General features: G+C 48.0%; 1 protein-coding gene across 2 annotated transcripts; it reads left to right on the top strand.

Annotated features, from left to right (window-relative positions):
• Positions 1-8,138: 8,138 nt before the first annotated feature.
• On the top strand, positions 8,139-106,600 carry PI16 (peptidase inhibitor 16). 2 transcript variants are annotated; one of them, XM_069633418.1, is made up of 5 exons: positions 8,139-8,359; positions 18,159-18,386; positions 53,013-53,122; positions 70,454-70,539; positions 104,972-106,600. In XM_069633418.1, the coding sequence occupies exons 1-5, from the start codon at positions 8,198-8,200 to the stop codon at positions 105,094-105,096; spliced, it is 711 nt and encodes a 236-aa protein (XP_069489519.1). In that variant the 5' UTR covers positions 8,139-8,197; the 3' UTR covers positions 105,097-106,600. The 2 variants fall into 2 exon arrangements, with proteins under 2 accessions (XP_069489519.1, XP_069489518.1); XM_069633417.1 differs by lacking the exon at positions 104,972-106,600 and adding an exon at positions 93,432-95,089.
• The last annotated feature ends 37,579 nt before the right edge of the window (positions 106,601-144,179 follow it).

Here is a 144,179-nt window from a genome sequence, read left to right on the forward strand (position 1 = left end):
CCAATTGCGTCGATGATTTTGTCTTCGAACAAGTCTTTTCTCTACTTGAGTGAACCTCTGAGGGTTCCTGAGGAGTTTTGTCCTGGACACCCAGGCACGAGGGCGCACATGTTTTTTCCCTTGCCTTCTTTTTGCCGTGTTTGTCGATTTTGGCATGTCTCTTTTCTTTCTTCGAGGGGGTCGAGGCCGCATTCTCAAATACTTCGAGCATCTTTAGTCTGAACTTCTCCCACTCAGCCGGTGAGGCCGATTTGGTCGGGCACGAGACCCGTTCTGGGGAGGAACTCGATGATGAAGATGGCGATCTGTTGTACCTTTTCTTGGACTTCTGCCGAGTGGTGTGAGCCACTGCGTGATTGGGACCTTTTAGCTTTCTTCTGACGAGGAGAGTCATTTCTCGACTGTCGGAGGATCGGTTTTTCGACTGGGTTGTCGAAGGGGATTTATGAGACCTACCTGCAGCTCACTTCCCTCTATGCTCTTTCAGGGCTTTCGCCTTTATCGATAGGCATGACGCACACTCCGATGTTAAATGAGATGATCCAAGGCACCACAGACACATCTGATGGGGGCCCGTAAGGGAAATTTTTGCCTAGCAGTCGGGACATTTTTTGAAACCCGATCTCGGAGTTGATGATGCTATTTCACTAAACGAAAGGTTTCTTAGTCAAGGAACCGAAGCATGCCGATATTCCCGAAGCGATAGCTCCCGTGGAATAACGGAACCAAAGCCAACGATTGGTGCGCGTTATATATACCATCGATGACGTTGATACCGAGACAGAGGCCCTCGAGGGACATTGAGTCGACAGGCATTCACATGCAGTGCCCCCTCCCAGAAAACATTTCCAAAGCAGCTAAATCTAGATATGGCAATATCATAAGAGGAGGACTACGTGGGAGGACACAATCCATTCGAAAGTCTCTTTCCTGAGGCTTTAATAGGATAGCTTCTTCTCTGTAACAAACAATCGTAGGACTTTGCGCTTTAGTACATGTTTAGGCATACAGATTCTGGTCTATGCCTTATCAAAGTAAGAGGTCAGGGATAGTTTGTACAATAGTGACCTAACATGGGCTAGCCACTCTATTTTGTGATAGTTACTCTTTGAAATCAGATTCCTAATCAAAGCTTTTGTTAACACACCTTGGTAACCAACCCACAATGCATGTCATGCTAAAATAGATCTCAAAGATAAAATGTCCATTAAGTAATTAGAGGCGGTTTTTAAATTAACGCTATATACCAGGATGGAGGCAGGAACCACCAATAAACATATTTAAAAGGAATTCCCCAACTTTTGTAGATGGGCTACCTTCCCATAACCCCAGATCTCACAGCCATATGAGCCAGCGGAAACCGCTCTACCCCTATATACTGTTAACATGTGGTCCACCATAGAGTAGTGGTACAGAATCCTTGCAAACCTAAAGATTCTGCCTATCACCCATCCCATTCGTTTCTTTAATAACATGATCTTCCCAGGTCAACCTATTGTTAAATCTGATCCCCAGATAGTCAAATCAAGAACACCATTCAAGCTGTTGCCCATCCAGGACAATCGCAGAAATGCTGTTTTGATCCTAGAAACACACACAACGAGACCAAGATTTCACCAAAGCAATCTGCCTGTTGCCCCTCTTAAGATGGGAAAAGAGAAAGTAGGACTGTTCCTTGCATTACTGCAATGAAGAGCCCATACAAGCGATAAAGGATTGTGATCACTTTCATTTCCCCTATGAATATCAAAACCCGGTATTCACTCACATCACTTCATAGCAATTACACTTCGAGATCCTTCATTATCAAAAGTATAATTTTGAGCTGCACCAGAGTTCAATCAGTCATCTCTGGAGCCTGTTTTGACAAGTGTCTCCAATAGGAATAAAGCCTTATCGGAGATGACAGGGTCAGCTAGGAGGGGTTTGGAAATAGAGAAAGCCCTCCTCATCAATATATGAGAACACATCTTCCCCATTTCCGAGTCGGAGATTAAACCCCTCTTGCCCCCACAATTGCAGGGAATTCACAATGGTCACCACCGCTAACATCTATCATGATATATTTCAACATTGATAAAAGAGCTAACTAGGGACCCCTTGAAAGTTTTATTGTTATAAAAATTCACAACCTGAAAATTCCTGATCCCTGGTGTATTGGCATATGACTGGCCGATTGCCTGACCTCCCATCCTAAATTAAAATATAAACTGCTAATCCACCAGAAAGACATTTGGAGCTGGTTCTTACAGCTAGGACAGAGAATAACACAAAACCGTGACGATGAGTGATCCAGTGAGTCCTCAGAGCCCAATGGTCACAGTTCTCAAGCAAAACATTGGACCTTCTTCAGGTTCTGAGCAAGGTAGCACAGAATATCCAGTGGTGGACCTGCAAGGAGAACGTGATGATTGAGGAACCTTTAAGGCAACCCTGGCCTGATGCCTCCCTTATAGGGTGTGGAACACACATGAGCGATCTGACAATGAATGGGCATTGGACCCCAGCAGAATCAAGACTACACATAAATCTGTTAGAGATAAGGGCGACCAGACTAGCACTGATGGCCTTTTTTTGCCTTCCATCAAGGGGAATAACGTCCTGATAATGATGGACAACACATTGGCCATGCGTTACCTCAATAAAAGCGGAGGTGTAGGGTCACTACAACTGTGCAAGACTCTACATAATGGGCTCTCTTCGTCAGCTGTTCATTAAGCTGGGAAAGAGAATACGACGGCGACGCTTTGAGCACAATCTCCCACGAGTGGGAGTTGGCCCAGGAAGTCCTTCTAGAGATGTTCGCCCTCATGGGAACCCCTCAGGTGGATCCACGTCCAGTACCAACAGGAAGTGCAAGCTTTTCTGCTCCAGCGAATGTCCTCAAAGAAGAGTTCTGGTGGAGGCGTTTGTAGTGGACTGGGAATTTCCACTCCTATACGCGTTGCTGCCAGTCTCTGTAAGCCCTCAAGTAATCAGAAGGTTGAGGAGGTTTGGGAAATCCATGATCCTGATTGCCCTGCATTGGGCTGGTATAACGTGGTATCCAAACCTTCTCGACATATCCATCTACCCTCCATTCCTTCTTACTCACAGAGTGGGTCTACTCTCGCAGGAGGGAGGCCATCTTCTTCACCCAGGAATCAGAACGCTGAACCTACATGCCTGGTTTCTGAGAAGCTAAGATACAAAGATTGGGACTTCCCGGAAGACGTTAGGAGGTGTTGTTTTCGGCTAAAAGACCAGCAACTATATCGCTGCTGTTGGAATAGGTTTTGTAGCTGGTGAAGAGTTAAATATAAGGACCCTTTTGTCTTGCAATACACCTGCCGTGCTTTTCTTATTACTGCACTTAGCCCATGAAGTACTGCAGGTGGCTACCATTAAAAAAATACTTATCCCTGTTATCAATATTCAAACACACGGTGGAACAAGGCACTTATTTTAAGATACCTATTGTAATACAGTTGCTCAAACAACTAATGAATACTTTCCCCTCTGTCCCTTTTCTGGTTCCGTCCTGGGATTTGAATCTGGTTCACACATTCTTAATGGCAGTGCCATTTGAACTGCTGCATTCTTGTCTTCTCAGGCTACTAACATAGAAAACCACCCTTTTAGTGGCTATTACTTCTGCTTGCAGGGCTAGTGAGCTACAAGCCCTGTCCTGCTAGCCACAATTCATGGTATTCTCCAAGGAGAAGGTTGTTTTGAGGGTTCGTCCCTCCTTCCTTCCTATGGTGCTGTCTGAATTTCATTTATCTCAAAAGATCATGCTTCTGGCTTTCGACACCCCTCCTCACTCTTAAAAGGATGAAGACGGGTTGCACAGGCTTCACCTGAAAAGAACCCTTAGCTTTTATTTCTCAAGAATGTCAAATGTTAGGCAAGATGATCACCTACTCATTGCTACACTGGTCACAAACTTGACAAAGCTATGACTAAGCAGACACTTTCCAGGTGGATTATACTTTGCGCTTTCAAAGTGCTACTCGATTGCTGGGAAGGAAGTCCTTGATCATCCACGAGCCCATTCCACCAGGGGAGTGGCAACTACTTCGGCTCTACAAAGAGGTGTATCAGTGCAGGAGATTTGCAATGCTGCAACGTGGTCCTCCCTCCATACAGTTTCAAAGCACTATTGCTTAGATACCCTGTCGGGTCAGGAGGCTTGATTTGGAAGAGCGGTTCTGCACACATTATGTGCTAAGTAGACCATCATAACAATCTGCTTCTCCCACCTCCATCTTTAAAACTGCTTATATCTAAGATGAGGAATCCGGGGAGGACACAGTCCATTAGAAGAACAAATGACTTACCCCAGTTAATGTTCTTTCTAATAGATGTTCCCCCCATGGATTCCTTATCGCCCTCCCAGCCTATGAGCACATTTTTATTCTTCTCTCTGTCAACACCCATACGGGGTTACATTACTCTCCTCAAGATGACTGAGCAATGGGAGAGGAACAACGATGAACTGGGGTAACAGGGCACAGTGTGTGCTGTTAATACCATCATCAACGTCACGTCCGGACGGACGCAGGAATGGAAACTGTTGAGGGATGCTGGGGCCGCACAGCGCTCCCCTGCTTTCGATTTTTTTCAGAGACTGCAAATTAGGGTACGAATATATCTAAGATGAGGAGTCTGTGGGAGGAACATCCATCACAAATAACATTACCAACGGTAAGTAATTTGATCATCTAAGTGTTACCCTGCATGTTTATATTCCAGAGGCAACAGAGGAAATTCAGTTGACATTTGTGCACAAAATGCACGATCTACAGAAGGTGTCCCAATTAATGAGATGTAAGTAGCACTGTTATTTTAACAATTGTGAGTGCACTATTTGGATTAATAAAGTCCTTGGGTGATCACTTTGGTCCGTCACTCAGATACATTAAGAAGAATACATTTAATGTTAATAAATGATGAATTAAAACATTATTATTTGAAAATTGAAGGTCTGTGATTATGAGACATTTGATTTGTGCTAAAATTGTAAGTGTAATGGCTGATATAGCGCCTGTGCTTCAGTGTTTTGTACGGGTCAATGTACATACCTGATTGTGGGATGCAAATTTGGAATTGGGTCTTTCTTGAATTAGATGAGGGAATTGCATCCTGATGAAGATCCCCACTGTTATACATGAAGAAATGGTTGAAACATGCATGCCGATGCAGAATGCATATGTAGTTTTGTTCATATGAATGACTTAATATCTCTTCCCTTCCGTTGTCGTTTTGCACTTAGGAAGATTGTATTAAGCACATCAATTCCTTCTCCAGCACTTGCGTTTTCATCGAGACTAAATGTACCTTTTCTATATGTATTGTGAAATGATTTCATGTGCCTTATTCTTAAGACATGATTGAGTCATTTTGTAATCACACCAGGCACTTTCACCTACCTGCCTGAATGTTGTACGGTATATGTATATGGCTCCAGAGTGCATGTAATTAAACTCGTAATGAGCCCCAACATGTGCTTGCCCCACTCCCCCCAAGTCCCCTCAGCCCCACTGCCTTTTTATCAAGTTTAAATACTGGCCTTTTGCGCTTTCCCCAAAAGGGGAAAGTGAAACTGCAGACATGCCAACATTCTGAAGCCCCTGAGAGCGATTTCAGCACCGAAACCGGGGAAAATGCATTTTCCCCAATAGAAATGCATTGGGGGTATTGTTATTTTAGGCGGGAGACAGTAAAAAAAAGACTGTTTTTAATGAAAAAATCATGAGTCTCTCGCCTAAATCGGGAGGGTTGGCATGTACGAAACTGAGAGCCAACACGATCTTACTTTCCACACACGTTTGGCAGGCAGTTCCACTCGAACCACATGTACACGTTCTTGAGATGCTCATAGCACAAGTCATCGGAAGGGTGGCAATTTACTACAATGACTGGGGACAGGCGACACCGAGGGCGGCAGAGGCGCGCGCTGATCAAGCTGGCACAAACGAACGACTGCACCCACCACAGTCACGGCATACTTTCGAGATTAAGATGTTCCCGGGCCTTAATGTATGCATCTGGGAAAACAGTTCGGCACTTCCGCGTAGCCCTGTGTCACGTGCAGCTGATTGCGTGCCCAGCGTATTCCCCCAGCAGCAGGGGTTAGAAAGAGGAACTAAATGACCATGAGAGCAGATGATGTAGCATAATGGTGCGGTGGTGCCCCCGCACGTTGGTGCTTGATATGATATGTCAAGGTGGGGGAAACAGAGGGCGCACAAACACGATCTTATTCAGATCACGCAAGTGCGGGGAGCAGGGGAGAAGTTCCACGGGGGACGTGGGGGGAGATCTGCAACCTTTGGCTCCACAGATGTTTTGGACTACAACTGTCTGCCCTAGCCAGCTCTGACAACGGTGATGGGTCATGGGAGAACTAGCCCAAAACATCTGGACAGCAGCGTGCTGCAGACGCCTAAGAGATACAAAGGGACCTATTTCACTTCTGCGCTCTTCACAAATGTGTGGTGCGTTGCTGGATCTTGTTTGGGGCAGGGCTCTTGTGTTTGCATGGCCTTGTGGCGCTTTGTGTTTTCCGAAAGTGGGAGTGCTGTGGTTTTAAGTGCGGGTTGAGGTTAGGTTTCTATTGATTAAACAGTGCGAAAAGTCTTGCTCTGCGTGTGTGGATGCTCACACCAACAAGCCTGGGATGAGGCCATGCCGTGTGTGTTGCAGTGTACGCAGAACAGTTGACAGTGCGGTTCATCCTTTAAAAAGAAGCGACGGAGTAAATTCTATTAAAATCTTCCACCTGTTAACACATGAACACGTTGAAATATTTGTCCACAATTAGAACCAAGCACACTTCCCTTTTATTTAAATGTTTCACCTTTGTCCACAATTAAAGTAAGCAATTTAGCTGCACGCACCATACATGGCAACTTTTCACAGTAGGCTCGAGGGTCACTTGCACATTGCTCACACTCCCATGACCCGCATTAAAAAAATGGATAAATGTGTATAGCTCCGCCCACCTCACTAAAAGGACCACGTGTTGTGACCCATCACATTGAGAACAATTCCATTAGAACTTTCTGGACTAACTAATAACTCATTTGTAAATTCTTGCATCAGTGCATGATTTAATTTCTGAAATTAACAATTTTTACTACACAGTGCCACCAATAACTTGTGTGCCTAACTCCAAAGCACGTACATTGTGTTTTTTTGTTTTGTTTTCGCTATTAGGTGTCGCTAAGCCAAAATGATTGCATTGGAGTACAGCTAGGGAGAAATACCATATAAGGGGGAGGGGAACAAAGCTTGTAGGTGTTTTGGGGCTTTTTAGCCAACCTTTGACTGCCCATTGCCATGTGAATACCTGTAGCCATTCCCACCTACTTCCTGAGCCTCCCTGCCTAAAACACATCCTTCTGGGATGTGTTTGAGGTAGCTTTATCAAGCCTTACCATTAAACGTTGTGCTGCGAGTGCCTGCCAGTGTTTTTCATAGCAGCCCCTTCTGAGAGTTAAATCACTTAATTGGAGTTGTAAACGCACTACTGGTGCAATAAAAATGTCTTAACCAGGTCTGCCTTCAGCCACTCGATGTATAAGCACTGTACGTGTAAGGAGTCGTGGTCCGTTGAGCGCTCTGGCACGAACTTATCACCCAGTAACATACATGAGAACATTACCCAGGAGGGAGAAGCTAATCCAGACATGGGTGTCACTTTGCATTCTGGGTCCTGGATAGACCCCATTCCAGGCCCAGGACTATACATCCCAGAAAGCCAATTTAGAACAAGGTCTGGACCAGTGCCTCTGGCATGGAACGGATAGGAGTGTGCCCAACGGCCTTCCTCAGTATGTGAGTCAGGTGACGTGGGAGTCCAGTTGCAGTCATCACTGTGCAAAGAGGAAGCACAGGAATAGCATGCACTTTGCGCAAGTTTGCACGGGCAGTGGCACTTTCAGCCAGGGGCTGTTGTGCGGATAATGCGGGTGATACACTGGGAGAGTTGACGGCGTTCCTGGTTTCGTACTAGGCCCCTTAGTACGCCAGCGAGACGGGTCATTTCAGAACAATGCCCGAGATTGGGTGTGCCTCGGGAAAAGCAGAAACACGGGGGGGGCTCCGCCTCCCCATAGTGGACGGCCAGTTCCCGCGGTATATATAGGACACCTCTGGCAAGCAAAGGCACAGGCTTCGACTTGCCAGAGCCAGAAGGACACGGACAGCTACGATGCTCGGCCACAACACGCTCTCGCTGCTGGCGCTGCTGCTGCTCGGGGCCGCGCAGCGGGGCGAGGCCGCGCTCACCCAGGCGCAGATTACGCAGATCACGGACGAGCACAACAAGTGCCGCAGCGGCGTGAGCCCCACGGCCGCCAACATGCGTAAAATGGTGAGTGCGGCGCGAGGCCGCGCAGAGGTCGCCAGGCACCGTATGCGCAGGCGCAACAGATGGGGCACAGCTGCTGCCGACGCCATTTTTTAATGGCTTTATCATTTGATAACCCAAATTCACACGAAGATTGCGGTGTTTCTAAAACATGGAGCACACTTGTTTTTCATGATGGTTTCTGCTTGTGTCATACAGGGAATGGAGCGTTAGCACATTTCTTCTCATGGATCATTTTACACAAAGCTCTGATCCACGGGTAAAAATAGAAACGGGGAAAAGAGTGATTTGGTCTGGGAAGAGGGAAAATAAAAAGGGTGTTCTACTTTTAAAAATGTGAAAGAAAAGGGTCCGAGTTTGTGGCCAATCCTGTTCGCCCATTCCTTCTCAATGGAAGCAGCAACAATAATGCTTCTCGATTAGTTCCACTTTTATTTTTGCAGCAGCCCAACCGCTATGTAATATGCCCGAAAGGGTTAAGTTCAGAAAGGTTCATAGTTGCCCTGCTCGAACAGGTTGATGGCACCAGCTGTTTCGTGGTCCCTCGAATTTCAAACCTTTTAATCGATTTCACCCCTGAGAAGGATGGCAGCCTCATATCCGCTTCAGCGACTGTGAACACGTGCTTATGATGGAAAGGGAAACTAACATTGGCAAAGCCAAGAGTTTTGGATTGCGGGTTGGTATTGGAGCCACACTTTCCAGGCACTCCATGATGGCAAAAGACGGGGAATGGTGTTAGTACATAGGCATGTTACTGAATTGCATGTCAAGTGCATATTTAATGACTCTGCATGAGCCACACCGGTTGACTTTACCAGTGCATGTTTTTAACAGGAAATCAGTGCAGGGAACAGATGCAAGGATATGCATACTGCTCATAAATGAATTGTTTGAAGGCACTCTGGGCAAAGACAGGTGTTTATTACATAAGGAAAGGGTTAGGTAGGAAGACTGATCGTAAAGCTCACCGCTTGACTGAAAGTGAACCCAGAGGATGTGTTTTGGGTGGGGAGGGGCGGGTAGCGGGTGACAAAGGGACTAGCATGATCTGTCCACAGCTGGGCACACATCCTAACAAAATTCACAGGCTCTGTGTCTCTCCTCACATTTCATCTCCTTCCTTTCTTCACTTCCCATGACAATAGTTTTGGCTTATAGGGAGCAATAGCCACAACTAAAAAGTCATTTAATTTGCATTGGGTCCTTGAAATAGGAAATGCAATATTCTCAGTGCTAAAGCAGATTAAAAAAAACACGGAATTTGCAGCTAGAAGTTCAATTCTTCGAATGGGAATCTGACTAAGTGGGGTGTGTTAGGATTGTGAAACTGGGGTGCTCAGGGCGTAGTGTTGAGGCATAGTAGTTTTGAGGCGACTTGACGCTCCTTCACAATGAGGGACCGGTGAATATTTGTGGAATGCCGAATTTTAAAAGGGATAACCAGTGCATATGTACGGGTCATTTTGGTGCAGTCAAAGAGTCCCAAATTCAGAGGCACCAGAGTCTGTAAAGAGCCATCTGTATACGTTGTGCTCTGTATACATGTTACAGCTGTATGACTGTGTGTTTATTTTACATTTTCTGCCACGCTACTAGTCCATAGCATGTAGTGTGTTTGTTGTCATGTGTGCAAAAGGACGGGTTAAATAGTGATGCTTGCTCAACTTCTTCAGGCCTCAGCGCTACACAATTGGCTTGTTTCACTAAGTCTGCAGTATGGACACTTCCCCGTTCCTATCTCCCAGCATGAGAAATATCTCCATTTTGTAGTAGGAATCCCTCATTCCTAGTTTGTTGTGTTCCCATTTTGCTTCATTTTGGCCCGCAGAGTATTCACATCATGGCGGCCCTTCCTCAGAGATATACGTATCCGCTACCTCGATGACTTGCTCCTTTATGCCAAGTGAGAGGAGAGTGCAACAACCTCGGAATGATGTGCGTCCTCTAGTACACATCCGGTCTTTCAGTCAACCTAAAAAAGCCCTTTCTATCTCACTCCAGAAAGCAGAGCTCATTGGGACAGTCTTGCAAATGGAGGGAGGCATTGCTTACCTCGCCCAGAGAGAGTGATAAGTCTTCAGACCACAGATGCTCTCTCCAACCCAAACTCGGGACTCTTGACTGGGAATTTCTTAAAGAGGTTAGGGCTCACAGCATTCAGTGTTTCACGGTCCCGGAAGCAAGACTGTGGATGCAGTTGCTGCAGCGGTCCCTGAGGAGCAAACATCAGGACATTATCCTGGCCATTCCACAGGTCTGTAAGCACATGCTTTGGTGGGCATCCACAACCAACCACTTTTGGTTCAGTGAGGGCAATTTCAACAGCCTAGGCTGTTAGTCACCTTGGTCACAGGGGCACCATTGATGGGATGAGGAGCTCAACAGTAGGATTTCTGAGTGAGGAGCTGTACTTAGAAGTCTAGGGGAAGACCTTCCAGATGGATTTGCTGGAATGCAGGACAGTTTTTCTAGCATTGCAGTCTTTCTTACCATCAATCAGAAGTTCGGCTGTTCAGGTTCTCATGGACAGCACCACTGCATGCACTACGTACATCAACAAGATGGGCGGTGGGGCATTGCTCATGCTGTGTCGGGATGCCACGCCCCAGTGTTTTTTGGCGAACAACAATGAGGTGACATTGACTCACCACACCATCAGTCTACACACTCGGGCAGATATGCTGAGTCCACTCTCAGGATTCTCCCATGAGTGAGAGCTTAACTGGGAGATTATGTAGGAGAGTGTCTCCAAGTTAGGCAGAGGCTTTGTTAGGGTGAACTGGGGGGGATATAGCCCCAGGTCTTTTGGTTGTAGCTCTAGATAGAAGCTCAGGGGCTACAACCAAAAGACAAGCTAGCCCCTAGTCCTGACAGTCCCGACATTAGCGTAGCCCCAGATCTTTTCCAGACCTAGCAACACCCCTGAAGTTAGGGTTTTTCCAGATCGAACAGTTCAGTTCCAACATGATCAAGAAGTGGGAGATCTTCTACACCAGGGAGATTGCTTTAGGGGTGCCTTGGATGATACACTGGAGATTCCTTACAAGTTTGTATATATTCTCTCAATTCTGGCTGAATCCTGTGCAGAGGACGTTGGAGCAGAGCAGAACAACCATGATCTTAATAACTCTGGACTGGGCAAAGCGGACCTGGTACCCAAGTATGCTGGCCGTGCTACTTTGTACTCCCTGGAGGATCCCTTTGCGAAAAGACCTTCTGTTGCCGGCACGCACTAGAGTCCTTAACCAGAATGGCAGGACACTCTACATGCCCGTCTATTGAGAGGTTGATGTGTCAAGGCTACAGTCTCTTCCTTTTACAAGGCCAATCCATAAAGCCCATCTATGCTGCTGTAAATTCACATGTTAGTGTCGTGATAAGTGGCTTAGCCCGTTGTTATGCCCCACTGGTACAGTTCTCGAGTTTCTCCTTTCCTTGGCTAAGCATGGATTACATGTGTAGACCTTAAGAATTTCACTCTTCATTTTTGAGTGAACGGTAAAGCAAGGATCCTGTTTTGCAGTCATTGGGGTCCTTCAGGTTCTTAAAGTTTTATCAAATCATTTTCTTCCAAAACCAATTGTGTTCCTTCCTTGGGACCTCAACCATGTACTAACATTTGTTACCGTAATTCCTTTGGAGCATTTCATAATGTTTTGAATTAATAAAAAAACACTGGCATTGCTCGGTGAAACCCCCCCAAACCTATTTTTGTCAGGATGCCATATCATTAGAGAAGTGGGGCAACCATATACAAGCATACAGCATACAAGCAAATCGGCCATTTCACTGAAGCCAACAGCCTCCTTCACCCTGCCTAATCTGGCTTCAGACCGCTCTGAGGAACAGAGTCCTCTGTAGTGTCAGTTTGGGATGACCTAAAAAGAACAGCGGACGTGGAAGGATGCGCCCTACTCATTCTCCTGGACATCTCTGACACCTTCAATACCATTGACTACACTATTCTAGGAATCAAAGAATGCCCTCACCTGGATCTCCCCTTTCATCTCTAATCGCAAATCATGCTCCTCCACTCTTTCACCTCTACATCCCGACCAGTATCGAAAGGGGTCCCAAAGGGAGCATCCCTATCTCCCCTCCTCTTCAACATCTTTCTGAACCCAGTCCTGCACTCATCCACTCCCAGATTCTCACCTGCTACAACTACGCCGACGATATCCAGATCATCCTTAAAATCCCAAAATTGACAGGCTCCTACCGTCCAGAAAAAATCTTGGATGCACACTGGACACGGATTTATCCCTCTCCCAACACATTAACTCTGTATCCAGAACCTATTTCTTCCAACTACGCATCCTTAGGCGTATCTTCCCATACCTCACGTAGCCTCACTGTTTCTCTGCCATCATCCTCTCCCGCTTAGACTATACAATCTGCCTTTATCTAGGCGCACCAGCGTTTCAGCTAAGGAAACTACAACCAAAATGCCTGCTCATTAGCCTCCCTCCCAGAGAACACATCAGCCCTACTCTAGGAGCTATTCGGTCACTAGTGGTTGACACACTACCTTTAAAGTCATGTGCATCACTCACTGTGCCATCCACAACACCGGCCTGGAATTCCTCCAAGACAAACTCACTCGCTGCCACCCCTCAAGGACACTCAGATCCAGCCCAGCATTCCTCCTAGTTGTCCCACATTACAACTGCACCAGACTGGGCGGCTCCTCCTTTTCCGTCCATACCGCAGATCATCTGGAATTCTCTGCCCCTGCGCATCCGCAACATTGATCGTCACTTAGCATTCAGAAAGGCCCTGAAAACCTGTCTCTTCCCTACCTGCTTAAAACCTTCTTGCACTCTATACTGTTGACATGCGCACAGAAACACTGTCCCAAACTTGACAACACCCCTACCCACGCAAACCTCCACGGATGCCGGAAGCGTTTGCAGCAGCACACCGTGATAAATTCCCCCACCCACCCCCGACTCGTCTCCAGACGATCGTACATCGTCCCTCTGGGCCCCTCTGCCACTACTCAAGCTCTCAATCTAGGGAGACTAGCCAATCGCGTCGAACTTAAAAAGAAAGAAACAACATCGAAGATGAACTCCATCCGAGTTTAAGGTATGTATACCTTGCATCACGTCTGTGGACACAGGCCACATTCACAGCCACCAATCCATGCACCCTAGAATGCAGCCATGGCTATGCAATTGTGGTCTAGCAGCTCACATAGCCATCCACACAGAAACGCCTGACATACCTCTGCCATTAGTATACAGCGACAACCTACGAACAATTTTGGTCTAGCTCGGCACTCATCAAGTCTCTGACACTAGCTCTCTATCCTAAACCACCGACAGCACCCGCCCACGTGCCTGACCTCTAGGATGCTTACTGGAGCCTAGCCAGCCCACCTATGTCCTAACCTGGAAAAATCCACACACACATCCTATAAATTAACTCTTAGAATCTCCCACACATGGACTTCGGTCCCAGAGGGCGGTCCAACCACAAAGCGCATTGAGGCCATACAAATGGGGAAGAGTGCTATATAAATGACAAATACAATACAATACGTAAATCAGGCTTAGTCCTTCACCAAAACTTGCAGTGAACTACGAACTGCTAGGTCAATGGATGTCTGCATGAGATCACAACAAGCAACTCCAAACATGTTTTCATCTCATTGGGCATCATGAGTGAAGTGTAGCTTGGATCTCTAGGCACAGCAGGTTCTGGATCTATGCCTGGGCATATCCGTGCCACCTCGGAGTGAACTGCCTTTCAAGCCTTAACATTCCTACCCCTTGTACTTTGTGTCTTTCAAAGTCCCTTTTCCGGTAGCGGTAACTTTGGCCAACAGTGTTTCAGAGTGTCAAACCATGGTGCTAACTCCTTCTTTCATGGAGTTCACCAAAGAAAAGTGATCAAGGAGAGATTCTGTAGATTAGACCTTAGATGGGTCCTGTAGGTCTATGTCTCCAGATCAAATGCATTTCGGCTTGCTGACCAGGTGTTTGCTAGATTCGCTAGACCCGGGAAAGAGGTGAAAATCTCTAAGCAGACCATTTCGAGATGGATTGCACTGTGCATAAAGACATGCTATGAGTTAAGACATGACCGTTCGAGAGGGCCTATATGCCCATTCTACAGAGGGTCTCTCATAGGGGGAGGTCTGCCAACCCACAACATGGACCCGTATACATACCTTTGGGAAATATTGCCATCTTCAGTCCTGGGCTGGTGATGATCCTAGGGTTGGGAGGTCAGTTCTGCAACATCCCATTAGAGGGGTGCTTACACACCCCATTCCCACCTCCTCTCTTTCATTTGACATGGCTTTGGGAGTCTTTCAAAGATGATGAGTCTAGGCAAGGAATCTATCCGTTATAAGAACAGAAAAACGTTATGTTATTTCTGATGGATACAATGGTTCTTTGGCCAGATTTCTCATTACTTCCTGTCTGCCTTTCTGAATCAAGTGTTTTTATGTAAATTGGTTTGTTTTTTGTAAGTCTTTTTGGTGACAGTTCTGCTGTTTTCCTTACGGTTGTCTGAAAAAAAAGGTGGTACTGAAGGAAATGGCATTGGCTTCTCTGGGCATTTATACAGATGACATCACTCCCAGCACAAAGGGCACCAATGAGACATGCTGGATTTGGCAGAGGACCTGCTTGAAACCACCTGGGGCCTGTTTTAAAACTTTACATCCTTGGCTACATCTGGGGTGGATTTCAAAAATAAGGAATCTGTGGGAGGAATCGCAATGTCCATTAGATAGAAAATTAAAGAATGTGAGTACCTTGTTCTTCATGGGCATTCCACAGTTCTGCATGTCTTAGCAGAAAGTATCAAAACTTCTGGTTGCCTTGGAGGAAAAGTCAATGCATGCTTTCTTGGAGGCATGATTAACTCGTCTCATGGGCTTGCAAATAGAAGCAGTTCTTTTGGAGATGTAAGAATCCTTCTTCCTTTCTTGCAACAACTATGAACTGTTCATGTCCCATGAGCATATGATTGGTCCTTACATAACTCTCTTGGGCAGTGAGACGCAACCGTCTAACTCAGCAGGTGATCGAATAACCCTGTCTTGCTCTTTTGGAAACTCGTCAATCATTCTCAGTCACTTGAAGATTGAATCGAGCCTCGTCCCTCTCTCCAACAATGGGAAAATACTTGTTTTCCTCATTTCGGTATTGTTGCCTAATCATGATGAAGCACATTGCTCATCCTCTGACAAACTGGCCTGCCGCCTGCTCCAAAGGCAATACCGACTCTCTGTCCGCACAAAGAAGTGAGTCCACATTCAAGCCTGTGTCTCTGCGGCATCTAACAACTTGGCCAAACTCTTTAAAATCTGCAAGGAGCTTGCTAGCCCTGCTGCAGTCTCCACCCCTCCTCTCGCCTCCCAGGCTTTTTGCAATGCCCTTGCCTCACACTTTATCTTGAAAGCCCAAGATATGTTGTCCACCCTCTCCTCCACTCTCCCTCCTCTCCCCTCTCCTTCACTGCTTGCTGACTTACCTTCAGATACGCCCCTGCCTCTTACTCCTCCTTTCATCTTTTCTCCACTGATGAGGTCGCTAGACAAGTCCGATCTACGAAAGCCTCATCAAAACAGGTCCATCCCTGTTCCTCTAAAACCATTAAGGACCACATTGACACCCTCGCTCTGGCCATTGCCGACTTCTGCAACCTCTCCTTTGCCTCTGGATCCTTCCCCTCCCTTCTGAAGCACTCCCTTGTGTATTCTCTCCTCAAGAAACCCACAGCTAATCCTTCTTGTCCGGCTAACCATCACCCAATTTCGGTTACTCCCTTTTTGGGTTAGCTCCTGGAAAGCTTGCCATCTCTCTGCTTAACCTTCATTCTGATTCTGTTGTCTCTCTCCATGACCACAATCTGGCTTCAGAACTGCCAGTAGCACGGAAACTGCTCTCATGAACATCCGTGAAGACCTGCTCTCCAACCTTGACTCTAACATTCCCTTTGTCCTCATCCTACTTGATCTCTCCTCTGCTTTCGACACGGTCAACCATACCACCCTGCTCAATCGTCTCTGTGACAACCTGGGTATCACCGATCAGGCTCTGGTCTGGCTGACCTCTTTCCTCTCTGATCGACCCTCCCAAGTACAATTTGGGGCCTTCCTATCTTTTATCTCCCTCTCTACCTGTGGTGTTCCCCAGGGGTCTAATCTCTCGCCCTGGCTTTTCAACCAATACCTGGCAACTCTCGCCTACTGCATCTCCATTTTCTGCTCAAATTTCTAGTGCTATGCTGATGACACCCAACTCGTTTTCAGGCTTCCTTCAGCCACATTCTCCCCTTCCCTCATCTCTGATTGCCTAATCGGCATTCAAAATTGGTGTGCCGCCAACAATTTTTTTTAAATGCCAACAAGACTGAGATCCTCCTCATTGGTAAACCTTCACCAACCTTTCCCGTCCTCCTGCCCCTACCTGCGAGGCTAAGAACCGCAGAGTCATCTTTGACTCTACACTTTCCTTCTCTGCACACATCTCTGACGTCTCCAAAAAGTCAAACTTCTTACTTCACCTTCTTAGAGGTACCCTGCCTTTCCTCTCCTTCCCTCAGAAGCTCACTGTCTCCCTAGCCCTGGTTCTCTCTAGGGTGGACTACTGTAACAGCCTCTTTCTAAATCTACCTGCCTCCACTCTACACCTTTACAACTAATCCAGAACAGGTTTACAAGACTTGTCCTTGGCCTCAAGCCCTGGGATCGTATCTCTCCAGCTCTGAAATCCCTTCATAGGCTCCCAGTGGATGCAAAGATTACATGTAAAACCCTCTGCATTGTCCACAAGGCTTTCTGGGGCCTGGGTCCAAAATACCTTCAACTATCCCCCGTAAATACCTCCTCTCTCGAACTATTCGCTCTTCTACATCTAACTTCCTCAGGGTCAGACGTTTTTCAAAGAAACGAGCTCTAGGTAGATCTCTGTCTTCGGCTGGGGGCTCCCTTTGGAACAGCCTCCCTGCCACTCTGAAACTTGAGGAGAACCATCTCTGGTTCCGGAAGCACCTCAAGACCTTCCTCTTCGCTTCTGCCTTTGCCCCTCTTCTCCCCTGCTGATTTGCTTTCTCTTGCAGCACCGTGCACCTGGCCACCCTCTGTCCTTCGGGCCCAGGTACCTGCTCACCCTGCCACCCTCCTGCACTGCCTCTGGGCCACCCCTTGGCACTGGGATCTGTATCTGTACCCATACAGCCCCCTACCCGCTCTTCTTCTGTACTTATCTGATACACCCTATCAGACTAACCTAGCACTTTGCCACTTGCCGGCTGCACTACCACTGTTTATCGCCTTTATTTATTTTACTTATTATTATATTTTCCGTTCTCTCCTCTGTCCTGCCCTTTCTACTTCTCCCCCTTCCATGCACGTTCCCCCTTTTCCCTTTTCCGGGCACTTACGCGTTCTCAATGTCACTGGGCCTAGTAAGATCGTTGTTTTGTTCTCCCCTGTTCCCCTCCCTTTGCCTGGTCGCGCTCTGAAACTCTTGTGTACGACGAGCGCGATAGAAATAAAATATCATATCATTTCATTTATGTTCTCGTGGAGGTAGGAACGCCCGTGTCAGTCTTCTAATGATAGGATTGAGCCATTTCACTGCCTAGAAAAGGGGGGTCCTCCTTGTTTCTCCTCTATGTATAGCGCGATAGATGCGCGCGCGTGAGCCCTTGACGCATGCCAAAGGCCATTAAGAACGTAGAATGCGCTGCTTCATGATTCGGTGACGCGCTGCTTCAGAAGGCTGCCATGGCCACGTGGCCCGGGACTGAAACACGACTATGTTGTATATTGCAGGTCTACAACGCACCATTGGCGGATCTGGCACAGAGCTATGCAGAGAAATGCATCTATGCTCACAACCCAGCTAATGGCGGCAACGGCGAAAACATATGCGCCACAACCAACGCAAATCTGGATGTGGCTGCGTGTGTCCAGCAGTGGTGCAATGAGAAACAAGACTACAACCTCGAAACTCGGGCATGTACTCCACCGGGGGACGGGACGTGTGGCCACTACACCCAGGTAGGCGCTTTCTTTCTCGAGACCTCATTTTTGGGGGGACATTTGGAAATGAAACTATTTTGCATGGATTGTATGTACGATATGTATTGGCATGCTGACTACCGATTATCTATTTCTATTTGGACGTTTTTCTTTTTGTTTTGTGAAAAGGTTTGTACAATTAACCGTAACGCAATAGAAAATAGATTATATCAAGTTGTTGCTTTTGAATTTGAAGGCTTTTTTTGGAATGCATTTCTTTCATACCTATTGAAACATTTAATGGTAGTTCTATATCCAATGAAAGACGTTCAGCATGGCGCAGTTGTCTAATATTTGGGGCAAAAGACGGCTTAATAAACTGCAACAATAACTTGACCACTTACAAAAGCAATAGAGTTGCATCCGACTATGTTTAAACTCATTTTGAATATGTTTTTACTAAGGATTCCATACATTTCTGCTAGAGCACTCAGGAGTCTAACAGGTAGAATAGTTATCACATAGCAACCCACGCGTATTATTCCCCCTCCTCTGAAGCAGGCTATCTCTAGTATACAAGAAATACACCAAGCTACTGGCACAACCATGAACCAGTAGTCACCCGGAAGCAGTGCTTAATTAGTAAAATAAATAAGAGCCAGGGCCCAAATATATTCTAGCGCTCCTGTGACACTGCACGTGGGAATTTCCCCACCACTGCTGTCTCGGGAGGATAGCTCGAGGGCAACGTGCTCGCCTTGGAAGCAAGACGACACAGAGCAACACAGGTTTGATCTCCGGATCCGCGCTTAGAAACCTCTGGGTATTAAACACGTTATAAATAACTAATCATATCATATCGCAGCACCCATAGCTGCTCCTCACAGTGTCGACTATTTGGGGTTACACTACAGATGCACTGACTATCACCACTTCATAATTAAACTGGTGAGTCTGAGACACTATGTGCCAGGGCTGAAAAATAAGCACCAGGGCTGATCCCTGGCAATCACCCCCACAAATTAAGCACTGCCCTGAAGAAGGGAGTGAGGGAAAGTGTCTGAGCTAGCATTCAAGCCGACGTAGGGCCCGCTGCCTGCTTGGGCAGCAAAACATATTTGCTTTTAGCTTTGATGAAAGCCAAAAAGGGTCCCAAGTCCTAAAAACGGAGGCAGCCTGTTATAAAAGGAATACGTCAGGTTTCCAATGAAGCCATTCAAGATGTGAACTATGACATGACATATGATATAAAGCACCAATAGTGCACGGGTGCATGTAAAACTTCACAGCTTTTCAAAATGTACTTAATTTGTAAAAGATTGCATTTTTTGGGGCCCTATATACACATAAAACCGTCTCTTTTACCAGACGACCTTGATATAGAATGCAATGCAAATAGATGGGCATTAAAAACAATCGTTTTTTCAATAACATAGAGGGATAGCCCAGGTACACTTCCGAAGAGGCTCTTTGAGAGGGTAAGTAGGAGGTGCTGAGAGTAGTTGGTCCCACTACTCCAAGGGGTCGACGCGCCCTTGCAGGCCTTCTTGGTATGATACAAAAGCAGGGGTCCGACGAGACAACAGCAGGGTCCGGGTGCAACACCTTCCAGTGCATCTCCGGTGGTTCCACAAGTCTGCTCTTTCGTTCAGGATACTTGGCTCCTTCTGTAGTTTATGTGAACTTCAGGTGATTGACCTGGAATGGATCTTATCCAAGATTCGTTTTGCGCTCAAATTTAGGATTACCAATGGAAAGTCTGCTCTATTGCATGCAATCTTGCATGCAATCGGGGCCCACAGTGGTTGCATTCATTCAGGCCTACCAGACATACTGGCACCAGGAGTGTGGATAGGGGACCAGACAGTCCCAAACCTCTTCCTGGGCACTAGCACACGTGACATGCAGGAGCCCGCGAAAGATGTGGTTTTCGCGGGAGGCTGCATGCCCAAATAGGGAATACCCGGGTCTCTCAACGTGAGGGAAGGCAAAGGGACAAAAAGGTCAAAGGACAGAACAAAAGACTTCATGGCACGGCCATTTCGGCACTGGCCACAGTCTTGGGCCAAACGTGGGAAACGCGGTATGGTCCATAAAAACAAAGTAAAAATACTTTTAAAAGTAAACTGCTGGCACCAGTTTGTCCTAGGCACACTTGTACAAACACCAACAAATCCTTTGAGGGTGGCTAGGGCCATAAAACAAAAGCTGCCCTATAGGTGGTACTGTAAGGTACTTGGTAAATAGATAAAAAGTTACCAAGAAATGGCAACATAGTCGAAGACTAACGGAAACATAGATTCCCATTACTGACAGCCTGAAGGATGTGCCAGTCTTCCCATAACAAATTAGCAAAAGCCCAGAAGAGTGCAGCTGAAGGCTGTGCTCCACTGGTAAAAGTCAGGTTAGGTAAGCCAAACAAAAGCAAAAAGTATGGGGGCTCCATAAATGAAGGGAAAACTTTCCTAACAATCAGTCCATTCACCTTCCACTCGTTTAATTTGGAGCTTAGCCAATATAAAAATAAGAAAAAGATGGCTCATTTATTTCTTCATTGTACAATTCAGTCAGACATCTCGGCATTGCATTCATTTTGGCTGTACTAGTTACTCTTCCATATGCCGCAACTGATTATGTTAGTTAATATCACACGAGAATCTCCCCATTCTGACTACATTGCATAACAATCCTACTCATACGTGCCGTCCCCTTTCCTCCATCCTTGTGGGCGTCCCCCAGAATGGGGACAGTACCAGAACCTTTTGGCAGTGAAAAATATGAGCTTCCCCACATGGGGACAGTAGGAGGCTTTACGAGATTTGCATCCTGCGATCGTTTCTTCCCGGCCTCAGACCCCCATGCACTCTGCCTTGAGTGCTTGGGGCCCGATCATCGTTGGGATGCACGCGCAGCGTGCAGGTCCCTTGCACATTGTTAAATGAACAATCGGCTTTCTCGCTGGAGGGAAATCTTCCACATTTCACTGCATGGTCATCTGAAGGGCACCCCAGCCCGGAGACTTCTACCCAGGATCTCCGGCTGGGAGGGGTAATCCAGACTCTAGCACCGATGGAAGCCCTGAGTCCACTAAGGCTACCGGCTCCCTTGTCAAGAAGCCCAGGGGCCTCTTCCGGGCCAGCCACTGAGGGGTGCTCCAGCTCTTCTTCTGCACCAGGGTGCTAGGGGCTTTCGAGCTCCAGTTCCAGGCGCAAGCCTGAGGTGGTGTCCCATACGACTACAAGCTCTACGGCCACTCCGAGGTCATTTCAAAGGGGACAAATCGACTTCCAGGCTGCTGGATGAGGGCCCTCAGCCTACCAGAGCCCTCTCTGAGGTTGGCGCTTCTGCTTCAGAGTCGGGTCGTAAACAACCCCCAACCATGTCGGACCCAGCACGGGTCCGGGGGTCTTCGCGCCTTACCTCACAGGGCATGGTGCCAGCTCCCAAAGTGGCAGACAAGCACGCGACAGAGCCTGCACATCGGTGGCCATCTTAGATTCCAACAAAAGGCCTCCAACGGCCCCCTCGCCCTCAGAAAGGGCAGCTTAGGGCGGTTCCAGTCCTCTTCCCTCAGGCCCTCAGGCCTCTGGCAGGTTGGTCCCCTCAGGGATATCTTTACTCCTGCCAGCCGTTTGGATATCCTTCCCAGGTGCCTAGGTGTGCCGAACCAGACAGGTGGCTCAGCGCGTCTGAGGGCTGGGCTCCTTCCTTGTGTGCCAATGCTGCAGCCTGCAAGGATCGATTTTCTCTTTTATTTTTTGCGTTTCCTTCTGCTTATGCTCTCTCACAAAATGGCATGATTTCTTAAGGTGCTCATCAAAGAGGTGGCCACCCAAGTGTTGCCCCCAAGACAGCCCCATTTGGAACCCCCACCAGCTCTGCCAGGGGTTCTGGTCCTGCAGCCAGTGGCCACCCCGGTCCTGGTTCCCCTCCTCCTCTGGCTCCAGTGCCCACTCCGCCGCCTCCACCCCCTCCACGGCCTACGCCCTTGCCGCAGGCTCCCATTGCTCAGACCCAGCCTCCACACTGTATGGATCAAGGGGCGCTTCCTCCGGCACCTCTGCAGCAGGATACGGACTCCCCTCCCACAGATCAGAACGGGGATGATGAAGACGTGCAAGAGAAACCCTCCGCTTCAGTCAAGGCCTTTCATGACCGTCTTGAGGGCCTAGCAGAGTTCCTAGTCATGCCCCATCCTGAACAGGCCCCTCAAGAACCATTGGGGCTGGCAGCAGTCTTGGCCCTGCGTGCCACAGGGTGTTCGGGCAACCCTCTGCAAGAAGACATTGGGCCTCATTAGGAGTCCGGCGGTAGCTGTGCCCTTATTAAGGGCACGTCTGCCGCTGGTAATTATTTTTTACCGGGCCCATGGAATGGGCAATTACCGGGTCATGCCGACCTTGGCGGACCCGGGAATTGCCCATTCCATGGGCCCGGTAAAAATTGATCCCCATTCGAGCCCCATAGGGCTCAATGGGAATGGGGAGGGAGCTAACAACGGGCCCGTTAATAACGGGCCCGTTGTGAGCTCCCTGGTCCCCTTGCGGGACCCGGAAAGGACGTCTGGTTTAGTAGACGGGTCCCGCGAGGCAACCTCGTAATAGGGCGGAGTGGGTTTAACGGCACCAGCACCATTACCAGTGCCGTTAAACCCATTCGGCCCCTCTTCGTAATGAGGCCCATCCTTTCTTTAGCCAGGAAGGTCTGGGAAAAGCCTCAGGCCAACGCTCAGATATTCAAAAAGTTGGATGGCTGCTTTTGACTCCCAGAGGGGAAGCCAGTCCTACTAGCGTCCCACTCTTAGCCCCACTCTCCAGTCGTGGTGGCTGCTTCTCTATACTCAAAGCCTTATTCTTCTTCATCTGTGGCCGGCGCCGCTTCCAAGGTGCTCGACTCTTTGGGCAAGAGAACGTACCTCAACGCCGTCCTTCACCTCCCCCAGGCTAACGCCGATGTCATCCTCGCAGCGGTGAACCAGAAATTGTGGAGGGAGGTAGAGGATCTTCTTCCATGTTTACCCCTGGAGAGTTAAGCCTCCTTCAAGGCAGGTCTAGCTGAGGCATGCTCGGTCGCGCAGAGACTTATGGTGGAGTCCACAGTCTCCCGCATCGACACAGCCAGCAGGGACCTCTGCTTGGGTGTCGCGATGAGGCGGACTGCCTGGATGCACGTGACAAAGTTTTCCTCAGAGGTACAGGACAGGATCCTCGACCTCCCTCTTGATTTTTTTCCACTCGTCAACAGACAAGTTAACCAAACAGAAGACGTCTACCCAGACTGCGAAGTCCTTGGTGATCCTAATGAAGCCGGGGTAGAAATCCTTTCAACAGAATCAAGCCAGGTCGGACTTAAAGCCGCGTTCATTCAGCGCTTTTAAGTGGTTTTGTGACCATAGAGCTTGCCAGCCAGACAGGTCACCCAGCGAGCACAGGAGGAAACGGCAAAGAATTTTGCAGGGCCTCGGGTGGGGGGGATTCGCTCCCACTCCTCCACTCCTCCCTCAGATGGTAGAAAACAATGAAGTTGTGGTTAGGGATCACTGTTCTCCTGTGGGGGGCAGCTGGCTCTGTTCTTGACCAGTTGCAGGCGTTTTGTCTTGAATCCCTATATTCTATCAGTGGTCTCCATGGGGTTCAGTCTTCCTCTTCCTTCTCCCATTCCTTCTTCCCCATCGTTGTTGGAGATAGGGCCACTTGCGCTACCCTGGGGGATCCTGCTCCTGTGGCATATGCACGCATTGGAAACAGTTCCTCCTCTAGACAGGGGGGGTCCGTCTACTATTCCAGGATTTTGCAATGCCTAAGAGCAATCAGGCAGGCCTGAGGGTAGTCATGGTTCTTTCTTTTCTCAACCTGTCTTTACCCCTTGAATGCTTCAAAATGATAACACCTGCTGACATAACGGAATCTCTGTGCGCAGGAGACTGGATGTCTTCCTTAGACCTAAAAGATGCGTACCTACACTTCCCCATCTTCCAAACGCATCGGAAGCTCCTGCGGTTCACGATCATTTGTATTTATTTATTCATTGTGCATTTATTAGGCGCTTATACAGTAAGTAAATTCTGTTTCAAAGCACCCACAGGGCATCAGGGAGGGAACATGCGATAGAAAGCAATGAACACAGTGGAAGATAAAGATGAACCTATTATGCTTTGTGAGTATTCAGAACGTGCAAGTGCAGCAAGAGAAGGGAAGTGGGGTGGGGTTAAGTGCTAGAATGTCCGTGCTCGTGGGTGAGCAGCAGATGAAGTGCATAGTGTGGTAAGTGCTATGCGCCCTAGATAATGTCACACCATTTCCAATACAGGGTGCTACCGTTTGGCCTCAATTCGACTCATGCGTGTTCAAAAATCTTATGAATGGTGGTGCTGGCCTTCTTCAATCGGAGGGCCACCACCTATAGCCTTATCTGCATGACTGGCTGGTGAGGGCCACCTCTCCCGAAGGGGCTCTACACTCCTGCGAACGATTGGAGGATGTGCTGCACCAACTGGGGTTTTCCCTCAACCAGCGTAAGTCACAGTGAAGCCCCTCAGTGGACCTCGTGTTTCTCGCCTCCCTCCAAATCAATCATCCCAACCTCACCCTCCTTGGAGACTTCAACATATGGCTCGACAACCCCACCAACCCTATGACCCACGCCCTGGTTGACGGTCTAGATGCAATTAACCTCCAACCCCACATAAACGGCCCGACTCACTTTAAAGGACACACTCTCGATGCCATCTTTAGCTCCAATACCCTGATTCACCTAAAGCCCCCCACCCCTATCATCTGGTCCGATCATTTTATTCTCTCGTTCACCATCCACTCTCCCAGCCCCCTTCCCATACGCACATCTGAGCCTCCGAACCTACGCAAGTGCTGGAAAAAACTAAAAATCACCCAAGACCTAGCCGAGGCACTCCTCCAGTCTCGACCACCTACCTACCGTCCCCACAACCATCTAACGCCTGAAGCCTTTGACTCATGGCTCAATGCATCGCTGACACGACTCACTCCCCTGTGCAAACCATCATCCCGCCTTGGCCCTTTTCCCAGATGGTTCACTCCTGAGTTAAAAACCACTAAACGGCATTACAAATACCTTGAACGCAATTGGCGGAAAGAGAAAACCCAAGAGAGCAAGACCACCTTGGCCCGACAATTGTATCAGTACAAGGCCGAAATCCGGAAAGCAAAAAAAGCCCACTACAACACCCGAATCCTAAACTCCAAAAACCCAAGCAAAGAACTCCACAAAATCATCTCAGAATTTACCAATCCAGCTTGTAACACAACCATCCCGACCCCGTCACAATCACTGTGTGATTCACTCTCCCTCCACTTTTACACCACGGCCATTGAAAGGACTAAAACTCTAAACACCAAATTGGCTCTCCTACAACCAACTGACACTCCGCCGCCCGCACCGGCCAGCCCCTCACCTGCGACCTCAACGCAACCAACGTTCGAATCCTTTAGTCCATTATCACCAGAGCAATTTCTCAAACTTCTATCTGCCCGCAAACCATCTGGATCACCACTAGACCCTTGCCCAGCCAAAACTCTTAAAGGAATTTTTGCCTCCACCTGCGCAGGGGAGCACGCAAGATCTATCATAAACGACTCCCTCTCCTCCGGTATATTTCCCGAGGCATTCAAAATGGTATACGTCAAACCTCTAATAAAAAAATCTTCGCTCGACCCTAACGACGTCAAAAACTACCGCCCAATCTCAAACACCAGATTCCTTGCCAAACTCATTGACCAAACCGTCTACTCCCAACTAAATGCCTTTGTCGACGCCAATAACCTCCTAGACCCTGCTCAATCAGGTTTCAGATCACGTCACGGAACCGAAACCACCCTAACGTCGATCTGGGACGACCTCAAAATGACAGCAGACGCCGCAGGATGCGCAGCACTAATCCTCCTTGACCTATCCGCTGCCTTTGACACGATCAATCACTCAATCCTCCTAGACCGCCTCCACTCCCTAGGAATCCGTGGAACCGCTCTTAAATGGATAGCCTCTTTCCTCAAAGACAGGCACCAAATAACTACACTCTCCAGCTTTACCTCCCAAGCTCGACCAGTCGACACGGGAGTCCCTCAAGGAGCATGTCTATCTGCCCTGCTGTTCAATCTCTACCTGATCACCCTCCCGCCAATAATTCGCTCACACAACATCATATGTTACAACTACGCCGACGACACCCAACTAATCTTAAAATTCCTGAACTCGAAACCCAACTCCCGACCCGACCTGGCAGCCTGCCTCCTTAACATTGACCGCTGGATGACCCAAAGCCACCTCCTGCTAAACCCCGCCAAAACAGAAATCATGGTGTGCGGCAACTCCGATCTTCTTCCGCACCCTCTTCCCTGGCCACCCGCCATGGGCAACTCACCAACCCCCTCCAACACAGTGAAAAATCTTGGATGCACCCTAGACTCCGGCCTAACACTCTCGCGCCAAGTCAATAATGTCTCAAAGTCCTGCCACTACCACCTTAAAACCCTCAGGCGCATCTTTCCATACCTCTCATTTCCGAACAGAGTCTCTGCCGTCCAATCAATCGTTATATCCAGACTGGACTACGGAAACCCCCTATACCTCGGAATCCATGCCTACCAGCTGAATAAACTCCAAAGAGCACAAAACGCGGCAGCCAAAATGCTGCTTGCGCTAGGTCCAAGAGACCACGTATCCCCAGCCCTCAAGACACTGCACTGGCTTCCAGTAGCCCGTAGGGTGGCTTTCAAAACCTTATGCCTCACCCATCGAGCACTGCATAAAACTGGACCTCAATATCTTCAAGAAAAACTAATACCATATCATCCCTCTCGCACCCTAAGATCAAGCTCAGCCGGCCTCCTAACTATTCCTAAGACAAACTCAATCAGGATAGGCGGAACATCATTCTCAGCCCAAGCTCCAACCCTGTGGAACTCGCTCCCACCCCACATCCGCCTAACTGAGGACTTAACGTGCTTCCGCAAACTACTGAAAACCTGGCTCTTCCCCTAAAACCAACCGGCTTCCAAACTAGCACCATCACACCGACCTATTGAGGGGAAGAGTGTCGAGGGCGGATGAGTGTCGAGGGCGGATGAGTGTCGAGGGCGGATGAGTGTCGAGGGCGGATGAGTGTCGAGGGCGGATGAGTGTCGAGGGCGGATGAGTGTTGAGAGCGGATGAGTGTTGAGAGCGGATGAGTGTTTAGAGCGGATGAGTATTGGGAGCGGACGAGTGCTGAGGGCGGACGAGTGCTGAGGGCGGACGAGTGTTGAGGGCGCATGAGTGTTGAGGGCGCATGAGTGTTGAGGGCGAATGCGTGTTGAGGGCGAATGCGTGTTGAGGGCGCATGAGTGTTGAGGGCCCATGAGTGTTGAGGGCCCATGAGTGTTGAGGGCCCATGAGTGTTGAGGGGAGGGCCCATGAGTGTGGAGGGCGGCCGGGTGTGGAGAGCGGCCGGGTGTGGAGGGTGGCCGGGTGTGCAGGGCGGCCTGGTGTGGAGGGCGGCCGGGTGTAGTGAGTGAAGACATGTGTGGAGAGAAGACGTGTGTGGAGAGAAGACGTGTGTGGAGAGAAGACGTGTGTGGAGAGAAGACGTGTGTGGAGAGAAGACGTGTGTGAGAGAAGACGTGTGTGGCGAGAGGACGTGTTGTGGCGAGAGGACGCGTTGTGACGAGAGGACGTGTGTAGCGAGAAGACGTGTGTAGCGAGAGGACGTGTGTGGCGAGAGGACGTGGGTGGCGAGAGGACGTTGGTGGCGAGAGGACGTGGGTGGCGAAGTGTACCCAATTTCATTTAGAAGTGTTCCCAACTGCATTTAGAGGACGTGGGTGGCAAAAGGACATGTGGTGGCAAAAGGACGTGTTGTGGCGAGAGGACGTGTTGTGGCGAGAGGACGTGTGTGGCGTGAGGACGTGTGTGGCGAAAGGACATGTGTAGCGAGAGGACGTGTGTGGCGAGAGGACGGGTGGAGGGCTGACGAATGTGCAGAACGCACGAATTGCTTAACTGCATGAGGTCCATATTATACCTAGAATGCATGGATCCTTTAAAAGATCATACCTCATATCACACCCCACGCTTACTCTCTCCTTACACCACCACCCAACTAGAACACAGAGATACTATGACACCATTCGGTATATCTGTTCTCATATCAACATCTGACGCCGCTCACTCCACATCACTCTATGTAATCACTGCTGGTCTCGAAGACGTGTGTGAGAGAAGACGTGTGTGGCGAGAGGACGTGTTGTGGCGAGAGGACGTGTTGTGGCGAGAGGACGTGTTGTGGCGAGAGGACGCGTGTGGCGAGAGGACGTGTGTGGCGAGAGGACGTGGGTGGCGAGAGGACGTGGGTGGCGAGAGGACGTGGGTGGCGAGAGGACGTGGGTGGCAAAAGGACATGTGGTGGCAAAAGGACGTCTTGTGGCGAGAGGACGTGTTGTGGCGAGAGGACGTGTGTGGCGTGAGGACGTGTGTAGCGAAAGGACATGTGTAGCGAGAGGACGTGTGTGGCGAGAGGACGGGTGGAGGGCCGACAAATGTGCAGAACGCACGAATTGCTTAACTGCATGAGGTCCATATTATACCTAGAATGCATGGATCCTTTAAAAGATCATACCTCATATCACACCCCACGCTTACTCGCTCCTTACACCACCACCCAACTAGAACACAGTTCTATGACACCATTCGGTATAACTGTTCTCATATCAACATCTGACGCCACTCCACATCACTCTATGTAATCACTGCTGGTCTCGCACCCCCAGCCAGGCGTTCTCCTCAGGCCTTACGCTGCCACTCTCGGTCTGGATAATTCCTGCCAGATTCGAACACATACTCCTGACCTCTCAGCCACCACACCTACCGCTATGAAGCAGCTTCCACAGGAATTTTAGCACCAGCTGCACACATACCAGATGCGCACTCGCACCTATTGGACCCTCTCTCCTCCCTCTACTGACAAGAACTTCGGTTCCCAAGGGCGTTCAACCTACCAGCGCCTTCAGACCATACCAATGGTATATAAGGCGCTATATAAGTGCAAAATAACATAACATAACATAACATAACAAGAGTCAGGTGGGACACAGTTGTTCAATGGTTTTCCCCACAGCCGACAGGCTAAATTCCCTCCAGAGGGCGGTGTGCCACTTTCTATCCAACTCGACTACCTCAGTGTGGTGGTTCCAACACCTACTGCGGCTCGTGTGTTCTGATCGTTTGACACGCAAGGCTCAAAATGAGACTTTTCCAGCTCCAGCATACGTCTACTTGGGACCAGGAGACAGGGTTGCAGTCGTACAGGCTGCCCATTCCCCCGGCTCTTGTCCCAGACCTTTGCTGGTGGCTCCTCAACAGCAATGTAGCAGTGGAGCCCACTTCTCTCAGTCGGAGCCAACTCTGGTGGTGATGACGGATTCTTCCCTCTAGGGTTGGGGACCGACGCTGGCCGCTTACTCCATTCACGGCTCTTGTTCCAGGGCGGCGGCCCGCCTTCATATCAATCTTTTGGAGCTCAATGGTGGGCCAAGCTCTTAGGGCTTTTTTACTTCTCATCAGGGGCAAGGTGGTCCTGGTCAGGACCGACCATTCAACAACGATGTTCTGCCTCAGGCAGGAGGGACCACGTCTCCTCTGCTCTGCATGGAGGCAGTTTCCATCTGGGAGTGGGCCTTGTCGGAGGGGATCTAGATCTCGGCGGTTGGTCGCCCAGCAATTCAGAGGCAGACAAGCTCAGCCGTCTGGGGTACAACACGTACGAGTGGGAATTACACATCGACTCCTTGTTACCTCTCATTCAGAGGTGGGGGTTACTGGATCTGGACCTGTTTGCCTCTCCTCAGAATTCCAAATGCCCCCTCTGTGCATCATGGGCGGGGCGAGAACAGGGCTCTTTGGGGGATGCATTCCAGCTTTGTTGGCACGGTCACAAGTGCTATGCGTTTCCTCCTTCTCCGTTGCTCCAACGGACGCTCTGCAACTTTCGGACCTCGGATGGGTGCACCCTGATCCTAATTGACCCCCCACTGCCCGTCGATGGCCTGGTCCTCAGACCTCCTCCAGCTGAGGTTGCAGGGGCCGGACCATCTTCTGGTCCTTAGCAGAGGCTTCCTTACTCAGCAGCACAGGGTGGTAGAACACCCAGACTCAAGCAGGCTGGTCTTCTCGGCTTGGCTCTGATCAGCTGAAGCTTCACCCCTCACTGTTCCCTGAAAGCAATTAGGAGATTATCCAGGAGGCCAGGAGACCCTCCACACATTCACAGTACAAGAGTAAGTTGACCAGATTCTGCCATTTGGCACGGGTAGAGAGCGTCAACCCCCCTCTCTTGCTCCCTAGATGATGTTATCTTTTTCTGTGCACCTGGCCCAGTCAGGGGTCCAGGTGGATGCTTGTTGCACTTACCTTGCCGTCATTGGAGCCTTCAAGAACTCGGTGGATCAGAACCTTCCAGTGACCAGCTCGGAAGACGGACCTCAATGATTTAACCAGACTATTCCCACCTATGCATAGGCCCCACCCCATCTGGGCCTAAATGGCTTACAATGCAAATCCTTTGAGCCAATGGCTTTGGTTGACATTAAGTAGGTTACACTCAATTCGGTTGTGCTGGTGGCTCTCAACTCAGCGTGTAGAATCAATGAGCTGCAAGAGCTGTCATCGTGTGAGCCTTTCACGATTTTCCACAGCAAGAAGGTACTCTTGTGCACACATCCAAAATTCTTGCCCAAGATGGTCTCATCATTTCTTTTGAACCAAGCAATATGCTTGCCTTTGTTCTTCCCTATTCCACAGTTAGAGGCGGAAAGAGCGCTACAGTCCCTGGCTCTGCTTAGAGTGCTCAAATTCTACCTTTCATGGACGATGCCTTTCCGGAAGTTCGAAGTGCTGTTCATCACATTTGGGGGCTTGGGCTCAGCCCCCAAGCCTCCAAGGCCTCCATCACCTGTTGGATGGTCCAGGCCATTTCAGAGGTTTATAGTCAAAAAGTCGAAAACATAATGTCGAATAGCAAAAATGTCGAAAAAAAAATGTTGAATGTAAAAAAGTCGAAAAAACATACATATAATAGGAAAAGTCATAATTTCGAAAAAAAAATGTCGAAAAAAAAATCGAAAACCCAAAACACTTTTTTTTTTTTTTTTTACCCAGATAGTAACATTTATTATGGGGGGGGGGGGGTCCGCTTTTTGTAAGCACTATTCTCTGGGTACTAGTTCCAGGCCGGACACAGAGTTTGATCAGGCGGTTCTGAAGAACCTTTTTGCTTCTTCCTAGTTACAGAGCATGTTGTTACGGCTCCACCCAGTTGTCTTGTTTTGGTGCAATCACCTACAAGGATGGAGGAAATGGGACGGGATGCATGAGTAATTAAAGTTACTCACGGTAGTGACTAGAGTACTGATAGTCCTAGTTCCCCTTTCTTCCATACTTACCACCCACCTTTCCCCCACTAGCATGCAAGGGGCTAAAATTGGCAGTACAGCCAGGTTTACAAGTGCCCAATGTGTGAAAAGGGGATTGGTGTGAGGCGTCGGAGGGCGGGGCCCTTGGGCCCTGCACGCTATACTAAATTTAAAGGGGAAGCTCATATTTTTCACTGCCAAAGGGTTCTGGTTCCGTCCCCATGCTGAGGGACGACCCATAAGAATGGAGGAAAGGGGACATAGGACTGAATACTCTAGCTACTTCGGCAAGAAACTTTCATTTTTAATGTGGATTTTGATACTCTACACAATTTATGTCTGAAACTAAGTGCTTCATTAGTAATGTATTTTGAACGAGTAAAGAAATAGAACATCTTAAACTTGCTAGTTCGTTCTTAATGATTTCCCTTGTAGGATCAGGTTCTGTGGAAAATTATAGCTTGCCATCATCTAGGTGTATCTGCACATGTTACATATTTTATTCCAGGTAAACCCAAAAAATATGTCATATTTTACTACAGATCTCAGTTGCAAAACTTTAGATGAGCTTTCCAAGTGAGGCCGGAAAGAGTTAGTTACTTACCTTCAACTCCAGTTCTCCAAACTTGGTACCTTTCATGTATTCAAAATGTTTTGACTAGTCCCTGTTGTCAGGCTGGGAACCCACAGTTACATTTTACCTTTATTCTAACGTTATTCTAACGGTAAAAGTCAACATGCAGTCACTGCTGCAGCCTATCTACATCCTTTTGGCTCATATTTTTCTCCCAGCTAATGAGGCATTGAGTGCTTTAACTCTGTCCCTGAAGCCATGTTCAGAATTTAACTGCTTGGAGTGCTTCTATCTGACCAGGTGGACCCTCTTAACCGTGAAGGGGGGAGTGTAGCATGATAATCTATGAAGACATTAATGCTGGAGAACTGGAGTTATGGGCAAGTAACTAACCCCCTCTCCAGCACTGGATCGTTGGTGTTGCAGCACTCCCCCGCCCACCTTTTCCTCCCTTCTAGACTGCATACCCAAGCATGAATGTTTGGTAAAGGTAGGTGGTACAGCCCATGTAACCCCTGAAGGTTGTTCTCCCTACACCAAATGCAGAATTGCTTCAACAACAATCTGTAGGTTTTCATTTTTAGAGTTTGCTCTCACTGAGTGCATGATTAAAAAGCAGTTCTTCGGGGTGTCTAAATGGCCACAATCTTAGCACTAGGGAGCCACGCCTTAAGGTTGAGTGATTTGGAGTAGGAATGATGAACCTGGCAGGAATTGCCATCTGGCAAGGATGTAGACCCCCTGGCCTTTTTATTTATTTTAATTAATAAAATGATGCAGTTAATACCATCTACGAAAGGGTGATTTTCTAACCACATATCTCTTTCATAAACTCCATGCTTATGTTGGCGGAGTGGCGGCAGAGTGGCAGTCTCTGCAGAGTTCCTACGAGCTTCCTGTACACTCCTGTGTTTTGGAGTCTGTCTGCTGTGTCTACTGTGAGAGGGCTGGACTAGCATTCAAAAACCCTCTTTCCTGCGGAGCGGCCGCGGAGTGGCGGCAAAGTGGCAGTCTCTGCAGTCTATGGCAGCTAGGGCAGTACGGCTTGCCAGCAGAAAGAACCGCACCTTCCATACTTCTGCCTCTGCCAAAAGGTCTTCGGTCGGTGATTCCATCCATTCCACCCATCCTGATTCTACTCAACCCGAGACTCTGGGTCCCCGACTGCAGAGCGCCAAAATAAACATGGCCCTTGCGGCCCATCAGTCTCACTCGGATCACGAAGTAGCCTCTCCCGCGCCGAGGCTGGCTTCCATCGTACCCGGATCCACTCCTGGACTGGATTTGGACCTGGTAGCACGTCAGCCGGAGGCCCGGGAATCTCCTGCCACTACCTGTCCCCCGACCATGGAGGAGTCTCTTTCTTCTGCCAGCTGTCTCCCGCCGCGTGAAGCGAGTGTGGAGTTGCCCTCGGAGGAGAGGAAACACCGCTCGCAACAGGTGAAGTGGGTCTGGTGGGTGAAGAGGGGGGACGGGTGACCAGCTCAAGCTTCCCGGGGCCCGTGTTCACCCCTCCCAAGGGCAATCGTGGGGGGCGAGGACAGCGGTCGGGTAGCGCTGGCGGGCAATCCGCTTCTGGCGGAGACCAGTACTTTGGACCCAAACCTCCTTACAGTGGTCCCTATTCTCCATCATTCTCCCCTGGATGTGCAAACAGGGGTACTTCCACCTTGGTCTGAGTCGCCAGAGGGAGAGCAGCTAACTGTCTCAGCTGCGGTGGATCATCCCGACACGGTTTTGCCCGACCCCCCTGGGGGAGTTCCGCGAAACGACAGCTCCATCAAACCCCCTCATGTTTCTATAAAGGCCACTCTTTTAAAAAAGAAAGGAGGACCGGTACGCAGGAAACGATGCGCACACTTACGACAAAAGTCTGGACTCAAAGCCCAGCCGACCCAGCACCAAAGACTTTCCAGCGCACCTTCGAGGCATCAGCACCATCAGCAGAAGGAGGACATATCCCAGCTGTCGGCAAATAATAGATTTTTTGAAAACCGCCTAAAAAAGAAAGTATCAGTGCAGAAGAACTTTCGGATGCCGAGATTTTAAGAGTCATCACGGATCAAAGTCTTCCTGCAAATATCACTGGAGAGTCTATTGACGCGCGACCAGTGCTTTAAGTGGGATAAGAAATTGAGGGGGGGCCCCTCATTCGGGGGAGTGGCTTGCCTGATGGGCGTGGCCTAAAACTTGAAGGCGTGGCCTAACGAAAAGCATGTAAAAATGAACAGAGGTGGTCTTGTCTACACAACTAAGCGCATACTTCAACACTGCTGGTACAACCAAATCGTGTGGTCCTGGGCAAATCATTTAATTGCACTGTTGAGGGTGAGGCTTTTTAAAAAGAGAGAAAGTTGACTGCTTAAAATACAAGCAGTCCTTGTATTCGGGGAGGTTTCTTTAAGTGTGGCGCATGCTAACATTCATAATCCTGTCTGGGTGTGGTCAGACGTTTGCATCAGGGAATCGTTGTAGATTCAAAACATGAACGGATTTGCAAAATGGGCAGGGCTAGCACAAGGACAACCTGTTGAGTTTTGTTAGTTTGAGTACTAACACAGGTGCAAGTATAGTCAGAGCCAAGAGCAGCCATGTTTCTTCATTGAGACAATTAGCAATGCAGAGGCAATCACCCAATTTCTCGTTTTAGTGGCAACGAGAAGTTAGGTATTGTGGTGGTGCTTACAAAAGTGCAAAAACGGACTCTGACCCAATGAGAAACACAACTGCTGAGCAAGGACCAGGGGAGGGTCAACCACGGCATTGGCTGCATTCTTTTTTTTTGAAAAATCTTTATTGGTTTTTCAAGACATATAACAAACAGCGCTTCGGCTTGGCGGTGTAATATATGTAATAACAAAAGAAGAGGAAAAAACAACAACAACCTTAACAATCCCTCCCCACCCATCCCACCCCCCTCCCCTCGAGACCGCAGGTTAGGCCTCAGTTTTCAATAGGCTCGTGTGCCGAGCAGGGACCGCCAGGACTGTTTGGTGTGCTGTCCGTTGTTGCTGAGCGGAGTAGCGGTTCTGTTAGCTCTACCCAGCGGAGAAGATCTGCACTGGAGTCAAGTTTTTGTATCTGGATGGCCATTTCCCAAGCCGCCGTCTCCGCGGCGGCCCATCTCTTGAGGTCGTACCACCAAAGGGCCTCACTAGGTCCCCTTGTGCTCTTCCAACCCATGGCTATGCGCCTTTTTGCTGTTATGTAAATCAAGTCCAGAAGTCTATTTAGGGGCTTGTTCTTAGTGCTTCGCCTGTATGTCCCCAGTATGCAAGCTGCAGGTTCGTGAATTTCAACTTCAATCCCGGCCAGCGCCACCCTATCTCGCACCCGGGTCCAAAACCTCAGGACCGCGGGGCAGCTCCAGAACATATGAGTCATTCCTGCTTGTGGCGCATGGCATTTGGGGCATGTTTGTGGCGTGGCCCCCTTGAACTTAGATATGGCATCAGGCGTAAGGTAGGCTCGGTTCGTGATGTATAGCTGTATTAATTGGAGGCGAGCGTTCCTGGAGGTCTTTTTATGGTAGTGGGTGATCTTTTCCCATGTGTTGTCCTCGAACACGAGGCCCATTTCGCTCTCCCATCTCTTTTTGCATTTTAGTTCATTCGTTGTCGTTGCCTGTAATAGGGCCTCGTATATTCTGGAGGTTTCGTGGCCTCCTTCGGCAGTGTCCAGCAATGTTTCGATGGTTTCGTTCTCAGTAAATTGATTGTCTGCCTCAGGCCATCTCTTCCTTAAGGCCCGAGTTACTGCCCCGTGGAGCAAGAACTGCCCGGTGGGCAGGCCCGTCAGCTCGCAGAGGTCGGGGAATGAAGAAAGTTCGTGTTCGTGCACGAGGTCGCCCAGTGTCGCCACCCCGTAAGGCTCCCATACTGATCGAGCCTCGGTGTGCCCCCAAGAGGGTGTCGCCATTACTGCAGCGATGGGGATCTGTGGGGAGTAAGGGTCTCGCAGCCCCACAGCCTTACAGGCCCTCTTCCAGAGCTGAGTTCCCAACTTGGCCAGGTATGGGTGACGCTGCGGGGCCCCTTTCTCGACCCACAACAAGTCTCGAAGTAGCAGTAGTGGCAGAGCCGGCTGGAGAAGTCTGGTGTCAGTGGTGGTTTCATCCGCCATCCAGTGCATTACGTGTTTCAATTGGCTGGCCAGGAAATATAGTTCGAAATTAGGGACTTTCAGTCCGCCCCTCTCGTAGGGTCTCTGGAGGATGTCAAGCCCCACCCTGTGCCTTCCTCCCTGCCACAGGAATTCTCTGCAGAGTTTGTTCAAGTCTCTGAAAAAGGCTGAGGGGATGTTGTAGGGGACATTGGTGAAGCAATGTAGCAGGCGTGGGAGCGCTACCATTTTGAGGAGGCCTGCCCTTCCTGCCACGGAGAGAGGAAGTTTTCCCCAGAAAGCCATGGAGTTGGTGAGTGCATCCTTTGTTCTGACTGTGTTGAGGATGTGTTCAGTGTTCGGGCTACGGTGTATGGCAATGCCCAAGTATTTGAAGGACGTTACCTGCCACTGTAGAGCCAGTGGGGGCAGGGATCCGCCCTCATTGCTGTATAGCGCTGCGAGGGGGTAGAGACACGACTTGTCTTTGTTTATCTGGATGCCTGTGTGTTTTTGGAAGCAGTCAAGTGTCTCCAAGATGTAGGGCAGGAGGTGCTCAGGGTCGTTAAGGTAGAGGAGAGTGTCGTCCGCGTACATGGAGATGAGGTGTGTCACTCCATCTAGTATAATGCCTCCTCCACCGTATTCCTGCCGGATGTACGCGGCCACAGGCTCCGCAGCAATGATGTAGAGCATGGGGGATAAGGGACATCCCTGTCGTGTGCCTCTGTGGAGGGGCCATTTGTCGGAGTACGTCTTGTTGGTACGCACTCTGGCCTCGGGGTGTGTGTAAAGCAACTGGGTCCATTTGAGGAAGGCGGGTCCAATGCCCATCTTAGCCATGGTGGCGTATAACCATTCCCACTTAACCGAATCAAAGGCCTTGGTGGCGTCTAGAGATGCCACCGCGTATTTCTGGGTGTCTTGCTCGGTGCGGTATATGATGTGGTGCAACCTGCGTAAATTTTCAGTGATAGAGCGCCCGGGTACATAGCCAGTTTGGTCGTGGTGAATCAGCAGGGGGATCACCTTGCGTAGTCTATTAGCGAGGAGTGCCGACAGTATTTTGCAGTCGACATTTAGCATAGAGAGAGGTCTATATGAACCGCAATCCGTGCCGTCTTTGCCGGGCTTCAGCAAGGGGATGATTATTGCTTCCCTCATGGAGTCAGGGAGTATGCCGCAGTCAAAGGCCTCATTGTACACTTGTGCCAGCAGAGGGGCCAGGGTCTCCTCATATGTCTTATAGAATTCCCCCGGGAGACCATCCATACCTGGGGCTTTCCCAGAGGGTAAAGATCTAATGGTTGCCTTGACCTCGTCTGGGGTGATTGGGTCTTCTAGGGCTACGGCCAACTGTGGGTCTAGTTTGGGTAACTCTATGCAATCTAGGGCGTCCTCGATCCCGGTATCTAGCGAGGGCGGGGTTTTGGAGTACAGGTCCTGGTAGTATTCTGCGAAGACCATGTTAATTTCAGCCTGGGTGTGCACCGGAGTGCCATCTGGTCTGAGGATGTGGCAGATGGGGGTCCTAGGGGTTTCCCTTTTGTACAGCCAGGCCAGGAGTTTGCCGGGCTTGTCTCCTAGGGCGTGTGTCCTTTCAGTGTGTTTGGCGTAGCTTAATTTCCCCAGGGACTCCCAGTGCGACAGACAGGCCTGTCTCTGTATTATTATTTCCCGTACCTGCTCGGGAGTCGGATTTGCCTTGTTCTCCAGCTCCCCCAGCCTACTTTCTGCTTTAGCCAGGGCATTCGTAATGACCTTTTGAGTCCCCCCTACTGCTGCCAGCATGTCCCCTCTCATAACCACCTTATACGCCTCCCAAGCGGTGCTAATGCATTCTACGCTGCCTAGATTGTGTAGCCAGTATTCGTCTGTGCTGTCTTGTACGTGGTCCCTGAAGGCCGCGTCAAGCAATGCTTCTGCTCGCAGTCTCCATGTAGGGATCGGGGGTCTGGGCGGGTGTATCTCCCAGGTGACCGACAGGGGTGAGTGGTCTGATAGTACTCTGGGTAAGTATTGTGCCTCGCTGAAAGTGGCCTGCTGCTCCTGGCTGACCAGTATGTAGTCCAACCTGGTGTGGACGTTATGTGGCGGGGAGAAGAAGGAATATTCCCGTCTCTCCGGGTTCAATTCCCTCCACAGGTCGCTAAGTGACAGGTGGGAAATCAGTTTGGATAGTATCTTGGCAGGGGGGGACGGGCGGGAGTGTTTGTTGTCTGACCTATCTTTGAGGGGGTCTAAAGTGCAGTTGTGGTCCCCACCCCAGATCATGGTGCAATTTACGTGGGGGCATAGTCTAGAGCTCAGGGAGTGGAAGAAAGCCGTGGCGTCATGGTTAGGCGCATAGGTGCTAATCAGGCATAGGTCTCTTCCCTCCAAGGTACCCTGCACCAGTGCCATCCTACCTTCGTTATCCGTTTTGGTGTCCGTGACTTTGAAAGGGACTGACGGGTTAATCCACACCAGGACCCCCCTAGCATATGAGGAGTAGGAGGATCCCACCAAGGTCCCCCGCCAGGTTTTGGCTAGCGCTGTCAGTTTAGCCTCTGTTAGGTGTGTCTCCTGAAGCATGGCGATCCCTACCTTGCATCGTCGCAGGTATGTTTGGATTCTTCGTTGTTTCACGTGGCTATTCATGCCTCTGACGTTCCATGTCATAACTTTTACTTTCTCAGCCATAGTCGTGGTGGTGTTCTCTCACTTGTTCTGGTCCTTGGCTCGGTCTCGTTAGAGATGCTGTGGTATTGAAGGAGTCCTGCGGTCTCGGTATTTCAACTTTAGGGTTCCCAACTAGGGTGCGGATTTCTGGTTCCCCTTTCCCTAAGAAAAAACTTTCCCAACCGATAACTGGTCTGACGAGGTATTCCTTGTCGTGACTGTCCCGTTTCCGCTCCCTAGGACCTGGCATGGTCTTCGGGTGCCCTACAGGTGGGTAAACGTACCCTGAAAAAACAGAAGAAAAGAGAACAAGCTCCTGGGGGGTTGCGGGAGCTAAAACCTCGGTGTTCCGCGTGATAGGATCCTTCCAGCTGCTTCGGGGTTGTGTTGCAATGATCTTATGGTGCGATGCGATACGGCAGTCTAGGTGGGTGTATCAGTGCGGCTTGCGCCTCTTGCCTTCTATGTCTGGAAGTTGCTGCTCATCCATCCAGTCCCGGGCCAGTTCCGGCGTGTCGAATAGGTGGGCTCTGTTTTTATGTATTACTTTCAGCCTTGCAGGGTATAGGAGCATGTATTTCAAACCAGCGGCCTTCAACCTGGCTTTGGTGTAGGTGAACTGAGCCCTGTTCATCTGCACTTGAAAGGTATAGTCTGGGTAAATAGCGATCTTGGCCGAATTTCTCAATATCTGGCCCCCTGACCGAGAGTACGCCAGGACGACCTCGCGATCTCTGTAATTTAATACTTTTGCTATCATAGGCCTGGGTGGGCCTCCAGGCGGGGGCCTCTTGGCAAGCGACCTATGAGCCCTTTCGATGGAGAACCCCTGCGATAGTTTCTCTGCGCCAATCTCCTGTAGCAGGAGGTTTTCCACGTAGTTGGTGGGGTCCGAGCCTTCGATGCCCTCAGGCAGTCCGAGCAGCCGGATGTTATTCCGGCGGGCCCTCCCTTCGGCCTCCTCCATCTTGTCCTCGAGATTCTTGACCGTTTGCTGGAGGCCTTCCATGTCGTGCAGAAGCTGGGTGTTCGCTTCGGAGTTCTCACGTACTTGGGTCTCGAGCGCATCAGTTCTATCAGCCAGGGAGCGGACGTCATGGCGGAGGAGTCCCAGATCTATGGCCACTGCGTCAATTTTGTTCACCATGGTCGTTTGGATTAGTTTGATGGCCTCCAAGAGTTGCGAGTTGGTGGGTTCAGGCGTCGCTGGAGTAGGGCTCGCGTCCCCAGCGGCAGTCGCCATGGTTGGGCACTCAGGACTGGGGGGTTCGGGGGCTGTGTAAGCGTCCAGGGTGGTCTGCCGCTGTTTAGACCTGGCTCCCCTCCCCGTAGGCTTGTCCAAGTAGGACATCCTCTCACCACGGCGAGTTTTTAGTGCCCACTGTAGAGGTCGCCCACTTACTGTCCTCCGGCACTCGTAAGGTTATGGTCTGCACTTTGGGCCCTCCTGCGGGGTGTCTGGCGCTCCGGCGCCGGTTCGAGGGCCTCCAAGCTCCGCCGGGTGCGATAGGTCCGAGCCGGGCCTTATATGGTGGTTCGTGGGAGACCTCTTGTTCCGACCTAAGCTGCTTCTCTCGGTGCTCGGTGGGGGGGGGAGGCTCCTCTCTGTGGCTGCCCGCTCCGAGTATTGCGGTTCAAGCAACCCGCCCCCGGGACGCAGGGGGGCCCGGGCCGAAGCGCAACTCGGGCGGGGATGGATGGTGTGCGTAGGACGGCCTTCTCTCGGAGGGCGAGCTGGCGCCGGGCTCAGCAGATGGAAGCCGCCATCTTGGCTGTCCGCGTCATGGGGTGCGCGGACCACTCCGCTCGGCTCCCAGGCTTCCACCTACGCGTACGAGGGGTCCAGGAGGTTCTCGTCGCTGGTAGCAGCTCTCGGGGTGGTTTGTGGACACCAAGGCGAGGATGGATGGTGAGTGCAGCTCCGGTGGCAGCGCCGACCGGGGGCAGCGCGAGGTGGCCGGCGCTCGCACTCGATGTAGTGCGCGGTCTCTAGCTCCGGCCGGGCCTCGATCCCCGTGGTTCCTGCAGCAGGGCCGGCGGGCGCCCTCGTCCGCCCCAGTCGCTCTCTCGTCCTCGGGCCCAGGGCTCCCGAGCCCACCGTTGGGGTGGCCGCCGGGGGGGTCAGCAGGGGCGCCCCCCCACTATTCCACTTGGCGACGTAGGACGGCCTTCTCTCGGAGGGCGAGCTGGCGCTGGGCTCTCCGGGCTCAGCAGATGGAAGCCGCCATCTTGGCTGTCCGCGCCGTGGGATGCGCGGTCTTCTCTCCTCGGCTCCCGGGCTTTCACCTTCGCATGCGAGGGGTCCAGGAGGTTCTCGTCACAGCTGGCAGCTCTCGGGGTGATTTAAAGACGCTAAGGCCGGCTTGAATGCAGGGAAAAACAGCTTATCAATAGCTCATCGTGCGGAGCATACCGAAATCACGTCCGCTCTACATGGCGGTTGGCCACGCCCCCGGCATTGGCTGCATTCTTAACTGCGTGAAACGCTGTAAAATTTAAAAATGCATAATTAAGTCAAAAGGGCGAATTACCGGCGAGGCCACTCAACACTGCCTGAAGCAAGCCTCACTCACCTCCATCTGCGATATCAGTGAGCTCCTCCTCTGCCCCCACCCCTTCCCGTCATGGGGTTAATGGGTCAAACATTAACACCCTTTTGTCTCCACTCCTGTTGTGCCTGATACTCTCAGCACAGGGAGTGGAGACAAAGGGGTGTTAATGGTGGGTGGGGACCCTGAGCTGTGACTAAAACAAGTGTCAGCCAGCCCCAGCTTCGCGCAAATTTGAGCGAAGCTGTGACTGCCCTGCACTTGTGTCAGTCACAGCTGCCTGACTTTTTGAGGGCGCGCTCATCTCCCATCGCGGCTGCGGCCGTGAGGGGACAATGACCCGCTGTCAAGTGGCGGGACCGGAGGGCCTCGGCAGGCCCCGGCCCACTTTAAGCACTGCGCGCGACCAGTATTTTCACTAGAACCAGCACGCCCTTCCTTTTCTAGCACAGTTTCTGATGCCAACATCAGGTGGCACTTTGGCTCCCCACGAACTGGTGCACTCTCCCTTCCAAGTTCTTCTACTAAGTCGACAATTGATCCGGAGGGAGTCATAAATCCATCAAGTCCACAGTTATCTGCAGCGGACCCTCAAGCCCCCGAAACTATGGGCCTCCTTTCAGGGACCCCGGCCACATGGCCCTCGGCTCCGGTAGGTAGGCTGCCCACAACAAAGTCTCCTCTGCAGAAACGGGGGTGTCAAAGACCTTCAGTGAGTGCCATTATCGACCTAAGTGGTGTTGAAGACCCTTCGTTTATCTCACTTCACGCAAACGAAATAGAAACCATTGACTTTACACCAACAATCTCAAATTCAGGTGAGCTAGTGAGGGAATCTCGAGTGAACACTGAGCACTCCCTTACAGCCTTGCAAGTGCAAGCCCCGGACCTCAGAGAACATCCCAAGCAAGGCAAGGGACCTGACTTGGCTGAACAAATGAGCCCTGCGACTCCTAGACTCTCTGCTGGGTCTCTGAATGTTAGCCCTCAAACTGTATCTAGCCCAATGAGACCCCTATGTTCAAGTGAGAAAATAGGAAAGTCAGTAAAAGACACCTCGCCTAAAAAGACCGATCTAAGGCTTATCATGTCTACAGTAACCTTGGCCATGGCTCCCTTTTTTAAATTGTACGAGTCGATAAATGACTCGATGAGAGATCATACTTCCATTATAGCGATGATGAACAGTCGTCTGATTTTTTTCGGAAGGCTACATCAACGCACTCAACAACAAAATGGATAAATGCGCCACGGATGAGAGGTACGCAAAGTTTTCGGCGGCTACACAATCGACGCAAGCCCAGCTGGTGAACTTCAGTTCCCAGACTCTTGAACCATGGCCGACTCACCAACTTGAGGACCTAAGAACAGAGTCCAGAAATGTGCCCCCCTGTGAGGGCCCCATGAAGACTAAGTTAAAGCCAGCAACGATAAAGGCAAATGGAGCAAGCTGCGATGAACCTATTTTAATCACAACAGACCAGGAGCCTACTCCTGACCTGAATGCAAAGGTGAACATACCGGCAACAAAAGGTCACCTCACGACCCAAAAGCAAACGACTATTAAGTTCTTCTCTCCTCAATCGATCAGCAGCAAAGAGCTGCCTTTGAACGAAAAGGGGGAGCCGCACCGAGGGTCCGAGAAACCCTCTTATAAGGAACCTTCAAGAACTGTGGTTGAGCTTAAACCTCCAAATCAGAAGATTGGAACTACTGCATTAGAAAGCGTACCCGCAACCAAGGAAATCAATCATGCAACAGATGAGGATTTATTAAATCTTAGTGTCTACACACTATCTGACGACCAGGGAGAAAGTAACAATCCCCACCACACGGACGAGGAGACCTCTACTTTCTATACTCTAGAAAGTCGTTGTAAGAAGATCCAAAAAAAGTCCAGCTGGGGGTCCCGATCGCCAAAGGGCAGAACCCCTGAATCACACCAAACTATCCCTCAAGGAATCGAATTGGGTGAGTCTAACTCAGAAAACGCTCCCCTAAAACAAAGGACAAGAAAAACTGATTCTCCTTCGAGACAAAGTTCCCCCCCTGCAACTAAATGGGTCCATGCCACATGGGCCAAACGGCTACCGGAAAAGCGAAATCCTACAGAAACAAATATTAAAGACAAGAAAAATTGGCACAACTCTAAACCAAGCGAAAAGAAAGCAACAGGAACAACAGAACATGTTTCTAAATCAAAACGCAACTTTAAGATTGAACAACTACCAAATAACAAAAAGTACGTGATACTGAATAGAAGTTATTTGTTACAACTTCTCAAATGTATACCAACGCTCCGCAAAGTAGAAACAAACGATCTAGCCAGGGTCGAACCGTTTCACCAAGGGAAAACTGCATGTGCCTATCTGCATGTGCACACGAACTGGGCAAAAGTTAGGATCTCCGAGGCGGCAGAACACTTATTAAAGTTGGGCTTCGACTTGTTCGAACCTGAAGAGAGTGTTCCATCCACTTCTCTAAGGAAACCATCTGAAACGGATGAGCTACTCACACACCTCTGTCCAGCCAACTTGAGCAATAAATTAAAATCGTCTACAAGACCTTTGGAGGTGAGAGGCTTGAAACGAACTGTCTTAACCTGCAATCAATCTTCACCGGATGTTTCCCCCCGAGTCTCACCCTCGAGCTCGTGCTGTGAAGCAGAGAGTCAGCAACCAACAATCGTCACCAGGATAAATGAAATTGCCTACAAAGATCCTTTAGGCATAAGAAGATGCCCTCTTGGCCCCACGCCAAAAATTGTACGGACTATAAATCAATCCCTGGGTGGAAAGGACATTGGCGTCCAAGAAACTCAAAAACAAGCCCCACTAGCGCAACTATGGGCATGGTTACCAAAGGCACTGATGCTAAATAAGAACAAATAGCAATTTGTTGAGCACTTTTCACCACCCCTTGCTACCAAACAAACATCTGGGAAACCAGACCTCTCTTTGGGGTCTTGGAATACTGGTGGATTTCAACATCTGACTAAGAAAGGAGACCTAAACTTGGGGTGTTTGGGTATCATCTGTTTACAAGAAACTTGGACGATCGAACGTCCCTCTATGGACGGCTACGACTTGGCATTTGTCCCAGCAGTTAAAGGAACTTTTGGCCGCCCGTCATCTGGCCTCATAACCGCAATTCGCTGAGGCTCTGGATTACAGTTAAAGAATACTCTGAGATTCACAACTTATCTCTTGGCCACGGAAGTCATTTGGAACCGTTTCGAGGTGGAAAAGGAAAAGTCTAAAGCGCAACCTTTAATCATCATTAATGTCTATTGGAACCCTGCAGCCATGACTGACTCATTCTTTATAGCCTTGATTGAAGAGACTATCGACAAAGCTCTGGTAAGGTGTCCAGAGGCTCTGCTAATCATCTGCGGAGATCTAAATGCCACCTGGTTGCCACATGAATCAGCTGATGATCTTCCTCTTTTTTAGTCCCTTAGAAACAAACGGGGGGTAGCGTGGCTGTCATCGATGTCATCCTGTGATTTACTTTGGGCGGAGGACCTATTCACCAGAGAAGAGAGGCCTCCTACTTGGTAAAGAGGAAATTCCTCCGTGGACATTCATCACATTTTTATAAGCAGGTACTTGGCAGCTCTTTCCACTTCGTTTGAAGTACAAAGGTCCTCTGCTAGCGATCACAATCTGTTGGTACTGAAATGGAAGACAAAAATGCTCGATAACATAGTCACGCCCGTTCAAGTGGAGTCAAACAACCAGCAAAACCGCTTAAGACTATCAGAAACTTCGATTTCGAAGATAAAGGCCCAGTACCTGAGAATAGGAAACGAGCCCAACCAACTCATCGATCCGCAATTACCAGATTATCAACCGCTTCTGGTTCCTTTTAGATCTAAATCAAATGGTCCCAGACAGAGTAACAATCTTGCCAAACATGAATACTGTAAAGAACTGGTTCTGAGACGGCGATTAGTGAGGAAAGCAAAAAGAAAACTTCGCACTTTCCCATCATCAGAAAATCAGGCAATCTTCAATCAGGAACAGCAAACTTATAAATCATGGATCAGGCAATACCGCAGCAATTTACATCAACAAGATGTGGAAGCCATGTTGAAGTTGGTTTGCGGCCACCATCCTCGGGAGTTTTGGGCTCTCCTTAGATCGACTTTCTCTCCTCTTGAGGAATCACCCTCAAATCCGATCTGTGAAACAGCCTGGATACATTTTTACGCAAACCTATTCCAGACGCCTGCATCCTCAAGTTCTCTGGAATTTTGTACAAAACTAGAACCATGGGTAGATCTGACCAGTGAAGCCGAGAGCTTCAAAGTCCTTCGAAGACTCAAACCATCGCGAGCACCCGGCCCGGACGGAATCACAAACCTTGATCTAAAGAAATACCCAAGAGAATGGTCTTTGTTGATCAGCGAAATCTTTAAACGATGTAAACAGGCAAGGCAAATTCCGTCTTCATGGACAACCTCAATTGTAGTCCCAATATTCAAAAAAGGCCGGAAAGAAGATCCTAAGAACTACCGCCCTATCGCGCTTTTGGACACGGTTGGCAAGGTGTTCGGCTCTTTATTACTCCAAAAATTTCAGCGATGGGCAAGTGAAGCAGAATGCGCTGACCCGTTTCAAACGGGATTCACAAAAAACAGCGGCACAACGACCAACATTATGTTCCTTAGCGCACTTAAAAGCAAGGTGCTGGGAGGAGGCCCGAGAGTGTTCCTTGCGTTCATAGATATGGCGCAAGCCTTTGATCAAGTAAACAGAGTGAGTCTGTGGAGAAAACGGAGCCTTTGGAAATGCCCCGCTGAACTCCTTCAACCAATCCAAGCACTACATCAGGACACAAAGGTACGCGTGAGACTAAATCAAGCTGGCCTGTTATCGTCAGAAATCTCAGTCGGCCGTGGAGTGAAAAAGGGATGCCCCCTTGCTCCGGCACTTTTCATCGCTTACTTGGGCGATTTCAAAGCCTCAGAACTAACTATCCGCTCCTTTCCGCCGTCAATGGGAAAGTTGAAAACCACAAGGCTACTCTACACGGATGATCTAATCCTAATGGATATGACCCCTATTGGCCTCCAGCGCCAGCTCTATAACTTGGCTGCTTATATTCAAGCAAATGATTTAACCATTAATGCATCTAAAACCAAGATTCTGACCCTGGAAAAACATAAACGACCACAAGAAATCTATCCTGCTACTTGGATGGGGCTGCACTAGAAAAAGTCTCTAGTATTAAATATCTAGGAGCAACACTAGACTGTTCTAGTATCAACGTAACCCTTCAGAGTTGCTTAATGAACAAAGCAAAAAATCTAGCGGCACAAGCCCGGGCAATGGATAAAAAGTTTGGTCACTTTTCCTTGCTACCATTGATCAAATTCTATAGGATGAAGGTGGTTCCATCACTCACCTATGCAGCGGAAGCCCTTCCCCACACGCCTGCCAATCTGTGGCTGGAGTTAGAGAGTTACTTCTGGCGCATGGTCCTAGGTCTCCCAAAGTCAACATCGGCTCCCCTTATCAGAAGAGAGCTAGGTCTCCTCTCATTGGAAGGGACCACAGAGATAAAATCCATGATGCTCTATAGGAAAATGCTGCTTCCAGATTGCTCACATGTGCTAGCCATCGTACGTGCTGAAATTCTGACAGCACGTTGTTCTGTTTTAAAATCTTGGGAAATGGCGCGTAAAGCGAAACTTTTGGAAATTCACTCTTCAGAGCAAGATCTCATCCGCAACCCGTCAAAAATAAAAAGGAAAATCAGTGAGCTGGACTGGATTCAAACCGTGAACAATGCAACGAAAGCAAAATCAGTCAGCCATCTCCCACCCTATCAAAGTAAATTGAACATTGTTCCGAACTATTTGAGCAAGTTCCCCAACAAAGCTGCCAGAACCTTGTTTTTGAAAGCGCGCTTAAATTTACTGCCGACGAATGAGATCTTAAAACTCAGAGGACAGAGTAATTCAAACACATGCCGTTTCTGTGAAAATGACACTAACGTAGAAACTATACGTCACTTGCTCCTAAACTGCCCAGGAACTAGGGCTATAGCCGAGAAATTCTTGTTACCACATCTGGAACTGTGGTGGACTCGCCTAATGAGTGGAGAAAGAAATACCTGGACAATTGCCACTACACAGACTCTTAAGTTTATCTTATCCTTATGAAACTTAAATTATCGTCATAACCACAATTCTTCTTCTGAAATGAAATGATCTCCTCTTCCATTTTCTTCTTCTTCTTCTTTTCTGTTTCTTCTCTTTCATGATACAGCTTCTTGTTCTACATTTTCACTTTCTCCCTTTCTTCACTTCGTTTCGTTTTGTACTATGTTTTGTAAAAATCATTAATTTGATTAAATCAACCCAATAAATAAAAAAATAAAAAATAAACTCCATGTCAAAAGCAAAGTGGTGGTGGCCGTTCTGATGAAGCCTTGCCAGCCCAGATGTTTGACTAGCTTTGATTTGCAGTAAACCCTTTAGGGGTGTGTTGAGGAGCAACAATGCCCGAAGCTTACAAAAGGATGCCGTTGAGTGATAAGATGCAGGTGTCACAGAAATCAGACAGGGGACTCGATCTTGAGTGAGGTTGATTTGTCAAATCTTTATTGGCAGCATTGCAGGATTGACCACAGAAAAGAAGAACATGAAGGCCCCCTTGCCATCTCAGACTGTGATTCCCCGCCCCATGGCTTCACATATCTGTATACACGTATTTAAGTTCATCAGTCTAATTCCAATGAGTGGAAGATTTTATGAGCTCATCAAGGAAGATTACACTCTTCCCCAATCAACAGAATGAATAGATAGCTTTGTGAAGCCGGGCCAGTTCAGACACTCCAGGTCGGTTTCAAATCCATACAAGATATCCACATAGCTGTGCACATCAGTTACAATAACACATTAATATTCTTCTAATGGCAATCCCCTGAAACAACTATATCAATGTACTCGGATATATTTTGGCAGTGAAAGCAAGTCTTTTTTATGGTGCAGCAGTTTCCAGTTGTGTGGGTAAAGGTTCATTGCTAAGCTACTTTTCTCAATACTGCCTATAGGTACACACTTTCCAAATTGATTCTTTCAAATCAACATACTCTTTAAAGTTGCATTAAATTAACTTGGAAGTACATTTGTCATCAACATTAGTACATATATTTGCATTTTTCGCTGAGAGAGGGTTCACAGGAGTGAGCATTGGGGAGTCTACAGGTTTATCGTTGATAGTTACTCGAACTTCTGTTGCAACAGCCTGGAAATAAATCTGAAAAATGGAACAGGTAGTGTGGGAAGGGAGTACTATTGAAGAAAAGTGGCAGGAGCTGTTCCTAGAGTCCGCACACCAGCTACAAAGTTGGCTCCATACTAAATCCCTCCCCAGCACCTCCACAAAGTCTCTAAACAAGGTCACCAGCCAATCCCCTGCTCATTTCTGAGTTAAGATGCTTTCTTTGACCCAGAAGAGACCAACGGTCAGAAGCCTGCATACTCAATGTTCCAATGGCAAACAGTAACATGTCAATGTCTTGCTGTTGTCCATACTTCTTTTCTCTTCGACGTCTACGCAATGCGTCTCTTGCTTCTATTAAGGATTCCTGGTATGTATGCATCATCCTTTCAATCCGTCACCAGATGCTACATAGTAGCACCCTTATAATGGTAAAGATAGATAAGGGATCTCCTTGGCCAGGCCTCGATAGTCTAATCCAGACCATGTTTTGTAGCAATCCATTCAACAGACTTTTTATTCTAAATATGAATTATCTAGTCAGTGGCTATCCAGAATACCTGGTAGTGTTGGCACATTTGAGGATCCAAATAGGAAATCCCTCAGTGCCCTTTGCTCTGGCCTTCCTGAGTGAGGTACTGTACTGACGGCCTACTGCAATTAGACGTCACTATACTCAGCTGGCACCTTACTGATGGGTTCATATGTGATGTGGAACCCTACTGAAGATGTGCAGTTCTGAAGGTGGCATGCAGTGAATGAGCTCTCTGCTAAATGGTGCCCAGGAGCTGCTTTTAGCTTATGCTCAACACATCTTTATTTCCATCCCTGGTTACTACTATACAGATGGGTACTAATATTGACCGAGTTTGGTGAAGGCAGAACTCAAGTTTGTGGATCAGAGAAAGGGTTCTAGCCTGCATTAAGGACAATGAATTAGGAGCCACAGTTTTGTGATATTGTGGACTGAACAATAGTTTGCTGACAGGGAAATGGTTCCGATATGGGCACGAAGCACTCAAGGGGCCTACTTTTTCATCCCAAAACATTGTCACAGCTGTTGAAGTAACACTGCCGAAAACCAACACTGAACATATAACAAACATCTGGGGGTTTCCATATCTTCTTAAGAAAGGTTGACTATTTACTTACACTTGTTCTAAAATAACATGATAATAATAGCTTGTTATTTTATACAATGATTGCTAGCATAGGTTGTTGTTGTTTTCTTCCCAACTCTTGTATTCATTCTATCGACCTCAGAAGGATGACAGGCTGAGTTATTATTGAAGAAGATACTTTGTGACTTATTACTTTGCAAAAATGTCACATTCAAAAAGGAAATCTTTGGAAGAACAAGGTGGAAAAAGAGGCTTAATTTACTGTGGTCCCAGAAGGTGGGCTATGGGGACAGGGCCTCTAAACAGTACCTTATTCTTGTTTTTGGAGGTTCAAAAGAATTGTGCCAGCCTTCTTGGTGGTCGGCGTTGAGTCGGTTCGGTGTTATAGGCTCCCGAAGGGCTGAATTGGTGTTCAAGATGGCGAACCAACTTGAGCACCGACTCGAGCAACAATCAAGTTGGCAGTGAGACAGCCTCATTCCAAGTCTGGCGGTAACCATGCCGGTGCTACCGGCAGGTTGCCACCGGACTCAGAATACTTTACCGGGTTACCGGGGCCTGACCTCCCGGTGCCATCGGCTCGTTATGAGTCCGGCGGCCCGGGAAGTCAGGCGCGGCGCCGGTATATTAGTTAATCCCCATTCCTATAGAGTCCTATTGGACTCTATGGGAGTCGAGGCACAGGAGCACTGGTAGCAACCGTGACGGTGCTCCCATGAAGACTCTGCCTACCGTGGCTGCTGCACCCAGCAGGGTCATTCCTATCTAGCACAGTTGCTCCGGCCGGCAGACTCGTAGCTTGCCGGTCCGGAAACAAGGGTGCCGGTGAGCTTACCGGCACCCCTGTTTCCATACCTGCAAACTTGTAATGAGGCCCAGTATCTTTTCTTGGGTCGAGTTGGCATTCACAACGTTGTTTGATAATTCCAACTGATCGAGTCAGTGCTCATATCGGCTGCTCTCACAAAGGCTGTGCCTGCGGTTCTTTTTGCTGGAGATGGCCAGCTGCATTGGGTCGAACCAGCGCCTTTGTAGTTTGACATGCAGCAAGCTACTCTAATTTCGCTCAGGGTGCCACAAGCAGAACTGCAGGACTTGTGTCAGCTTGAAGGCGTAGCGATTGGCTCAACAGTATCTTTGGTGCAATAATACGATTCCAGCTGCTTTTGGGCTCCGGGTTGCTGTGAGTAAACACCAGGGGTTCCAGAAAAAGGTGAGTCCTTTTTACTCTGCACTTGAAGTCCAGGGAGTTTGGCTGGCATGTGTAGAGTTTCCTTCACTTCTAGTGAGGACCCTGGTTCCATTGCCGCTGAGAGAGTGGCAGGCTTTGGTGCACAGCATGTCACCCACAATGTGCTCTGAGATGGTTTGGCAGAAGAGCTTCCATCTTCCTTGGATGCCTCCATGACTCTATGACTGAGGATTCTGGAATTGACTGCACCTCCAACAGCTGTCCAGATGTGTATTCTTCTTTTCCCTAATGTCCGAAGATGAATCAACAAAATGACACAGGGGATTGGTTCAAAGCAAGCCTGCTGTAAGGACTCAAATCCCTGTTGCTATAACAAGTTTCAAGCCTTCTGACATCATACCCAAAGGGCCCTTGTCCTCCAGGAAATGGAGGGGACAGGGAGGAAGAGAGCCTGACAGAAAAGCAAGATGGTGGGACCCCTTCTCAGGCCAACCTTAACTCTTTGGCTACTCTAACTCCATCTCTTTCCTAGGCTTGCTGACTTCAAAGGCCCTCTATTTGTGTAACACCTTGGTGTGAGGCTGACTTTATTGTGTCAGAACTGCCTTTGACACAGCAACTCTCAAGAGATTTCCTACGGACAGGTCCTGGGCCTGGAGAGGGGGTATTACCCTCCCTCCCTGGGAATCAGTAGAGGCAGCACCTTCCTATTCTATCAGTTGGTTCAGTGGAAACAACCAGGGTAAACACGAATTCACATTGCATTAACATAGCTGGGCCTGGCCTGACAGGGTTGACACTTGCATGATATCAAATAGTTGTTGCTCTGATAATTGTGTGCTTTCATCGTGCACCATCTCAAAACCAGGCATAGTTTATATCCAGAGATTACACTGCCACCAGACTGGCAGTCAATTATTAGATATTAGTTCTGAGGTTTAAAAGTAAAAATGATACCAATTCCTGCAGTGACCTTATGCAACAGCAGATGTCAGGGATGCACATGTGGCCTTTGAACCTGCCCTCTGCCACTGGAGAGCAGTAGCTGCAGATGTCGGGAGATGTCAGGGGACTCATTCAACACACGGATGCTTGCTCTATGTTTTTGGCATGGAGCTTTATAAAAGGGGGTCTGATTATCAGATTCCCCTTTCAGAAACAGAATTACATACATCTTTTTATTTTAATAATATAAGCAAAAATCAAAAAAGCTAGGGCTTTCACATCAGCACCTGATGCTGTTTCAGACAAATGTACCATGCTCACTCTCAGTTATTGGGCACCTAGAGATAACTTTCGGCCACACAAATCGCATTTGTTTAAACTCAAAGATGGGTACATTTGAGGGGAGGGGCTCTTTGAGGGGACTAGAGCAGTGAATCGAGGGATATTTATTCCCTTAGTCTAAATCATGCACCATGCTTGATAACATTTCAAGTCAAGGGAGTGTTTTAGTTGTTTTAGGCTCAGTTTTGCCAAGTAATTTTTAACAAAAAAACGAGTACAACACAGTTGAAGCAACCTGGTTCATCTTTCAAGACATAGCATTTCACAGATCCCGTCCTTCTGGGCTTAAAGTGCTGTCAGATTTCAGAATGCCTTAGTGGTGTACATGCCCTCTACACTCTGGATGCCAACCATACACTCCAATGATCTGCTGTGTACATTCATACATTTTATTGCTTTAATGTGTAGCATCCAACATCTGGTAAAGTGACACTGTACACCTTCATGAATTGCTGTGTTTCCAGTAGTATATGTTGTGTAGCCCCCCACTCCTTACCCATGATAACGTTAATCCATCTCTCTTGCTTTAGGTGGTGTGGGCTCCCACCAACTTGACTGGATGTGCCACACATGTCTGTGAGTCACTGCCAGGCTTCTCATCAACAAGAGCAACCATAATGGTGTGCTACTACAGCCCTGCGTAAGTGATTAAGAAATCTACTACTATTTTGAAAAAGATATGCATGTGCTACAGCCAAATTGCTCTGCAGTCTGCTTCGGCCCCTGGCGGTGTGTGCAAGCTTTGTTACATGACAAGCATCCTCCGATTGCATTCAGAGAATCACTTATGGCAGACATCTCTAGCTCGCAGCTCTACACATATCTTTGGCTATGATTCCTTGATCCCTCACCATTGACTATGCTGTCTAGGGATGATGGGGGTTGTAACTCAAACCATTTGGAGAGCCAAAAGTTGCAGACCACTGATTTAGGTGGACCTACATGTGTCATCTGTGTAACAACTGATCTTCAATCTTGTATAACGGTGTGTGTAAGTGCATCCACTGCTCAGTGCCCAGTGGACTATGAGAACACGCAGAAGACCACTGCTGGACCATCTCTCCCAAAAGGTTACCCATTAAACAGCTGCTTAAAATAGGCAGGTCTCAACATACCACAGTAATCCAGCCTATGGTCTGACTGAAATGCCGAGGTGAGGAGCCACGCAGATGCCAGATGACTCTCAGGGCTAGGGGACCCTACATATGGTGGATTTGGGGTGTACAACTACTGATATCAACCACCCCTATAAATAAGTCTTCCTGTTTTCTATCTTACTGATTCATACACATAAATACAGACAGAAATCACTCTTTTTCCCTTTCAGCATGTATCTGTAAATAATGAAAAACGCAGAAACAAAGGCCTCTTGCTTAGGTCTCCACGTTCAAAATCATGCTTTGCAGTGCAATGGCTGTGGAAGCTTAACACAAAATGGAGAGACTCTGCACATGAATGTATTTCCTGTTCAAGATGTTTCAATGGCTTCAGAGATGTTTCTATGGTCAGCAGCACTACCATTCCACTGTTATTTTTATAAGGTGAAAATACATTCTGGCTTGATATGTAAGAAACCAGCTCTGTGAGCATCCCATTGCAGGACTCTCCATTTCTCATTTTAATATGTGGAAACATACTAATTGCAACTTTTTGTTTGACAGAGCAACAAATAAGTGTGAATTTATACAGATAAAATGATCAGAAAATAAATGCCGTAAAGCCAGGATCCATACATTTACATTACTGTAGCATGTGAACTGTCCTCCGTGGTGACATCCGTTTTTATTATATCTTGGCCATACAATAACAGAATATATATGGGATACATTACTCACCGTAATCGTATTTCCGATGCTTGTATCTGCTTAGAGTCACATGCTGTGCATAGGCCGACATCTAGTGGAAGCTGCAGAGTATTACAGTTTGTTATTCAAAACTCGAAAAGGGGCGTCGAACCAGGGCGGGCCAGTAATACTATTCCTAGTGTGACGTCCCCTGTACCCATGATCCCTCATGCGTCTAGGAACCCCAGATTGTATTTTTTATGACATGAGGTAGCATGAGGAGTAGCATGAGTTCAGAGTATCCAAGCAGATAAGATAGATAAGACTACAAGCATCTATGCGCCTTCTCTCAGAGGGGAGGAAAGGCGGGCGCATGTGAATCTAAGCAGATACAAACATCAGAAATACGATTACGGTGAGTAATGTTTCCCTTCTGAGATTTGTTGAATCTGCTTAGATCAAATGCTGTGCATAGATTAGCGAGCAGTGTTAGAAGAAGGAGGTGGGATGTGAGAAGGTTCATGAGCAAACAAATGTCTTAAAACCTCTTGTCCCACTTGAGGTTCTGGCTTGGAATTAGTGTCAATGCAGAGGTGCTGAGTAAAGGTGTGGATAGAGCTCCATGTAGCTGCTTTGCAAATGCTGTCAAGGAGTTCATTTGCAATGAAAGCCAAAGTGGCTCCAGTACCTCTTGTAGAGTGGGCCTTTGGCATAAAAGTCAGTGTTTTATCTGAAAGGGAACAGCACAGTTGGATACATCTGACTATCCATCTAGAGATGGCATTCTTAGAGACACAATCTCCTTCTCTGCCTGGAGCTATGGAGACAAACAGCTGATCTGTCTTTCTTAGCTGTCTGGTCTTGTCTACATAGTAGAGGACCGTCCTCCTCACATCTGGAGTGTGGGGTGTCACCTCAGCAGAACTTTTGGGTTCTTGGAAGAAGGCCGGTAGCTCAATAGACTGGTTAACATGGAATTTGATAATGCACTTAGGTGAGAACCTAGGGTGAGTGAGTAAAATCAGTTTATCCTTATGAATAGTAAAGAAAGGATCCTGCACTGACAGAGCTAGAATTTCAATGACCCTTCTTATGGAGTTGATGGCTACTAAGAAGGCAGTTTTTTATAAATCAGGTGTTTGAGACTAGATTTGTGCATGGGCTCAAAGGGCGGTCCCATGAGCTTAGCAAGTACCACATTAAGGTCCCAACCTGGTGGTGGGTTAGAAATTGGAGGGCGGAGTCTCTTTTCTCCTTCCATAAATGCGTTGACGACTGGCACTTTCCACCATGACACCTTGTTATGGGAAGTGGTGTAGGCTGATAAAGCTGCCAAGTGCACTTTAAGTGAGTTAAACACTAACCCTGCATCCAGAAGGTGGAGCATATAGATGACAGCATTAGAAGGAGTACAATGAACTGGGTTGATTTGCTTATTCTGGCACTAAATTACGAATCGTTTCCATTTGTCATAGTAACAGTGCCTCGTGTTAGGTTTTCTTGACTGTTTCAAGATATCCATACATCTATGGGGTAAATTGAGATGTCCGAACTCTATTACAAGACTAAACAGTTGCCTTTGAGCTGACCTAGCCTCTGCCAAAATGTTTAATACTGGCTCGTTAAATACATATTGGGACAAATATTAAGGGAAAACACGCCACCCTTTAAGGACTGGAAACTGGAAAAATTACCAGAATGAGGTTCCCTGATTCTGGTAATAGTTTGAACCCCTTTGGGAACTTTGGCCACGAAAGTGGCGAAAATTGTTTCCCCTCTGTCCAGAGGGTTTATTGGTGAGTTGGCCAAGAGATTTTATGGTCTTGTACTCATCCTTAGCTGTTTTTAAAGCCTCCTCCACTGCCTTGCCGAATAGTACGTTCGGCTCTACCAGCATATCTATGAGGGTGGCTTGGGTTTCAGGTTTGAACCCTGACTGCCTTAGCCAAGTGTGACGCTTTATAACAGTGCCTTCGGCGATTAACCTTCCAGCATTATCTGCTGCATCAAAGTTTGTCTTTAGTATGCATCCTGATACAGACCTTCCATCTGCTGCCAGTTAAGCCAATTGGCTCTTTAGGGGCTCGGGTGCGGAGGATACCAAAGCAGATACCTCCTCCCACTGATGGCAATTTTAGCTTGCCAAAAGAATGGCACTGTTGGCAATTCATGCCTGATAGGCGGAAGTGGAGGCAACCTTTCTACCCAGAGCGTATAGTCTTTTACTCTCTTTATGAGGAGGTGCTTCAAAAAAAACAAGCAGTGTACCTGCCCTCTTTCTGGTGGTTGTTACGACCTTGGAATCCGGTTTTAATTGGCCCCTAATGTACAGGGGATCGGAGGCTGTGGCACGGAACAATTTCTTGACTCGCGGATTAACCGCACAAGTGAGATTTGGGGTTACCAGAGAGGGATCAATCCTACGCTGGATGGATTTTAATATAGGGATAGCCTGAGTAATGACTCTCTTGTCTCCTAGGATCTCTTCAGCGAAATCCATGTCTTCTTGGACACCCAATTGTTGTTCTGTTCCATCACAATATGAATCAGGGTGGTAAGATTCAACCACAAAGGAGTCAGTGACCAAGCCCTGAGCCAGGGCGTGAGAGCAGAGATTTTTAGCAGGGGCTGAGAGGATTTAGGTATTGCCTTAGACCCTGAAGGGGCAGAGGTAGCCGGGGTGTTGGCATAACTATGAAAGTAATTAGGGTCCTTTTCATAGAAGTCAGCCATAAATGACATCCTTCTCATGACCCTATCAATATCTGCTGAGTTCCATTCTCTGGAGCTAGGAATAACAACAACATTTTCTGGTTCCTCATCAATGCCCATATCGTGAGCAGTGGGAGGAATGACTTTACTTTTAGTGGTAGGGTCTGAGACTTTGGACTTTTCTATTGATTTAGGGGCCCTCTGTTTCTCTTTATGAACATGGTGTTCTGAAGATGACCTTTTATGTTGTTTATCCCCCTTCCCATGACCAGAGGAATTTTTCCCAGTGTTTTAAGGGGCCTCCGAGGGATTTGACACCTCGCGTCGAGATTCGGATGTGGTATTTGAAGAAGGACGTCGAATCTCGGGTGTAGACGCTACGCATACTGGCTGCGTAGGATAGAGGGCGGTATCGTCATCAGACGATCGGGCCTCGGGGACTATTGATAGTGCGACACCTTTGTCAACCGAAGACGGTTGGCCTTTGTCATGAGGCGAACGGGAATGCCCAGAGGACACAGATTCGTTGGACTGCTCTCTTGGTGTCTTCCGTTGCTGATCGCTCGACACGCGTGTCGAGTCACGGCCGGGGCTGTTGTGCTTAGTGGAGGTAGTATGTGTAGTGCTTTTGCCGCTGGGTGTTGTCCCCAACGTGGCCGCCGGCCAGTCCTTTGGGGTCGGATTGCACGTATTGTGCTTGTCTACCCAGGGAAACTTCCTGTTACACTTTGGGCAGAATTTGAATTACTGTACAGGGCCGAGTTTGAGGCCTTCCAAGGTCCGAAGTCCGTCGTGGCAGTCCTTGACGGCTGTCTTCCTCAATCTTCACCAGGGTCGATCTTCGGCGTACAGTGTGAAGTGAAAGGGGAAGTATTTAACAGTAATTGTAATTATAAACTGCTATGAGCTAAGGGAACTCCGCAACATGCGTCCGACTAGTATGTCAGAAAAAAACAATCTGAGGGTCCTACACGCGTGAGGTATCATGGGTACACGGGACGTCACACTAGGGGTAGTATTACTGGCACACCCTGGTTCGACGCCCCTTTTCGAGTTTCGAAAAACAAACTGTAATACTCTGGAGCTTCCACTAGATGTCAGCCTATGCACAGCATGTGATCTAAGCAGATTCCATAAGCCTCAGAAATATATATATATCTTAAATCCATCTACCACTCCACTATCCGCTTGCTCTGTCTTCTCTCTCCTCACAGTCACATCTCCTCTTCTCTCGCCTCTCTAAACTGGCTCTCCTTTCACTCCCATCTCAAATTCAACTTCCTCTGCCTTGTCTTTAAATCCTTCTATGGTCTCGCCCCTCCTTACCTTTCCTCTCTCCTCACTTTCCATACTCCCCCTCATCCACTTCGTTCTGTGGATCTCTTCCTTCTCACCTCTCCTCCCCTGCGCCCCATCCCGCCTCAGATCTTTTCCGTTTCTTGCCCCTTTCCACTGGAACCGTCTTCCCCTCCCCATCCGTTCCATCTCCTCCTATTCCTCCTTCTGCACGTCTCTCAAATCTTACCTCCTCCAATCACCATCATAACACCTGTGCTATCTCTTTCGCGATGGTCCTACATCCCTTCCTACAGTTTTACTACCTCTCCCACCACGACCCCATTACTGTTTTCCGATTCTTGATTCATTGTTGTTAATGCTTGTTATGTATTTCTGTCCCATGTAAAGCGCTTTGGAGTAAAGCGCTATATAAACCCTAATAAAATGCAATAAAACAAAATATATATATAAATATATATAAATAAAAGTGCGTTAAGTTGAATATCAAGTACCATAGGAAACCCAAAAAATGAATTGCTGATAACTTTTGACTCGTACGCAGGATTTGGCTGAAAAGGTACATACAAAATTGTACTTACGGGCCCCCACAGAATGGACATTTAGTAAGAAAACAAAAGAACGCAGTTTCGGCCTAGTCCCCATTATTTTTCCCATATTGGAAAAAGTAAATTTTTGCTCAAGCGGACAGAGAAAACCACCAGACAGAATTGGACCAGGTATGAAACATCCTGGGCATGAAGCATTGACTCTATTTCCGGGGGGCATCTTGGGTTATTGTGTCCAGTAGTTTTTAAAATATTTGACGGAGAAGGGGGTGCCTCCTTCTTCCAAAATTATAGCTATATCTCCCATGGCCTCTAAATAGAGCATGATGTTAACGCTATTAGGGGGAAAACAGGGAAGCTTCACCTTGCACCTCCTATGACAGAGCTATTCCGCGTCTCCTTGTGCAGTGTTTACACATCACAAAGGGGCCTTTGGAATGAAGCCTTGTCAGGCAGTTTGGAGCCTCCATCCGAAGCTTCTGTACTGGTTAGAGAGCTGAAAACAGTAACAAAAACAAAGGAGAAGCTTGGAATGCAGGCTGTTACTGGTGGTTAGAGCCAAGAAGGCACACTTTCTAGTTCTCTACAAAGAAGAAAGCATGCTCTAATACAGTACGCTAGGCTGTGTACTTGTTTGGGGGATGTATACATGATCTCCTGGAACTGATGACCCCCTCGAGTGTTCAATGAAGTGCTGGTTTGTGATAAGGGTGTCCATATCTATGGCATAGGAGTGGTGAGTTGGGCACCTAGTGACCTTCCCATTTCCTACTTGTCCACGTTTGTTGAGGCTGCGTACAGGGTGTGGGTCCAAGCGAGTCTTGCTCAGTGCTGCCAGGTAGAGGGGTTTGGGATAGAGAGGCTCTCCCCATTGCCTATTATTGCCCACCTGTAAAAATGACAAGGTGTGGGTCTTTGGGGTACATTGAATCATTAGTCTGAGAACTGGAGTAAGGTACCCTTAGGCACTCTACTTATTTTCTTGTAGAAAGTCTTGCTGTAGATTTGAGGCATTTGTGAAGTGAGTAGCCCTGGTAGGGGCGTCAAGCACCCATAGCTCTCCCCTTATTGCACCTATGTGTGTTTGAAGTTTTGCATGAGTGTCTGTAGAATTCCGGATTGGTGCTGCCCAGGCTGATTTCTGATACACCGGCCTGCTGGGGAAATGCCATGGTAAAGTGAGCAGACATGCCTGGTTCGGAAGGCCTTCCATCGTGTCTGGCAGTCTTGGGTAGTGGGCCTATGAGTGTCTGGGCAATGTCTGATCCTTGCGCTGGCGTTCTTTAGGATGAATTGGCCTATGGACAGGCCATCATAGTAGGGGTTTGTTTGGTACGTGACCTTTGTCATCGTGGCGCTAGGCTTGGGTGCCTAGGACCACCTCATGTGCCTGCTTGTCCATGGTATGTCATGTATGAGGGTAGCCGTGATGTCGATCGGTGCGCTGGGGGGGGAATCGGTTGCCGTGGCAAGGGCAGTGCATGGTGTGGTTGACTTCTTTGGTGTTGGTGAGGTGTGGAGTCCTTCACATGCAAAAAGCCTGCCCTTTGGATTCAGACTAATATTTCAGCGACCGAGTGATTGCAGCAATGTGCTGATTGACGAAGCATGGGCTTCTGTGTTAGGGGTGTGATGTGTGTGCTTTTGGGTCTGGGTAGAGCCGGTAAGGTTTGTTTGCTAGTTTGTTTCTTCTTTGTACGGCAAAATGCTGATCGCAGAAATCGGGAACTGTGTCATTTTGAGAACAGTGAACAGTGTTACCTCATTAGTCAGCCCTGTTGACAAGACAGCAGTTACCCTGTCCTTAAAAGAAAACATTAGGTGTTCCTTTATTCCAAGAAAATAGAAAACGCTATGCCTCCTTGGTCCGGGTTCTTAAGTGGCGATAAGAGAGCCAGCATCAGATGTCATTCGTACATATGGAAGCCAAAAATGTTACAACTGGATATCTGTCTTTACAGGGAGCTGCAGGGAAGCACACCTCTCTCCAAAGCACAATACTGTTTCACCGAAACTTCACCTCAGTTGCCTTTCTAGGATCCTACCAATTTCCTAGTATTTTCAAAACAAGGATTGGTACATTACCTCGTATAAGCACAATAAGTTTCAATATGCTAGGACAAAGGAGATCTTAATTATGATAAATTAAATTGGTTTCTTCTTTATAGGGGCGGTGTCTGGCTTCTAAACAATGACGCTTTTGATGGAAGTCAAGAAGTCAGGCAGCTGAGTCTGCCTTAATGCAAATTCACCAAGGCAAGCCGGGAAGACCAGTTCCACACTTAATCCCTAGAAACTGAGCGAGGAAATTAGACACACTAGCCATTGTTCACAATGGCACAAAGACATCACGAAAAGATTAACTGTGTGCTGCTGCTTAGTCAGCTTGAATCATGAAATGTTTATCCCTTTTCAAAACCATTAAATATTATTGTAGCACTAAGAGGTGAAGCCTGCTAGAATGCGTGATGCCAAATGCGCCTTCATTTCCTCACACCAATCGGTAATTGGCCATGGGTACCTCCATAAATTAGCATTTAACAAAACGAAACCTTTTTTGAAAGCCTCCGTGGGGCGGCCAATGTTTGGGTCCTTCCTGGACATCAAATGTGTCCTAGTACTTCTCTCCGGTGCAGGAGATTTACACCGTCCGACGTCCGAAAGGTGATCTCCCACTTTCAGGCCATGCAATTGACGTGGACTTGGCATTTCCGGGGAGCCGTTGGGTGATTGCCTCTTGTGGCCACTTAGTTCCACATGCCAGAATCACAACGGGAGAAATGAAGATGCAACTATACTCCCAAATGTATCAAAAACCGATGTAATGATAAAGAGATCTTGGCAATTTGAACAACTGCCCAGGTGGTGGTTCCTCTTCCAGTCCGCCGCCTCCAAGACAATATATACGTAGTTTTTGTGAAGTCCAGGAGGGGAGTTTCTGAATCCGTGAAAGTTCACGCAAAACGTTCTAGCTAGGTTCATTTTTTATTCTTTTGCTCTTTCCGTCCGTACTTTGTGGAGTTCTTTTGGTGGGAGAACACTGTGCGCAGCAAGCACCGAGCTAGTAGTGCCATCAAGAAAGGTAACCATTTGCTAATGGGCAATATGGCTGGGGGGGGAGGGGGCGGGGTAAGAGCCATACCGGCCGGGGGCTGAGAGTAACAGCTTTTTAAATCTATTTGAAAGATAAATATTTTTTCAATTTACAAAAGGACAAGCACTTCGGTTTGGGATCAGAGTGCAGCCATGTATCTGGTGCTTGCATGATCTGCTTTGCTGTTTCCCACAGTTCACACCTCCCCGTCTCCACATTGGGTTCGCCATTGTCTTTTCCCGTGAATACCCCTTGCACCACACCCCGTGGGTAATAATAAGCAGCGCTCAGATACCTGAGGGTTCGTAGCGCTATATAAATGCCTAATTATTATTGTTATTATTAAAGTCTATCGGCCCGCCCTGATATTGGGCACCCGGGCACTGGGTAAGGTAGTCCTGCCAGGGTGTGAGTCAGTCCTGGCGCTTTCCCAGGAGCCTCGCGTCGCGCCCTTGGTGTTATGTTCCGCCCTGCGTCCCGCTACGCGGTGACGCAGGGCGTCTCTAATAAAAGCCCCGCCCCCGCGTTTGGGAGGCAGTTCCGGGGCAGACCAGCAACGCGTGTGGGTGTCTGTCTCTGCAGCTCGCGCTGGCGCTGCGCCACAGGCCGTGCGGCCTAGCCCGGACACTCCACCGCGGGCTGGAATACAACAATGGCGACGAGGCGGAACGAAGTTCAACACGCGCTCGGCGTGTAAAGCATACCGATGGCCCACAGCCATCGCGGTGAAATTTTTGGGCACTCGGTGGGGGGTGGATCACTCGCGTGACCCCCCCACCCCAAAAAAAAAAAAAAAAAAAATTTTTTTTTCTCTGCATTTCTCCTTCGCTCTACGATCTCCTGCTGGGCATGGTGGAGCCATTTCAACATCTGGCACCCCCCATTTGAGTGCAGCGACACGGATTGCCAACCAGGACAACGTGGAGACACCAGGTCCTGCGCTTCATCACTCAGTGGCTGGGGACCGCAGCACGTCCAGAGAAGGCCCATTTCCACGGCACTGGCGGTGATCTAAGCGAATCACGACAATACCGACAAGGTACACGTCGACATGGCGGCCGGCACATCAACCCCTGGGCCCACCACGCCATCCAGAATTGCGGCAAACCTGTCGCTGTCATCCCCCCAGCCGCGCACGCAAGGAGGGTCGTCAACTCTAATCCAGCCGTTTGACCCCTTCACGGACCCATCGCCAAGCGGACCCAGATGGCAGCTGTGGATCCAGAAGTTTGAAATGGCGATGGAGTGAAAGGAGATTACGGCGGCCAGGAAGATGAAAGCACACCTACTGCTCAGTGTGGGTGACGAGGTATTGCGCATTTTCAACTCCCTCAATGTTGATGATGGCCAAGATGCATACCAAAGCGCGAAAGATGCCCTCACGGCTCACTTTCTCCCTCAACTAAACCCGGACTACGAGACTTTTATTTTCTGCACCACCATACAGGCAGCGGACGAAACCTTAGACGTGTATCACACCAGATTGAGAAAATTGGCTATGTCCTGCGAGTTCACAAATGTGGAGAGGGAAATCAGGAGGCAAGTTATCAACGGCATACACTCAGAAAACTAAGACGCCTGGTCCTCAGCGAAAGAGGTATTCCCTTACAACACATCCTTGAACTCGGACGCCAAAGGGAACTGGCTCACACCAGAGCGGCCAACATGGAGGCCACGCTACACAGATTGCAACCTACCCTCAACACAGCCGTGGTGGCCCAGATTGCCAACAAACCATCCTCGAGGGATGATCACAGTAGGGGATATGGCCAGAACAGGTGGCAACCGCGCATTCCTGGGCCCACAGAGTGCGGCTGGTGTGGTGGCCCACGACATGGCCGTCGCAACTGCCCCGCACAAGGAAACACGTGTGGAGCATGCGGCAGGAAGGATCATTATGCGAATGTATGCAGATCAGCGGGCAGCTCCATCCAGCCTCTACAAAATCTTCCTGAGAAGAATGCGACCAAGAAAAAGAAGCAAGCCAATGCAAGGCGGGTCGCAGTGGCCAACTCCTCCACGGAGGAAGAAGGGGATGACGTCTCGACGATGCAGCAGAATCCCAGTAAAGACAACGACAGAAAAGGAAAGAAGGTATATCTGGTGCATGCATTGAGCCAAGGTCAAGGACCGCAAAGAAAATCTGCCCGAAGGCGCAAATGCATGGTCACCGTCCAAAACCAGAGCATCCTTATGACCATTGATACAGGCGCCTCAGTGAATGTGATGCCCACAAGCACATTCCAGACTCTAAACCCTCCACCAGAGCTGAAAAGCACAGACAAGCTGCTATACGCATACGGCAGCCGGAAGCCCCTACCAGTGATTGGCAGATTCCGCACCATGCTGGAACACGGTGAAAATAGACTATGGTCGAAAGTCTATGTCGTGAGGGCAGGAATTGAAAGCCTCCTGAGTGGGGACGCAGCAGAAGATCTGGGAGTGGTTAAATTCGTCTGCCACGTCGATGCGGGCGAGGAGGTGGAGAACATACTGAGGCAATACCCCCAGCTGCAAGAGGGAATAGGCTGTCTGAAGGGCAAAACCATCAAACTACACATTGATGAAACAGTACAGCCCAAGGCCGTAAGACATCGGAGAACCCCATTCCACATGAGAGAGCAAGTGGAGCAGGAACTCAAGGCTTTGGAAGAAGCTGGCATCATAGAAGAGGTCACAGGACCCACACCATGGGTCTCGCCAATGGTGGTAACGCGGAAACCCAAACAGCCTGGAAAAGTGCGGATCTGTATAGACATGCGCCTCCCGAACACTGCCATTAAAAGAGAGCGCCACATCACACCAACAATCGATGAAATCGTGGCTGACCTCACGGGTTCCTGTGTATTCTCGAAGGTTGACCTGAAGGCGGGGTATCACCAACTCAAGCTCCACAGGGACTCTCGCTATATCACGACATTCTCAACGCATTTGGGGCTGCGGAGATACAAACGCCTGAGCTTCGGGATATCGTCGGCAGCTGAGGTATTCCAGCAAACCATTCAAGAGGTCATCAGGGGCATCCCTGGTGTCCTCAATGTGAGTGATGACATTTTGATTCACGCCCCCGACACGGAAGAGCACATCAAGAGGCTTCGAACCCTACTGGACAGACTACAAGAGGCTGGGCTCACCATACACCGGGAGAAGTGTGAGTTCCTCAGATCAGAGATCACCTTCTTTGGCTACAAGTTTGGCAGCACGGGCATCTCCCCTGACCCCCAGAAGGTCGCAGACATTCAGGCCGCAAGCCCACCGATGACCCCCACGGAAGTACGCAGTTTCCTAGGCATGGCCACCTACTGCGGGAGGTTTATCCGAGACCTGGCCACCCTATCTGAGCCATTACGGGAACTGACGAAGGCCAACACCAAGTGGGACTGGGGGCAGAAATGCCAGGACTCGTTCGAAAGCATCAAAGACTCCCTGTCTGTCGACACCAAAATGGCATATTACAACACCGAGCTGCCCACTGAACTGTTCGTGGATGCAAGCCCGGTTGGGCTCGGTGCCATCCTGATGCAGGTAACAAAGGAAGGGGAGAAAAGGCCGATAGCGTACGCATCGAGAGCCCTCACGGAGACCGAACAGAGGTACTCTCACATCGAAAAGGAGGCCATCGCCGTGTTGTGGGGGTGCCGGCATTTTCACCTCTACTTATATGGGCGTCGGTTCACGACAATCACGGACCACAAACCCCTGCTGCCCATCTTCATGGGGACATCGTCGCACCCTCCGGCACGAATCACCAAATGGCTCCTACACCTTCAGCAATACGACTTTGATCTCATCTACCAGCCAGGCAGTGGAAACCCCGCGGATTTTCTCTCGAGACATCCGCGAGCGGCGACCCACCAAGAGATCCAAGTGGCCGAAGAGACTGAGGAACACATATGCCAAGTGGTACGCGCAATGAGGCCTAAGGCGGTGAGCATCGAGGAAATTGAGTCGGAAACCCACAAGGACCCTTGTTGCGACTTGGTGAAAGATGCCATCATCTCGAGTGATTGGAAGACTTTCATGAGACACACCCACAACAGGACAGAGGAAGCGAAAGGGTTTCTGTCCGGCATGTTCACCGTCAGGCAAGATCTGTCGATCACTGAAGGGGGGGTGATACTCCGAGGAAACCGCATCGTAATTCCTCTCAAACTACAAGCCAGGGTTGTGGCCCTAGCACATGAAGGACACCAAGGACTGGCTAGAACAAAGGCCCGCATAAGGCACAGGGTATGGTTTCCCCAGATCGAGGAACGTGTAGAGGCCCTAATCAGCACGTGCCTATCCTGTCAGATAACGGGAGCCCCGCCAGAACCGGAACCAATTCTATCTGCTGAACGCGGCCGCTCTCGGTGGGAGGCAATCAGCATTGACTTCTGTAAGCTACGAGAAGGCCTCTACCTACTGGTGGCCATTGACGATCACTCGCGCTATCCTGAAGTGGAAATAGTCGAATCCACCGCGGCGGAAGTGGTCATTCCGGCCATCGAGAAGATGTTCGCAACTCACGGATTACCCACCTCCATCAAAAGCGACAACGGGCCGCCGTTCACAGGGGAGGAATTCAAGAACTATTTGCAAGAACTCAATATACAGTATCACCACATCATGCCGGGATGGCCCCAGGCAAACGGGGATGTGGAACGGTTCATGAGAACAATTAACAAAGTGCTAAGGGTATCCAAGGCGAATGCCAGCCCATGGAAAGTTGATCTGTACCGTTTCCTCAGAAACTATCGGGTCACCCCCCACAGCACAACCGGTATACCACCGTCGGACCTTATGTTCGGCACCGTTATCAGATCCTCGATTCCGCACCATCCGAGCAGGACCCCGGACGGGGTCAACGAAGAACGCACAGAAATGAGGAGAAGGAGTGCCAATGCCCACATGAGCGGCAAGAGGAGAGCCAGGCCGTCCAACCATCAAGTAGGGGATCAAGTCATCATGCTACGCAACCCCACCAAGGCAAAACTCGACACCAGATACGATGAACTGCCATGGACCGTCAGTGATCGGCGCGGAACCATGGTGACAGTGACACGAGGATGCCGTCAAGTGACGAGGAATTCGTCGTGGTTCAAGGCGGTGCCCCACACCATGTGGACAGACAAAGAGGACCACCGGGAGGATGAGGATGCTCGGTCCGGCGAAGAGGAGCCTGGATCCATCCCGGACGAGACAGGAGCGGGGGACAGGACTTGGGAACCGCCGGATGCCCCTAGCCTCGAGGATACCACCAATGAAGGTGAGCCAGATCAGGGGCCAAGGGGGGGTAGTCCCCAAGAAGGGCGATACGGCCTGAGAACTGCCACGAGGCCGCCAGCCAAGCTAAGTGACTATGTGTGGTAGCCAACACACCCCGTAGACTAACGGTGAACGTCCAGTTGATTGCAGTTGTATTGTGTTTGTTTGTTTTATAATAAAGGAGGAATGTTATGTTCCGCCCTGCGTCCCGCTACGCGGTGACGCAGGGCGTCTCTAATAAAAGCCCCGCCCCCGCGTTTGGGAGGCAGTTCCGGGGCAGACCAGCAACGCGTGTGGGTGTCTGTCTCTGCAGCTCGCGCTGGCGCTGCGCTACAGGCCGTGCGGCCTAGCCCGGACACTCCAGCCCCCGCGTGCGCCCACCGCGGGCTGGAATACAACACTTGGGTGCAGAGTTGATCGGCTCTGGCTCTCAGAAACGCTTGTATTTTCGCACTTCTTATCTCTTTTCCTACCCCTTTCCCCAGGTGTAGGCTTCAACAAATTGTCGAAAATGGGCGCCGGTTACAAAAGGGACACGTGTTAAAAATCTTCTGTTTAATTCGTTTTTTCCCTGTTTTTTTTTAAAAGTAATAAGATACGCATTGTAAATATGTAATGTTTTTTGTGGGTGCCATTTAGTCAAAAGGTACATCAGTCTATTGTTATGTTAAAAAAAGTATTATTTGGCATATTTTCGTTTTTTTAAGCACATCAACAAGAAAGCATAAATCCCGTGCGTGTTTATCACCAACACTTTTCACCACAAGAGGTACATTAAGTATTAAAACAAGTACTTTAAGTTGTTCACTTGTTAAAAGCCACTTTAATAAGAGAAAAACTTTAAAAAGAAAAAAACTAAGGGCCCAATTCATGGAATTGTGTGCACGGTTCAAATCCATGGAATTTTTGCAAAGTCATTGTTGCAGTACAAAATAAATGCGCGGCAAAAATACACTTTGCACAGTTTCATGGATCATGTCGGCAGTGCAGAGGTACTTTTCACCAGTGCAAAGTCACTTTGAGCCGTGCAAGAAATTCCATCAATCGGGCCTTTGATGTAGCTATAAAAAGGTGCTTTAAGTTTTTCTGTTATTAAAAGGCGATAAAGGTGATTTCTGAGATCTGCACCGGCCTGTATGGTTCTTAGAACCCACCACATTGGCCAACAGCATCCAAACCTAGTGTCTTGGTTGAAATGTGTCTTTTTTGGTGGCTATGCTACCTTGGTGCTGGCTGCGTGCTGCATCGTCCCACACATCAAAATGGCTGCCAGGCAAATAGAGGTGGGCGCTCTCCGAAGAACTCCTATTCTATTTCGCGAGCAGTTGGCGAGGATGTGTGGGTAGCGCAGATGGTGACAGAGAGGGCGAAGGAAGTGTTTGCTTTAGTGAGGAGGATTCGTGGAGGCCCAGGGGCTGAAGGGAACAGGCTAGCAAGCCGGAGCACTGCAATATGCACTTCTAGTTACTTTTGTGAAGTGGGAGAATGTTATTCAAGTGTACACTGTGCATTTAAAGTGGCTGCAAGTACTTTTGGGCACACTCTCTCCCGCTGTGACGTGTACCCTCTGCTATAAGCATGAACCGAAAAGGACTTCTTGCCTTTAAAATGCATTTAATGAAATGTGTAATGCCTGTGTGACTAAGGCAATATTCTTAATACAAGTTTTGAGGTATTCCTTAGTATTTCTCTTAAATGTACAATTTTGATTTATAAAAAAAAAGATGTGAGCAGTTCAGCGTGCTTGCACCGTGTTAGCTAAGGGTAATATAAAAAGCACTCATCGAAAAAAGACAAGTTGATACCTTAATATGGCGACCAAAACGTCATTCATTTGCAAGCTTTCATAGTTTCCTGACCACTTCTTCAGGAAGTTGTGAAATGGGGCTTTTAAAAAAAAGTGAGCCAGGTTCCTTTTCAATCAATGCACTCTATACATACTATATGCACTAATTATTTATTTGGTAATAAGCGATTAGCCCATGAGAACTTTTCACCACAAAACAAAGCACAGTTTAACTTGCATACAAGCATAAACAAAACGTCATCATTGGCTAAGATCAAGAGTTACATAAAATGCCATTTCCAAAAGAATATTTTAATTACATTATGCAAAGCAGAAGTTAAACGGAATTGCAGAATGCCATCGAAATGGCAGCAAGTAGACCACCAGACTTGTCTCGGGAATAACTTCTGATGCTGCAAAGCGCCACGCATTAGACCTGGCAAGGAAAAGGCTTTGCCATACACTGCAACTTGATAATCCCCTAGAATCCTGAAGCAGGTGACCACAGTCAAGTACAGGGCGACTAAGCAGCACGTGGCATTCTAGCAGCAGGTGGAACATTGCTCCGCTTTCCACCTGGCCATTGCAAAATAGGCACATTCTCAATTCTCTTTGGATCCTTTCTCTCGCCCCAATGGTCTCTTTAGCCGAGAAGAGATTAACGCACAGCCGTAAGAACTGGGTAGGCCAGACTGCGCCTGGAAACTTGTGCAAGTAATGCCAGGAGTTCCTGCGGGCCTCACATCTAGCAGGGAACCCGAATGCAACCTCGGCGTGCGAAGCCCTTGGATTCTTAGCATCCAGTCCAAATCCCAGAGCTTTCTTTTCGCCTTTGGCAGAGTTTCCGCCACCATCTAGAGGTACACCATACTGTACCATGCAGACTTCACACCTGTCCACCCAGTGGTTAAAAGGGATACTGCTCTTTCTATATCTTTCATCTTCTTTATGCACATATTATTTTGTACACACAAAAGACACAAGGTATATGCAGACTTTGTGGGCATACAAGTCACATTCCGTTCAGGTGTAACACACACACACACATATACAAACGTTCATAGCTCCGTATGATGCATGCTCTCCAATTAATTGCACCAATAATCTGAACTTCCTTAAGGATATCCTGTATATGATTTCATGAAGAAAAGAAATGTTGCCATGGAGGAGCTTGCCTAGAAGCATCCTGGTCTCTGTGTCCCCAGTAGATGCTTGTTCTCGCTATTAATGATGGATGAAGATACCGAAAGCATAGAGCGCAGGGTTCAAATGGTCCTGGATGGTCCCTGGCAGAACAATGACTTTGTTTTGTTGGCAGACTTAATGTCCTAGTTAGAACAGCACAAGTCGGTAGCGCCAGCCACAAGGCTTCGATAGAGCTTAATTGCGTCATGTGTGCCTCTTACCCATATGCATGCAGCACAGAACCAAGTGTACGATAAGAGTATCGCCTGAAGGTAAGGATGCTATGAGGTTCTTATGGAATGTTTCCTTTCTTTTGCAGGGGTAACGTAGGGGATCAGAAGCCTTACGTTGCAGGAACTCCCTGCTCCAGTTGTTCACCAAACACATGCTCCAGCAACTTATGCGGTAAGTAACAGCAGCATGGAAATAGTAACCGGAAAGGGTCTAGGACACGTCCATGCCGCAAGTGTTCAGTGTTAGCACAATCTGTTTAAAGGCTGCTGGGAAGAATGCATTTCTAGGGTTGCGTGGCCTTTAGCAAGACTGGGTACAGCAGGCGTCAGGTCAGACTCTTGCAATGCTTTGGCCTTGGAAGTAGCTCTGAGCTCAAGTACAGATGGTAAGTATGCTCACTGGGCTTAAGGCCTTAGGTCCCTCAGGTTGGGCCTGTAAGGAATGACTCTATGCGTGGCTGTCACTTGTTAAAATCCCTTTGTTTGGGCCTGTAAGGAATGACTATGCGTGGCTGTCACTTGTTAAAACCCCTTCGTTTGGGCCTGTAAGGAATGACTCTATGCGTGGCTGTCACTTGTTAAAACCCCTTCATTTGGGCCTGTAAGGAATGACTCTATGCGTGGCTGTCACTTGTTAAAACCCCTTCTTTGGGCCTGTAAGGAATGACTCTATGCGTGGCTGTCACTTGTTAAAACCCCTTCGTTTGGGCCTGTAAGGAATGACTCTATGCGTGGCTGTCACTTGTTAAAACCCCTTCGTTTGGGCCTGTAAGGAATGACTCTATGCGTGGCTGTCACTTGTTAAAACCCCTTCGTTTGGGCCTGTAAGGAATGACTCTATGCGTGGCTGTCACTTGTTAAAACCCCTTCGTTTGGGCCTGTAAGGAATGACTCTATGCGTGGCTGTCACTTGTTAAAACCCCTTCGTTTGAGCCTGTAAGGAATGACTCTATGCGTGGCTGTCACTTGTTAAAACCCCTTCGTTTGGGCCTGTAAGGAATGACTCTATGCGTGGCTGTCACTTGTTAAAACCCCTTCGTTTGGCCCTGTAAGGAATGACTCTATGCGTGGCTGTCGCTTGTTAAAATCCCTTCGTTTGGGCCTGTAAGGAATGACTCTCGTGGCTGTCGCTTGTTAAAACCCCTTCGTTTGGGCCTGTAAGGAATGACTCTATGCGTGGCTGTCGCTTGTTAAAACCCCTTCGTTTGGGCCTGTAAGGAATGACTCTATGCGTGGCTGTCGCTTGTTAAAAGCCCTTCGTTTGGGCCTGTAAGGAATGACTCTATGCGTGGCTGTCGCTTGTTAAAACCCCTTCGTTTGGGCCTGTAAGGAATGACTATGCGTGGCTGTCGCTTGTTAAAACCCCTTCGTTTGGGCCTGTAAGGAATGACTCTATGCGTGGCTGTCGCTTGTTAAAACCCCTTCGTTTGGGCCTGTAAGGAATGACTCTATGCGTGGCTGTCGCTTGTTAAAACCCCTTCGTTTGGGCCTGTAAGGAATGACTCTATGCGTGGCTGTCGCTTGTTAACACCCCTTCGTTTGGGCCTGTAAGGAATGACTCTATGCGTGGCTGTCGCTTGTTAAAACCCCTCCGTTTGGGCCTGTAAGGAATGACTCTATGCGTGGCTGTCGCTTGTTAAAACCCCTCCGTTTGGGCCTGTAAGGAATGACTCTATGCGTGGCTGTCGCTTGTTAAAACCCCTCCGTTTGGGCCTGTAAGGAATGACTCTATGCGTGGCTGTCGCTTGTTAAAACCCCTTCGGTTGGGCCTGTAAGGAATGACTATGCGTGGCTGTCACTTGTTAAAACCCCTTCGTTTGGGCCTGTAAGGAATGACTCTATGCGTGGCTGTCACTTGTTAAAACCCCTTCGTTTGGGCCTGTAAGGAATGACTCTATGCGTGGCTGTCACTTGTTAAAACCCCTTCGTTTGGGCCTGTAAGGAATGACTCTATGCGTGGCTGTCACTTGTTAAATATCATTTGGCAGTTATTCATACACCACATAAACCCGCCACGTTGCCCACTTCTGAGAGCTCTGGCTCTGAGAGGGAATGGAAATTAAAGTGCAGGCAGATGCACTTGACAGCACACTAAGTGCTCAAGCGAGGGTGATAATAGTAGGCCGCATGTTTTATGGCTTCACAGTTGCAACTAATGCCACTAGATAACGTTTTTTCACGTAATCTTCATTAATGTCTATCATCATCAACCGCCATCATTCCTGGTCATGATCTTCAGTAAATCAAGTACTGCCATCAGCGATCATCATTATCCATCATTGTAATGGTGGTCAGTCATCGTCCAGCACGGTTATTCTCTCTCATCTTTATCATCATATTAATCTTTATAAACATCATTCGTATATTTGCATCATCCATCTTCATTAGTCATAGGCCAAATGGGTCATCATTAGCATCACTGATCCTGAACAATCATCATTGTTCGATCAATATAGATGAATAGGAGTTATCATCGTTATCAATTATCAGCATCGTCACTTTTACTTTTTGGGAAATACACACCTCAATGAAGGGGGCTTCATCATGCCTTCCCAAAATGATGCTTATAAATGGCATAACCTTTGCAAGCAAGTACACTCTCACAGGTGGCTAGGACTAGTGGAAACATGAAGTTATGCATCAGGACCATAACATTGCTAAAACCCTGTGGGATTATGGTAGCGTTCGGGAGCGTGCATCCAATCTCTGTTGGGGGAAGTATCGCAGGTCTAAGTAGGGAGCCGCAGTTGGAAGATCTAAGACTAGCCCTTTCAGTCCTCAATCATAGGCTGTCTCATACCTTGTAGAGCTTTGACGAATATAACTGCTAACTTGAATATTCGCTGGAAGTTCATGTCTAACCAGCGCAGACGGTGCAAGTTGGGATTTATGCACCAGATGAAGCGACAATTCCCTAACTGAACCCTTACTTTCTGAATTTCTAGGAGCTTCACATCCAGCAACACGGAAAGCTTTGCATGTTGCACAGCCCAATACAACATATGCATGTGCCTTCATTCCTGCAGAAGATATACAATTCTATTGACCCCCTACTATTTCTTCTGTTTTAATGTAATACATTTTTTTTTATAACGCACCTTATACCTTACCTGAGTTCGATTTCTAAGCGCGGATCTGGGATTCGAACTTCTGTTGCTCTGCGTGATCTTGCTTCCAAGACCAGCGCATTGCCCCTCTGCTATCCTCCACTCACATTAATTGATTTAATTATCTATAGTCAGTCTTAGATTGGCATGGAATCTAAGGCAATGTCCAGTGCTATTGACCTACCGTAAAGTTCATGTAGTCCCTCAATTGACAAAATTCTTCTCTACAGGGTTCCGCAAGAGTGTCTCCGTAAAGTAGGCAACTTGAGTGTCACCGCAAAGGGCACCAACACAGGGCACCATCTCCATGACCTCCGAGCAGCATGTAACGGCAGGGCATGAAACCTGGCCTTTCTTTGTGCGCGCGCGTGCGCACACACCCCTGTTCTATTGGATATAACCTACCCAGAAGGTGATCAAGCATATTCTAGTGCATTATGAGCATCTTTAAGTAATATTAGATGCACTGAGAGGGCAAAACTCTTCTGCCCAGTGCCAGGATAATCAATAACAATCCATATCTATCTGGGACCCATGGAAGTCTTGATTTCCGGCGTCTTTGTTTTGGATGGAGGCACCCAGGACACCCCCAAAGTCTCCAATGTGGCCCATCGTCTACCATGTAACCCACAAACGAGCAAATAGGGGAAGGGGTATGCCTTCCCTTATGTGGCACATCAACTGATGTGCTCCGATAATGTTTACAAGCACATGGCCCCATGCTCTTTACATGGCCTTCATTTCTGCCAGCCTGAGGGTAGGAGCTACTGTTCCTAACTGCAACCATTTTGCAACCATCCTGGAGAATCTGAAACCTACAAGTACTGGATAGTTTCAAAACTGCACTACTTGGCTGTATCTTTAGATCTTGGTCAAAAGAGTGCATTTGGCTTGCGGCCCCCCATTCTGGGCTGAAGAAGAATGTATACCCGGTGTCCCTGCATGGAACTGTTCTATAGCTCCATGAACACCACATTTGGAGCTTCTGATGGATTGAGCTCGGCATAGGAGTACCTGCGTACCCTGTCAGGAACCATTATATGGCAGTCCTCCATCTACTAAGAGTTTAGCTACCTATAATGAAACAATTCCAGAGATTACAAAGAATGCTAAAGCACTTTTTTGTGTGGGACTGCACTGGCGTACCCATACACTGCCTAGTCAATCTGGCTAGAAGTTACTTCCATTCTTTTACAATGTGTACAGAAAGAGAGTGAAAACAATGTGTTGGTGCACAAGACTGTGACGGGCTTCACTGTGCTCTCAGAGGCAATTTGCTATGCAGCATTGCACCAGTCAAATGCCCCATCATAACATATGGAACCTCAAAGCTGGCTGACGCTTCTATTTTCCAAAACTGCTCTTACACGAAGTCCCTCTGTTTTGTTGTACTTCTATGGTTGGCTTGCATTTAATAAGAACAGCCCCGAGGCCGTGCACATAGCTTTTCAGTTTCGTTCAAAGCCCGGCCCTACCTACAGACTTGAAACGCAGTTCCAAATCAGCAAAGACGGGGGCATCGCGGTTAACAGACCTGAACATATTTTGCCAGACGATGATTGAGCCCAAATATTTGCCCGTTCACTGCAAATCTACTCCTAACGCCTTCCGGCCATAGCACTGCTTGCAATGATTCGACCTGATGCATTGTTCACATAGATAGATAGATAGATAGGTTCTGGGCTCTGGGATGGGGCAATGACATACCCCTCCAGGAGTGAGATGCCAACATATGGGGCACATCTAGGTTGGTCTTCATTGTCAATGGCCGATCCAAACTTTGTTTGTTCTTTTGTTGACAGTAGGATAGGGTAGGGAGAAGAAGAGGGCAAGTGCAATACAGTATTGTGACTCGACTGCTGATCACTTTTATAAAGCTTCAAGTTGAAGTGACAAACACGTGAGCATGACTACCTCCACCCCTCTCCCACCTCCCCTACTGCTCCTCAAATGTGACACACAGGGAATAACCTCTCCCTGCCGAAAAATGTTTAACTTTCATTCTGCTCCTTTGGGTCTAATTTACGGCAGGTCTCTCCTACTGCGAGCGAGTCTCCCCTGGTGGAACAAGCTGTGCTTCAATGGCAGGGGATCTCACTCACGTATACGCGCTTCACATTCACAATAAGACTCCATGCAACTGGCCGTCACCTGGAGTGAGTCCCATGTGGTGAGAGTAAGAGCGCTAGAGTGCTACCTGGAAGAAAGCCTCGCTCATTGATTGTGAGTCTGTCTTCATGTTATGTAGTCCCGCTCACTGAAGGAGAGTTGTTCCACTGGGGGAAAGCGACACTCATGAGATGGTGGTCTCCTTTTGGCAAGCATCAAAAACTTTATAACTGTGCTGGCTTCTCCGAACTAGCACTCACATGGTTTTGTATGCCAATGTCAGCTTTTAGCTGAGAAGCAGGAAATGTTTGCTTTGCGGGCAAATGAACTTGAAATCTCTGACAAGGGGGGTCTGATGATTCCTTTTATGTCAAGTGATGCACCCCTCTACCCTTCTCCTCCACAAACTGATCTGACCTTTCGTGACAGAGCCGTGCATCACTGTGTCATTAAGTGGCCCTGCCTCTTCCCACCTCTCAGCATGACCCTTGATCCGTGTCGCCCCATTCTGCTGTCCCCCACCCGCTTCTTAGGGCATGTTCAGGCAAAGTTGAGCGGGCCTTCTCTGAAATTCACTCCATGTTGTTGAGTGCCATTCACTCACTTGTCAGCGCTGGTTGCGCTGCAGGATTCTTTTGCATAATAGCCATACAAAGGCATCACACCGACCACCACTGTCATAATTCCTCTGCAAAATGAAGTTTTTTCTGTGGATTCCATTGTCAACAATGGATATGAAAACCCCTGTGCCGAGCCACAGAATCAATTTTCTTTAGGTTCATCTACCCACTGGAGCAATGTGCTAACTCTTTTCCGGCTACTGGTTTGGGACACCTGTAGTCTATTCGCCATGCTACAGGCCCCTTCACTCTCAACTCTTAAGTATGGCCACAATGTAGAAGAACACCTACCTGCGGCAGAGCAGCACAACCCCTCCTCTTAGTGCTAACTTATGAGAGCAGTGACCGCAATGAGTATGTAAGAAAAGGGATGGCAGTTCTCCAATGCTTGCTTGCCCCACGCCTGCCGCTGGACCAAAGGTAGAGCAGGATGCCACCCAACAGCCGCATTGGCATTGCCTGTGTGGGTGGCACTGTCCATGCCGCATGATAACCTCAAAAGGAATTCATCCAGGTATCCCTTCTCAGCCTTCATGTAGGACTCCAAGCCCACCACTCGACAGCATGTTTCCTCTCACTGTCACCTTCTCTGATTTAGCATCCCTGTTGGAACCTATCCCATTTGCTCTCAACCTGCTAATCCCCTTTTATTTCTTCCCTCTTCACTTGTCCCTTCCCCCAAGCTTGCCCCACGGTTCAGCTTTTCCTGTCGGATTTTCAAGCGAATATGTTTCCCCACCCACTTCAGCTCATCCTCCACCTCGAAGCCTGCCTCATTCCTCTCAGGCTTTCACCCCGCAGTATTCCTGCTTCTCTGCCCATCTCCCCTGATTCAGCCAGTGCTCTGTCAGGCTCCCCACTCAGCCTGCCAACCTTAACAGTGGCGGGGGCAGGGTTTTGCACCAGCACAGACTACTATGAGGGAGCAGGGGGGTCATCCAAGCCTGAACGGCGTCCTGGGGGGCAACCACGCAGTCCCTAGCTCTGCTGCTTCTCTTACGCCTTCTTCTGCCTCAGCTTCCCTCCTCTCTCAGCATGCCCCATCTTGTCCCCTTAGCCTGTGGCCCTTCCTTCTGCCGGCCCCCTCCTCACCTCTGGTGCAGTGGGCTCATCAGTCCCATCACATACCGTTGCAGGCAAGGGGGCTAGACCCTTCCTAGGGGCTAGATAGTGGAAGCTCTTTCCCATTATTCTGAGGCAGGCGGAGTCTTGAGCAACCCGATGCCACTGCAACTTCATCAGTTTGCAAGGAGGCAGGAAGACCTGGAGCAGGTTACTGTGCACCCTCATCCGGGCAAACGTCCTTTACTTTTCCTGAGCCGGCCCTTGAGGGCCTTGCAGCTCGATATGCCCACCTTGATGTCCTGCATTGCCGCAGGTGCTGTCTGTCCCAAACATGCCCGGCACAGATGTCCTGAGAGTGGGAATGCAGACCTCGGTGGGTGATCAGTAGGAAACAAGCTTGTGCAAGAATGTATTCCTAACCAGGCAAAGTGCCTCTTTAGACCCATTGCTCCCTTTCATGGAGTCCAGGCTGAGGATTTTAGAGCCAGAGTGGTTGGTGCCCCACTGTTGGTGTGTCCCCAGGAAATGGGGTAGCATTGCCATATATTAGCATTATTTATTGCCACTTTGGTTACGAACATATACACAATAAAGAGCCTGCTTGATGCGCTCTCCATCTTGAGCTGTCGGCCGAATCAATAGCTCACCATTGTGCACTAAAGATGAAGTTGTCTTAGTAACCTTGTGTATCGACACAATGGCACTTAATCATGGCCTTAGCTTTCTTACTCAGTACCATTTTCTATACTCTCTTTTTTTGTAGTTTGAACTTATTGGGCAAGAGCTAGACCTTTTGGGTCCTTTGCCTTGGTTGGTGAGGTTAGCAGCACCATGAATTGGGAAAGAGCACACTAGCTGTTTTGTGTTAAAAAGGATGTTTCCAAGTCCAGCTTTCATTTCTGGCCAGTTCAGAGTTTTGCATAAGTCTGTCTTTTCAGTTTCCAGGCTCAGCCCCTGAAGTGAAAGCTGAGGAGACATCCCTCGCATAATGGATGAATCTCCGCTTTCATGGGCGGTAGAGCTTCACGGGGTGCGTGGCAGTATCCCAGGGCAGGGCCGGTTCTAGTCGGCTACTATCTGACATCTTGCCAAATGGAAGTTCAGTCAGCAGTTCCCTAATCCTGGAGCTGGGCCACACCCATTGGTTTGCTACAATGAAAACAGTTGCACAATATTAGCGAGGTGACAAAATGAACATTTGAGCATATCTTACACTGTTGCAACTGGCAAGTTAGTTCCGGGTTCAGCCTGCGGGACACTGGTTAAAATCCTGCCAGGGGTGACTCGGCAATTTGTTCTTTTGAGCTTGATAAATTGAGTACCATTAAGAACCCCTATTATAATAGCACGTGGGAGCAGGAAGATTCAACATGAATTGCTATGGAAAAGCAGAATATTATTAAAGAAATATTGCATAGATTTCTTTAATGAAGCTGGCGCCCGGTTCCCCTTTGCTCCTTGAAAATCTCTTTCTGCTGATGGAATTTTGTATAATCAGATTCTCAGGTCCAGACAGTTATTAGGACCAGCCTGGATAGCATTTCAGAAGATTTAGCATCTCCAAGGTGTTCTCAATTAGAGAAACTGCAGCATCCTTACCAATTGATAAAGTCCTTCCTCAGATCTTCCAAATCTCCGTAAATGTACTGTCCTCTCGTGTCAGGAAGCGACTCAGGTACCAAATGCACAGAATGCACCTGCTGCCCAATGTGACCAGCAGAGATATACGAATGGTGACTATGGCATGCAGAACCTATCCCTTTAGGATAGCCGGGGGCAACAGCTATTCTTCCACAGTAGTATCTTGTTCTCAATGGAAGTCTAAACGGAAGAACCGTTACATACAAATGACCTCAGCAAGCCTTTGTATTTCTCTTCTTTTTATATATTAGTAGGGAAAGCGCTTTGATCAGAAATGCTGTGCTTGATGTAATAGTGAGTGGAGCAGCCCCTTTGCAGGATGCTTTACAAAACAATTGAGAGAAGCAGCTCCTCAACAGCTTGACACCTGTTGGTGGAGAACAGCATCAGAGCAAGACAATACATGCATCTATTATTCATGGATTAGAGAGGGGAGGAGGTGCCTCTGAAGGAATCCAACATCCCTTCCTCAAAAAAGCAGTGCTTTTTGCGTGCCCCCTTGAAAGCCTGTATTATGGAGCTTTCTATTAAGTGTCAGGTGCAAAAAGAGAACTCTTTCATTCTAGATCAAACCATCCACCATTTCTGATGCCTTGGGCTCCATCTCAAAAGTAGATTGCATCAGCATTTCCTCTGCCCAAAAAGGCCTGTGCCCCACGAGCTTCATGAGCGAGTTTATGATCGCCCTGGGCCTATCAATATCCCCTATAATGCTTCATTGCTAACTAAAGGGCTGAAGTTCATCCTGTGGTTCTCACCAACTTTATTGCCACATTTCTAAGAAAAATACTTCAGATGCAGAAATTATCTGAAGATCCCTCTCTTCCAGGATGTCAATCAGACTTCAGACCATCCACAGGAACAGACTCTACCCTTCTTGACATATAAGAAAGCATCCTCCAAATAATGGATGAAAGCCAACCGGCTGACCACATTCTATTCAACCTCTCGGTAGTTTACGAAATTTGGTACCACTCTGTATTCCTCAACCAACTCTGCCTGGAATTAGGAAACAATTATTACCACCCTAAGGTTCTGAATACTTACTGAGAGTTAAACATACTGAGTTAAAGTTGGACACTTCCTATCAGACACTATAACTCCCACCGGTTGGGGACGCGCAGGAATAATCCATATTTTTTGGGTCTTAAATGCCTACATACAACTACCGGCCTCCTTCCTGGAAACCTACTCACTGCCTTTGGAATGCTTTGCAGCCGACATTCAAATATTGATCCAAGCAGGCCTGGGGAAAACACTAAGACATTCACAGCCTGCATCATACAAATCCAGGATTGGATTGTGGCGAGCAATCTGAACAGATTCGGTCTCCACCCTGCTGATACACTCCCATTCACGTGGCCCTGCCCATTTACTCATGGACCTCACCCATCAAACCAGGCCAAACATCTTGGATACCATTTTCGATTCGACCTGCAGCCTTCTCCTGCACGTCAAAACAATATATAAAATGTCCAACTTTAAACCCCACCTACTAAGAAGCAGTCTACCTTTCCTGTAATTCTACCAAACAGTGGACCTCATCATATCACTGGTTCACTCGCAGCTCAACCAGTACGAGAGCAGTGATGGCATGAGGAAGTTGGTATTACTTGGGCGCCATGGCCACATTTTCAACTGAGACAATATGTTATGTTTGGTAATGAGATATTGGCACTCAAACCTTGCAGAGATAGAACAATTATGAACTTCAGGAGGTAACTGGGGAAATGGGTGACGACTATGGGTTAGGTTGGCCTGTCAACTACGGTGACACGATGCATTTGTGATGATTCACCATCATTGTTATCAGGAATGACAGGCGGGTTGGAGCCTTGGCCCGGTAGCATGTCCTCCTTCGGTGTTACGTGATCGCACTCTAGGATATACAGCTATTCAAGCATGGGATGACAGTCATCACCACTCGTGCCCATTGCCTGGCCCAGATATCAATAGCAGTGCCATTTAGAACATTTCCGAAGACGGTCCATGTAAAATGTATTCCTATATGTACAGTTTTTGTAACCTAAGGGATAGCCTGTGGTCGGGCAGGACGTTAAGGCTGAAATTATATTTAGTACAGGGGGGTGGTCCTGACCTCAAATATTTACACTACAGTGATTTGCTGTAGAAACAATTATAACACATCTCCATGTTCAATACATCTTCAAAAGTATGCATCCTGGGATGAAAAACGTACAAATCCAAATTCTGGAAAAACTGGAAAAACCAGTTGTTAAGACCTTTATTTATTTAGGTCGTACATTACAGCTCAGATAATTAAATTTTGCTGGCTGAAAGATTTACATATAGACAGTAAACTGTAAACATGGTCACCAGCTTGCTAAGTTTTGTAAGGCGAGGACACAAATGTTTAACACAAAAGTCACTAATGCAACCTGTTGTACTTGAAGTTGTACAGAAAACCAAAGTAACTTTTTTTAGGCACTCTGCCAACATATCAAACAATGAACACATTCAAAAGACAAGTACAGTGTGTTAACTCCACACTACTATACTGTTACTGTGTTGTGTTATCTGTGTGTTGTGTTACAAGATATTGCTTCATATTTGTCAACATTTTTGCAACCAATACTTCGTAAAATACAATACAATATTGTGCTTCAAGAAACCTAAAAATAGGGTCTGCTAAGAGGCGACGTCAACACTAAAGGTAGTAAGGATAATGTAGGTCATTGGTCTCAATGTTGTAGGTTCAAGACACGATGATGTGGGACGTTTTGGCTGTGAAGGGGTGGCAGCCCTCTTCTGGGGCCAGGAAAAGCTGGTCTCCCTATGGTTAAAATACAATATATAAGATATTGTTGGATGTTCCAGAACCTGGATCATGTACACAAATGTTAAAAATGCCCGTGAGAGGCTACAATCTTGGAAAAGCCCTCCGGACCCAAGCACTGACCTTGCAATCAGAGGTTTTTAGGTGAATGAGCTGGTAGTAACTGTGCTCATGGTTGAAGGATGGTGGCCTGCTATCTGAGGGGCGCTGGGTACATGCTGTGGAGTAAAGAAAGACACATGGAATGGTGTAAGATACATGTGGCTGTGGAGCCTAAAACTGGCTGGAATGGAGTGAAAGGCCCAGAGGGAGAAAGGTACCTGAATGAATGGGCACCGTCAGGCGAGGTGCTGCGTGGGTCCCTCGGTATGGAAGGAGTCTTGGAGGCAGGAGAATAGTTCCTGTCTGTAGCTAATGGGCGGCCAGGCGATCGAAGCTGCTGGGTGGAGGGAGACAAAAATAGGGGAAAAGTGCCCATCTGTCAGTAAAGGGAACCGGCTCAGAGTTGGAGCTCAGGATGGGAAGGGGGTGCCCATAGTAGGCTAGAACTCACCTCAAGTCAGGGATCTATAGGCATGCGGCAGAATCGCAGAGAAGCAGTGCTCGCGTACAGAGGGGAAGGAGCTGTGCGAGCAAATAACGGTGCGCATGCGGCTGGAGTGAGTGTCTGTCTCTCGCGCATGCGCACAGGTGCAAATGGCAGGTCTCCATGGAGACGGGGACGCGGAAAGAACGCGTCAAATGCCGGACGGCAGTGGGTGTATAGAATGGACCTGTGCTCGATGTGCTGCCGGTACTGTCAGATGAATAACTAAGCTTACTAATGCCAAAAGGAAAGCGACAGCTGTAAGTGAAAAAGCATCGCATAAAAGCACACAATGTCGCATGGAATGGCAAATAATGTAATAAGGCAGTTGGAGGCTGGGTGTTGGGTGACACAACGTGAAGGACCCGCTGTTTCAGGATGGCCAGTGTCCATAGTAAAAGGGGGGGAGCTGGTCAGGGTGAGAAGGTCCCTAAAAAGGCTCCCAGTGAGTGGGGTGCACAATGGTAGGGAGGGCGGGCAAATGAAGACAGGAGCCCTGTGTGGTCCAGATGGCGTGAGCTGGTAAATCCTGGGTGGCTAAGGACAGGGCACCTGCTGAGGAACAAGGAGGTAGAGTGCTTGGGCCGGAGGGTGCCGATTGCGGGGGGACAGTGCAGCTGGTTACAGATACTCCACTGGTGCGAGTTCATTGCGACCCTTAGTTATGGTCTGTAGCTTAAAGATCCACCAGGATTCTTTGAAATTAAGAGCATTAGTGGTATTGGAACAGTCCATCACTTTGTCAACCACCCACCATTTAAACGAGTCGCAATTGTGTTGAAGTTCGAGAAAATGAGAGACTAGGGGTGCATTGTGAGTCTTGCATCTTATTCTAGACTTGTGTTCCCCTATTCTCTTGTTAACTTGCCTAGATGTTTGCCTTATGTATCATAAGCGGCAGGGGCATTCAATGAGATAAATGACATTTGATGTCTTGCAGTTAGAGAAGTGGCAGATTTCCCATTCTTTGCCATCTACCTGGAAGGAACGTAGTTTTTTGGTTTGGCTACAGACTGAGCAACTCCCTTAGGGATGGTGTCCGCAGATCTCCCGCATATTCCACAGAGTTGATCTCGAATCTTTGCGTTTGTTTCTAGCATGTGTAAGGAGATCTTTGAGATTTTTGGATCTCTTAAGGGCCATTCTGGGTAGAGGTTCTTCTGGTAGACTCAGTTGAACGATGGGCCAGAGTTTTTTGATGATGCCTCTGAGTTTGGATGTATTAGCATTAAAGGTAGTAACACATGCCATAGGGTCTTCGGAGTCATGGTTGCGGACCTTAGGAACCAATAATGCTTCTCTGGGTGTGTAGAGTGCTCTTTTCTGGGTATCTTTGAGTAGTTTTTTAGGGTACCCTCTGTTTTCAAGTTTAAGTTGAAGTTCTGATGCATGGGCTTTGAAGTCCTTGGTATCGGTGCAATTACGTCTAATTCTGAGAAATTGTCCATAGGGTAAGTTATCCCGAATGCTTTTGGGATGATTTCTCCTATAGTGCAATGTGGTATTGCGGTCTGTCTCCTTTTTGAAAATAGAGCATGTGAGCTTCCCATCCAAGGCCAGTATGTTGAGGTCAAGGAAGTTCATTTTCTCGTTATTGTAACTCATCGTGAATTGAATTTCTTGTGTTAAGTTGTTAGTCCAGTTAAGGAAGTTGTTCAATTCTTGCTTGTTGCCGTGCCAACGTGTGGAACTGCCATGGGTGCAGCATTTGCACCGAGTCTAGCCATCATCTTCATGGCAGAGTACGAGAAGACCTTCATACTTAATGACGCCAATCCATTCCACAACAACATCCGCCTTTGGCATAGATACATCAATGATGTTATTTTTATATGGCATGGCAACAAGCAAGAATTAAACAACTTCCTTAACTGAACTAACAACTTAACACAAGAAATTCAATTCACGATGAGCTAAAATAACGAGAAAATGAACTTCCTTGACCTCAACATGCTGGCCTTGGATGGGAAGCTCACATGCTCTATTTTCAAAAAGGAGACAGACCGCAATACCACATTGCACTATCGGAGCAATCATCCCAAAAGCCTTCTTGATAACTTACCCTATGGACAATTACTCAGAATTAGACGTAATTGCACCAATACCAAGGACTTCAAAGCCCATGCATCAGAACTTCAACTTAAACTTGAAAACAGAGGGTACCCTAAAAAACGACTCAAAGATACCAAGAAAAGAGCACTCTACACACCCAGAGAAGCATTATTGGTTCCTAAGGTCCGCAACCATGACTCCGAAGACCCTATTGCATGTGTTACTACCTTTAATGCTAATACGTCCAAACTCAGAGGCATCATCAAAAAACTCTGGCCCATCGTTCAACTGGGTCTACCAGAAGAACCTCTACCCAGAATGGCCCTTAAGAGATCCAAAAATCTCAAAGATCTCCTTACACATGCTAGAAACAAACGCAAAGATTCGAGATCAACTCTGTGGAATATGCGGGAGATCTGCGGACACCATCCCTAAGGGAGTTGCTCAGTCTGTAGCCAAACCAAAAAACTACGTTCCTTCCCGGTAGATGGCAAAGAATGGGAAATCCGCCACTTCTCTAACTGCAAGACATCAAATGTCATTTATCTCATTGAATACCTCTACCGCTTACGATACATAAGGCAAACATCTAGGCAAGTTAACAAGAGAATAGGGGAACACAAGTCTAGAATAAGATGAAAGACTCACAATGCACCCCTAGTCTCTCATTTTCTCGAACCTCAACATAATTGCGACTCGTTTAAATGGTGGGTGGTTGACAAAGTGATGGACTGTTCCAATACCACTAATGCTCTAAATTTCAAAGAATCCTGGTGGATCTCTAAGCTACAGACCATAACTAAGGGTCTCAATGAACTCGCACCAGTGGAGTATCTGTAACCAGCTGCACTGTCCCCCCGCAATCGGCACCCTCCGGCCCAAGCACTCTACCTCCTTGTTCCTCAGCAGGTGCCCTGTCCTTAGCCACCCAGGATTTCCCAGCTCAGGCCATCTGGCCCACACAGGGCTCCTCTCTTCATTTGCCCGCCCTCCCTACCATTGTGCACCCCACTCACTGGGAGCCTTTTTAGGGACCTTCACACCCTGACCAGCCCCCCCCTTTTTACTATGGACACTGGCCATCCTGAACCAGCGGGTCCTTCACGTTGTGTCACCCAAAACCCAGCCTCCAACTGCCTTATTACATTATTTGCCATTCCATGCGACATTGTGTGCTTTTATGCGATGCTTTTTCACTTACAGCTGTCGCTTTCCTTTTGGCATTAGTAAGCTCAGTTATTCATCTGACAGTACCGGGCAGCACATCGAGCACAGGTCCATTCTATACACCCACTCCTGTCCGGCATTTGACGCGTTCTTTCTGCGTCCCCGTCTCCCTGGAGACCTGCCATTTGTGCCCGTGCGCATGCGCGAGAGACAGACGCTCACTCCAGCCGCATGCGCACCGTTATCTGCTCGCACAGCTCCTTCCCCGCTGTACGCGAGCACTGCTTCTCTGCGATTCTGCCGCATGCCTATAGATCCCTGACTTGAGGTGAGTTCTAGCCCACTATGGGCACCCCCTTCCCATCCTGAGCTCCAACTCTGAGCCCGTTCCCTTTACTGACAGATGGGCACTTTTCCCCTATTTTTGTCTCCCTCCTCCCAGCAGCTTCGATCGCCTGGCCGCCCATTACCTACAGACAGGAACTATTCTCCTGCCTCCAAGACTCCTTCCATACCGAGGGACCCACGCAGCACCTCGCCTGACGGTGCCCATTCATCCAGGTCCCTCTGGGCCTTTCACTCCATTCCAGCCAGTTTTAGGCTCCACAGCCACATGTATCTTACACCATTCCATGTGTCTTTCTTTACTCCACATCCTTCAACCATGAGCACAGTTACTACCAGCTCATTCACCTAAAAACCTCTGATTGCAAGGTCAGTACTTGGGTCCAGAGGGCTTTTCCAAGATTGTAGCCTCTCACAGGCATTTTTAACATTTGCGTACATGATCCATGCTCTGAAACATCCAACAATATCTTATATATTGTATTTTAACCATAGGGAGACCCGCTTTTCCTGGCCCCAGAAGAAGGCTGCCACCCCTTCACAGTCGAAACATCCCACGTCATCGTGTCTTGAACCTACAACAGTGAGACCAATAACATACATTATCCTTACTACCTTTAGTGTTGACGTCGCGTCTTAGCAGACCCTATTTTTAGGTTTCTTGAAGCACAATATTGTATTTTATTGTACGAAGTATTGGTTGCACAAATGTTGACAAATATGAAGCAGTATCTTGTAACACAACACACAGATAACACAACAGACTAACAGTATAGTAGTGTAGAGTTAACACACTGTACTTGTCTTTTGAATGTGTTCATTTTTTGATATGTTGGCAGAGTGCCTAAAAATGTTACTTTGGTTTTCTGTACAACTTCAAGTACAACAGGTTGCATTTAGTGACTTATGTGTTAAACATTTGTGTCCTCGCCTTACAAAACCTAGCAAGCTGGTGACCATGTTTACAGTTTACTGTCTATATGTAAATCTTTCAGCCAGCAAAATGTAATTATCCGTGCTGTAATGTACGACCTAAATAAATAAAGGTCTTAACAACTGGTTTTTCCAGAATTTGGATTTGTACGTTTTTCATCCCAGGATGCATACTTTTGAAGATGTATTGAACATGGAGATGTGTTATAATTGTTTCTACAGCAAATCACTGTAGTGTAAATATTTGAGGTCAGGACCACCCCCTGTACTAAATACTATATGTACAGTGACAGCAAGGCCTGGAAATGATGCACCTTGCACACTCATTCCATGCCCCCTGTGCACCCAATCTCTTACCCTGCTTTGAGCTGAGAAGCTTGTGAGCAAATAATTCAAAAGATAACTAACAAATCATCTGCACAGTGCCTCTGTACATTACACTACACAAATAGAGGGGTTAGGAGGGGGTCACTAGCTGGGGGGCCTGTTCTCTGCCCCACAGTGCAGGGTGGGACTGTTCACATGCACCGTGTTTGTAATTATGAGCAGGCCATGTCATGTGTCACGCAATGCCGCCCCCATTGCAGTGGCAGCTTTATTGTGCCTGGCACACGGTGACATGGTTAGAGAATTACGGCAATAAAGGGTGTGCAAGACGACGATAAATTATTTGAGGAAAATTATACCGACTGGACCAAAATAATGGAGATAAAGAACTCAAATTCCTTAGGCTCCCTGCCCCTGAGGCTAACCCCCTTCTGGATTTAGCGATTCCTGCTCGATCTCTTGCCCCTCAGAGGGTCTCTCCAATGTCTGTTGCAGGTTCCTGAGGGGGTTTCAGAGCCCTTTTGTTCCCCCCGAAGTTTGTTACTTGAGGGATTCCCAAACCCTGTGATATCTTCAGTAAATGTTGCGGGCTCTTGAGGGGTTTCAGATCTGTGTCCTCTCCAATTTCTGTTGTGCCCAAACTCTGCTTCCTTGAGGTCTCCAGCCTTCACTGGCTTCTACTAACTGCCACTTCCTGGGTCTTTGAGGCGTGGGCTCCAGTGTTTGACAGGGTAATGGAGGAACATCCCCCTACTCTATGGCGGCTGAGTTGCCTAGACCTGAATATCTCTCCTCTTCAGTTCTCAGTCCTTAGTTCTCCCATGCTCCTCTGCAATCCTTAGGACCCCTGTTGGGTACGTGCCCTTCTCCTGCCTCTACTGCCTGCCTAACATCAACCAGGCTTGCCAGAACCTTCCAGAGTAGTCTGGTTGGTCGTGTTTCTCTTCTTTACTTCATACTCCTTTCTCTGACCGTCTCTTGATGAAAAGACTATTTGCACTGCCTGTTTCCTTCCCCTTTTAGGTTATGGACCCATTTCGTGCATTAACCCTTTAGACCCCATTGGTCTTGTATATATGTATTTAGATAGGATTGTATTGGCTTGATAGTGTTACTGTGATTTGATTTGTGTGTTGAAGCTGAAAGGCCTTGAAATAAATGTATATGTATTTTTAATATAGCTACACCTGACTGTGAGTGATTTGTAAGTGTCCTTTACTCTGTCTGCTCATTGAGGTCTTTCAGTCAATCTCACCCCACCTCAGACCTAGTGTTGACCGCCGCCAAGCTACCTTGATTGGTCTGGCTTGTCCAGAAGATTACCCTCTTCTCTCTCTCTCTCTCTCTCTCTCTCTCTCTCTCTCTCTTCTTAGCCTAACCTCTAACCTCCTTCTTAGCCTAGCTGCTCCTCAGTTCCTAATGCAATCCCCATCCTTACTGTCCCCAATCTCCTCTTCAACCTGTTAATTCTCCATCTTACATTCTCTGCCTTTTCCACTCTGCTCCAGACTCCTCTTGCAAGTTCCTTCTTCAAACTCTCACACCAACGGACTGAGCCCTTGTGCTGTGAACCTTTGGGATGGTCTGTAATTGATTTGTGTAAATGGTTTCACCTCGGCATTATGCAGCTGTTGTGGGGTGACCGAAGGCTTTAAAGGCCGGGCCCGCCAGCTTCCAATGATTTCTAGTGGTGTTAGAGTGGTACGCAGCTGAGAGGGATGTTTCTTGTTGGTTTTTATGTTATATTCGAGGTTTGCAGACTTCTCCGGACACACGTTTCTGATACACGTAGGTGGACCTTAGAGAAAAACTCTGGCTGCATCGGTGCCTTGCATTAGGTCTCTGGACGGGTAGCAGAAAGAAACTGAATTTGCTTCTGCAGCCCACTGAAGAGCCAGGAGTGCCAGAGCAGATTGGTGTCCAGGCAAGTTGCAGGAACATTCTATATCTGCTTTTGCAATCCACTGCAGTGCCTGGAGTGAGTACAGCAAGAGCTTCTTGGCTGCATCTGTGACTCAGGTGAGGCCTCCCGGGCGACCCGTGGCAAAATTCTGCATCTGCTTCCTATTCTTCATCGCCTCACCCAACTTCCTGAGTTGCTACAGACCCTCGAAGAGACCCCGTTTTGCCCATTTGAACTACTGCGTGCGCTTGCATTGCATGTACATTTGAGCATTAGGCTCCACTCTTCATAGGGATTGGACTGCCTCTTAGATAGAAGTGTGTTGGATGCAGAAGGGACTAAAGACTATTTGCACTGCCTGTTTCCTTCCCCTTTTAGGTTATGGACCCATTTCGTGCATTAACCCTTTAGACCCCATTGGTCTTGTATATATGTATTTAGATAGGATTGTATTGGCTTGATAGTGTTACTGTGATTTGATTTGTGTGTTGAGGCTGAAAGGCCTTGAAATAAATGTATATGTATTTTTAATATAGCTACACCTGACTGTGAGTGATTTGTAAGTGTCCTTTACTCTGTCTGCTCATTGAGGTCTTTCAGTCAATCTCACCCCACCTCAGACCTAGTCTTGACCGCCGCCAAGCTACCTTGATTGGTCTGGCTTGTCCAGAAGATTACCCTCTTCTCTCTCTCTCTCTCTCTCTCTCTCTCTCTCTCTTCCTAGCCTAACCTCTAACCTCCTTCTTAGCCTAGCTGCTCCTCAGTTCCTAATGCAATCCCCATCCTTACTGTGCCCAATCTCCTCTTCAACCTGTTAATTCTCCTCCTTACATTCTCTGCCTTTTCCACTCTGCTCCAGACTCCTCTTGCCAGTTCCTTCTTCAAACTCTCACACCAACGGACTGAGCCCTTGTGCTGTGAACCTTTGGGATGGTCTGTAATTGATTTGTGTAAATGGTTTCACCTCGGCATTATGCAGCTGTTGTGGGGTGACTGAAGGCTCTAAAGGCCGGGCCCGCCAGCTTCCAATGATTTCTAGTGGTGTTAGAGTGGTACTCAGCTGAGAGGGATGTTTCTTGTTTGGTTTTTATGTTATATTCGAGGTTTGCAGACTTTTCCGGACACACGTTTCTGATACCAGTAGGTGGACCTTAGAGAAAAACTCTGGCTGCATCGGTGCCTTGCATTAGGTCTCTGGACGGGTAGCAGAAAGAAACTGAATTTGCTTCTGCAGCCCACTGAAGAGCCAGGAGTGCCAGAGCAGATTGGTGTCCAGGCAAGTTGCAGGAACATTCTATATCTGCTTTTGCAATCCACTGCAGTGCCTGGAGTGAGTACAGCAAGAGCTTCTTGGCTGCATCTGTGACTCAGGTGAGGTCTCCCGGGCGACCCGTGGCAAAATTCTGCATCTGCTTCCTCAGTCTGCTCAACTCCCCGGAGCGAGTACCACAGGAGTTTCTTGATAGTAGTTTGGGGCCCACGGGTTCCAGATAGGGTTCCCCTGTCAGAAGAAGAGGACCAAGGAAGGGTGACCAGGGGATCCTCCCGATACTGCCCTGGACCCTCATTTTCTGGCTTGGTTTAGGGAGGTACCTGCCCCCCTTAGCCACCCCATTGGCAACTCCAGGAGTCAGGCAGGGGACTTCCTCCTCACAGGGCTCATGTTTGCGAGCAAGCTCCTCAATGCATAGTGTCTTTGTCGATTTTGTCATGGATAAATCTATGCTGATTTCAAAATACCATTTGTATTATACGAGCACTATTTGTACTGCATTGCCTGCAATGGAGTAATTTGCATATGCATACAAAACTATAGCTCCAGTGACATTTGGGAACCTGGTCAGGATACTAAGGGTAACCTTGGTGGCATTCCCCATGAAAGCATACCTGGCAAGGACCTACAGAAATGAATACAAGAACAAGGCAAGATGTTATTTTGCTATGGTCATTACAGTTTGATAAGACCCACTAGCTCATATATGTATAATTGCCAGCGGTGTTGGCATGGCTGTGTTGACTACAACCTCTGACTTTGGTTCAATGTTGTTGTGCCAAGTATATTTACTGTAACGAATCGCAGGATTCTGTTACTTCTCCCCAAGGCGGAGCCTTTCCCTTTGAGGCTAGGGAGGTGAGCCCGCTGCACAATACCCTCCCTAAGGGTAGAGGCAAGTGGGACCTCAACAGGAAAGACTCAGACGGTGGGGACAAGGACTCCTGTTTTTATAAGAACACCCCGAGTCACCCATCACTAATCCACCTTTAAAGACAGTTAATGAAGAAACAAATCAGAATTTGTCATTGTAATCCAAATATTTTAATTGTGCCTATGAAGGAAAATGTGAAGACGAAAACCATGGGAAGAAAACAGAATACAAGTCAACCAGAAAGGAATGACTTTAACGCTGCGCTAGGGAAGTCCCACAGCATCGTAATAAGAATGGAAGGCGGAGACATTGGGAGGGAGAGACCCGGTGGGTTTCAAATTGGCTCTGCGAGGTACAGAGGAAGAAACATGGACGTGCAGCATCCGATGCAGAACAGAATCCCAGGTACCGCTTCAGACGAGTGGTGTCAACAAAGAGAGGAGATGAAAAAAAACTGAGGGGGACGCAAGGCGTCCCGATCCGGAGAAAGGAAATAAATGATGGCGTGACCATGATCAAGCAGTGGTGGACCAGTGGGTCCCTAAACAATGCCGGCAGCGCTTCCCTTAAAGAAGAGCAAAGCGAACGGAAAGGAGGAGGAATGGCAAACCAGGATGGGAAACCACAGAAAAGGCAAAGAGCTAGCCTGACAAGTGAGAAGGTTCTAGCCTGTTGGGCAGCCCAGTGACGTTATCCCTAATACAATCAGGTAACGGGGAAAGCGGGAGCCGCGGGAGGGAGACTGAAGATAATAACTGGAATGCTTATAGTCATTCCAGCCAAGATAAAGTATTGAAAGTGTGTGAAGAGAGTATGAATCATTACTTGAGTATTCATCCTCATTCCAATCAAGATAAAGTATTAGGAACAAATGACAAGAGTGAGAATCATTACTGGAACGTGCATACTTGTCTCAATCATGATAAAGCATTGTGAGTGTATGGAAAGAGTAAGTGTCCTTACTGGAACGCCCATACTCGTCCCAGTCAAGATAAAGTATTAAGAATAAATAGAGTGATAATCATTCATGGACTATTCATACTCGGCCCAGTCAAAATAAAGAGTGGACATTGAGAGAAGGGAAAACTTTAAAACTGAATGAGAAGGAAAGAACAAAGATAAACAGAATAAGAAAAGTATGAAAATGAGAGAAAGAGTAATCAAAGGGAAATGACACTTGAAAGCTGGAAGGATCCAGCATCGGAGCTTTCTGACTAAATAAAAGTACTTCCCAAGAACGATTTAAGGCTCTGTGATTGCACTAAACTTGGTGAAGAACCTGCCTGCAGGAGAAGGGGGTACCTTTGTGGCTCTTCTAGTGGTAGGGTTAGAGTAGGTCAGTGGACTCTCGCGGATGACTGTCGAGTACCTTGGTTAGTTTGGTTAGGTAGGGAACACCCTTAACATAGGGAGAGCTAGGTGTTTTCACTTTTCATGTAATAATGTCCATAGTGACATGGCAGATCGGAGTCCGTGTTCTTAATCTGACCCGCCACAGTACCCTAAGGATTTGACTCATCTAAATCTTCCTCTATGTCCTTTGCATGTTCTGTTTTTGGCAAGGTTGCTAATTAATGGGGTGTCATACACTCCATGAATGGACTGGGGTCGCCCTAAGCAAGTTTGCTGTCTTCCCCAGCTTCTCTGTGCAGCAGGCACTTGTTTTATAGTGCTGGATGTGCATTCTTCGTCATGTGTGGGCAGTTGTCTGGATGCGACGCGCCCCACTTATTGTGCATAAGATAGTATGGCACATACTGTTTGTGTGGTATCTCCATCGCCAACTGCATTTTTAGTGCCCAGCATAATATGCATGTTAGTGACTGGTAATGAAAAAGGGGAAGTGGTATATTACTTCGTTGAACTTGTTTTAATTTTAGTTTAACAGATGTGTATTATTAACAATACCAAGTCTTTTCTTTGTTTTTGCTGCCACGATTTCTGATGGGGCCTCGAACTGCAGTTGCCCGAGGACTTACGTCAAAGCGTGGACCCAAATGGATCCAGGGGCTATTTCTGTCATCACTTTCCATGTATGTAGGAAGGATTATTTTTTAAAGATGGAAGAAGCAAATGTTAAAAGTTTGCTAGTGAAGTGAAATAAATTGGAACACCAACTCCTGGTCGCGACGTTCAAGGGTCGCTGTTGCCAGATGTCAAAAGACTGTACTTTCCTTGTTCTGTTTCTTTGACTTTGATGATGATAACTGATAGTGACGTTACTGCCATTCTCAAGCTGACTTCAAACTGCCTTTTTTTCTCCAGCAAGTGACGCAACGACAACGACTACAACGACTACAACGACTGTAACAACCACTGTTGCAGCAGGAGGTTCTGGAGCCCCAGGGATCAAGTCTGGACCTGTGACTCTGTTCACGACCTTTCTCCTTGCTGGTCTTCCCCTGCTTGCCTTTTAAACTCCCTTGAAACCCCCCCTGTTCACATCCCAACTATTCCCTCAGCTAGAAGGCATGTAAGCACAAACCCTCTAAATTGCTTTGCCACCTAGAAAGTCAAATTCGCTGCAGCTTTCCCCTTTGGGCATGGCCAATGCGGTACAACCGTAGATATACTCTTGAAATCAACTCTGCAGACTCTGGGGCGTAAACATAGACAAGGGCCCCTTAAGCCGTTTTCTAAGGACTCTGCTGCGAAGCGTTACGATGGGGCTCGCCATTATCACCTCAGTAGCAGTAACAGCGGCCAGGGCTTTTGGTCAAGTCATTTTGCTGTTTAATGAGCAAGCACATACTCATGGTTCACTAGAACTCAGCATGCCAGAGGTTTGATTAGGAGTGTGGCAGCATTACCAAGGGTAGCACCCCAAACTCTCTTCCCATTACCGCCAGTGCTAACAGATTTACTGCCTCAGAACTGGAGGTCAATCCTCCGCGTTCCAACTGCTTGGTCCCCATTACGGAGTCCCGTAGGACTCGACTGCGGTCTGGAGGAAGGTGGAATAATCTGCATTTTCCCGGGGGCCCTACATTGATCCATTTACAAAGATCAATTATGTCACGTTGGGAGCCACACAAAATAAGAGTTTTATTGTTTCCTTAAAAACAAGAATAATGTCAATGTCACCCAGGTCCACAATGGTTCACATTTTGGATCCCCAGTCGCAGAGGCTTCCAAATTACTGTCAAGGCCAGTCACGGGGGACCTACCATTACAAATGTGTATATACAAACCTATAAAGCATTACCTTGTTACATAGTTATAAGCAGAGGAAGCACGAGATGCACATGGGGGCTTGGTATGTGGTGTTCTTCTTATTTAATTGAGTTTAAAGATGTGCAGTCAAGCTTCCTGGATTGGCACACATTCCAGCTGCCCTCTGTGGATGCAATAATCCTTGCGAATCACTGTTGAGTCTGGATGTTGGGGGCGTGGAACCCGTCTACAGGCAACCTATGAATGATTGAAAGCCGTTATCTAGGTTTCTGAGGCAACGTAAACCATTGACGCACTCAACGAGACAGCGTAACCCACCGACGCACTCAACGAGACAGCGTAACCCACTGACGCACTCAACGGTACATACGCTCATCATCGCACACTCAAAGAGAATTTAATTACAAAAAGAGTTCTGCACAAGGGCCGCTGATACCATCGCTGTTTGAAAGATGCAGCCCCAGATCTCTGCCCATCCCTTCTTCAGAACAATCCAATTAGAGAAAGGGGCGGATTGGGGATGTGGGTTTTTTTTTTGGAAGTTGAAGCCATATAATTATGTAAGGAGCACCGCTCGGGCAAGCATAGCTTGGGATGCGATTTCTGGAAACTATTGCCCTCCTAACTTATCGTTATATACGTCTAATGTTTGTCATTTTGCTATACGTTGTATATCTATTTCATTAATGTTTAAGCATATTTGTTATTGTATTGTTTTATTGTTGTAACAATAAAAAGTGTTCCTCTAAGGTGATTCTACGTATGACTTATTAACCGCCTTCAACATTTGTGTCTGCTCCGTCTACTTCCCTCTCGTTCCATCTCACTTCCTCTACTCTCTCACCTCTTCTCAGTGTGGGAGACCTTCTGCCCAAGGAATGGTCTCTGTGCACCCTACTTGTGTGGTGAACACTGAACATCTGCTCTTATATTCTTGGGGGCATTCTGTGGGAATGCCGGCACACACCATTGTCATCAGAAGCACTTCTTGCCATCTTTCTTGCATAATCACGATGTGTTACATGCCGTGCGCGCATGCACACACACACACACACACACACACACACACACACACACACACACACACACACACACACACGTGCATTGTTCAAATGGCAGTTATAGAATGAGGTTTACAATTAATTACTCGTGCTATTCTGAGAATACATCCGAGCCTACACTCAATAGGTTTCCAACCTTTCAAGTGGCCCTAGTAACGGATGGGGCAAAGGAGCCAGCGAATTGTACTGGTGCAGTGTGATGCCTGTTACTTTTGGACTTTGGGAACACAATGAATTTGCAGAAGGAGCTCTTAAGCACAATAGCAGGGATGCATTTGGGGCTTCCGAGGTGGTTCTTTTGGTGCTTGTAGAAAGTAGAATATGAGGGATGCATTTGGGTCTCCCGAGGTGAAGGTGGTTCTTTTGGTGGCTGTAGCAAGTAGAATATTAGGGATGCATCTGGGGCCTCTGAGGTGGAGGTGGTTCTTTTGGTGGCTGTAGCAAGTAGAATATCATATTGGATGCATTTCTGGCTAGCGAGGTGGAGGTGGTTCTTTTGGTGGCTGTAGGAAGTAGAATATCAGGTATGCATTTCGGGCTTCGGAGGTGGAAGTTGTTCTTTTTGTGGTTGTAGCAAGTAGAATATCATCAGGGATGCTTTTGGGGCTTCCGAGGTGGAGATGGGTCTTTTGGTGGCTGTAGCAAGTAGAATATCAGGGATGCATCTGGGGCCTCTGAAGTGGGGGTGGTTCTTTTGGTGGCTGTAGCAAGTAGAATATCATATGGGATGCATTTCCGGCTACCGAGGTGGAGGTGGTTCTTTTGGTGGCTGTAGCAAGTAGAATATCAGGGATGCATTTGGGGCTTCCGAGATGGAGGTGGGTCTTTTGGTGGCTGTAGCAAGTAGAATATCATCAGGCATGCATTTGGGCCTTTCGAGGTGGAGGTGGTTCTTTTGGTGGTTGTAGAAAGTAGAATATCAGGGATGCATTTGGGGCTTCCGAGGTGGAGATGGTTCTTTTGGTGGTTGTAGAAAGTAGAATATCACGGATGCATTTGGGGCTTCCGAGGTGGAGATGGTTCTTTTGGTGGTTGTAGAAAGTAGAATATCAGGGATGCATTTGGGGCTTTCGAGGTGGAGGTGGTTCTTTTGGTGGTTGTAGAAAGTAGAATATCAGGGATGCATTTCGGCTTTCGAGGTGGAGGTGGTTCTTCTGGTGGCTGTAGCAAGTAGAATATCATCAGGGATGCATTTGGGGCTTCCGAGGTGGAGGTGGGTCTTTTGGTGGCTGTAGCAAGTAGAATATCATCAGGGATGCATTTGGGGCTGTGGAGGTGGTTCTTTTGGTGGTTGTACAAAGTAGAATATATAAGGAATGCATTTGGGGCTTCCAAGGTGGAGGTGGTTGTTTTGGTGGTTGTAGAAAGTAGAGAATCAGGGCTGCTTTTGGGGCTTCCAAGGTGGAGGTGGTTCTTTTGGTGGCTGTAGCATGATATACTTGCTAGCAATGATCTTTTTTTGTTTTGTGCTGGAATAAGACGCAGAACCTTTCTGCAGTTCTTGAGCTGAAGCAAGTTTGGCCCGATTGCAGTACTGATATTTGCAGGAAACTTAGCTTGATCACCAATCATTTACTCTACAGTTTACTTCATCACACACAATCACACCCAGTGCTGCAAATGCAAAAAAGAGGAGGGGGAGTGATGGAGCAGGGTTCGGTGTGGAGTCATTGCTTGTGAAAGTTGTTATATCAATCACTGCTTCCATTTTCGCAGCATGATCAAGGAGAGGGGGAAGCTGGCTTTCCTGCTCCGTTGATGTGTGCAGTTGGGCAGTACCCTAGGACTGTGATGAGGAGACCGGTTTCTAGGTGGTCTGTGCCGAGGACACAGAGGCTTTTGTGATCATATGGGAGCCTTGTGTACTTGTAGGTGTACTGGCTTGGGCAGAAGTATTTAAGTTGGTGGGTTAATCTTTTATTGCATTAATACCGGAGACTCTAAGGGCAGGACCAGGAGTCAAGCCTGTGTTGCTCTGCGTGGTTTTGCTTCCAAGACAAACACGCTGTCCCTGAGCTATCATCCCGGCCCATGATGTAGAGGTATGATGTTTGGCAGAGTGTAAATCGCTGTGTGTGAGTGCAATAGTTGGTCTGTGTGTGTAGTGTGTTTGAGTGTTAAGGAGATAGTATACGTCTTGGGGCAGACACATAATCCAGGATCCTACAGAGTAGAATACAGGGAGGCAACAGTCAAAGAAAGGCAAACAATTCATAACGTGGGGCAGCTAATCCAGGATGCTAATGTGAGTGTGCAAATTTGTGTGTATGAGTTTGCAAAAGAGCAAGTGCGTAAGTGCACAAATGTTTATCTGTGGAAATATGCGAGCCAGCAAATCTGCAAGTGTGCCCATGTGAGTCTGCAAATATGAGTTTGTAAAAGTGTGAGTGTAAAAGCTTTATCCATCCCTCCCATGTTTAATCACCAAGCATTAGCGCTGCTTAAGATGCAATTGCCACTCCCAGTCATTCACTCCCTGCAGTGTCTGCAGCCATTGAACCTTAACTGCACCTTCATATAAAAAAAAAAACAAGAAAAGGCAAGCCGGAGCAGGGCTCTTCTGAGCTGGGAATGCCGCCGCGGGGGTGGTCTGTGGCGGCGGCCCAGCAAGGCCATGGCCTTTTTATTTCTCCAGATTTGGAATCCTTTAGCGGGATCTTTGCTGGATTCCGAATCTGGTGTAATCCGGCCCAGTTTCCTAGGGCCAGCTCAAGGTGAGCATACCGCACCCCCAACTATAAGCGTACCCAATCCCCACAAATGCACTGCCAATGTTATTTAGGTTGATTTGGGTAATAACTAGTTTTATGAAGTAATTATTTTTCCATGTGTTATTATGACAATAAAATATTACATTCACGCCACTGCTCTGCGAGGAAAGGACCCTTGCAGAGAAGGACACTTGCCTGACCTGAGGGGCACCTGGAGCAAACATGGCGCACATGATTTGGTTCACAAGGGACTTTGCCATGAGTGAACACACAAGCAAGGGGGTTGCAGAGAAGGACACTTGCCTGGCCTGAGACAGGGGACCTGGAGCAAACATGGCGCACATGATTTGGTTCACAAGAAACTTTGCCATGAGTGAATACACAAGCAAGGGGCTTGCAGAGAAGGACAGTTGCCTGGCCTGGGGAGCGCCTGGAGCAAACATGATGCACATGATTTGGTTCACAAGCGACATTGCTGTTAGGAAAGATTTCCATTTATGTGTAATTTTCCCTCCAGTTGTGTACCCCCCCCCCCCAATTTTTTGTTTTGCTGCCGTTTAACACCATAGTCTGACTTTACCAGGGGAGCCCAGCCTTCTGCTGCACTCCTCTGGGCTTTTGCTCACTTTTAATGGGGAAACTGACATGCCCTTAAGACAATCAGTACTGGGAGACTCTGTTTCCTCGTAGTCCTTTCCAAATGTTGGAACTTTTCTGCAACATGTAACAAGTGTACAATGTACCTTACACTACAGTGCACTTGGGTCTCTTAGTCATTTCCAAAGGCCCCAGATACCCTCGAAGGATTTTTGAGGAGATGTGCAGATGTGTCACGGACAGGGCTGGTGGCAGCTTATCTTTTCATGTATTTTTAACCCTTTCCTGCCAGGTAAACCGTGATTACCGCATTTGCTGCACTCCTCTGGGCTTTTGCTCACTTTTAATGGGGAAACTGACATGCCCTTAAGACAATCAGTACTGGGAGACTCTGTTTCCCCGTAGTCCTTTCCAAATGTTGCAACTTTTCTGCAACATGTAACAAGTGTACAATGTACCTTACACTACAGTGCACTTGGGTCTCTTAGTCATTTCCAAATTCCCCAGATACCCTCGAAGGATTTTTGAGGAGATGTGCAGATGTGTCACGGACAGGGCTGGTGGCAGCTTATCTTTTCATGTATTTTTAACCCTTTCCTGCGAGGTAAACCGTGATTACCGCATTTGGAACAAATAGGTGGCCTGGCTCCAAAATGGCCATGTCACAAGGTTCTTTGTCTTGTCCTTTGGCCATCTTGCCCCTTCGGCTTCCCCAGTTCGAGCCGACCCGGGTCAGTCCTTATTTTGGCATGCATTTTCCCGTGAAACGCCATGCTTTCGCGGGCTTCTGCATGTCTTGTGTGTGTGTCTCCAGGATGTGGGCTGGGGTGTCTGTCCCCAAACACATCCTGGGTGCCAGAGAGTCTGGAGTGCTGTGAATGCCTGGAACAACCATGGTCCATGATTGGTCCATGTATGGTATGCCTGTATGTGAGCATATCTCCCATTGGGTCCTCTTGGTTTTGGCGCGAAGGAGATTCTGGATAAGAGAAGCCCCCAAACACCCATACCATGCCGATCTCTGGAGTTCGCACTGAACGAAGGATAGGATCCAAGTATCCTGAAGCTAAGAAGCCGAGTCAAGGAACTGCTGGTGACCCGTTGGAAGGTTTGGCACCCTGAGCCTGCTGTAGTCACGTGGGAACCCTCTGCATCTGGTCGTCGTAGAAGGTCTGCGAAGACGCTTTGACCTATTGGAATAGTGGGACCAACTATTCTCAGCACCTTCATCAAACCGTGCAAGTAGGCCTTCTCGGAAGTGTCCCTGGGCCAACCAGTGGCTGATCATCTTACACAGTCTCTTTGCCCTGATACCGCCGCCATTTTGAGGAGGCCCTCGAAACTTGGTAAATCGCTAGCTCTATGTTCACGGCACTCTCACACCAAATTTCGTACACTTGGCGTTCCCAGGTCTGAAGTGAGATGAGTGCGCCCAAAATGAAGTGTACACGGCTACTGTGTCGCCCAGCCGTAGTGACGACCTTTGCAGGTGCGCTGCATTTGTGGCGCTCTTGCCCCTGAAGCCTGCTGCAGTGAAACTGGCCTGATCCATCCACCAGGAGCGGAGAAATCGCCACTGTCCCATTTTGGAATCATCGCTGTATATTCGTTGCTGAAAGCCGCAGAGCCGCCAAATTGCCACGCTTGAAGCTGCAACCGAAGTGGACTCGACTGCCGAAGTTTGGTCCAGAGTGCACCAGGGGTCGGTGAGTAATCGCAACCCTAGCCGGTGGCCCCTAGCGCCTCCATCCATTTTTAAGCATAAGTGGCCCCTGAGGGCCCCACTCCTTTCCACTGCTAGTGCAAACTAGCAAACTATTCCCAACTCTTGGAATCAACTCTGTCCTCAAGTGGAGACCCTCCTCGAATAGTGGGAACCTATTCTTCATCGCCTCACCCAACTTCCTGAGTTGCTACAGACCCTCGAAGAGACCCCGTTTTGCCCATTTGAACTACTGCGTGCGCTTGCATTGCATGTACATTTGAGCATTAGGCTCCACTCTTCATAGGGATTGGACTGCCTCTTAGATTGAAGTGTGTTGGATGCAGAAGGGACTAAAGACTATTTGCACTGCCGGTTTCCTTCCCCTTTTAGGTTATGGACCCATTTCGTGCATTAACCCTTTAGACCCCATTGGTCTTGTATATATGTATTTAGATAGGATTGTATTGGCTTGATAGTGTTACTGTGATTTGATTTGTGTGTTGAAGCTGAAAGGCCTTGAAATAAATGTATATGTATTTTTAATCTAGCTACACCTGACTGTGAGTGATTTGTAAGTGTCCTTTACTCTGTCTGCTCATTGAGGTCTTTCAGTCAATCTCACCCCACCTCAGACCTAGTCTTGACCGCCGCCAAGCTACCTTGATTGGTCTGGCTTGTCCAGAAGATTACCCTCTTCTCTCTCTCTCTCTCTCTCTCTCTCTCTCTCTCTCTCTCTCTCTCTCTCTCTCTCTCTCTCTCTCTCTCTCTCTCTCTCTCTCTCTCTCTCTCTCTCTCTCTCTCCTTAGCCTAACCTCTAACCTCCTTCTTAGCCTAGCTGCTCCTCAGTTCCTAATGCAATCCCCATCCTTACTGTGCCCAATCTCCTCTTCAACCTGTTAATTCTCCTCCTTACATTCTCTGCCTTTTCCACTCTGCTCCAGACTCCTCTTGCCAGTTCCTTCTTCAAACTCTCACACCAACGGACTGAGCCCTTGTGCTGTGAACCTTTGGGATGGTCTGTAATTGATTTGTGTAAATGGTTTCAACTCGGCATTATGCAGCTGTTGTGGGGTGACCGAAGGCTTTAAAGGCCGGGCACGCCAGCTTCCAATGATTTCTAGTGGTGTTAGAGTGGTACTCAGCTGAGAGGGATGTTTCTTGTTTGGTTTTTATGTTATATTCGAGGTTTGCAGACTTTTCCGGACACACGTTTCTGATACCAGTAGGTGGACCTTAGAGAAAAACTCTGGCTGCATCGGTGCCTTGCATTAGGTCTCTGGACGGGTAGCAGAAAGAAACTGAATTTGCTTCTGCAGCCCACTGAAGAGCCAGGAGTGCCAGAGCAGATTGGTGTCCAGGCAAGTTGCAGGAACATTCTATATCTGCTTTTGCAATCCACTGCAGTGCCTGGAGTGAGGACAGCAAGAGCTTCTTGGCTGCATCTGTGACTCAGGTGAGGTCTCCCGGGCGACCCGTGGCAAAATTCTGCATCTGCTTCCTCAGTCTGCTCAACTCCCCGGAGCGAGTACCACAGGAGTTTCTTGATAGTAGGTTGGGGCCCACGGGTTCCAGATGGGGTTCCCGTCAGAAGAAGAGGACCAAGGAAGGGTGACCAGGGGATCCTCCCGATACTGCCCTGGACCCTCATTTTCTGGCTTGGTTTAGGGAGGTACCTGCCCCCCTTAGTCACCCCATTGGCAACTCCAGGAGTCAGGCAGGGGACTTCCTCCTCACAGGGCTCATGTTTGCGAGCAAGCTCCTCAATGCATAGTGTCTTTGTCGATTTTGTCATGGATAAATCTATGCTGATTTCAAAATACAATTTGTATTATACGAGCACTATTTGTACTTCATTGCCTGCAATGGAGTAATTTGCATATGCATACAAAACTATAGCTCCAGTGACATTTGGGAACCTGGTCAGGATACTAAGGGTAACCTTGGTGGCATTCCCCATGAAAGCATACCTGGCAAGGACCTACAGAAATGAATACAAGAACAAGGCAAGATGTTATTTTGCTATGGTCATTACAGTTTGATAAGACCCACTAGCTCATATATGTATAATTGCCAGCGGTGTTGGCAATGCTGTGTTGACTACAACCTCTGACTTTGGTTCAATGCTGTTGTGCCAAGTATATTTACTGTAACGAATCGCAGGATTGTGTTACTTCTCCCCAAGGGGGAGCCTTTCCCTTTGAGGCTAGGGAGGTGAGCCAGCTGCACAATACCCTCCCTAAGGGTAGAGGCAAGTGGGACCTCAACAGGAAAGACTCAGACGGTGGGGACAAGGACTCCTGTTTTTATAAGAACACCCCGAGTCACCCATCACTAATCCACCTTTAAAGACAGTTAATGAAGAAACAAATCAGAATTTGTCATTGTAATCCAAATACTTTAATTGTGCCTATGAAGGAAAATGTGAAGAAGAAAACCATGGGAAGAAAACAGAATACAAGTCAACCAGAAAGGAATGACTTTAACTCTGCGCTAGGGAAGTCCCACAGCATCGTAATAAGAATGGAAGGCAGAGACATTGGGAGGGAGAGACCCGGTGGGTTTCAAATTGGCTCTGCGAGGTACAGAGGAAGAAACATGGACGTGCAGCATCCGATGCAGAACAGAATCCCACATACGGCTTCAGACGAGTGGTGTCAACAAAGAGAGGAGATGAAACAAACTGAGGGGGGCGTAAGGCGTCCCGATCCGGAGAAAGGAAATAAATGATGATGTGACCATGATCAAGCAGTGGTGGACCAGTGGGTCCCTAAACAATGCCGGCAGCGCTTCCCTTAAAGAAGAGCAAAGCGAACGGAAAGGAGGAGGAATGGCAAACCCGGATGGGAAACCACAGAAAAGCCAAAGAGCCAGTCTGACAAGTGAGAAGGTTCTAGCCTGTTGCGCAGCCCAGTGACGTTATCCCTAATACAATCAGGTAACGGGGAAAGCGGGAGCCGCGGGAGGGAGACTGAAGATAATAACTAGAATGCTTATAGTCATTCCAGTCAAGATAAAGTATTGAAAGTGTGTGAAGAGAGTATGAATCATTACTTGAGTATTCATCCTCATTCCAATCAAGATAAAGTATTAGGAACAAATGACAAGAGTGAGAATCATTACTGGAACGTGCATACTTGTCTCAATCATGATAAAGCATTGTGAGTGTATGGAAAGAGTAAGTGTCCTTACTGGAACGCCCATACTCGTCCCAGTCAAGATAAAGTATTAAGAATAAATAGAGTGATAATCATTCATGGACTATTCATACTCGGCCCAGTCAAGATAGAGTATTAAGAATAAATAGAGTTATAATCATTCATGGACTATTCATACTCGGCCCAGTCAAAATAAAGAGTGGACATTGAGAGAAGGGAAAACTTTAAAACTGAATGAGAAGGAAAGAACAAAGATAAACAGAATAAGAAAAGCATGAAAATGAGAGAAAGAGTAATCAAAGGGAAATGACACTTGAAAGCTGGAAGGATCCAGCATCGGAGCTTTCTGACTAAATAAAAGTACTTCCCAAGAAGGACTTAAGGCTCTGTGATTGCACTAAACTTGGTGAAGAACCTGCCTGCAGGAGAAGGGGGTACCTTTGTGGCTCTTCTAGTGGTAGGGTTAGAGTAGGTCAGTGGATTCTCGCGGATGACTGTCGAGTACCTTGGTTAGTTTGGTTAGGTAGGGAACACCCTTAACATAGGGAGAGCTAGGTGTTTTCACTTTTCATGTAATAATGTCCATAGTGACATGGCAGATCAGAGTCTGTGTTCTTAATCTGACCCGCCAAAGTACCCTAAGGATTTGACTCATCTAAATCTTCCTCTATGTCCTTTGCATGTTCTGTTTTTGGCAAGGTTGCTAATTAATGGGGTGTCATACACTCCATGAATGGACTGGGGTCGCCCTAAGCAAGTTTGCTGTCTTCCCCAGCTTCTCTGTGCAGCAGGCACTTGTTTTATAGTGCTAGATGTGCATTCTTCGTCATGTGTGGGCAGTTGTCTGGATGCGACGCGCCCCACTTATTGTGCATAAGATAGTATGGCACATACTGTTTGTGTGGCATCTCCATCGCCAACTGCATTTTTAGTGTCCAGCATAATATGCATGTTAGTGACTGGTAATTAAAAAGGGGAAGTGGTATATTACTTCGTTGAACTTGTTTTAATTTTAGTTTAACAGATGTGTATTATTAACAATACCAAGTCTTTTCTTTGTTTTTGCTGCCACGATATCTGATGGGGCCTCGAACTGCAGTTGCCCGAGCACTTACGTCAAAGCGTGGACCCAAATGGATCCAGGGGCTATTTCTTTCATCACTTTCCATGTATGTAGGAAGGTTTTTTTTTTAAAGATGGAAGAAGCAAATGTTAAAAGTTTGCTAGTGAAGTGAAATAAATTGGAACACCAACTCCTGGTCGCGACGTTCAAGGGTCGCTGTTGCCAGATGTCAAAAGACTGTACTTTCCTTGTTCTGTTTCTTTGACTTTGATGATGATAACTGATAGTGACGTTACTGCCATTCTCAAGCTGACTTCAAACTGCCTTTTTTTTCTCCAGCAAGTGACGCTACGACTACAACCACTGTTGCAGCAGGAGGTTCTGGAGCCCCAGGAATCAAGTCTGGACCTGTGACTCTGTTCACGACCTTTCTCCTTGCTGGTCTTCTCCTGCTTGCCTTTTAAACTCCCTTGAAACCCCCCTGTTCACATCCCAACTATTCCCTCAGCTAGAAAGCATGTAAGCACAAACCCTCTAAATAGCTTTGCCACCTAGAAAGTCAAATTCGCTGCAGCTTTCCCCTTTGGGCATGGCCAATGCGGTACAACCGTAGATATACTCTTGAAATCAACTCTGCAGACTCTGGGGCGTAAACATAGACAAGGGCCCCTTAAGCCGTTTTCTAGGGACTCTGTTGCGAAGCGTTACGATGGGGCTTGCCATTATCACCTCAGTAGCAGTAACAGCGGCCAGGGCTTTTGGTCAAGTCATTTTGCTGTTTAATGAGCAAGCACATACTCATGGTTCACTAGAACTCAGCATGCCAGAGGTTTGATTAGGAGTGTGGCAGCATTAACAAGGGTAGCACCCCAAACTCTCTTCCCATTACCGCCAGTGCTAACAGATTTACTGCCTCAGAACTGGAGGTCAATCCTCCGCGTTCCAACTGCTTGGTCCCCATTATGGAGTCCCGTAGGACTCGACTGCGGTCTGGAGGAAGGTGGAATAATCTGCATTTTCCCGGGGCCCTACATTGATCCATTTACAAAGATCAATTATGTCACGTTGGGAGCCACACAAAATAAGAGTTTTATTGTTTCCTTAAAAACAAGAATAATGTCAATGTCACCCAGGTCCACAATGGTTCACATTTTGGATCCCCAGTCGCAGAGGCTTCCAAATTACTGTCAAGGCCAGTCACGGGGGACCTACCATTACAAATGTGTATATACAAACCTATAAAGCATTACCTTGTTACATAGTTATAAGCAGAGGAAGCGCGAGATGCACATGGGGGCTTGGTATGTGGTGTTCTTCTTATTTAATTGAGTTTAAAGATGTGCAGTCAAGCTTCCTGGATTGGCACACATTCCAGCTGCCCTCTGTGGATGCAATAATCCTTGCGAATCACTGTTGAGTCTGGATGTTGGGGGCGTGGAACCCGTCTACAGGCAACCTATGAATGATTGAAAGCCGTTATCTAGGTTTCTGAGGCAACGTAAACCATTGACGCACTCAACGAGACAGTGTAACCCACCGACGCACTCAACGAGACAGCGTAACCCACTGACGCACTCAACGGTACATACGCTCATCATCGCACACTCAAAGAGAATTTAATTACAAAAAGAGTTCTGCACAAGGGCCGCTGATACCATCGCTGTTTGAAAGATGCAGCCCCAGATCTCTGCCCATCCCTTCTTCAGAACAATCCAATTAGAGAAAGGGGCGGATTGGGGATGTGGGTTTTTTTTTTGGAAGTTGAAGCCATATAATTATGTAAGGAGCACCGCTCGGGCAAGCATAGCTTGGGATGCGATTTCTGGAAACTATTGCCCTCCTAACTTATCGTTATATACGTCTAATGTTTGTCATTTTGCTATACGTTGTATATCTATTTCATTAATGTTTAAGCATATTTGTTATTGTATTGTTTTATTGTTGTAACAATAAAAAGTGTTCCTCTAAGGTGATTCTACGTATGACTTATTAACCGCCTTCAACATTTGTGTCTGCTCCGTCTACTTCCCTCTCGTTCCATCTCACTTCCTCTACTCTCTCACCTCTTCTCAGTGTGGGAGACCTTCTGCCCAAGGAATGGTCTCTGTGCACCCTACTTGTGTGGTGAACACTGAACATCTGCTCTTATATTCTTGGGGGCATTCTGTGGGAATGCCGGCACACACCATTGTCATCAGAAGCACTTCTTGCCATCTTTCTTGCATAATCACGATGTGTTACATGCCGTGCGCGCATGCACACACACACACACACACACACACACACACACACACGTGCATTGTTCAAATGGCAGTTATAGAATGAGGTTTACAATTAACTACTCGTGCTATTCTGAGAATACATCCGAGCCTACACTCAATAGGTTTCCAACCTTTCAAGTGGCCCTGGTAACGGATGGGGCAAAGGAGCCAGCGAATTGTACTGGTGCAGTGTGATGCCTGTTACTTTTGGACTTTGGGAACACAATGAATTTGCAGATGGAGCTCTTAAGCACAATAGCAGGGATGCATTTGGGGCTTCCGAGGTGGTTCTTTTGGTGCTTGTAGAAAGTAGAATATCAGGGATGCATTTCGGTCTTCCGGGGTGGAGGTGGTTCTTTTGGTGGTTGTAGCAAGTAGAATATTAGGGATGCATCTGGGGCCTCCGAGGTGGAGGTGGTTCTTATGGTGGCTGTAGCAAGTAGAATATCATATGGGATGCATTTCTGGCTAGCGAGGTGGAGGTGGTTCTTTTGGTGGCTGTAGCAAGTAGAATATCAGGGATGCACCTGGGGCCTCTGAGGTGGAGGTGGTTCTTTTGGTGGCTGTAGCAAGTAGAATATAATATGGGATGCATTTCCGGCTACCGAGGTGGAGGTGGTTCTTTTGGTGGCTGTAGCAAGTAGAATATCATCAGGGATGCATTTGGGGCTTCCGAGATGGAGGTGGGTCTTTTGGTGGCTGTAGCAAGTAGAATATCAGGTATGCATTTCGGGCTTCGGAGGTGGAAGTGGTTCTTTTGGTGGTTGTAGCAAGTAGAATATCATCAGGGATGCATTTGGGGCTTCCGAGGTGGAGGTGGGTCTTTTGGTGGCTGTAGCAAGTAGAATATCATCAGGCATGCATTTGGGCCTTTCGAGGTGGAGGTGGTTCTTTTGGTGGTTGTAGAAAGTAGAATATCAGGGATGCATTTGGGGCTTCCGAGGTGGAGATGGTTCTTTTGGTGGTTGTAGAAAGTAGAATATCAGGGATGCATTTGGGGTTTCCGAGGTGGAGATGGTTCTTTTGGTGGTTGTAGAAAGTAGAATATCAGGGATGCATTTGGGGCTTCCGAGGTGGAGATGGTTCTTTTGGTGGTTGTAGCAAGTAGAATATCATCAGGGATGCATTTGGGGCTTCCGAGGTGGAGATGGTTCTTTTGGTGGTTGTAGCAAGTAGAATATCATCAGGGATGCATTTGGGGCTTCCGAGGTGGAGGTGGGTCTTTTGGTGGCTGTAGCAAGTAGAATATCATCAGGGATGCATTTGGGGCTTCCAAGGTGGAGGTGGTTCTTTTGGTGGTTGTAGAAAGTTGAAAATCAGGGCTGCTTTTGGGGCTTCCAAGGTGGAGGTGGTTCTTTTGGTGGCTGTAGCATGATATACTTGCTAGCAATGATCTTTTTTTGTTTTGTGCTGGAATAAGACGCAGAACCTTTCTGCAGTTCTTGAGCTGAAGCAGGTTTGGCCCGATTGCAGTACTGATATTTGCAGGAAACTTAGCTTGATCACCAATCATTTACTCTACAGTTTACTTCCTCACACACAATCACACCCAGTGCTGCAAATGCAAAAAAGAGGAGGGGGAGTGATGGAGCAGGGTTCGGTGTGGAGTCATTGCTTGTGAAAGTTGTTATATCAATCACTGCTTCCATTTTGCAGCATGATCAAGGAGAGGGGGAAGCTGGCTTTCCTGCTCTGTTGATGTGTGCAGTTGGGCAGTACCCTAGGACTGTGTTGAGGAGACCGGTTTCTAGGTGGTCTGTGCCGAGGACACAGAGGCTTTTGTGATCATATGGGAGCCTTGTGTACTTGTAGGTGTATTGGCTTGGGCAGAAGTATTTAAGTTGGTGGGTTAATCTTTTATTGCATTAATACCGGAGACTCTAAGGGCAGGACCAGGAGTCAAGCCTGTGTTGCTCTGCGTGGTTTTGCTTCCAAGACAAACACGCTGTCCCTGAGCTATCATCCCGGCCCATGATGTAGAGGTATGATGTTTGGCAGAGTGTAAATCGCTGTGTGTGAGTGTAATAGTTGGTCTGTGTGTGTAGTGTGTTTGAGTGTTAAGGAGATAGTATACGTCTTGGGGCAGACACATAATCCAGGATCCTACAGAGTAGAATACAGGGAGGCAACAGTCAAAGAAAGGCAAACAATTCATAACGTGGGGCAGCTAATCCAGGATGCTAATGTGAGTGTGCAAATTTGTGTATATGAGTTTGCAAAAGAGCAAGTGTGTAAGTGCACAAATGTTTATCTGTGGAAATATGCAAGTCAGCAAATCTGCAAGTGTGCCCATTTGAGTCTGCAAATATGAGTTTGTAAAAGTGTGAGTGTAAAAGCTTTATCCATCCCTCCCATGTTTAATCACCAAGCATTAGCACTGCTTAAGATGCAATTTCCACTCCCAGTCATTCACTCCCTGCAGTGTCTGCAGCCATTGAACCTTAACTGCACCTTCATATAAAAAAAAAACAAGAAAAGGCAAGCCGGAGCAGGGCTTTTCTGAGCTGGGAATGCCGCCGCGGGGGTGGGCTGTGGCGGCGGCCCAGCAAGGCCATGGCCTTTTTATTTCTCCAGATTTGGAATCCTTTAGCGGGATCTTTGCTGGATTCCGAATCTGGTGTAATCCGGCCCAGTTTCCTAGGGCCAGCTCAAGGTGAGCATACCGCACCCCCAACTATAAGCGTACCCAATCCCCACACATGCACTGCCAATGTTATTTAGGTTGATTTGGGTAATAACTAGTTTTATGAAGTAATTATTTTTCCATGTGTTATTATGACAATAAAAAATTACATTCACGCCACTGCTCTGCGAGGAAAGGACCCTTGCAGAGAAGGACACTTGCCTGACGTGAGGGGCACCTGGAGCAAACATGGCGCACATGCTTTGGTTCACAAGAGACTTTGCCATGAGTGAACACACAAGCAAGGGGCTTGCAGAGAAGGACACTTGCCTGGCCTGAGACAGGGGACCTGGAGCACCCATGATGCACATGATTTGGTTCACAAGCGACATTGCTGTTAGGAAAGATTTCCATTTATTTGTAATTTTCCCTCCAGTTCTGTACCCCCCCCCCCCCCAATTTTTTGTTTTGCTGCCGTTTAACACCATAGTCTGACTTTACCAGGGGAGCCCAGCCTTCTGCTGCACTCCTCTGGGCTTTTGCTCACTTTTAATGGGGAAACTGACATGCCCTTAAGACAATCAGTACTGGGAGACTCTATTTCCCCGTAGTCCTTTCCAAATGTTGGAACTTTTCTGCAACATGTAACAAGTGTACAATGTACAATGTACCTTACACTACAGTGCACTTGGGTCTCTTAGTCATTTCCAAAGGCCCCAGATACCCTCGAAGGATTTTTGAGGAGATGTGCAGATGTGTCACGGACAGGGCTGGTGGCAGCTTATCTTTTCATGTATTTTTAACCCTTTCCTGCCAGGTAAACCGTGATTACCGCATTTGGAACAAATAGGTGGCCTGGCTCCAAAATGGCCATGCCACAAGGTTCTTTGTCTTGTCCTTTGGCCACTTTGCCCCTTCGGCTTCCCCAGTTCGAGCCGACCCGGGTCAGTCCTTATTTTGGCATGCATTTTCCCGTGAAACGCCATGCTTTCGCGGGCTTCTGCATGTCTTGTGTGTGTGTCTCCAGGATGTGGGCTCGGGTGTCTGTCCCCAAACACATCCTGGGTGCCAGAGAGTCTGGAGTGCTGTGAATGCCTGGGACCACCATGGTCCATGATTGGTCCATGTATGGTATGCCTGTATGTGAGCATATCTCCCATTGGGTCCTCTTGGTTTTGGCGCGAAGGAGATTCTGGATAAGAGAAGCCCCCAAACACCCATACCATGCCGATCTCTGGAGTTCGCACTGAACGAAGGATAGGATCCAAGTATCCTGAAGCTAAGAAGCCGAGTCAAGTAACTAAGAAGCCAGCTGGTGACCCGTTGGAAGGTTTGGCACCCTGAGCCTGCTGTAGTCACGTGGGAACCCTCTGCATCTGGTCGTCGTAGAAGGTCTGCGAAGACGCTTTGACCTATTGGAATAGTGGGACCAACTATTCTCAGCACCTTCATCAAACCGTGCAAGTAGGCCTTCTCGGAAGTGTCCCTGGGCCAACCAGTGGCTGATCATCTTACACAGTCTCTTTGCCCTGATACCGCCGCCATTTTGAGGAGGCCCTCGAAACTTGGTAAATCGCTAGCTCTATGTTCACGGCACCCTCACACCAAATTTCGTACACTTGGCGTTCCCAGGTCTTAAGTGAGACGAGTGCGCCCAAAATGGAGTGTACACGGCTACCGTGTTGCCCAGCCGTAGTGACGACCTTTGCAGGTGCGCTGCATTTGTGGCCCTCTTGCCCCTGAAGCCTGCTGCAGTGAAACTGGCCTGATCCATCCACCAGGAGCGGAGAAATCGCCACTGTCCCATTTTGGAATCATTGCTGTATATTCGTTGCTGAAAGCCGCAGAGGCGCCAAATTGCCGCGCTTGAAGCTGCAACCGAAGTGGACTCGACTGCCGAAGTTTGGTCCAGAGTGCACCAGGGGTCGGTGAGTAATCGCAACCCTAGCCGGTGGCCCCTAGCGCCTCCATCCATTTTTAAGCATAAGTGGCCCCTGAGGGCCCCTCTCCTGTCCACTGCTAGTGCAAACTAGCAAACTATTCCCAACTCTTGGAATCGACTCTGTCCTCAAGTGGAGACCCTCCTCGAATAGTGGGAACCTATTCTTCATCGCCTCACCCACCTTCCTGAGTTGCTACAGACCCTCTAAGAGACCCCGTTTTGCCCATTTGAACTACTGTGTGCGCTTGCATTGCATGTACATTTGAGCATTAGGCTCCACTCTTCATAGGGATTGGACTGCCTCTTAGATAGAAGTGTGTTGGATGCAGAAGGGACTAAAGACTATTTGCACTGCCTGTTTCCTTCCCCTTTTAGGTTATAGACCCATTTCGTGCATTAACCCTTCAGACCCCATTGGTCTTGTATATATGTATTTAGATAGGATTGTATTGGCTTGATAGTGTTACTGTGATTTGATTTGTGTGTTGAAGCTGAAAGGCCTTGAAATAAATGTATATGTATTTTTAATCTAGCTACACCTGACTGTGAGTGATTTGTAAGTGTCCTTTACTCTGTCTGCTCATTGAGGTCTTTCAGTCAATCTCACCCCACCTCAGACCTAGTCTTGACCGCCGCCAAGCTACCTTGATTGGTCTGGCTTGTCCAGAAGATTACCCTGTTCCCAGAAACTAGGCTGGCCTCCTGAACTTCTGCCCACCAGGTCAGAGTTCAGAAATCCATCTCAACAGTTGCCATGAGTGAACACACAAGCAAGGGGCTTGCAGAGAAGGACACTTGTCTGACCTGAGGGGCACCTGGAGCAAACATGGCGCACATGATTAGGTTCACAAGGGACGTTGCCATGAGTGAACACACAAACAAGGGGCTTGCAGAGAAGGACACTTGCCTGACCTGAGGGGCACCTGGAGCAAACATGGCGCACATGATTAGGTTCACAAGGAACGTTGCCATGAGTGAACACACAAGCAAGGGGCTTGCAGAGAAGGACACTTGCCTGACCTGAGGGGCACCTGGAGCAAAAATGGCGCACATGATTAGGTTCACAAGGGACGTTGCCATGAGTGAACACACAAGCAAGGGGCTTGCAGAGAAGGACACTTGCCCGACCTGAGGGGCACCTGGAGCAAACATGGCCAACATGATTAGGTTCACAAGGGACGTTGCCATGAGTGAACACACAAGCAAGGGACTTGCAGAGAAGGACACTTGCCTGGCCTGAGGAGCGCCTGGAGCCAACATGGCCAACATGATCTGGTTTTGGAACAGACTGCTATACTTCTGGAGAGAACTGCCAAGAACGGTGTGCTCTGTGATAAGGGATGTGGTGAGCATGTCAGGGGCTGCTGTGGGATTAGGAAATCTAGGATTCAGGGAGAGGGCGAAGGGAAGTTCCAGGAAGGAGCATTGTGCTGCAGAGGACGTTGATTCTGAGCATATAGAAGTGAGACACTACGCCCCAAAATAAAGAAATGGGTATGATACACATTCCTTGCACTAATGTTCCAAAGGTGAGGGATGACATGGAAATGTGGGAATATCTGGAAGGAATTCTTAGCGTAGTCTGAGATCTATTCAAAGGGTAATACGAGCACTTAGAGGACGCACCAATATATAGACGATAAACAAAAGAGAATATGCTATGGGAAGTTATGCAACCTGCCTTAACACAGCCTCAGACCCACCCTACCCTATTTATTACTTTTATCTTCCTTCTCCTGTTCTTTTCTTTTGCCTCTTGTGTGTGCATCATGTGTATTTCCCCCAATTATTTAAGAAAACATCCTATTGAGGTGGGGGTGTTCTTAATTAGCTAATTGCTCAATGCTAACATGATAAATCACCAATAAAAATACATGTGGAGCAGCACTATATTCTGAGCTTTTTCTAAAGCCCAAGCGGAAGTGAATCATTGGTAGGTCCGGTAAGGTAGTGAGTTGCAGAGGTTCACACATTTGGGGGAGAGGAGCTGAGATTTAAGCCCAAGTTTCCTGGCTGTCTAGCTTGCAATTTAGCCAGGGTGCCAGATCTCACTGTGCCGTCTTCAGCTAAAAACCTCAGTGTTATCTATGACCCTTCTCATACCTTCTCTACTTTCATCTCCAAAAGTGGAACAGCAGCTCACCTCAACCCCCAAAATATTTGAAAAATCAGGCACCTCCTTCCATTCAACGCCGCCAAGCATCTCTTAACCACTCATCTTCTCTAAACTGGACTTGTGTGCCAGCAGCCTCTTTGGTCTCCTCAACTTTGCTTTCTGTCCTCGCGACAAGATCATTAACTTGGCTACCAGGACTCTCTTTGAACTCCCTCACTTGACACCTACTTCCTCGTACCGTCACCAGGCCGGATTGCTGATGATGCAAAACTGGGCAAGATTTAAATTTCTTCTCCTGGTTCACAAATCTATCCATGGTGAGGCACCAGTGTATCTATCCTCCTCTATCCAACTGTACAAGCCTTCTGGTAATTTCCACTCTGCCGTCTCGACTACCCTTATGGCTCCTCGCCATCCCTGTGCTTCCTCATGCTTCCACTCCTCTCTCCTTGCTTCAGTTGCATGGAATTCTCTTCCTCCAGACATCCAGGAAACAGTCCACACCGATTTGCTCAAAGCCAAACTAAAAGCATACCTCCACGCCTCAGAGTTCCCTCTTAACCTACCTTTCATCTGCCTATTAGCTAACATGTTCCCCTTGCCTCTAACCTGCCTCTGTCCCTCACTCCCTCTGCCTCCATTCTAGCACTTCACCCATCATGTTCACGTCCTGAGCAAAACTGGTCACACCTCCTACCTGCACTTAACATGTCCAATGTTCATTCTCCTTAATCTATGTCCACTTATTGTCGACAGTCAATGTTCCATTTATTCCCCTCCACAACCTGGTCAGAATGTCCCTCAAACTCACCCCATTGTGAGTAGCTCACTGCATCCCGTCAAATCCGATTTTTTATCTATTGGACGTTCTTTTGTGATCGAAAGAGCATTGTTCCTCCTGTATATGAATACATAAATATTTCCTCCCATAGACTATGACGTTTTACATAAATAGGTAATCTGTCCGCAGAGCAGTTTGTCACCACTGAAAGCAGCATGGTGTGCTCATCAAATCTGATTTTCGGAGCTCCGCCACACCCCAGCTAGGTTTGCACATTAGAAATCACAGAAATACATACCAAATCATATGCTAAATCAACCTGACAATGTATACGGAGAACTGAAACATATTAGGCAAAAAAAGTCATATTGATTCTAAAATTGGGCCAGAGCACAAATGAGATGGCAGAACTGCAAATAAATGCGAAGCAATCCAGAAAAGGGCATGAGTTCAAATGAGCCAAAGATTTCCTGTAACTTGTAGTGTGAAATCTAAGGCAGGGAAATGCTACTGAATGGTTGCAATCAATTGGCCCCACTGTTTTGCTAGGAATACAAATTTGACAAGTTGATCAATGGCATTTTTTTTAAAATAGCATCTTTGCAAAGGACCTGACTCACTTCACATGTTCAAATCTGTTCAGCTGGGTTGCCTCACTGCATTCCAGCTTACAGCTGTGCCGTTAATATTACATAGTTTATTAGATAGGGGGGCAACATCTGGAGGACAGAGGTCACTAGGTGCAGTTTTAAGTGGCAGACAGGGATATGGGGACTACAAGCTCTCTCCGCAATTACTATAATCTGAGTTGGTGTCTTCATAGTGGGGCCCCATGGAGCCACAGGACCCCTTTCAATTGAAAAGGTTGAAAGGCCATTGTGCCCTCCAGCACTGATGATATCCATTCACCTAAGTCCACCTATTGATTTATCCATCCAATCACATTAATTCATCCTCCAGCACTGATGACATCCATCCACCCAGCACACAATAGCAAACATACATACATCCACCTAAGCCCACTCATTGATTTATCCACCCAATTGCATTCATCCCCCTAAGCCCACCCATTGATGTATCCACCCAATCACATTCACCCACTAAGCCCACCCATTGATGTATCCACCCAATTGCATTCATCCCCCTAAGCCCACCCATTGATGTATCCACCCAATCACATTCACCCACTAAGCCCACCCATTGATGTATCCACCCAATCGCATTCATCCTCCTAAGCCCACCCAATGATGTATCCACCCAATCACATTCACCCACTAAGCCCACCCATTGATGTATCCACCCAATCACATTCACCCACTAAGCCCACCCATTGATGTATCCACCCAATCACATTCACCCACTAAGCCCACCCATTGATGTATCCACCCAATTGCATTAATTCCCCTAAGCCCACCCATTGATGTATCCACCCAATCACATTCACCCACTAAGCCCACCCATTGATGTATCCACCCAATCACATTCACCCACTAAGCCCACCCATTGATGTATCCACCCAATCGCATTCATCCTCCTAAGCCCACCCATTGATGTATCCACCCAATCGCATTCATCCTCCTAAGCCCACCCATTGATGTATCCACCCACACGCATTCATCCGCCTAAGCCCACCCATTGATGTATCCACCCAATCACATTCACCCACTAAGCCCACCCATTGATGTATCCACCCAATCGTATTCATCCTCCTAAGCCCACCCATTGATGTATCCACCCAATCACATTCACCCACTAAGCCCACCCATTGATGTATCCACCCAATCGCATTCATCCTCCTAAGCCCACCCAATGATGTATCCACCCAATCACATTCACCCACTAAGCCCACCCATTGATGTATCCACCCAATCACATTCACCCACTAAGCCCACCCAATGATGTATCCACCCAATCACAGTCGTCTACCTTAGTGCACTGATGGAAATGGAAAACATGTTTGGGGGAACCGTCACTTCTTAGGGTGGCCGGGGCTTTGGGAAAGAGAGGGCATGGCCCCCAGCCAGATTGCGCAACACAGTATCTCTATGTAGAACCCAATCCTGGCGATTTGCATAAAAGCAAAGAGCATTAGGTCCAGTCCACCCAATGATGTATCCAGCCAATCACATTCGTCCATGCGTGGAATCTCAAGCATACAATCACCCTGGCACATCCACTCAAAAACATCCACCTCACAGTCACCTTCTCTGGACCTGTTCATAAACATACCTATTAAAAAGACCAGACCTATTGGCTTTGTCAGCCCGGGGAGTATGTTATGTGGAGAGACTGTCAGGCGCCTGACCTCCCTTAGTTTCGCAAAGCATCTGAACACCCACGGGTGTCCTGATCCGGGACACTCGGGGGGTCATAAGGCCGCAGCTGTGCATGACACCGCCATGGCCGAGCCAAGCCAAGGACCCGTCCCATTGGCAGGACGCAGCGTGCCTGGGCTGTAAACAAGCTCCCTCCGTGCACATTGAGCACACGCCCACGCACGCACGCACAGTGCACGTCATGGCAGAGCTCGGGGACCCGCTCTGATGGTTTGACTTAGTGGCCTAATGCTTGTAAAAAACAAGGGGACACAAGCGCATTCCTGGGCTATTCCATCAGGCAGGACCTCGAGGCAATCATGAAAATAAGAAATACAAGCACAACTTAGGAGAAAAGCTATGCAACTTCAGGACATATAAAACTCCTAGGACGGAGGGCCCGAGTGCATATTCCGTCTACCACCCCTCCCCCCATCGCTCACGCTTAGATTATTCCCATTATAGCAGAGTATCCGGCTCAGAGGCCAGCGGCCGAAAAGGGCGAGACCCCCCCAGCTATCTTTCGATGGCACCCGACTGACCGACGCTGCACTTCCCCCCTTTCTCCAGGAAAAGAAACCCCCCTTGAACTTATAGATGTGCCTATGTGTGAAAAGAAATGCCCCATTGTTTCACAGACTAGGGCACACCCTGTCTGTGGGCACTGGGCAGCAACTCAAAATCCCAGGATCCCAATGTAAAGTGAAACCAACAACAGCAGCAAAACTGTAACACATAGACAGTGAAAGGACACATGTCTGTCTTTGAAACAGCTCGGATTCATGGGGGAGGGGCACCCGTTGTTATCCTGTTTTATAATGCTTCTGTTCCCCTCACATGTTTACATGACATCAATACATGCATTGCCTAAACACACCCGGAACATGCACACAGCTATACAGGCAAAGACACACACACCAGCTATGCAGGTCAGCCGTGTACTCCATCCTAATGGTTTAGGACTTAACCTATAATTATCGCACAGTGTATTAATGAACATTAGGGGTGTCCCGAGGTTTGGCTTCGAGCAGGCGCTCGGCTGAATTCCTGTCTGAAAAACATATTTTCAGCTCCGCCCAAATAGTTTGCCTCCTCATTTGAAGGCAATGTAATAACTCGGAGAGGCAAATATGGAGCGCAGATTACAAGCAATTGTAGTTAAACATTGTCTAACAATATTCCTCATTAAATATCATACTACGGTGCATAGGTGTGTGTAGTAAAGAGGGGGTAGAGGCGAGCATGGTTTGCTCCTAGAAGAATTCACACCAGGTAGTGGCGGCCAGAATGGCTGAGGTTATAGGTCAGGCAGAGTGACATGCCCCCACCTAGGAGGTCTCTCTCGCCGAATAGGTGTAAGGACTCTATGCATTGGACATAGAGAGCTATGATCCTCTGGTGAAATAGGTAGGGGGGTGGGGGGTGTTTGGAAATGGGAAGGCTGCCCAACACGTGGGCTGCTGCCTCTTCTAGGTCAAGGGGGCTGGGGGCGAGTCAGTTGCATGCCAGTTGACATTTCCCAACCCATCTCGCCTCGGGTGAGAACTTGCTTATTGGGAGATCTCAGGCCATTACATTACAAGCCAGCCGGCCCGAAGAGGAGAGGTGAGGGATGTGGCGTTGCCCCTTTAAGGGTACGCACGCGACGGAGTGACGTCAACTCCGTCGCGTGCCAGTTTAAATAAACGGGGCGGCTCCTGGTGACGTCAGTTCACCGGGGAGCCCACACCGACAACATCTCCGTCTCTGTGTCTCATTACCACAGGGGGTGGGGGGCTCACGGAGGCGGCCCATCGGAGACCGCTAACAGTGGCGACGAGACCGGGATCGCTTCCTGGGACACGCGGGGGAGTTCCGCCGCAGCGCAGATGATCGTATGTGAGCGCGCGACGAACTCCGACCGCAGAGAAGGAAGCGACGCACGCGGCCGGCGGCCATTTTGATGAACAGGCCTCGGAGACTCACGGCTTCATAACGAAGCGTCGGTGAGCCATCCGGGCTTAATTTTTGGAAACTTCAGCGGCGGATGGTCGCTGAACACAGCACATGTCAATTTCGTGAGGAAATTTTGACAATTTTCACGATTATTGTCGAGCAGAGGCAGGGAGACTCCATGGGGAGCCTGCTGTTGCAATAGGAGTCTGTCTCTTCCTCTACTCAATTTTTGGACACATCATTGTCTGCATGCTGGCTGGAGTGACACCTTCACGAAGATCACGGCTGGTGGTGAGTTGCGGCCCCTTTCTTGCCAATCTTGTGGGGTGCTGTGCGCTTTCCACCATGAACCAGGATGCTGCTGCTGCTCCTGCTGTTGTGGGTCCGGCACCGCCTGTGCTTCCACCTGCCCCGCCCCCGAAACCACCGGGGTCCCTACAGCCAATGCCTGAGTTTGATATCTCGGGTGCTCCATCGGGCCTGGGACAGAGGTGGAAGATGTGGATGGATAGGCTGGAGATGTACTTCAGGGCCACAATGGAAACAACGGACGACGGCAAGCTGGCCACCCTCCTGTACTCTGCTGGTCCGGCGATGCATGAGGTATTTATGTCCCTGCAGCCGGTGGACGGATCGTTTGCTGCGGCAAAGGAGGCACTCCATAATCATTTTCTGCCAATGGCCAATGCGGACTATGAACGTTTTCTTATGGGAACGGCTCGCCAAAAAGATGATGAGACTCTGGATGTATTCTTTGGGCGGCTGCGGCGTCTGGCAGCACCGTGTGCCTGGAATGACCCCGAGGTCATGATTAGGAACCAACTCATTCAGGGGTGCAGCTCTGGGAAACTGAGACGCCAGATCCTGCGAGAGCCGGGCATCACCCTCCCTCGCATCCTAGAACTGGGGAGGTGCCACGAGGTCTCTGAACTGCGGGCAACCAGGATGGAAGCGGGTATTCGCCCAGCCAAGGTGGAAGAGATCTGTGCGGTCGGAAGAGGCCGCGGGTTAAGGCGCCCCATGAACAATCAGAGCCAGCGCGCGCAGGGGTCGAATGTCTCCTGCCCGAAGTGTGGCTATGATCTCCCGCACCCCGCGGAGTGCCCGGCAACGGGAGTCAAGTGTGGCAGATGCGGAGGCCCTGACCATTTCGCCAGAATGTGTAAGTCTGCCGCCCCCAAAATTGTGCCGAGGGGACCAGTTCGAGCCGGCTTCTTCTGGCCCCAGAGGGCCTCCAACGTTGCCCAGGTGGACCAAGGTGACGAAGGAGTCCCTCAGGAGGAGGAGGACGAGGATGAGGAGAACGTGTTTTTCGTGTCCAGTGTGAGCGTACTCAAGTCCCGCTCCAAAAGACAACCCAGGTGTAACGTGTTGGTGAATGGAGACTCTGTGCCGATGCTAGTGGACACTGGCGCATCTGTAAATGTAATGGCCCGCCAGCATTACAAGACCATGCTGGCCCCGCCTGCGCTGGCTGCGCCGAGGGCACGCATATTCACCTTCGGCGGGGACCGGCCTTTGCCTCTAGACGGTGTATTCGTGGCCCGTGTGCAGTATGGGGACTCACACATACGGGCTCGATTCTACGTTACACCGGTGAGCGACAACACCCTGCTCTGCTGTGCCGCGGCGGAGGCACTGGGCATTGTCACGTTCGCATACGCAGTATACTTAGAGGACATCCAGGTCCTCCTGGCCAAACATGGATCCCTGTTTGAGGGCATTGGACAGCTGGTGGGTGAGCCGGTCCGGCTCCATATCGATGAATCCATACAACCAGTGGCGCTGAAGCACCGACGGGTCCCTTTCCATCTCAGGGATCTGGTGGATCGTGAACTTGACAACCTCGTGGGGTTGGACATAATCGAAAAGGTTGAAGGACCCACCCCCTGGGTGTCCCCCATTGTCATCGCCCGCAAGCTCAAGCAACCCGATGCTGTGAGAATTTGTGTGGACATGCGGCTGCCTAATAAGGCCATAAAGAGGGAGCGACACCTCACCCCCACCATCGATGACATTATTGCGGAGCTGCAGGGTGCAAGGTTTTTCTCTAAGCTCGACCTGAGTTCGGGCTATCATCAGGTGGTCTTGCACCCCGAGTCCAGGTACATTACTACCTTTACCACACATCGGGGTCTCTATCGATATAAAAGACTAAGCTTTGGGGTGTCCTCGGCAGCGGAGGTCTTTCAAAACATAATAAGAGGTGCACTGGCGGATCTGGAGGGCGTCCTTAATATCAGCGATGATATCCTAGTGTACGCCAAATCGGAAACGGAGCATCTGTCACGCCTGTCCAAGACTTTTGAACGGCTACGTCTGCTGGGCCTCACTTTACACAAGGACAAGTGCGAATTTCTGAAGACCGAGATCGAATTCTTTGGGTTCGTATTCAAGGCGGATGGGGTGTCACCAGATCCCCGCAAAGTGAGAGACATCAAGGAGGCGCGTCCGCCCGAAAATGTCGCGGAGGTGAGGAGTTTTCTGGGGATGGTTACTTACTGCGGCCGTTTCATCAGAAATCTCGCATCCCGCTCTGAGCCCCTGAGGTCGCTCACCAAGAAGGACACCACCTGGCAGTGGGGCCCTCTGGAACAGGCGGCATTTGACGATATTCGAGGAGCGTTAGCGGCGCATGACACCATGGCATTCTTTGACCCGAGCCTGCAGACGGAGATCGTGGTGGACGCCAGCCCATATGGGCTAGGGGCAGTGCTCACGCAAGTGGGAAAAGACCAGGAGGTCCGGCCAATAGCATACGCCAGCAAGGCCCTGTCTGACACTGAGCAACGTTACTCTCAACTCGAGAGGGAGGCCCTGGCGGTGCTGTGGGGCTGTCGGCACTTCCGCCTCTACATTCTGGGGCGTCCCGTGACCGTGGTCACTGACCACAAGCCGCTGTTGCCGATCATGGCGGGCTCGTCATCTCGCCCGCCAGTGAGGATTGAGCGTTGGATGCTCGCCCTGCTGGAGTATGGGGTGTCATTGACCTATCGTCCCGGTGCTAACAATGCGGCGGACTACCTATCTCGACACCCCAGGAACGACTCGCAGGTGTCGGCGTCGGCGGAGGAAGCCGACGAACACGTCTGCCTGGTCATAGAGACTGCGACACCCAACTCCATGCAGGTGGAGGAACTTGAGGCGGCTTCGAAAGGCGACGAGTGTTTCTCCATCCTGAAGGAGGCCATGCAGAAGGGTGCCTGGAAGACAGTGCTGGAGGCGGTGGAGCGAAGAACATGTGAGGCCAGGGTCACTCTCGAGCAGTTGTGGAGAGTGAGAGAGGAACTAACATTCTCCGAGTCGGGGCTACTGCTAAGAGGGGAAAGGATCGTAGTGCCCCAAGCCAAAGTGGCACAGGTCATCGCGCTGGCGCACCAAGGTCATCAAGGGGCCCCCAAAACCAAAGCTCGCCTCCGTCAGAAGGTGTGGTTTCCTGAGTTGGAGCGGAAGGTGGAGGCGTTCGTGGCCTCTTGTGTGTGGTGTCAGGCGGCGGCCCCGGCCCAGAAGGAACCGTCCATTGAAGCAATGCCCCGCGGGACTCGACCATGGGAAGTGGTGCACGCCGACTCTGGGTCTACATCCAGAGGCACGCATTTTCTAGTGGTGGTAGACGAGTGGTCGAGGTACCCGGAAGTGGAGTTTATAGACTCAGTGGCATTTGAGAACGTGGTGGTGGCGCTGGAGAAGATCTTTGCCACTCATGGCCTCCCCTCTGTGCTGTGCTCGGACAACGGAGCCCCATTCCAGGGGGAGAGTTTCGCAGAGCTCATGAAAGAGTATGGAATTCAACACCGGCGGGTCACCCCGCTGTGGCCCCGCGCCAACGGGGAGGCCGAGCGAATGATGCGCACCCTCAACAAGGTGTTCCGCATTGCCCATGGAAAAGGGGAGTGTTTGCAGAGGGCTCTGTACGTATTCCTACGAGGGTACCGCACCACCCCTCATTCGTCTACGGGGGTGGCTCCGGCAGAAGCACTATTCCAGCGGTGCCCGAGAGATGTCATACCGGAGGTGGGGGACAGAGACCCCGCTGTCATCGACAATGAGCAGGTGGAAGAGGACAGACAGGTCAGGACCCAGATGGAGAACATCCGGAGGGGGCTCAGACCCCCACACATCGCGCTGGGGGATGAGGTGCTGGTAAGAAATCGTCACCCTCATGGAAAACTGTCTCTCACGTATGAACCCGCCCCCCTGGACGTGGTAGCTGTCAAGGGGTCAATGGTGACTGCATCGGATGGAACTTCATCGGTAACCAGGAATGCGTCGTTCTTCAGGAAGATTGGTGACCCCAGAGTGGACAACCCGGACAACCGAGAAAGTGAAGGCGCTCTGGATGAAGGTGGGGGAGAACGCGCCGTAGTGGAATCGCCGGCTCGAGGCGGACCCAGTCCAGGAACACCAGCCAGGGACGGTGGCAGGAGGTACCCCCTGAGATCAGGGCGTGGGAAACCTGCCCGTCTCAGTGACTATGTTACGGACTGAGCTGGGAGGCTGACCGGGGACTAATGGTCAGGCCATGACAGGTACACACGGGGGATCCGGGTGGCTGTCAATAAATGGGGGTTTGTGTTGAAACTTATAGAGTGATATGTGTCATAGATGTGTGCTAGTTAAGTACTCCTATTTCCAATTTGTTGTTATGGAAAAGGAGGAGTGTGGCGTTGCCCCTTTAAGGGTACGCACGCGACGGAGTGACGTCAACTCCGTCGCGTGCCAGTTTAAATAAACGGGGCGGCTCCTGGTGACGTCAGTTCACCGGGGAGCCCACACCGACAACATCTCCGTCTCTGTGTCTCATTACCACAGGGGGTGGGGGGCTCACGGAGGCGGCCCATCGGAGACCGCTAACAAGGGAGATGACAGAGAGACCCCTGTACCTGCTGGTGCTGTCTGGCGAGAATCTGAGAAAATGCCCTGGGCCCGATTCACAAAAAGTGGCGCCAATGAAAACCGCACAGAGACGATGCGCTCGCGGCGTTGCTTTGCTTTCAGAAATGCCCAGGCCACCTCCTTCTCAAAGGTGACTGGGCCATTTCAGGGGGGCTGAAAGTAGCCCTATCATGGGGGTTTCCAGGCCCTTGAATGCACCAGTGTTAGGAGTGCGCTCCCAACACTAACTTCAGTGCTAAGAGCGCATTTTTATTTATTTTTCATTACTTAATTTAATCGGATTAGCGATTTTTACAAAACAGAATTTAAGTGTTAGCGAAGAAGTAAACGTAAAACATCACAGAAACAAAGACTGTTATTCTTTCCATTATCCAAATAACAAGGACAAAACGCTCGAAGCTAGTCCTGCGGTTTAAAGCTGGGGGGCTCCCCTCTTCTCAGGATTTGCTTCATAGTTTGTGCCGTCACTATTTCCCATGCAGTCTTTCCCACCACAAGTTTTCTTCAAAAACGTAAGCGGAAGCAAAAAGAGGGTTCATGAAACTTGCTCTTATTTATTTATTTATTTATTTATTTATTTATTTTTAATGTGATATAGTTTTATAAACAAAAACTTTACTCTTATAGTTCTTTACAGAAACTTCCTCTTATAGTTTGAGTTGCAGGACAAGCCAGAAGCAAGTGTTTTATCGTTTCAATCTGATCGCCCCCCACAGAAACGACACTTGTTCGAGCTTGAAAGGCCTCTAACCGCTAGAATTTCATTCGTTTCTAAGAGATTGAGGCGTGCTCTAAGAAAATATTCCTTAATGATTTATTTGGAAACTTTTTCAAGAAGTCCTGTATGCAATTTAATTAATTTCCTTGCTTGAGCCGATAAATATGATGTCGATTAAAATGTTTCCGCTGTTTCTAGAGTACGGATCCAATCTAGTTCATCCATTTGGTATTCACCTTTTTCGGGTTTTGGATCAGCTCTTCTTCACAGCTTTGAATTTCCTTCAACTTCTTTTTACAGTCTTTCTCCCACACCTTGAGTATTTTGCACCGCCCTCCTGTTTTTTCCAGTCTTATTACAATGAAGATAGAAGGGCGGTTTTCCAGTATGGTTTTCCTATACAGCATCATGCTGTTACGCTCGATTGTTGCTTGTAGTGATAGGAGACTTAGTTCTCGTCTAATTAGAACCATAGAAGATGATTTTGGCAAATTAAGAACGGATCGCCAAAAGTACCCTTCACGTTGAAGCCATATCCTTTTTGGTATCTCTGGCATTGCTTCTGCACCATATGTGAGAGACGGGACCACCTTGGCTCTGTAGAAGCTAATAGCTGGAATTCCTGAAAAGCGAGCACATTTTTTGTCCATAGCTCTAGCTTCCTCGTCTTTTCTTGGAGGACTTGTTGGTTAGCGGTTTCTGATTTGGAGCTCTCCAGGGTAACTCCCAGGTACTTGAATTTATTGACCTTTTCTATTTGAGAGCCTTCCAAAACCATATGAATTTTTCTTTTTTCTTTTGAGTCTTTTCCAATGACATGATCTTTGGATGTACGTTTTTTGGCGGACATTGCCACAGTGTTAGTTTGGTCCAGAGCTTTTCTCGATTGACCTGGTCAAAAGCTTGAGCCAGATTAATAAACACAACAAAAACCCTGGGGCCCCCCCTCCTGGATCTTACTCTTGAGGGTACTCATGAACATAATGTTCGCGCTGGTACGAATGTTTTTCATAAATCCCGTTTCAAAGGGGTCAGCACAGGGCGCAGAACTAGCCCAAAGTGGAAAACGCTTCAGCAACATGGAACCAAGACTTCCAGTAGTGTGATAGGACGGTAATTTCTCGGGTCCTCCTTAGTTCCCTTTTTATAGATGGGGACCACGATGGATGAGGTCCAGGATATTGGTATAGATTTGGACTCAGTGCATCTCTTGAAGATGGCGCTAATAAAGGAAGCCCATTCCCCCGGGTGGCTGTTGAGATCGATGTTTGTAATACCATCAGGACCCGGAGCTCCCGATGGTTTCAGCTTCCGGATGACCTCTTCGATTTGATCTCTGTTTCCAAGATCAGTGCATGGTTCATTTATATCGCGTTGCTCTAAAGTGCTGCTAGATGGTGCAAGATGAAATAAGGTTTTAAAGAACTTCACCCATGTTGCTTCGCCTATGCTATTCAAGAGGCCCTCTTCCACTGGGGAATCCACGGATATGATCAGAGACCAGAATTCTCGCGGGTTATGGCCGTTCAGCGTCCTAAACATCTCCTCTGAGTCCCGTTGGTAAAGTGATAGGCGATGGTTTTTAACCCATGACTTATAAGCCTTTGTAGCTGCAAGCAACCGATCTCTGTTTGTTTTAGAGTTTCGCTTCTGAACCAGGTGTTTAATTTTTCGAAGTTCTCATCTTTTTTGTAGAAGAATTTTGCTGTAGATATGATTTTTAGGATTTGATTAACTTCTTGTTTTTTTTTTATATTTGCCTTGTATGTTACAAGCAATGGTTGATAATCCGAGGATGTTGAGTTTCCAATAGCCTGGCTAGCACTTTTCACATCATTGTAGTTTTTGGTAAGTTCTAAGATGTTTCTAGCACTCAGTTTCAGTCGAGTTCTTTGAGGATTACATTCTATGTATGTCTTCATTTGAAGTTTTTGCGCCGAGTGTGATAACCATGCGAAGGACAGTAGATTATGATCACTTGGTACTGTCTTGGTGACCTCAAATTAGTCTATTAGGGGCAATAAGGCCCTTGTTGCGAAACTGTAATCAATTGTTGCATATGATTGATCTCTTTCCCATGTTGGTATACATTCTGCTTGTGTGAATAAAGTGCCAACTTGAAGAAATCTCTCGAGGTCTTGAGGTTGTTCCACAAGGCACCCGCTCTTCACCTCGAATTTTTGGCTCCTTCAACGTTCCTCTTCCCTCCTGATTTCTACAGATTGCGTTTAGATCCCCACAAATGATTATATGAGAGACTTGATGTTCCGAATACGCCTCGTCGATTGCTTTTTCCATCATTGACAGGAAGCTCTTATTGTCCATAACTTGATGATGCCAATAAGTATTCATAATAATCATTGGGATAGAAAATAACTTGCCTGTCTGGGCCATTTTTTGTTCCCAACTTTCTAGGATGATCAACAAAAAAAGTTTAGCTACAATCGTTGCTTGTAGAGGTAGACCACTACCTGAGCGTATCGCTGATATTAATCCTGAGGAAGGGTGACCTTGGGCTCCTTTTTGAGCAGGAGCAAAAGCTAGATCGTAGCCATCGAGAGTAGGTTATTTGGTTATTCAGGATTCCTGAAGGCACAATATGTCGTAAGTGCCCAAGTCGATTCCACCTTCCACCGTCAAATGACGAAAGCCCCGTGTGTTCCAGGATCCTAACCTCAGCACCCGTTCCAATGGTTTTTGGATGTCAGTATGTTCATCCTTTTGACTCGGGTGGAGAGGAGGTTCTCATTGCTACTTACTAAGATTGGAAGTTAGAGCTTTCGTGACCCAGGACCATAGGTTTTGGAGCAGTGCCGGCCTCGCCTTTACCTGGGTCAATAACGTATCTCGAGGAAGGTCTTCAACCACTGTCCTTTGTATTTTCTCTAGAGGTCCTAACGGAAATCTTCCGCTCCCAAGGGGATCTTTGTAGTTTAGACTTTCAGCTGGCGTTTGCACGGGAGAAGTTTGTTTGACTGTCGTTGAATTAGTTTGGTGTGTATTCCTTTCTTTTGATCTGTTGGAGGGTCGAGCATCCCGTTTTGTTGTTTTCGAAGAGGGTCGGGTCTTAGCGTCCTCCATAGACCTCGTTTTGGTAGTGCCGATCTTCCATTTTGGAGGTACAATTATGTTTAGAAGCACTCTCTTTGGTAGCTTAGCTTTCACCATTTGGACCGTTTGCTGTGTCAGGCAGAGATGATCTGTCTGCTACTCTAGCAAGTTTAACCCCAATCTCAGGAAGTTTACAACTGCATCTCCTATCATGGTTTTCACAACCGGGGAGAATATATGCAGGTATGCAATGTCTTTGTCCCCCTCGTGCTCCGGTGACACGAGTTTAAGATCCTCAGTTCTTAAGAGGCGCAAGTTCGGGATACATTGCAGCAGATTTAGTACTGTTCTATTCAAAACAAGGTATTCCCAGTTGTCAAGCAGTTTCTCCAACTGAAAGGTGCGTTTTTTTTACCGCCCGATTTTCCCTTCTGGTCTTCACACTATTCGCCATCTCCCTTGGACGATGGGTTCTTGTTTCAGGGCGATGGGTTCTAATTTCAAGATGATCCGACCTTTGACGCTGAATGCCCAACGTAGGTCTTTGTGAATATTTCACACCTTTTATGGTGCGCTCGGTTGAGGTTTGATATTGGGGATAATCTCTTACACAGCACAGGGATGGCAGTTCCTTATAGGTGTTTTCGTGTCTTTTGGCTTAAGCATCCTAGTATATCCCCGGGATTTCCGATTTTCAGTATCCGGACCCTAAGTGGGTCTGGAAATTTGTATTATTACAATGATCTTCAAGGGTCTGGAAGTTAGCTGGGGCCTCGATTTCCCATGACTGTCTATTGTTCTTGTTATGCTGGGTTCTGACCACACCGGAACAGAGTCACTTGCCCCAAAATGTTCAACCTCCTTTTGGGCTATTTGAGCCTCCTGATCTACGTATAGATGCTCACGTAGGTTTATCAAGCCACCTGCCTCCATAAAATCCTCACCTATTCTTGGAGATTGTGGAGGGGATTCCCTTTTTCTAGACATTTAGATGAATTATGACTTCCCGCCTTGTCTTTTGAATGCCTTGGGCCTTGTGCTTTTAATTTCGATGCGTGCGTCAACAGCCAAGGTTCAATTTCACCACTGACATTTGGATCCCCACCATTAGACGAGGCTTGCTGCCTGCTTACAGCAGATTCTTTGACTTTTAACTGGTCAAAGATGGCAAAATCTCTTTTCTTTGGGAGCGGTATCGGCACTGATGTTATTTATCGGTTCCGTCAAAATGAGGATTACGCCTTCATCTATTACAGTTATTGGATCCTCCCAATTTGTTTTCTTTTTGTTATGTCAGTTGGTTGCGCAGCTCTACTGTCTCATCAAACTTTCTTTTTGCCTGTTTACTGAAGAAACCCACCACTGTTGGTGCTAACAGAAAATTAGGAGCTTCCCCTTTCTTGGAGTCTTCCCTTTTTTCCTTTTTCTGTTTGGTAGGGAAGCTGGGTTTTACCTGAATTTTGCCTTAAATGGGCATTTCTTTTACGCCGAGGAAGTGCTTCTTTTTGTTTATACGGACGTTGTTTTGCACATGGCTGCTGAGGCGACTTGAAAGTGGAAGTTACCTTGCTGTTCCCCCTTGAGCTCTTCCTGGGGGGATCCCGCCAAACTTGAGTTGGGCTTGTAGTGATGTCACTCTGGGAATCCCCTAGTTCAGGTGCAACCCCGGGCTCGTCATTCACAGGGCTATGCAAAGAGTTTTCATGCTGACTTGGTTTTTCCCCAGTGAGTGGACATCCTGGGACTGGTCTTCTCAGCAGCCCTCTCGCCCTTCCGCAGATCGTTTCCCTGTGATAGTAGCTCCAGGGGGTCAATTCTTACAATCCCTGTAGGTGAATCAAACGTATCGACATCCTTTAGTCCAACAGAGGGACCCGCTTCAGTGTCTATGGGCACCAAACCTGCGTTTGGACCCTCGCGACCATCGGACAGACGTCCAGGCCGCAGAGTTCGTTCAGCAAAGCAAGAGTAACGCAGAGACTGCTACTCTGCAGCTACTCTGAGCGCATTTCAAAGTGACAGGCCATTCCGCAAAGGGCCTGTCTGTCCCTGTTAAATGCTTCCAAAATCAAAATGCATTTCCATCTGTGTTTGAAGATTGAAATGCAAGTGGGAGAGCAGTGGTCTACAACGCTGCACCCCCACTTCAAAAAGAGTGCAGGACGGGTTCAGAAATGTGCACTCATGCCTGGCGCTTTCCCCTGCAGCTAGTTCAAACAGGTGCGGCGAGGACGGTTCACATTTCAGAGCGCATTCCATTGGCGAATTCGGGATACGCACTGATATGCGCAAAACACCTCCGTGTGAGATGCAGTGCGATTACGACTGCTCCAGCCACATCGGCCTCTATGGCAGAGGCCTCCCCCTCTGCCATGTGAGGTTTAGTCGGGGGATGGAGCCCACTCACCTCACATGTACCCACGACTTGTGTTCTGCACGAGTGGACAGAAACCGTTTATACATTTCTATGTGAGCTGCAAGGAAGGTTTGAAGCCTGCTTTGCACAAACATTATTTTGCAACTCCCAAGAGAGTGCAATTTTTGAGATCTGTGTTGGCAACTGCAAATTGCAACATATATTTCATTCATTGCAACCTAGCACTAGGCGTTCGTTACGCCTGCCACACATATCTGCTCTCTGATGTTGCATACGCAGCATCCATCAGCACATCTGCTCTCTGATTGCGCAGCATCCATCAGCACATCTGCTCTCTGATGTTGCATGCGCAGCATCCATCAGCACATCTGCTCTCTGATGTTGCATACGCAGCACCCATCAGCACATCTGCTCTCTGATGTTGCATGCGCAGCATCCGTCAGCACATCTGCTCTCTGATGTTGCATGCGCAGCATCCGTCAGCACATCTGCTCTCTGATGTTGCATGCGCAGCATCCGTCAGCATATCTGCTCTCTGATGTTGCATGCGCAGCATCCATCAGCACATCTGCTCTCTGATGTTGCATACGCAGAATCCATCAGCACATCTGCTCTCTGATGTTGCATACACAGCACCCATCAGCACATCTGCTCTCTGATTTTACATACACAGCATCCATCAACACATCTGTTCTTTGATGCTGCATAAGCAGCATCCATCAGCACATCTGCTCTCTGATTTTGCATACGCAGCATCCATCAGCACATCTGCTCTTTGGTGTTTCATACGCATCTGTATATGCAGCATCCATCAGCACACCTGCTCTCTGATGTTGCATACGCAGCATCTATCAGCACATCTGCTTTCTGATTTTTCATACGCAGCATCCATCTGCACATCTGCGCTCTGATTTTGCATACAGCATCCATCAGCACATCTGCTCTGATGTTGCATACGCAGCACCCATCAGCACATCTGCTCTCTGATTTTGCATACACAGCATCCATCAGCACATCTGTTCTCTTATGTTGCATACGCATCTGCATACATAGCATCAATCAGCACATCTGCTCTCCGATGTTGCATACACATCTGCATACACAGCATCCATCTGCACATCTGCTCTCTGACTTTGCATACAGCATCCATCAGCACATCTGCTCTGATGTTGCATACGCAGCACCCATCAGCACATCTGCTCTCTGATTTTGCATACACAGCATCTATCAGCACATCTGCTCTCTGATGTTGCATACGCATCTGCAGCATCCATCAGCACATCTGCTCTCTGATTTTGCATATGCAGCATCCATCAGCACATCTGTTCTCTGATGTTGCATGCACAGCATTCATCAGCACATCTGCTCTGATGTTGCATACACATCTGCATATGCAGCATCCATCAGCACATCTGCTCGCTGATTTTGCATATGCAGCATCCACCAGCACATCTGGTCTCTGATTTTGCATATGCAGCATCCATCAGCACATCTGCTCTCTGATTTTGCATACACAGCATCCATCAGCACCTCTGCTCTCTGATTTTGCATATACAGCATCCATCAGCACGTCTGCTCTCTGAGTTTGCATACACAGCATCCATCAGCACATCTGTTCTCCAATTTTGCATAGGCAGCAACCATCAGCACATCTGCTCTATGATGTTGCATACGCAGCATCCATCAGCACATCTGCTCTCTGATGTTTTATATGCATCTGCAGCACCCATCAGCACATCTGCTCTCTGATGTTTTATATGCATCTGCATCATCCATCAGCACATCTGCTCTCTGATTTTTCATACACAGCATCCATCAGCACATCTGCTCTCTGATGTTTTATATGCATCTGCATCATCCATCAGCACATCTGCTCTCTGATTTTGTATATACAGCATCCATCAGCTCTATGATGTTGCATATGCAGCATCCATCAGCACATCTGCTCTCTGATGTTGCATACGCAGCACCCATCAGCACATCTGCTCTCTGATTTTGTATATACAGTATCCATCAGCACATCTGCTCTCCAATTTTGCATATGTAGCATCCATCAGCACATCTGCTCTCTGATGTTGCATACGCAGCATCCATCAGCACATCTGTTCTCTTATGTTGCATACGCAGCATCCATCAGCACATCTGCTCTCTGATGTTGCATACGCATCTGCAGCATCCATCAGCACATCTGCTCTGATTTTGCATATGCAGCATCCATCAGCACATCTGCTCTCTGATGTTGCATACGCAGCATCCATCAGCACATCTGCTCTCTGATTTTGCATACACAGCATCTATCAGCACATCTGCTCTCTGATGTTGCATACGCATCTGCAGCATCCATCAGCACATCTGCTCTGATTTTGCATATGCAGCATCCATCAGCACATCTGCTCTCTGATGTTGCATACGCAGCATCCATCAGCACATCTGCTCTCTGATTTTGCATACACAGCATCTATCAGAACCTCTGCTCTCTGATGTTGCATACGCATCTGCAGCATCCATCAGCACATCTGCTCTCTGATTTTGCATATGCAGCATCCATCAGCACATCTGCTCTCTGATTTTGCATATGCGGCATCCATCAGCACATCTGTTCTCTGATGTTGCATACACATCTGCATATGCAGCATCCATCGCACATCTGCTCGCTGATGTTGCATACGCAGCCCCCTTCAGCACATCTGCTCTCTGATTTTGCATACACAGCATCCATCAGCAAATCTGCTCTCTTATGTTGCACACACAGCATCCATCAGCACATATGCTCTCTGATTTTGCATACACAGCATCTATCAGCACATCTGCTCTCTGATGTTGCATACGCATCTGCAGCACCCATCAGCACATCTGCTCTCTGATTTTGCATACACAGCATCCATCAGCACATCTGCTCTCTGATGCTGCATACACAGCATCCATCAGCACATCTGCTCTCTGATTTTGCATATGCAGCATCCATCAGCACATCTGCTCTATGATTTTGCATATGCAGCATCCATCAGCACATATGTTCTCTGATGTTGCATGCGCAGCATCCATCATCACATCTGCTCTGATGTTGCATACACATCTGCATATGCAGCATCCATCATCACATCTGCTCTGATGTTGCATACACCTCTGCATATGCAGCATCCATCAGCACATCTGCTCGCTGATGTTGCATACGCAGCCGCCTGCAGCACATCTGCTCTCTGATTTTGCATACACAGCATCCATCAGCAAATCGGTTCTCTTATGTTGCACACACAGCATCCATCAGCACATATGCTCTCTGATTTTGCATGCACAGCATCTATCAGCACACCTGCTTTCTGATGTTGCATATGCATCTGCAGCACCCATCAGCACATCTGCTCTCTGATTTTGCATACACAGCATCCATCAGCACATCTGCTCTCTGATGCTGCATACACAGCATCCATCAGCACATCTGCTCTCTGATTTTGCATATGCAGCATCCATCAGCACATCTGCTCTCTGAATTTGCATATGCAGCATCCATCAGCACATCTGTTCTCTGATGTTGCATGCGCAGCATCCATCATCACATCTGCTCTGATGTTGCATACACATCTGCATATGCAGCATCCATCAGCACATCTACTCGCTGATGTTGCATACACAACATCCATCAGCAAATCTGTTCTGTTATGTTGCACACACAGCATCCATCAGCGCATATGCTCTCTGATTTTGCATACACAGCATCTATCAGCACATCTGCTCTCTGATGTTGCATATGCATCTGCAGCACCCATCAGCACATCTGCTCTCTGATTTTGCATACACAGCATCCATCAGCACATCTGCTCTCTGATGCTGCATACACAGCATCCATCAGCACATCTGCTCTCTGATGTTGCATACGCATCTACAGCACCCATCAGCACATCTGCTCTCTGATTTTGCATAGACAGCATCCATCAGCACATCTGTTCTCTGATGATGCATACACAGCATCCATCAGCACATCTGCTTTCTGATGTTGCATATGCATCTGCATCTGCAGCATCCATCAGCACATCTGCTCTCTGATTCTGCATACACAGCATCCATCAGCACATCTGGTCTCTGATGTTGCATGCACAGCATCCATCAGCAACTCTGCTCTCTGATTTTGCATATACAGCATCCATTACCACATCTGCTTTCCAATTTTGCATACGCAGCATCCATCAGCACATCTGCTCTATGATCTTACATACGCAGCATCCATCAGCACATCTGCTCTCTGATTTTGCATACACAGCATCCATCAGCAACTCTGCTCTCTGATTTTGCATATACAGCATCTATTACCACATCTGCTTTCCAATTTTGCATACGCAGCATCCATCAGCACATCTGCTCTCTGATGTTGCATACGCAGCACCCATCAGCACGTCTGCTCTCTGATTTTGCATACACAGCATCCATCAGCACTTCTGTTCTCTGATGTTGCATACACAGCATCCATAAGCACATCTGCTCTCTCTTGTTGCATATGCATCTGCATACGCAGCATCCATCCGCATATCTGCTCTCTGATTTTGCATATGCAGCATCCATCAGCACATCGGCTCTCTGATTTTGCATACGCAGCATCCATCAGCACATCTGCTCTCTGATGTTGCATTCACAGCATCCATCAGCACATCTGCTCTCTCTTGTTGCATATGCATCTGCATACGCAGCATCCATCCGCATATCTGCTCTCTGATTGTGCATATGCAGCATCCATCAGCACATCTGCTCTCTGATTTTGCATACGCAGCATCCATTAGCACATCTGCTCTCTGATGTTGCATACGCATCTGCAGCATCCATCAGCACATCTGCTCTCTGATGTTGCATAGCAGCATCCATCAGCACATCTGCTTTCTGATTTTTCATACGCAGCATCCATCAGAACATCTGCTCTCTGTTGCATACGCATCTGCATACATAGCATCCATCAGCACATCTGTTCTCTGATGTTGCATGCGCAGCATCCATCATCACATCTGCTCTGATGTTGCATACACATCTGCATATGCAGCATCCATCAGCACATCTGCTCACTGATGTTGCATACGCAGCCCCCTTCAGCACATCTGCTCTCTGATTTTGCATACGCAGCATCCATCAGCACATCTGCTCTCTGATGTTGCATACGCATCTGCATACATAGCATCCATCAGCACATCTGTTCTCTGATGTTGCATGCGCAGCATCCATCATCACATCTGCTCTGATGTTGCATACACATCTGCATATGCAGCATCCATCAGCACATCTGCTCACTGATGTTGCATACGCAGCCCCCTTCAGCACATCTGCTCTCTGATTTTGCATACACAGCATCCATCAGCACATATGCTCTCTGATTTTGCATACACAGCATCCATCAGCACATCTGCTTTCTGATATTTCATACGCAGCATCCATCAGCACATCTGCTCTCTGATGTTACATATGCATCTGCATACATAGCATCAATCAGCACATCTGCTCTCTGATGTTGCATACGCAGAATCCATCAGCACATCTGTTCTCTTATGTTGCATACGCAGCATCCATCAGCACATCTGCTCTCTGATGTTGCATACGCATCTGCAGCATCCATTAGAACATCTGCTCTCTGATTTTGCATATGCAGCATCCATCAGCACATCTGCTCTCTGATTTTGCATATGCAGCATCCATCAGCACATCTGTTCTCTGATGTTGCATGCGCAGCATCCATCATCACATCAGCTCTGATGTTGCATACACATCTGCATATGCAGCATCCATCAGCACTTCTGCTCACTGATGTTGCATACGCAGCCCCCTTCAGCACATCTGCTCTCTGATTTTGCATACACATCATCCATCAGCATATCTGTTCTCTTATGTTGCATACACAGCATCCATCAGCACATATGCTCTCTGATTTTGCATACACAGCATCCATCAGCACATCTACTCTCTGATGTTGCATACACATCTGCAGCACCCATCAGCGCATCTGCTCTCTGATTTTACATAGACAGCATCCATCAGCACATCTGTCCTCTGATGTTGCATGCGCAGCATCCATCAGCACCTCTGCTCTCTGATTCTGCATATACAGTATCCATTACCACATCTGCTTTCCAATTTTGCACACGCAGCATCCATCAGCACATCTGCTCTATGATGTTACATATGCAGCATCCATCAGCACATCTGCTGTCTGATGTTGCATACACAGCATCTATCAGCACATCTGCTCTCTGATGTTGCATATGCATCTGCAGCATCCATCAGCACATCTGCTCTCTGATGTTGCATACGCAGCATTCATCAGCACATCTGCTTTCTGATTTTTCATACGCAGCATCCATCAGCACATCTGCTCTCTGATGTTGCATACACAGCATCCATCAGCACATCTGTTCTCTGTTGTTGCACACAAAGCATCCATCAGCACATCTGCTCTCTGATGTTGCATACACAGCATCCATCAGCACATCTGTTCTCTGATGTAGCACACAAAGCATCCATCAGCACATCTGCTCTCTGATGTTGCATACACAGCATCCATCAGCACATCTGCTCTCTCTTGTTGCATACGCATCTGCATACGCAGCATCCATCAGCAAATCTGTTCTCTTATGTTGCACACATAGCATCCATCAGCACATATGCTCTCTGATTTTGCATACACAGCATCTATCAGCACATCTGCTCTCTGATGTTGCATACGCATCTGCAGCACCCATCAGCACATCTGCTCTCTGATTTTGCATACACAGCATCCATCAGCACATCTGCTCTCTGATGCTGCATACACAGCATCCATCAGCACATCTGCTCTCTGATGTTGCATACGCATCTACAGCATCCATCAGCACATCTGCTCTCTGATTTTGCATAGACAGCATCCATCAGCACATCTGTTCTTTGATGATGCATACACAGCATCCATCAGCACATCTGCTTTCTGATGTTGCATATGCATCTGCATCTGCAGCATCCATCAGCACATCTGCTCTCTGATTTTGCATACACAGCATCCATCAGCACATCTGGTCTCTGATGTTGCAAGCGCAGCATCCATTAGCACAGCTGCTCTCTGATGTTGCATACGCATCTGCAGCATCCATCAGCACATCTGCTCTCTGATGTTGCATAGCAGCATCCATCAGCACATCTGCTTTCTGATTTTTCATACGCAGCATCCATCAGCACATCTGCTCTCTGATGTTGCATACGCATCTGCATACATAGCATCCATCAGCACATCTGCTCACTGATGTTGCATACGCAGCCCCCTTCAGCACATCTGCTCTCTGATTTTGCATACACAGCATCCATCAGCAAATCTGTTCTCTTATGTTGCATACACAGCATCCATCAGCACATATGCTCTCTGATTTTGCATACACAGCATCCATCAGCACATCTACTCTCTGATGTTGCATACGCATCTGCAGCACCCATCAGCACATCTGCTCTCTGATTTTACATAGACAGCATCCATCAGCACATCTGTTCTCTGATGCAGCATACACAGCATCCATCAGCACATCTTTTCTCTGATGTTGCATGCGCAGCATCCATCAGCACCTCTGCTCTCTGATTCTGCATATACAGTATCCATTACCACATCTGCTTTCCAATTTTGCACACGCAGCATCCATCAGCACATCTGCTCTATGATGTTACATACGCAGCATCCATCAGCACATCTGCTCTCTGATGTTGCATACACAGCATCTATCAGCACATCTCCTCTCTGATGTTGCATATGCATCCGCAGCATCCATCAGCACATCTGCTCTCTGATGTTGCATACGCAGCATCCATCAGCACATCTGCTTTCTGATTTTTCATACGCAGCATCCATCAGCACATCTGCTCTCTGATGATGCATACACAGCATCCATCAGCACATCTGTTCTCTGATGTTGCACACAAAGCATCCATCAGCACATCTGCTCTCTGATGTTGCATACACAGCATCCATCAGCACATCTGCTCTCTCTTGTTGCATACGAATCTGCATACGCAGCATCCATCAGCACATCTGTTCTCTGATGTTGCACACGAAGCATCCATCAGCACATCTGCTCTCTGATGTTGCATACACAGCATGTATCAGCACATCTGCTCTCTGATGTTGCATATGCATCTGCAGCATCCATCAGCACATCTGCTCTCTGATGTTGCATACGCAGCATCCATCAGCACATCTGCTTTCTGATTTTTCATACGCAGCATCCATCAGCACATCTGCTCTCTGATGTTGCATACACAGCATCCATCAGCACATCTGTTCTCTGATGTTGCACACAAAGCATCCATCAGCACATCTGCTCTCTGATGTTGCATACACAGCATCCATCAGCACATCTGCTCTCTCTTGTTGCATACGCATCTGCATACGCAGCATCCATCAGCACATCTGTTCTCTGATGTTGCACACGAAGCATCCATCAGCACATCTGCTCTCTGATGTTGCATACGCAGCATCCATCAGCACATCTGCTTTCTGATTTTTCATACGCAGCATCCATCAGCACATCTGCTCTCTGATGTTGCATACACAGCATCCATCAGCATATCTGTTCTCTGATGTTGCACACAAAGCATCCATCAGCACATCTGCTCTCTGATGTTGCATACACAGCATCCATCAGCACATCTGCTCTCTCTTGTTGCATACGCATCTGCATACGCAGCATCCATCCGCATATCTGCTCTCTGATTTTGCATACACAGCATCCATCAGCACATCTGCTTTCTGATTTTTCATACGCAGCATCCATCAGCACATCTGCTCTCTGATGTTGCATACGCATCTGCATACATAGCATCAATCAGCACATCTGCTCTCTGATGTTGCATACGCAGAATCCATCAGCACATCTGTTCTCTTATGTTTCATATGCAGCATCCATCAGCACATCTGCGCTCTGATTTTGCATACACAGCATCTATCAGCACATCTGCTCTCTGATGTTGCATACGCATCTGCAGCATCCATTAGCACATCTGCTCTCTGATTTTGCATATGCAGCATCCATCAGCACATCTGCTCTATGATGTTGCATACGCAGCATCCATCAGAACATCTGTTCTCTTATGTTGCATACGCAGCATCCATTAGCAAATCTGCTCTCTGATGTTTTATACGCATCTGCATATGCATCATCCATCAGCACATCTGCTCTCTGATGTTGCATACTCATCTGCAGCATCCATCAGCACATCTGCTCTCTGATTTTGCATACACAGCATCTATCAGCACATCTGCTCTCTGTTGTTGCATACTCATCTGCAGCATCCATCAGCACATCTGCTCTCTGATGTTGCATACACTGCATCCATCAGCACATCTGTTCTCTTATGTTGCATACGCAGCATCCATCAGCACATCTGCTGTCTGATTTTGCATACACAGCATCTATCAGCACATCTGCTCTCTGATGTTGCATACGCATCTGCAGCATCCATCAGCACATCTGCTCTCTGATTTTGCATACACAGCATCTATCAGCACATCTGCTCTCTGATGTTGCATACACAGCATCCATCAGCACATATGCTCTCTGATTTTGCATACACAGCATCTATCAGCACATCTGCTCTCTGATGTTGCATACGCATCTGCAGCACCCATCAGCACATCTGCTCTCTGATTTTGCATACACAGCATCCATCAGCAAATCTGTTCTCTTATGTTGCACACACAGCATCCATCAGCACATATGCTCTCTGATTTTGCATACACAGCATCTATCAGCACATCTGCTCTCTGAGGTTGCATATGCATCTGCAGCACCCATCAGCACATCTGCTCTCTGATTTTGCATACACAGCATCCATCAGCACATCTGCTCTCTGATGCTGCATACACAGCATCCATCAGCACATCTGCTCTCTGATGTTGCATACGCATCAGCAGCATCCATCAGCACATCTGCTCTCTGATTTTGCATAGATGCATCCATCAGCACATCTGTTCTCTGATGATGCATACACAGCATCCATCAGCACATCTGCTTTCTGATGTTGCATATGCATCTGCAGCATCCATCAGCACATCTGCTCTCTGATTTTGCATACACAGCATCCATCAGCAAATCTGTTCTCTTATGTTGCACACACAGCATCCATCAGCACATATGCTCTCTGATTTTGCATACACAGCATCCATCAGCAAATCTGTTCTCTTATGTTGCACACACAGCATCCATCAGCACATATGCTCTCTGATTTTGCATACACAGCATCTATCAGCACATCTGCTCTCTGAGGTTGCATATGCATCTGCAGCACCCATCAGCACATCTGCTCTCTGATTTTGCATACACAGCATCCATCAGCACATCTGCTCTCTGATGCTGCATACACAGCATCCATCAGCACATCTGCTCTCTGATGTTGCATACGCATCAGCAGCATCCATCAGCACATCTGCTCTCTGATTTTGCATAGATGCATCCATCAGCACATCTGTTCTCTGATGATGCATACACAGCATCCATCAGCACATCTGCTTTCTGATGTTGCATATGCATCTGCAGCATCCATCAGCACATCTGCTCTCTGATTTTGCATACACAGCATCCATCAGCACCTCTGCTCTCTGATTTTGCATATAAAGCATCCATTACCACATCTGCTTTCCAATTTTGCATACGCAGCATCCATCAGCACATCTGCTCTATGATGTTACATACGCAGCATCCATCAGCACATCTCCTCTCTGATGTTGCATACGCAGCACCATCAGCATGTCTGCTCTCTGATTTTGCATACACAGCATCCATCAGCACATCTGTTCTTTGATGTTGCATACACAGCATCCATCAGCACATCTGCTCTCCCTTGTTGCATATGCATCTGCAGCATCCATCAGCACATCTGCTCTCTGATTTTGCATACACAGCATCCATCAGCACATCTGGTCTCTGATGTTGCATGCGCAGCATCCATCAGCACCTCCGCTCTCTGATTTTGCATATAAAGCATCCATTACCACATCTGCTTTCCAATTTTGCATACGCAGCATCCATCAGCACATCTGCTCTATGATGTTACATACGCAGCATCCATCAGCACATCTCCTCTCTGATGTTGCATACGCAGCACCATCAGCATGTCTGCTCTCTGATTTTGCATACACAGCATCCATCAGCACATCTGTTCTTTGATTTTGCATATGCAGCATCCATCAGCACATCTGCTCTATGATGTTGCATACGCAGCATCCATCAGAACATCTGTTCTCTTATGTTGCATACGCAGCATCCATTAGCAAATCTGCTCTCTGATGTTTTATACGCATCTGCATATGCATCATCCATCAGCACATCTGCTCTCTGAGGTTGCATACTCATCTGCAGCATCCATCAGCACATCTGCTCTCTGATTTTGCATACACAGCATCTATCAGCACATCTGCTCTCTGTTGTTGCATACTCATCTGCAGCATCCATCAGCACATCTGCTCTCTGATCTTGCATACACTGCATCCATCAGCACATCTGTTCTCTTATGTTGCATACGCAGCATCCATCAGCACATCTGCTGTCTGATTTTGCATACACAGCATCTATCAGCACATCTGCTCTCTGATGTTGCATACGCATCTGCAGCATCCATCAGCACATCTGCTCTCTGATTTTGCATACACAGCATCTATCAGCACATCTGCTCTCTGATGTTGCATACACAGCATCCATCAGCACATATGCTCTCTGATTTTGCATACACAGCATCTATCAGCACATCTGCTCTCTGATGTTGCATACGCATCTGCAGCACCCATCAGCACATCTGCTCTCTGATTTTGCATACACAGCATCCATCAGCACATCTGCTCTCTGATGCTGCATACACAGCATCCATCAGCACATCTGCTCTCTGATTTTGCATATGCAGCATCCATCAGCACATCTGCTCTCTGATTTTGCATATGCAGCATCCATCAGCACATCTGTTCTCTGATGTTGCATGCGCAGCATCCATCATCACATCTGCTCTGATGTTGCATACACATCTGCATATGCAGCATCCATCATCACATCTGCTCTGATGTTGCATACACATCTGCATATGCAGCATCCATCAGCACATCTGCTCGCTGATGTTGCATACGCAGCCCCTTCAGCACATCTGCTCTCTGATTTTGCATACACAGCATCCATCAGCAAATATGTTCTCTTATGTTGCACACACAGCATCCATCAGCACATATGCTCTCTGATTTTGCATACACAGCATCTATCAGCACATCTGCTCTCTGAGGTTGCATATGCATCTGCAGCACCCATCAGCACATCTGCTCTCTGATTTTGCATACACAGCATCCATCAGCACATCTGCTCTCTGATGCTGCATACACAGCATCCATCAGCACATCTGCTCTCTGATGTTGCATACGCATCAGCAGCATCCATCAGCACATCTGCTCTCTGATTTTGCATAGATGCATCCATCAGCACATCTGTTCTCTGATGATGCATACACAGCATCCATCAGCACATCTGCTTTCTGATGTTGCATATGCATCTGCAGCATCCATCAGCACATCTGCTCTCTGATTTTGCATACACAGCATCCATCAGCACATCTGGTCTCTGATGTTGCATGCGCAGCATCCATCAGCATCTCTGCTCTCTGATTTTGCATATAAAGCATCCATTACCACATCTGCTTTCCAATTTTGCATATGCAGCATCCATCAGCACATCTGCTCTATGATGTTACATACGCAGCATCCATCAGCACATCTCCTCTCTGATGTTGCATACGCAGCACCATCAGCATGTCTGCTCTCTGATTTTGCATACACAGCATCCATCAGCACATCTGTTCTTTGATGTTGCATACACAGCATCCATCAGCACATCTGCTCTCCCTTGTTGCATATGCATCTGCATACGCAGCATCCATCCGCATATCTGCTCTCTGATTTTGCATATGCAGCATCCATCAGCACATTTGCTCTCTGATTTTGAATATGCAGCATCCATCAGCACATCTGCTCTCTGATGTTGCATACACAGCATCCATCAGCACATATGCTCTCTCTTGTTGCATATGCATCTGCATACGCAGCATCCATCCGCATATCTGCTCTCTGATTTTGCATATGCAGCATCCATCAGCACATCTGCTCTCTGATTTTGCATACGCAGCATCCATTAGCACATCTGCTCTCTGAAGTTGCATACACATCTGCAGCATCCATCAGCAGATCTGCTCTCTGATGTTGGATACGCATCTGCATACATAGCATCCATCAGCACATCTGTTCTCTGATGTTGCATGCGCAGCATCCATCATCACATCTCCTCTGATGTTGCATACACATCTGCTTATGCAGCATCCATCAGCACATCTGCTCACTGATTTTGCATACGCAGCCCCCTTCACCACATCTGCTCTCTGATTTTGCATACACAGCATCCATCAGCAAATCTGTTCTCTTATGTTGCATACACAGCATGGATCAGCACATATGCTCTCTGATTTTGCATACACAGCATCCATCAGCACATCTGCTTTCTGATTTTTCATACGCAGCATCCATCAGCACATCTGCTCTCTGATGTTGCATACGCATCTGCATACATAGCATCAATCAGCACATCTGCTCTCTGATGTTGCATACGCAGAATCCATCAGCACATCTGTTCTCTTATGTTTCATATGCAGCATCCATCAGCACATCTGCGCTCTGATTTTGCATACACAGCATCTATCAGCACATCTGCTCTCTGATGTTGCATACGCATCTGCAGCATCCATTAGCACATCTGCTCTCTGATTTTGCATATGCAGCATCCATCAGCACATCTGCTCTCTGATTTTGCATATGCAGCATCCATCAGCACATCTGTTCTCTGATGTTGCATGCGCAGCATCCATCATCACATCTGCTCTGATGTTGCATACACATCTGCATATGCAGCATCCATCAGCACATCTGCTCACTGATGTTGCATACGCAGCCCCCTTCAGCACATCTGCTCTCTGATTTTGCATACACAGCATCCATCAGCAAATCTGTTCTCTTATGTTGCATACACAGCATCCATCAGCACATATGCTCTCTGATCTGATTTTGCATACACAGCATCCATCAGCACATCTGCTTTCTGATGCTGCATACACAGCATCCATCAGCACATCTACTCTCTGATGTTGCATACGCATCTGCAGCACCCATCAGCACATCTGCTCTCTGGTTTTGCATACACAGCATCCATCAGCACCTCTGCTCTCTGATTTTGCATATAAAGCATCCATTACCACATCTGCTTTCCAATTTTGCATACGCAGCATCCATCAGCACATCTGCTCTATGATGTTACATACGCAGCATCCATCAGCACATCTCCTCTCTGATGTTGCATACGCAGCACCATCAGCATGTCTGCTCTCTGATTTTGCATACACAGCATCCATCAGCACATCTGTTCTTTGATGTTGCATACACAGCATCCATCAGCACATCTGCTCTCCCTTGTTGCATATGCATCTGCAGCATCCATCAGCACATCTGCTCTCTGATTTTGCATACAC

The sequence above is a fragment of the Ambystoma mexicanum genome, chromosome 13 (assembly GCF_040938575.1).
Source record: "Ambystoma mexicanum isolate Mex_15411 chromosome 13, UKY_AmexF1_1, whole genome shotgun sequence".
Lineage (NCBI taxonomy): Eukaryota > Metazoa > Chordata > Amphibia > Caudata > Ambystomatidae > Ambystoma > Ambystoma mexicanum.

Bases quoted from the DNA above. Each gene is read 5' to 3' on its own strand.
- PI16 (XM_069633417.1), top strand. From the start codon at position 8,198: ATGCTCGGCCACAACACGCTCTCGCTGCTGGCGCTGCTGCTGCTCGGG. The intron at 18,387-53,012 runs GTAGGCGCTTTC...CTCTTGCTTTAG, and splicing joins CGTGTGGCCACTACACCCAG to GTGGTGTGGGCTCCCACCAA. The intron at 70,540-93,431 runs GTAAGTAACAGC...TTTTTTCTCCAG, and splicing joins ATGCTCCAGCAACTTATGCG to CAAGTGACGCAACGACAACG.